The sequence below is a fragment of the Aquarana catesbeiana genome, linkage group LG01 (genome assembly GCF_042186555.1).
Source record: "Aquarana catesbeiana isolate 2022-GZ linkage group LG01, ASM4218655v1, whole genome shotgun sequence".
NCBI lineage: Eukaryota > Metazoa > Chordata > Amphibia > Anura > Ranidae > Aquarana > Aquarana catesbeiana.
The window spans coordinates 857,507,974-857,628,568 of record NC_133324.1 but is presented as its reverse complement, the minus strand read 5'-3'; the positions used below and the strand labels follow the sequence as shown (position 1 = coordinate 857,628,568).

Genomic DNA, 120,595 nt, shown 5'->3' with positions numbered 1-120,595 from the left:
TCCTCAAGAAATATAAGAATCCACTGGGCATCTGTGTCCATAATAGTCTATCTGTAAATTAAATACTACTTTGGTTGGGTTGATCTTGTAAGCAAATTCTGGCTCTTAGGTTTTTCTTGCTACAAAGGGGTCTATATACAGGGGACAAAACTACATTAGCCCATTTTTAATGTAATATACAGATTATTGCTCCTTCCTGCTCCCTATCAATAAGTGAGTGACAACAATCAGCCATAATGGACAAGTCATACAATGTGAGTATGTGCTAGTGTACAGTATGTGGTCTTTGCATGACCACTGCTGCTACTACCACCAAAATGATATGAATATTCAGCCATGGAACTGAATGGTTGTATCTTTCCAATTTGGCCATAAGCAGGTATGACAAATTTTGATAATCTTGCAAACTGTATATCAACAGGCATAGGCAACTTAAAATCAGCTAAAAGTTGCAGGTAATTTGCATCTTTGCATGCACTGCAAGTCCAAAATTTGAGTTTGCAAAGTTATTTTAATAATATAGCTCCAGAGTTACTGACTACTAAAGGCTCCTCTATAGCAAGTGAGTAAATATATATAATACAGAAATAGCTTATTTTGACGTTTTGATATCTGCCTATGTTTGTTAGATTGGTTCCCAAGCAGTTGCTCAGCATTGGTTACAAAATGATTGGAAATTATTAAAAATTATAAATGAACAGTGTCATGCCAATAACCAAGGTATGCTCTCAAAAATGCAGATTAGGTTTATGTACACATACAGTGCTGTGAAAAAGTATTTCCCCCCTTCCTGATTTTTTATTTTTTTGCATATTACTCACACTTAAATGATTCAGATCATCAAACTAATTTTAATATTACACAAAGATAACCCAAGTAAATCCAAGATGCAGTTTTTAATTTATTATTTCATTTATTAAGGGAAAAAAGATGTTCAAACCTGCCTGGCCCTATGTGAAAAAGTAATTGCCCCTTCCATGCTGAATCATGAATAAACTGTGATTAACCACAATTTTTTGGAAAGCTGAGTTAAACTTCACTTACCACACCAGGCCTGTTTACTGCCAGACCTGTTGAATCAAGAAATCACATAAATAGAAGCTGTCTGAAAAGTGAAGCACGCTAACAGATCACAAAAAGCAACACGTCATGCCACAATCTAAAAAGATTCAAGAACTGATTAGAAACAAAGTAATGTACATGTATCGGTCTAGGAAGGGCTTCAAAGCCATTTCTAAGGCGTTGGAACTCCAGTGAACCACGGGGAGAGCCAATAACCACAAATGGAGATAACTTGGAACAGTGGTGAACCTTCTCAGGAGTAGCCGGCCTACAAAAATTACTCCAAGAGCATGATGACGACTCATCCAGGAGGTCATAAAAGAACCCAGAACAACATCTAAAGAACTGCAGGCCTCACTTGCCTCAGGTAAGATCAGTGTTCACAATTTAACAATAAGAAAGAGACTGGGCAAAATGGCATCCATGGGAGAGTTCCAAGGCCAAAGCCACTGCTGACCAAAAAGAAGACAATGGCTCATCTCACATTTACCAAAAAACATCTTGATTATCCCCAAGACTTTTAGGCAAATATTGGACCTGGACGACTTACCATAATTGATGGAACCATGAATTCTGAGCTCTATCAGCTTTATCAGAAAACCCTAAAGGAGAATGTCCGGCCATCAGTTCGTGACCTCATGCTCAAGTGCACTTGGGTTATGCAGCAGGACAATGATCCGAAGCACAACAGCAAGTCCACCTCCAAATGGTTCAAACAAAGCAAAATTTAGGTTTTGGAGTGCCCTAGTCAAAGCCCAGACTTAAATCCAATTAAGATGCTGTATCATGACCTTACACAGGCCGTTCATGCTGGAAAACCCTCCAATGTAGCTGAATGAAAACAATTCTGCAAAGAAGAGTGGGCCAAAATTGCTCCACAGCAATGTGAAAAACTCATTGCCAAACGCTTGATTGCAGTTGTTGCCGCCAAGGGTGGCACAACCAGTTATTAGGTTTAGGGGGCAATTACTTTTTTCACATAAAGCCAGGCAGGTTTGGACAGCTTTTTTGCCTTAATAAATGAAACCATCATTAAAAAACTGCATTTTGTATTTACTCGGATTATCTTTGTGTAATAATAAAATTTGTTTGATGATCTGAGTCATTTAAGTGTGACAAATATGCAAAAAAGTAGAAAATCAGAAAGGGGGCAAATACTTTTTCACAGCATTGTATGTAGCTCATACATACATCAGTGTTTTTCTGTTCCTCTTCTAGGGACATTTTGTTGAGCTAGTCTGATTGTTGATTAACATTTTACAAGCTCAGGTCAACAATGACATGTTCAAAAATCTGAGTATTCCCTTTAAAGCTGGAGGCAAATACAAAATCCTGTCGATCGGTTGATACCGCTGTGAAAGAACGAGGTGCTTGGATATAGATCTCTTTGAACTTCTCAAAAGTCTTCTTCTCAGGATCCCACTGGTAAATCTGTGAAAAAGTATAATCACTGCCCAATGCTAAGTAATGCCTATCTTTAAAATTAAAGGGCTGTAATGCCATTGCTCCACGGGATGGTAAAGCCTGAATTTCAACAAATAGCTTTCCATTCCATCTCATGATTTTAGAGTCCCCAATAAATCTGGTCAATGCAATATAAAGTTCATCTTTCATTTTGAAGCTCTTAACTGCTAGAACGTCTTCCATATTTGGAATGTCACTATGGGGGGTGAACTTCTTTGTACTTTTGTTCCACTGCAAAATTAGAGGTACTTGAGACCGACTGGATAGCACAAGATGAGGTTTATCATCAATTTCAACTAATTCTGCATCAGTATCTCGAAACCATTCATGGAGAGACTGATAGGAATAAAACCCTTTCCCATTCCACTTATACACTGTAGTCAGCCCAGCCTTTGAGCTGTCAGCAATTACAAAAAATGTTTCACCTTCAATTTGAAAAAGTTCAATATCATTGGGTTTGGATATACGGGAGACTTCAATGTCTTGAAACTTGGTGAACTTGGCCCAACTTTCATCATACTTGTATATGTGAGAGCCACCAAACAGCTGAGCTACCACCATGAACACCTGGTCATCGATAAGTATGGCTTTGCATCCAACAATGGACTGACCTGTCCAAAAAAGATATAAGGTTACATTTGTAAAACCATTTAGTTTGTAAGCTTGTAAGCTAGCTTTCAATCACCAAGTTTTCTTTTAGACCAAGACAAATAAAATATATAATATATAATGCAAAAAACTAATATGCAAAAGTCACCTTCTATGAAAGCTACGAATGTCTATGAATGTCAGAACGGTCAGTATAATAAATACTAAAGAACTAGTTTCAATCAATTATTTTCTCTGTTTTTTCTGATTACAAGGCATTCAACTACATGTATGTTTAGATACACAGTTATGTTATTGCTATGTGATCAAAAGCCAGCCTTTTCTATCACCAAATTATCTTTAAAATCAAAAATCACCTAAAAGACAACACAAAAGAAAAGAAGACACCCCAGGGTATTTAGTAAGGTATATATTGTACAACTGGCACAAATATTTTTTATTGTAAAATGACAAAAAAAATATATGAACATTGTGTCAGGATGGGAAACTTGACAAACAGATGTTAATTGTCTGTGCTTTTATATGTCTACCTGATGTATGTGCCTTTTTGATGAGATTCCCTTCCCATATTGTCCCAGTGATGAACATACAAATGACTGGAAACCTTCTAATTGGAACCACTGATGGCAATAAAAACAGAAGTTTTTAATCCTCCAGTCTATCTCTAAACCAACAAAAAAGTATTGGCTGGAGTTAGGCTTTGAATTAAAATAAATTATATGTATTACCTTCACTGGTAAAACGAATGATTCATTTGTTAATGCATTAGAATATAAATATTGTATATTACAAATATGTAATATACACATTAGACAGAACACCAGTGTTATTTTAGTCAACTAAAATACGACTAAAACTAAAACAATTCAGAAGACTAAAATACAACAAAAATGGCATTTTAGTCAAAAGACTATAGCTAAAACTAAATTGAAATTTGACTATTCACTATTTGAATATTTGATTTAACACTGGTTATAAATCACAACAGCTAAATCTGTGTCTATAGTGCATGTTCAAACCTAATATAATAAATTATAACAAGTTATTAGATTTATTTACTCCAGGAGTATATAATGAGTTTGGAAAATTCTAGGGAAATGCTTAAATAATGCATTAATACTTCACTAAACCCATTAGATTTTAGTCAACTAATATGATTTTAGTCGAATTAAATGTACTGGAGATTAAGTATTTTAGTCAAAAGACTATGACTAAAACCAAATCGAAATTTGACTTCAAAATTAACACTGCAGAGCACCAAATTCTAGATGTTGCAGATGAATTATATGAAACTTTTAAATCCCCAGTCAACTTGAACTTGTAAAATTATTTTGACTACATAATTACTTCTAACAACAATCATAATCATACTGAAATTACTCAACTTGTCCCCGAAGAGTTTTGAGCTATTGATCATTATCAAGTCTAAGCTTCAAAACGAATATTTTGTTTTGGTGTTGGCGCTGGTGGTTAGAAGTATTTTCTATTTGCTTTGGTCTTGTCTTTATTTTGCAGGTCAAACACATAGGTATGCACATTTCTGGAGCGTCAGTGTGTTTTAATCAGCCCACAGGTGCTTTAAACCATTCTCATCTACCTAAATCTAAAATGCCAGTTCAGGTTTGATGTAGCCTTTAGCCAGACATTAAAAGAATCAATTTATTACAGTACCTGTTATATTGTCGTAGCTTCTAAAGTTCATTTCAATGTGGTCCCACTCAAGAATCATGCAGTTCTCCATGCTTGGTTGTGCTATTGCCACAAATACATCATTCTTATACTGAAATGTATCCATTGACACAGACTGATAGGTCAATATCTGATGGACAACAAAATCTGAAAATAAAGTAAATAAAGTTGAATTATCTATGTAAAAGTTACATGGATTTTGTAAAATGCATGCGGCAAGCCCTTTGAAAGAAAATACTTTTCCATAAAGCTTTTGGCTACTAGCTTTGTTGCCAAAAGTGCTGAATTGCCCAGGACAGTCCTGAAAATCTGACCTATGTCCCACTATGTGATTGCCCTGGGCAAAATCCCAAAAATGTACCTCTGTCCCAGGCGGTGAAACAAAACACTGTCATCCCTTCCCTACCTCCTCCCCACTTCCTGGAAGTCAGGTGCTGCCTGTCCAAACGCAGATTGGTCAGTGCTGAGAGAGGGCATGACCAGCCAAGGGTGATCACGCCGGCTGGTGATGTCTTGAGCCGCTCAGACTGTTAGTGTCAGCGGCTGCTGCGGGGATCCGACAGGGAGCAAGAGGAGCAGGGATGGATACTGAGAGCCCAACCGGAGGAGGAGAGAGATTTGGAGTGAGCGGGGCATCCAGAGGCCTGAGTTTTTAATAAAGCGGGGGTGTCGTGAGGTGGAGCAGAGGACTGTGGAGGACTGAGGCAAACCAGCCACCCAGACGGAGCAGAGAGGCAAACAGAGTGAGTGGGCGAACCAACAGACCCAGACAAGCAGAACCGCAGCCAGCATCATCTATCGCCAAGTCAGGTAATTTAAATGCCTGCTACAGCTGCTCATGTGATCTGGGGAGGGGCTTTGTGGTTGGGTAGTCTTTAATTTTTTTTTGTGAGGGGGAAGCAGTGGGTGGTATAGAAACTAATGGCTGTACTGGGGTGCCCTACATACTAAAAACCTCTGGAAGCTGCCCTACATATTACTGACCTCCATACACTGCCTTACATACTGCTGGCCCCTGTACACTGCTCTACATATTACTGATCCCTGTACGCTGGCCTACATACTACTGACCCCTAGATATTGCCCCGCATCCTACTGACCTCTGTACATTGCCCTACATACTACTGACCCCTGTACACTGCAATACATACTACTGATCCCTGTACACTGCAATACATAATACTGACCCCTGTACACTGCTCTACATACTACTGACCCCTGTACACTGCAATACATAATACTGACCCCTGTACACTGCTCTACATACTACTGACCCCTGTACACTGCAATACATAATACTGACCCCTGTACACTGCTCTACATACTACTGACCCCTGTACACTGCAATACATAATACTGACCCCTGTACACTGCTCTACATACTACTGACCCCTGTACACTGCAATACATACTACTGACCCCTGTACACTGCAATACATAATACTGACCCCTGTACACTGCTCTACATACTACTGACCCCTGTACACTGCAATACATAATACTGACCCCTGTACACTGCTCTACATACTACTGACCCCTGTACACTGCAATACATAATACTGACCCCTGTACACTGCAATACATAATACTGACCCCTGTACACTGCTCTACATACTACTGACCCCTGTACACTGCAATACATAATACTGACCCCTGTACACTGCTCTACATACTACTGATCCCTGTACACTGCTCTACATACTACTGACCCCTGTACACTGCAATACATAATACTGACCTCTGTAAACTGCTCTACATACTACTGACCCCTGTACACTGCAATACATAATACTGACCCCTGTACACTGCTCTACATACTACTGACCCCTGTACACTGCAATACATAATACTGACCCCTGTACACTGCTCTACATACTACTGATCCCTGTACACTGCTCTACATACTACTGACCCCTGTACACTGCAATACATAATACTGACCTCTGTAAAGTGCTCTACATACTACTGACCCCTGTACACTGCAATACATACTACTGATCCCTGTACACTGCAATACATACTACTGATCCCTGTACACTGCAATACATACTATTGACCCCTGAACACTGCAATACATACTACTGACCTCTGTATGCTGCCCTACCTACATTCTCTATTTACAATTACCATATTCTCCACAATGTAAGTCATTTCAGACTCTATTTACCACACTCCCTTTGCCACACCCACTATTTAGCATGATTTAAACTACACCCATTTTTTGCCATATTTTCACTTCTGCTAGAGTGGTTCTCAACTCCAGTCCTCGGGACCCACCAACAGGCCAGATTTTAAGTATTACCTTGGGGAGATGCAGACTAGAATACTGCAATCACTGAGGAGCAAGTGATATCACCTGTGATGTATTTCAGCTATCTTGCAAACCTGGCCTGTTGGTGGGTCCTGAGGACTGGAGTTGAGAACCACTGTGCTAGACCATGTCTACAAATTAATGCCCTGCCTACAGAAAAAAAAAATGTCCGTAAAAATATTTATAGAAAGTTGGCAACTATGTATTAGCAGAAAATGTAAATATTTCTCAGACAGCAACACACTGGGGTTGATTTACTAAAACTGTAGAGTTCAAAATCTGGTGCAGCTGTGCATGGTAGTCAATCAGCTTCTGACCTCAACTTGTTCATTTAAGCTTTGGCAATACAACCTGGAAGCTGATTGGTTTCTATGCAGAGCTGCGCTAGATGTTGCACTCTCTAGTTTTAGTAAATCAACCCCACTGTGTATAAACACTGCAGTATTTTTCAGCAATGTTCCCTAACCCAACCAGTGCTTGAGGTGAAACGTCTTCTACTGTCATAACATTTTTTGCTTGGACTTCTCTTTTAAAATGCCAAATATACATTATGAGATTTAAACTAACACAGAATAAAAAGAGTGTTGTGGCGGTACAGATGACCAGTTCTGCAAGTCTCTGCTTATAGTGAACAAATTTAATCTCCAACTTACCTGTTGTTATGCATTCTGAATCGAAACTTGTCACATCATTCAGTTTCTTTTCTTGGTATTCAGGAGGACCAACACAAACCACATCAGACACGGTAGAGTTTGTCATCTTCAGCCAAGAAAACAGCCATTTGGCCTTGCAGTCACACTCAAACATATTGCCCCTTAAATCCCTACAACAAAAAGATAAATGAAGAAGACAAGTAACAGCCAATTACCCCAATAGATATCTTAATTATAGACGATCTCAAGGCACCCTTTAAATTATAGACAGTCTTGAGGCACCCCATTCTAAAATGTAAAAAACTATTCTAATAGTTTTACACAATGCGGTAACATCCACACGTAGGACATTCAACATTAGAGGTGATTTATTCTTCCAAAGCAAACACACTTTTGCACACTGGTACTGACTAGTATTCCTATGTTTCTCCTCTCCCTTAATTTCTCTCCATCAGTCAGCTAATGTGACCCCAGTGCTGAGGGAGAGAGGCCGAGGAGGGTCAAACAAGGATGCTGGGAAAGGCAACAGACATCCTCCTTATTAATTGAGGATATCATTGGTTGTTAGAATGCCAAAGTCTCGAAAGTCATAATGGTGCATAATGAAAACCCATGGCTTTTTCTAACTAAAAGGCAGGCTTCATCCATCAGCTGGCTTGTATACAATTTTTGATTCATTTTAAGGCTTTTACTAAGGCACCCACGAAGAAACCTCGGGGCACCCCAGGGTGCCTCGGCACCCTGGTTGAAAAGGCTGTCTTATGCTGTGTACACACGAGCGGACTTTCCGACCAGACTGGTCCGATGGAACGAATCCATCGGACAATCCGATCGTGTGTGGGCTTAATCAGACCTTCAGCAGACTTTTTCTGTTGAAAAACCGGATGGACTTTAGATTTAGAACATGTTTCAAATCTTTCCGATGGACTCAAGTCCAATCGAAAAATCCGTTTGTATGCTAGTCCAACGGACAAAAAATGACGCAAGGGCAGCTATTGGCTACTGGCTATGAACTTCCTTATTCTAGTCCGGTTGTACATCATCACGTTCAAAAGACCGGACTTTCGAACGGACTTTAGTGTGTGGGCAAGCCTGTCGTAACTCCGTCGAAAGTCCGTCAGAAAGACCGTCAGACGTTTGATGCTCAAAAGTTCGCCGATGTGTACACGGCATTAGAGTATGACAACAAACATTAAAGTTGTTTTTTTCCTCTCTGTAAACCCAACATTTCATATTCCTGATATGTGGCTGCTGTACCATGTACTTGTATGAAAAAGTATCCTGTTTTCTCTGTATTGCTTCCTTTGTGTGAAATCCTTAGTGATTCTGCCAGTGCCTCTGCTCAGACCACACTAGTCATGAGAGCACAGTATGGCTAGTTCTCTGGCTGTGCTGGGAACTCAGCCTGCCCTCCTCCAATGATCAGACATGTCTTGACCCCTCCCCATAGCCTTTCACTGGGAAGTTCGGTGTGTCACTGTTTCTCTTCCCCCACCTCTTTCGCAGCTGAGAACAGAAGGAATTCAATTACTTACAAAAAAGGGGAAAAAAAGGGTTTATAATTCTTTATTATATCTATACACAAATGTTTTGCCTTTCACTTCCATTTTAAACTGAATGGGTTGTTTTACAAGGTGAGGGTTTACATATACTTTAATTTGTTTCTGCACATTTTTCTCTTACTGCCTGATCTCTATATAGAGTACTTTTTAAGGGGAGCCTAGAGTTTAGCTTTAATGGAGAAAAAAAGGATTTTCAGCAATGCTTGTACTTCATCACACCTGTTTAATTGGGCTTGTGATTTCACCACTGAGTGTAACTCACTTAAAACTGAACCTACAGATATCATAGAATTCTTGATGTATAGCACAAAGGGACCTATTCAATGTCAAAACATGCGAGGAGAAAGATAAACTGACAGCGCACTGACTTTCCTTTCGTCTGGATGGAATATGAGGCTAAATAGTACACTTGATGACAGAAGACTGTCTATTCCTTTATAGATGCTAATTCACTTTATTCATATGTAGAGAAAATGCAGAAACAATGTGCAGAAGGTAATGCAGGATCAACCCACACACACAAAGTATTTTATTTGTGTTTCTAATTCAGAGTGGTCAGATGCAGTGGTGGCAAGTGGTATATTTTTTTAGGGGGGCGGGGGGGGTTTCAAACAGTGCACATACACCCCCCCGGTCGGGTCCCGCCCCCCTCCCCCTTGGTCAGTCGCCTGTAACACTTACCCAGGGCAGCGCTTCCCTCCAGGCGGTGGGCGGCCATCTTCCCCTGCATCTCCTCCTCGGCATCGCGGCGATTTCCTCGCCGCGTGTCTCCTCCCTCCTCACATACTAGCACATTATGAAAGACTTACCTTGAAACTTAGCCCTCCAGCGGTGCACTGTCACCATTGACAGGGCTTAGATCTTCACCTGGTCTTCCTTCCATGTTTGCTGGCTCCGGTCCTTTGAATGGCTGAGCAGCAATGATGTCACCCCTTTACGTCACTGTTTATGGCACAGGGCTCTGAAGGAACAGCACGGGTATGCCGTTCTTTCAGAATGCATGTGCCAGTTACATCTCCGGCTGCAGAGACACTGAATATCTCCTAAGCGGTGCACATTTAGGGGATAGTCCTTGTACCTACAGGTAAGCTTTATTATACTGTAAGCTTACCTGTAGGTTGAAGTGTCCAATTGGACTTTACTACCACTTGAAAGAACGTTTAAGCCATGTTAAAATGTTGGTGAAGTTTGTAGCCATCGCTGACAGCATTATAGTTCTACACATAACTCTTCATTGTTGAAAAGGGAAAAGATAATTGCTCTCCACATGGCGACCACAGGGGTAAATAGCAATTGGAACAAGTTTTGTAACTGTGGGAACCCACAGATATGAGATTGTCACCCTCATATGCCCCCAAACCATCAGGCAACTGGCATCTAAAATCAATGGATACCTAGAGTCAATCAGGCCTACGTACCAAAAGACAGTCATACAAATCAAAATAACCACTGGAAACAATATTCATACTTTTATACGCATAAAGAAGTCAGAACATAAGAGAGAAGGCAGTTTGCTTGCAATGAGTTACCATAGTTTCCACACTGGCTTGATATATAAACCAAATCTGTATTGTAGATTAGGCCCTTACACTCATTTAATTAGGCCTTTCCCTTACACAGTGTACTAAATAGAGAGACCTAGATTTAAGTTGCATTATTTATGCTGTGGGAAAAAGAGCATTAAAAGTACATTAGCGGATCCAGTGCAATACACTTATAAAAATACATTAAGAGTTCCATTAACATTATGGTTTATAGATATGGGTTGAACATTGTGAAAATAAATTAGAGCTAGGCCAGTGATCACCCATGAGGTTTAGAGAATGGTAGCCCCAGGGAATCATGGGAAACTAAGTTCAAGATTCACGAGTAATGAAATGGCAAACCTCAAAAAGCAAGCACATTTGAGGGAGAATACAGATGCGTGTGCCTCTTAGCAGATATACATGTTGGGGTCTAATTTAAAAAAATATGCTGTGCACACGTCTCAAGCATATGCACAGCTATCATGAATAATCCCTGTAATTTGCCCCCCTAATACTTACCTGAGCCCATCTCGATCCGGTGATGTTGCACAATAGACTCAGCTGCCCGGGACTCTAACTCCTCATTGGCTGAAACGCTAGCGCAGCGCCACTGGCTTCCGCTGCTGTCAATCAAAGTCAGTGAGCTAATGAGGAGAGAGAGGGGACGGGGCCGGGCCACAGCTCCATGTCTGAATTAACACAGAGAGCTGCGGCTCAGCTCGGGTGTCTCCATAGCAAGCTGCTTGCTGTGGGGGCAGTCAACAGGATGGAGGGGCCAGGAGCAGTGAAGAGGGACTTGAGACGAGTAGGTAAGTATGCCATGTTTGTTATTTTTTGAACAAAAAAAAAAAAAACAAGACTTTAGTATTACTTTATTTAATGCTTAAGTGCTAAACACGCCTAGTGTTTCTATGGGTTAAGGTACGTCTGGTGTTTTTTTCTGCTGAAGTGCTTCTCTCCTGAGAGTGCCAGTGATTTTTTTCTGCCTCTAAACGCCTGTGAAGACTTATGTGTGCATGGACTAACATAGAGGGGCATTTAGAGGCAGAAAAAGAGTCAAACTTAAAAGTGGCATTTTTGAAGCCCATTGTGTCCAAACACTTTCCACTCATTCAGAAACTGCAAAACATTCTCTGAATAGTGCCCATGTCGAGCGGCCAACCTTCTGTGTTCAGAATGCAGCAGGACAACTGCTTGGACCCAGAAGCAAGAGGAGATCACTGAAGTATCGGTGTCTACTTTAATGATTTTCAGCTTCCAGGGACATCGACCAGTATGGTATATACATAGATACATTGGTCTAAGCTGGACCAATGTAACTATGTATAAAATATCCATGACTATGGTATGGTTTATACCAAACCTATGTTAAACTTCTAAATACCCAATACCTTACTTAACCTCTAAAATAACCAGACCACCAATTTTGGAGTAAATTGGCCACACTTGGCCACTTTATTAAACATTTTTTAACCATAACTTTTTCTTAGGTAAACACAATATACCATCAGAAACATTTTAAACCATTGTCAGGGATCCCTGGAGGCACCGACCACATTTCACCGTATCAGCGTGTCCACACCCATCTCCCAATGGCAGTTAGACCTTAGTTAACTGGCATCAACCAAGGATACCATACCGATAATGGTTCCCCACTTCCATCACTTTATTCTTAATTTCCAATGCATCCAAAGATCCCCAACCGCCACAGATCACAGGTGTGAAACCTTACATCAGTGGGCGCCCCACACAACGCAGAGCCCGCTGTACCCCATCCTCCAGGCCCAGACACCACAAATCAATGCCTACCGCATTAAGGTGGACCCCATCCCCCCTTAGGTACCTGTACTGCCGCGTACACATGATCGGACTTTACGGCATACTTGGTCCGGCCTACCGGATTTCGTCGGACAATTCGATCATGTGTGGGCTCCAGCGGACCTTGTTTTCTCAAAAGTTTGACGGACTTAGATTTGAAACATGTTTCAAATCTATCTGACGAACTCGAGTCCGGTCGAAAAGTCCGCTCGTCTGTATGCTAGTCCGACGGACAAAAAACGACGCTAGGGCAGCTATTGGCTACTGGCTTCCTGAACTTCCTTGTTTTAGTCCGGTCGTACGTCATCACGTACAAATCCGTCGGACTTTGGTTGATCGTGTGTAGGCAAGTCCGTTCATTCGCAAAGTCCATCGTAAAGTCCGTCGAAAAGTCCGCCGGGCAAAGTATGACGTAAAGTCCGGTCGTGTTTACGCGGCATAAGTCTCCACCTCTAGTTCCCGATGTCGAACCACTAAACCTCCATTGCGTACTATAAATCGACCCACCTCCTTATTCACTTTGATCCGTGTTTTATTGAGTTTTTCTATAGACCTGGCAAACCGCCAGGACATACGGCCCACATGTCTGACCACACGACCATAGTCCGGGGAAAATCAGTACGGATCCTAAGGACATCAAATTTTATATCCCTGATAAGGTGGCGCATGGATCTAACCCCCAAATCATTACCCCCAACATATGGGACTAACACATCCGGAGCGCGATCCAAACGGCGTACTTGTGGATTTCCGGTAGCACGCTGCTCCACAGCATGCCAGGAACTCTGATCCACCGCACCATAGCGACCTCTCTCGGCACTCCCAACTGGCGGCCGTTTGGGCGTACATCCGCCCTTCGAGCCCCCCAAAAGACAAATGAATGTCCCATAATCCATACGAGACCAACACCGGCATCTGAAATAAAACAGTTTTGTAGCATGTAGAAACTAATAAACCACAAACCCCAACTTATACACAACAGCACATGACTAACCCAGTTCATCTAAACCAAGTGAGGGCATATATAAAGTTTAAACCGATCCGATTCCCACCGCCCTATACGCTTAATGACTGAACTGTCCAATCCCCACCTGGCTGCTTCTGTGGCAGACCCAATGCGGAAGGAGTGAGAAGCGTAAACGGAAGGATCATGACCTGTCGATAGTAAACAATGACAAAAAACGGAAATTAACTGATACCGGGATAACGAAGAGCCATCCCGATGAACCAAAAAGGAACCCTTGCTCGCCCGGTGGCAACCCAAGAACTGCCGTATAGCCGCAACCGGGCAGGACCACCAGGGATAGCATACACATGCACATACTTACCCTTACCCGCCCGATCTGTTTTAGACCCGCGAAGAAAAAGGGCTACAGATGCAGAACCACAGTGAACATCCCCAAACTGAAGTCCCCCATGCGCACGCCTAGAAGAACTAACCAGCTCACCTAACTGAAAGGCCCCATAAAAAGCCAGAACAAATGCAACTTTAAACAACACAGCTTCATAATCTGAAGTACACACGTTACATACCTCCACCAGCAGCTGCTCCAGTATGGACAAAGTGACCGGGCGCCTACTGTCTCTACTTTTTGCCCCTCTCCTATACCCCTTCAAGGCTTGCCTGACCATAAACTCTCTTGTGGCATCACTTTCCCCCGTCATTGTAAACCAGAATGCTAACCCCGCCATCTTGCGATCTATAGCAGAGGCTGACACCCCTCGTTCATAATTCAACCCAATGAAGTACAATAAGGCTGTCACTCTTCCCACTCCAACTCCACTGTCCACCCGTCCTAGCAACCCACACTATTCCCGCCAAACTTTAGCGTACGCTGCCCATGTACTCGCACAAACCGAATTTCTGATCAAATCCGCGATGATTCCAACGGTATTTGCCACAACTCTGGAGGACAGGGATTCCCGTGCTGCTCCGCTGCAGGTGCCACCGCCCGGAATCTGTCCCACTGAAACCGAGACAAAGCATCAGCAACAGTGTTAGATGTGCCCGGAATATGCACAGCGTACAGAAAAACATTAAACTGCAAACAACGCAACACCAGGTGCCGCAACAAACACACCACTGGCATTGAAGAGGCCGTCACTTGATTAATGACCTGAACTACCTCCATGTTATCGCAGTGCAATCTTATTTTCCGATTCCTGAGAACCTCCCCCCAAATTTCCACTGCCACGATAACTGGAAATAGCTCCAAGACCAAATTCCTGAGGAAACCCACCTTACGCCACTCCTCCGGCCACCACTCAGCACACCACCGCCCCCCCAGGAAAGCCCCGAAGCCAGATGACCCAGCCGCGTCGGTATAGAATTCCAGGTTGTAATTACTAACCAGGCCCTCCATCCACAACGCCCTGCCATTATAGGAATCCAGGAAGGCATGCCAAATGCGCAGATCCTCCCTGTGCTCCCGCCTCAGCGTGATGTAATGTATCGGGGATGAGACACCTGCCGTCGCCGCAGACAAGCAGGGACAAAACACACGCTCCATGGGCAAAATCCTGCAAGCAAAATTCAGCTTTCCCAACAGCGATTGCAACTGGTGCAGCTGAATCTTGCGCTTACCCACCATACATCAGATCTCAGCCTGGAGGACCAGCAGTTTGTCCTCCGGTAATCGGCATTCCATGGCCCGAGAATCAATTATTATACCTAGGAAACTGAGTTCAGTGACTGGATCCATCATTTTATCCGGAGCCAATGGTATTCCAAAATGCACCAAAATATGCTGAAGCATAGCCAGCAAATTCCCGCACATCTTAGACGAAGGAGGGCCTACACACAAAAAATTGTCGAGATAGTGAATGATGGAATTAATTCCCGACACATCGCGTACAACCCATTCCACAAATGAACTGAACGTCTCAAACAGTGAGCATGAGAACAGCCCATTGGCAGGCACCGATCGACATAATATTCCTCCTCCCATTGGCAACCCAAAAGGTAAAAACTGTCAGGGTGAACCGGAAGTAACCGAAAAGCCGCCTCAACGTCCGTCTTCGCCATGAGGGCCCCCCGGCCATAACGCCTAACCCAATTAACCGCAGCATCGAACGATGTATATGACACCGAGCATGCGTCAGGATCAATGGCGTCATTGACAGAATCAACCTAAATTTACCCGGCTCCTTCTTGGGTACCACCCCCAAGGGAGAAACCACCAGGTCTGGCCTAGGGAGAGATGGAAAAGGGCCGCTCATCCGACCCAATGCCACCTCTTTTGCTAGCTTCTCGGATACTACCCCAGGATGTTCAAAAGCCGACTGCAAATTCCTGGCTTCAGGAGGAATATTTTTCAACGCACATGGAATACGAAAACCCTCGGAAAAACCCGACTCCAACAACCGGGCATCCGCCCGATCTGGATATCTATTTAGAAAGGGACGCATCTTTTCCACCCTCACCGGAGTCCTCCCCCTTTCCTGAAGAATCCCCAAGCTTGCCTTTCCCTCTTTTGAATCATTGTGATAACATGTGCCCGCCCCCTACAGCCTGAGCATTCATGCTTGAAACGACAACCGCTTCCATACCTACAGGCCCCCTCATTAAATTGCCAACACACCCCTTTAACTTTCGGGGCCGGCTGTCCCGGGGCATCCGCACCTCCAACCCTGCCTGGAAATAACGTAGAAGCAGGCCGAGCCGCAGACTTCAGCTTCATCCACAAGCTGATGTCTTTATGGTCCCAGCGTATTGAGGGGCGAACCGCCTTCCTCTGACGAAATTGTTCGTCATATCGGAGCCAAGCCTGACCCCCATACACCCTTTGAGCTTCGCCACTTGCGTCCAAGTAACAAAAAAGCGCAGAGCAGCACTCTGGCTGTTTTTCTCCAATCACACTTGCTAAAATAGCAAACGCTTGGAGCCAATTGGCAAAGGATCGTGGAATAAGGCGATACCTACGTTTTTCTTCTTCATCCTTCTTGGACTCGTCAGGCTTAACCCTGTCTAAATTAAATTTTTCAAGCGGCAGTAAGGAAAAAATCTCCACGTACTCACCTTTCCAGATTTTTTCCCGCACCTCCGTCTTGAGATGGGCCCCCAAAGGACCTTCGAAGCAAACATACACTTCACACTTGGCTGCATCCGCCAAACGTACCGTATCAACTGCTTTACCTGATTCCTTACTCGTCGTGGGCTTGTCAACACTCACTGACCCCTCCTGCACCCCACCCTTTTCTCCCTCCACAGTAGACAAACCCTCGCTTGTCCCCGGAACCGGAACCCCCGCAACCGGCGGAGCTGTCCCTGCCAGGCTAGGAACCCACCCCTGCACAGGAGAAGAGGCAACTGAAACCCCATCAAAACGTTGAACCAGCGAGCGCAAACCCGCCAGGAGAGTTTGTAAATCGGACCCCGCTTCTAACGCTGCAGCCCCTTGGGTTGGTGCCTGAAGAGGGGGTGCACTTACCAATACAGGTGGGGGAGGGGATGCACCCTGCCCCCCGCCCCCAAACCTAATAAACCACCCAAAACAACCTGCAAGGGAGATAAAGTGTTAAGATTGGACTCACCAGGCTGCACAGGAAGGTGTCCCACAGCCACGCGTCTGGTCTCCACCGCTGCTGCCCGAACCGGCCTTACGTCCTCAGAGCTAGACAACTCCCCCTTTGACCGGGAAAAAGTTGCATCCTGTTCACCCACTGTATCCAGGATCGTCACCGACGAGGCCACAGGCACGGGTCTGGAAGTGTTGGTCCCGGCCCCCGCGCTGCGCCTCACTCCCGCGCTTCCAGCGCTTCTCCTGCTGGGGCCTGCTGCCAAGATGGATGATGAGGGTACCCGACTAGCTCTGCCCCCAGACCTAAGGGACCAACCATCTTCGGTGTTGGACAAGGGGACACCGGTCGCTCGCACCGACTGACTGGTCCCCGCATGGCGACCTCTCCCACGCTGGGATGACTTCTTAGAAGGGGCCACATTAGGTGAGCTGGCCGTGTGCTCCCGTCTCTCGCGGCGAGCTGGCGGGACCGGCGTAGATACCGCACCTCGGTCACTGCCAGATGAGCTCCGCCGGCGTCAGGGATTCCTCCCGGTGCTCGCTCCGGCCGCCGGAATGGACGGCGGAGCCGATGCACCCGGAGGGTCCACCATGCGTGGGCTTCCTAATTGGCGCAAAGCTTGGGGGGAGGAGGGGGGTGAAAAGCACTCTGGAGGCCGGGACCTCCAAGCGTGCCGTGCCCCAGATGTACCTGCCACCGGTGAGTCCTCTTCGGTAATCACCGCGATCTGTCTGTGGAGCCATTCAGGGCCGTGAGAAGCAGCTGTGGCCCGCAGTTGACGCAGAAAATCCTCCATGCTTGCCATGCTGAAGGGAGAGAGACACACGCTGCAGCTGCTTCCTCATCCGGTGGCAAGAGACTGAGCAAAGGCCCTTAACTCCTCCTACCCCCTCCGGCCACACTAAACCTAACCACCCCCCTTTCCTCTAGTCTATCCCCTCCCATTCTATTAACCCATATCCTTGCCGGTTTCCTCAGCTTCCATGTCATGTAAGCCCTACATTAAGCCTGCGTCCCACTCCGGGCTTCTCTTACCTAAAATTTATCTTTAAGAGGAATCTTCTTAGCAGTCAGAAACACAGACAGCAGTGGAAACTCATGGGAGGTTATAACCCATCTCAACTCATGTTCTCTAGGACAAGTGCTAACTTTTTTCTGCTCTGTTCAAAAACTTTTTGGCAGCAGTTAGCTTTATATTGATGGTTGTCTCACTGGGGTTTTTGAGTGATGATATATGGAAGCTGAATGCATTCATTACAGAAAAGATATTCCCACTCACTGTAAACATTCATACTTACAGCTCAATGAGAGAATCTAAATCGCTGAAGATGTCTCTTGGCAGAGTCTTAATATGGTTATTTGCCAGAGAGCTGCAAGAAAAAGTTGAGGATGAGCGCTGCTGCTTTTGAAGCCCATGAAATCAAATGAGTAGTGAGGAAATTCATGTGAATAGACTTACAGGTGAGTGAGATCTCGAAGGCCACGGAAAGCATGTCTGGAAATGGTCTCTATTTTGTTTCCTTCGATAAACCTAGGGAGAAAGATATGTTTAGCCCACAGGGTTTATTGAATCTACTCTAATATACATCACAGCATGACGAAAAATGCAAAATAAAACTTTGAATTCATTCATGGAGCACAGCCTACCATCTCAGCACGGCCAGTCTACCAACTCATCAAGTGATCTGCGGTGGATCGATTTTAAGAGGACATTTGACAGGCGGTGAGGAGGCGTTACATCACACCTCCTCACCAACTGTTTTAAACCCCAAAAGCCTGCACTGCAACCATATGCACTACACGTACTTGTGGGGAGGTTGCAGTGAAGACTCATTCACTTGAACCCAGTGTATACCCCAGTACAGCTGCCTTTGCAGCTTTTTTTGGGTGGATGGTGTAAAAAATATCGCTCAACTGCCTGTTTTCACCACCTTCCAACTGCAAGGTTTATTTACCTTTTTACCCAGGCATTGCTGTAGTGCACCAGATCACCGCAATCCTTTTTGCTGGTAATCTGAGAACCCTTGCTTGTGATGTAGGAGAGGAATTCCCAAAGGTACAGGATCCTTGGAAGCATAGAAAGCTTCATGTAATAAAATATCAGTAATACAAAGTTTTTTTTGTAAAGCCATTAGTCAGATGTAAACCATCCTGGAAACTTTGAACGAGGTTGATGATAAAACAAAGAGAAAATTACACAGTCAGTGGCTCACAAATTAAGTCTGAGAAATTCTGAGAATTTGCTAAACTGTAGCACAATTACATTTATTAGTTCACTGGTTTCACTTGGTGCCCAGAATCGATCTTTAAAGAAGTATACATTTCTGTTTAATTGTTAGCAGCACTTAATACAGTAACTACAATTGCTCACATGAGACCCTGCTATAAAAAGGTCTACTGGTCTAATGTTTTAACAAGGGTCATAAGAGCAGGCACAATGAAAACAGAGAGCCACTCTAAGCAAGCAATAAAACTCATTCACAGCACTACTACTCCCATCCATAAAGTGCAACTCTACTAGAGTTAAAATGGTCACTCAGTTTATCCTAATATGATATTCTTACCATTTTCCCATATCTAGATGGAGCAGGGCTTTCATCAGACTGTACTGTAGACTTTTGCCTGCCATTGTGTTCAATCTTCCTGAGATCACTGCAAGGTGTATCGGGAATGTTCCAAACAGTGGTGTAATAATAACATAGCAGACCACTTGCTGCTGTGGGACCCGGTGTAGAAGGGGGCTCCATTAAGGGTTGTTCAAAGGACATTTAATTCTTGTTTATAACAAAAAATCAATCACAATTTCTTAACTCAAAAAATTTACCTTGAAAGACTCTCCGCCTTCTCCAAATCTGTTTTTTACTGCTGTGATCTGACCTCCTGTTAAGGCTCGGTTCACACTGGAACCCGCCTTTGGATTGCATATGAGCGCTGTGTGTCCCTGTTCCCCGTTTCAGGGACGAATCAGGGCCATTTCTATGCCTGAATTCGGCCCTGAAACGGAGCCAAAGATGCACAGCGTTTCTGTGCAGTGCGCTCCGCAGCCGCAACGGAGATATGTGAACCGGCTCCATAGGGAGCCAGTCACATTCTCCTGCTATGCGAATTAGATGCGCGAAACCCGCATCTAATTCGCATAGGTGTGAACCTGGCCTAAAGGATGGCTACATTTCTCCTCTATGGTCCCCTCTTTTGCTTGCTCCTATGTTGCATTCTTTTATATATATATATATATATATATATATATATATATATATATATATATATATATATATATATATATAAATACAGTATATATATATATATATATATATATATATATATATATACACACAGACATCCCAACCTGTGCAAAAACTAATTTCAGGGAGGAGGTGGGCGTGGCTTAAACCATGCTACATATTGGGTGTGGCTTAAATGGTGTGTGGTTTAACAGAGTCTTAGATGACTTATATAGTGCAGAATGTAGTAATGGTAAATAGGGAATATACAGTGCGGAGTGTATGGCGGTGGGTAGTATGTGCAGGAGAGGAGTGTGGAGTGTAGTGAGTAGTATGTGCAGGATGGTGTCAGTAGGGCAGTGGATGGTGTCAGTAGTTCTTTATTTTTATTATTATTTTTTTACGATTGTATTTTTAAAATTATTTTACAGTTTACTGTAGTTTTTGTTTTTCACAATGATTGGGGGTGGAGGTAGTGGACAGTGTCAGTAGAGTGGTGTGCCAGTAGTTTTTTGTTTTTATTATTTTCTCTATTTTTTACAATTTTGTTGTTTATTATTTTTTTTTAAATCATTTTTTTTTAATATTATTTTCACAGTGCTTCTTGAGAAAGGGTAGGGAGTATGTGGCGGTGATGGTGTCAGTAGGGCAGTGGATGGTGTCAGTAGTTTTTATTTTTACATACTGTTATTTTACAATTTCATTTTTTATTTATTTTTTGTTCACAATGCTTTTTGGGAGGAGGAGGTTGGGGCAGTCGACAGTGTTGGTAGGGCAGGGGGGTGGTGTCTGTAGTTTTTTTTATTTTATATATTTTTTTTTTAATATTTTTTTATAATTTCATTTTTTTTATAATTTTTGTTTACAATTTCATTTTTTTAAAACATATTTTGCATTTTTTTTAATCAACCCTGTTGGGGGGGGGGGGTGTGTGCTTTGGTGAGATATCAGGGGTCTAAACCCCTGACATCCCCTCTTTGAGACAGGGAAAGGGACTGAGGACATTGATTCCCCAGTCCGTGTCCCAGCATTGAAGATAAATGGACAGAAGACAGAGGCTCCTGTTCATTGATAAACTGAGCAGAGTAAACACACAGGTTACTCTGCTCAGTTTTCAAAGGACACAGGAGCGATCCCGCTCACTGTGTCCAATTCAGAAAAGGCAGGGGCCGGTAAATGACCGGTCCCTTCCTCCGCTCACCATCCTGATAGATTCCCACAGCTGGCTGGAGAGGAGAGGAGGGAAGCCAGCTGCGGGGGACAAGGGGGTGCAGAGGAGGAGGACAGGGTGCTTGAGAAGAAGGGGGGGGGTGAAGGACAAGGAAGGGAGTATAGGAGAATGGGGGAGAAGGACACGGAGGGGGGCTGGAGGAGGAGGATACAGGGAACAGCCGGAGATGATCGGTGCAGCTGGAGGGACAGCTGTGATCACCGATCTCCCTGTATAGCTTTTTAGCCGACAGCCATGGGAGGGAGAGAAGGAGAAGCGGCTGTCGGCTATACAGGGAGATTGGTGTTCACAGCTGTCCCTCCTGCTGCACCGATCATCCCCGACTGTGAACCAGGGGACAATCCAGGATCAGCCCTACAGCCAGGATATCGGGCAGGACTTACAGGTGTCTGAGAGCCACCCCCGAAATGTCTCACTCTATCTCATTCTATAACCCGCAATCCCACCAAGCTGGCCGGAACAATGTACATAGGCTTTCCAGCTTGAGTTACAATTGCCTGCTAGCAGTTGTAAGGGTGACCCCCCCTTCCTGTTTTCACTGACTGAGTTAATGTAATGTGAGCTGACACACACAGAGCTCTGCATTTAGTGGCCTCTCTTGTACCCCTATTGGCTGGAAGAGGAAATCCAATTGAGGGCACAGTTACAACAACCAATGGAGGAGATTGTGCTGCAGGGAGAGCTGCTATGGATTCTGGGTCATACAGTTCCCACACAAAACGGCCCCATAGACTGGTATACAGGGAGAAATACAAATCCCAAAAGGCTTTGCTGACAGGAAAGTAAAAGACTCCATTTTGTGTCCTGAGGTAAAGTTCAGTCAGCCTTGAGGGAGGGAAGAGACCAGACCTGAGGAAGAGATGCTGTCTCTTAGATGATCTCTCTGCGCGATTCCGGCCTCCACTGCCAGTTGGGACATACAGCATGAGAGGGGGATCCCAGGTGTATATCGAGGCGCATCTCCACCAACGGTGAACCATTCCAGTGTGGGGGGTTTGGCTCCAGAGTCGAGCGTGGTGATCGAGCTCCCTGGGGACAACTGAAGAACAAATCAGCCAGACAGTAAAGACACTGTTCCCAGACAAGAAGGTATGGGTGATCAATGTTAAGCTAGACCATGGGACCTCTTGCACCTACGCACTGCTAGAATGGAAGAAGGAAGTTCCTGATATTCTGCAGAAAGATAGCTTCTAACTGACTGCAGATATTAATGCTACACTAATTCATCCTGGTGAATCAAGTTCTATCCTAGAGAGCCCAGAATGCCTCACGCCAGACCCAGAGGTCACTACCTCAAAACCAGCTACAGCCTCTGAAGACTCCTCTTCCCTCCTAGTGGCCGAGTTTGGGATGATAGTCACAGGACTGCTTAAGAATCCAGCAGTGCCAACCAATTATGAGTATCACAAACTACAGTTCTTCTCGGGGAAATTCCCCACACCTACAGGAGAAGATGATTTTGATACTTGGATTGATCAAGCCATCCAAACAGTCGAGGAGTGGGAAGTGACTGATGCAATAAAGAGACAGAGGGTAGTTGAGAGTCTGCAGGCCTGATATCATTCGGAATCTAAAGCGGGATAAACCCAACTGCTCTGCTTCTGAGTGTCTAGAAGCGCTTCGTGAAATTTATGGGAAAGTGGAAAACTGCACGGAGTTGATCTACCTCTTCCACCACACATACCAAATGGAGGGTGAGAAGGTAACAGACTATGTTGCGTGGTTGGACCAAATCCTTCAGCAAGTCATTATGAAGGGTGGGATGGAAGCCAAAGCTGCTAGTAAAACCCTAATGACACAGGTGCAGAGGGAAGCACATCCACTGGATCCTATTGTGCTATAGCTTTGAGCCAGGAATCCAAACGACCTTCTCGCCTACTCTAAATTCATAAGGGCTATTAGAGAGGAGGAGGCTCTCATCTCAGCCAAGACACAGAGGCCTGAGTCTACCAATAGTCTCAAACATGGTGCTACGGCTTACATCATACAGTCAGGACCCGAAATAGAGACTAGACTAGATAGAGGGCCCTGTACCGCTGTTGACACTTTGGCCCAAGCCATAACCCAGTTGGCCCAAGCGCAAACTACTTTACAACAAACAATCTGTGGAATTCAGAAGACAGTGGAGCAAGTGATGGAAGCCCATGCTAACATGCAACAATCACTCTCGGAGGTAAAACAGAAGGTGTCTGTCAGGGATCTACCAACGCCAGACCTGGGCGTTTGCATGCGCCTATGCGCCGGCGCGCCCCTGTTCAAACACTGCAGCAAACTTCTACTGTTACCACGCATCAGCGCGGCGCGCGCGGGTGCGTGGCGCGTGTGCACGCGCGCAGGCGCGTGCGTTCACGCTGTTTTGGCGCCAAGGAGCGCATAAGAGTTCCCCTGTTCCATGGGTGCATTGCTGCTTCGTCTCAGCTCTGTGATTTCTGTTAACCTGCACCTGATTGATTGTTACCTGATTTGATCCGGCTTGTCTGACCATCCGTCCCGCTCCAACCCGACCCGGCCTGCCTGACTATTCTGCTGCATCTGCCAAATATCGTTGCCGACCTCTGCCTGCCTATTAACTCTGCCTCTGCCTGCCGTTATTGCCTGTTTCACCTACCTGCTGACCCGGACTGTCTGCCCCTGCTTGTGCCTGCTGTTTGCTCTTGCTGTTGCACCTTCAGCTCCAGCTCCAGTGATCTCTGCATCTCTAATGTTCCAGCCTGCTGCTTCCAGTTACCACCTTACCTGCAGTCCAGCCATCCCTGGAAGAATCTTCGCTCCACTCCAGCATCAGAGACTCTACTTCAACAGGCACTCCTACCCCACTGCGCTCAGGAGACCACTGTCCCCACTCCAGTGGCTCCTGAACCAGCGTTGTATGAGAGGTCTTCTCCTACAAGTCAGGCTCTACTACCAGGTACCTAACAGTGTCCACCCTCATTACTGAGAAAAGGGCTGTTGCCTCTCCTACAGCTAACAAGTGCTATAGCTGTGGGGAAGTAGGACATTTCATTGCTCGGTGCCCCAATGAAGAGAAAAAGACTGATCTCAAAGCAGAGGTGGTGAAAGCATTGAGGATGCTGTCCCTCGGGAAGCCAACGGGAAACTTCAGAGGGCCCCGGTGAAGGAGCACGGTGAGGGCCCCGGTGAAGGAAAAAACTTAAGAAGCTCCTTCGGGGGTATCGCTACATATATATATATATATATATATACTGTATATATATATATATATATATATATATATATATATATATATATATATATGTGCTTTCTGATTTTCTCAGACTTACGTACAAAAAAAATCTGTTTGTTTAGAAGCAGACATCAGGTTTCTTTGAGTGTTTGAGTGAACACTTCTCAAACAAATGTCGGAAACATTTGCCCAAGCTGTCCTCTAATACAATGGGAAAATAGATACTATTGTTGTATGTTGGGCAAATGTCAGTTGGCAATTAGATGCTCCTATTGTTTTTACAGGAATAATCCACACGATGCATTCAGAAAATCAAGGTCAACAATAGCTTGGCCTTTTGACATATATGGCCTATGATATGTATGATACAATAGTGTCATCTAGAGACTGAATTGGGAAATTTTTCACCCATAGAAGAGTAATGTAAAGGAAGTAGTGAGAAATGCCCATGTGGGATTGTCTACCTAATCTTTCCAAATAAAAGGCCAGCAGCATAAGCTGACAGGGGGACTCCATGATGACATTACAACAAGCAGGGTCTGTGCCAGAAGAAACTTCACCTGGGGATGACGTTAGCACCTGATTTCTGCAATTGCTTGAATAGCCAGGAATCCTTGTTGCCTATAGAGATTGTAATGCTGCTATAACCTGAGCTAAGTAACGTTTAGTGTTTTCCTATTGTATAGATAGGTAGTGTGTGTTGTATGTATAGCTGTGAGTCTTGTATTATATCACTATAATTGAATATACACTATATTGTCATTATTTTGTCAAAAGTATTGAGACACTGACTTTACACGCACATAAACTTTAATGGCATTCCAGTCTTAGTCCGTAGGGTTCAAGATTGAGTTGGCTCATCCTTTGCAGCTATAACAGCTTCAAATCTTTTGGGAAGGCTGTCCACAAGGTTTAGGAGTGTGTCTATGGGAATATTTAACCATTTTTCCAGAAGCGCATTCGTGAAGCCAGGCACTGATGTTGGACGAGAAGGCCTAGCTCGCAGTCTCAGCAATAATTCATCCCAAAGGTGTTCTATCGGGTTGAAGTCAGGGCTCTGTGCAGCCCAGTCAAGTTCCTCCACCCCAAACTCGCTCATCCATGTCTTTATGGACCTTGCTTTATGGTGCGCAGTCATGTTGGAACAGGAAGGGGCCATCCCCAAACTTTTCCCACAAAGTTAGGAGCATGAAATTGTCCAAAATGTCATGGTATGCTGACGCCTTAAGAGTTCCTATCATTTGAACTAAGGGGCCAAGCCCAACCCCTGAAAAACAACCCCACACCATAAACCCCCCTCCACCAAATGATTTGGACCAGTGCATAAAGAAAGGTCCATAAAGACATGCATGAACGAGTTTAAGGTGGAGGAACTTAACTTGCCTGCACCTGACCTCAGCCTGATAGAACACCTTTGGAATGAATTCGAGCGGAGACTGCGAGCTAGGCCTTCTCGTCCAACATCAGTGTAAAGACAAATGTCCGAAGACATTTGACAATATAGTGTAGTTTACATGTACAGAATTTTGTTTAATAAAGCACATTAATACACTCCCAGATAGTAAGTTATTGTGCTGCAAGTTTGCAAATGACTTGCTATGCTATTGACTTGCAAGGCTTTACAAGTTTGTTGCACAATTGCAGCAAGTCCACATTGCATGACTCCAGATCCACTTTGCAAACATTCTGCAAGTCGGCTGCAAGTTCTGGTTCAGTTATGTTGTGCAATAGTCATCCCACCACAGGCGTCACTGTGGCTGAACTTTCATGCTGTAGACTTTCAGAGCTCTTCCAGTAGACTCACCACTGCAACTTCGCTCTTGCTAAGGACTTGCCATGCAAATTTCCTACAAACTGGAAAGGTGTCGACTAGAACTTGTGCTTCAAGTGCTCTGCAAGTGTACAACTTGCCAGGGAAGATGTGCAGCAAGTTAACAGACTTAGAATTCAATACTGCCACAAATGTGTGGCAAGTTATCTTTGCTATCTGGGACTACAGAGGTTTTGCTCTGAAGGCACTTGTGCGTGTTCGCTCCTGAGCCCCACTCTGTGTGTCTATTAACAAACAGAGAGCGTCTCAGCCCTGCCCCCTACTCCCTACTCACTGGCTGTGATTGACAACAGCAGGATCCAACGGCTCTCTGAGCCAATGAGAAGGGAGAGAGCCGAGAGATACACTGCTCTTGTGCACATCGCTGGATCGAGATCGGGCTCAGGTAAGTAAAAAGGGGGGGCTGAGGAGGGAAGTGCATGCAAAAGGCTTCTTACCTCAATGCAAAGAATGCATTACGGTAAAAAAAAACAACTTCTGCCTTAAGAACCACTTTAAAATAATACATTTCAGTGTTTTCCCCATTTTTTTTTTTTTTTTTTGCACACACCTAGCAGCTGTCTAGGATACATACCTCTTTCTCAGTCTTATCCAGTATTTTTAAAGTACTATAAGTACACAAAGATATGCAGGAGGGTACAGTGGTGGAAAAGGTGTGCAAGGGAGCTATAGCGATGAAATAGATGTGCAGGGAGGTACAGTGCTGGAATGTTTTTGCCGTGGGCTACAGTGGCAGACAGTGTAGTGCTACAGTGGTAGTGGAACACGTGTGCAGGCGAAATGCAGTGGTGGAAGAACAGGTGAACAGGAGATGGGGCTATGAAACAGGTGTGTGAGGGGGGTAAAGTGGTGGTAGAGCAGAGGCCTAACTAGAACCTTCAGGGCCCCAGTGCGAGAAACCATAAAGCTCCCCCCTGACTCCTGGCCTGGGGCCCTTCCCTCGAAGCCCGGGGCCCTTCCCACTGGTCCCTTTAATACAGTTGCAGAGCCCTTAACTACGGTCCCGCAGTGGGACCCTTTTACACGTTCTGCAGCAGGAGCCCCTTCCTGCTGTCCTGAGGCCCCCCCCCCCATGGTTGCAGACTGCCAGGGCCTGCTCATAAATGCGACCTTTGTGACCCTGGTATTTCTGCCACTGGTGTCAGTAGTTTTTTTATTTTTGTTATTTCATTTTTTACCATTTTATTTTATTTATATTTTCACAATTTTATTTATTTTTTTTTTTTTTAGAATTTTTTTTTTAAGCTTCGTTGGTGGACTTTGGTGAAATATCAGGAGTGTAAACAGACCTCTAATGTTTCTCCTTTGAGACAGAGAAATAAGGCTGGCCATATATGTTCAATTTAATTGTAGATTTACCAAAAACCATATAATACGAGGTCAAAACTAAACAACACTTTCAATTGTATACAATTAGGCACGCCCTTGCACTGCATAGTTGAAGGTAAATCTAAAGAAAATTGTAAGAAAATTCTATAATGTATGGCCAGCCTAAGATTGAGGACACAGCCCTCAATCACTATTTCTTCACAAACTGAAGTGTAGTAAACATAGTTAACTCTAGTGACAAACCTAACCAGGACAGGGGCTTTTGGAGGGGACTGCAGGGTAGCCTCTTGCCTACTGACTATGGGTCCTGGATTTTGATGGGGCTCTATTCTTTGGGAAATGTGTACCTGGGGGACCTTTGGAGTAGTTTTTCTTTGGATTCAGGTCCGTGTCTCCCCGAAACATACAGACTCTGTGAACCTAGGACCTGGATACAGATTTGGGGCCTCTGTGCCTAAACCAGCAATGACTGCTTTACCCCCCCCCCCTGACATTCTAGACTCAGAGACTCAGAATAGATTTTAATATAATCATCTCAAAACAACCTAATGCTGGTGTCTCCTGCTATAATCTGTTTATTAAGGTGTCTTTCTCTTATGGTAAATTCCACATTGTGTGCCTCATAGGTGAGAATTCCCATTGTTAATTGAGTTTGTCTGTCTGCTGGTATTGTGTCCACTTCACCTCATTACCAAACTATTTTACAGTTTGCATTGTTTGGAATAATATGATCAAGCTCTTACCTGATTTTGTGTGGTATATATTCTGTGTGAAATTATTTACAATAAAGTCAATTCAAGTTTGCACCTAAGCTAGTGTCGTCTAGTTCTTGGGTGCAATTCTCAGCTATAATTCCTGGTTCCAGAGTAGAGGAAGCTGTATCTTGACAAAGGCACCCAGGCTGGGTGCCAGGCAGCCTGTCACATTTGGTGGCCTGGGACTATTGGGAAGTACCATCCGACCGCTCTGAAATCCTGGGTGAAGTGTCGGCAATGGGGCAGAATAACAGTGTGCTTTGCCCACCTCCATCTGCAACTATGGAAGTGGAGCCCTTATGGTGGATGCAGTAAGCGTTGACTTACCTTGACTAACCAGAACAAGCTTGGATGGAGGAATGCCCCTGTCCACCAGCCAGATGAGGGAATGGGAGATGGAGCAGCTGGCTCATCTCCCCAGCAGCATATTCACAGTCCGGGAGAGGAGGTGGTCATCCTCCCTCCCCAGTGGCAGACCCACAGTCTGGAAACGGAGGAAGCTGTCCTCCCTCCCCAACAGTTAGCCAGAGCAGAGGATGTGGGGTCCTTAACAGAAGTGCTGGCATCGGGACAGAGCATTGCCAACCTCTGCCCAGCACCTTCAGCGGCTCCGGGGCACCCAGGGAAAAGAGATAGTGAACCTCTATCCCTGCCACCAGCTCCAAAGACTGGGGATTTAATAGACTTTTCTGCTGAGGAGGAACAACCCAGTGAGCCCCCAGCAGAAGGGCTGGCAGCCGGATAGAGGGTCTACTACCTCTGCCCAGCACCTACAGCGACACAGGAATCTCAGGGAGAAGTAGTCAGTGTTTATTTTCCCCAGCAGCAGTGTAAGGACCAGGGAGGGTATGCGGCTGGCATTCCTCCCCACTGGCTGGAAGGGGCTTCAGGAGATTTGGCAGTCAGTCCAACTCCTCAGTGGCAGTACAATGACCCAGGAGTGGTCTTCCCTCCCCAGCGAGGAGCCATGCACCTAGGAGACACCACCAGAGAAATGTCACCAGAGAAATGTCTGTCCAGCAGCTGGATGAGCATACCGATGGAGCAGCCGACTCATCTCCCCAGCGGCAGTTCCACAGTTTGGGAGAGAAGGAGGTCGTCCTTCCTCCCAAGTGGCAGATCCACAGTCCGGGAGAGAAGGTGACCGAGCCCTGGAGCAGTAAAGACTACCCAGCTGAAGCGCTGGTAGCCAGACACAGGGTCCACACCTACTGAGGACTCTTCCCTGTGGCCATAAGTGAAGATCATGTGGACCGACTATGTGGTTTCACTCTGCCCAACGAATGCATGTCCAGACCAGGTGGAGGTCTGGAACCTGGTTAGCCTCATTTTGATGTGGGAGAAATGTGACAGACCCAACCAGGGGCTTTTGGAGGGGACTGCAGGGCAACCTCTTACCTACTGATTATGGGCCCTGGCTTTGAGGGGGCTCTGTTCTTTGGGAGGTGTGTGCCTGGGGGATCTTTGAAGTGGGTTTTCTTTGAATTTGAGTCCATGTCTCCCCAAAAGACTCCGGGAACCTAGGACCTGGAGACAGATTTGCGGCCTCTGTGCCCAAACCAGCAATGACTGCTTCACCCCCCTCTTATGCCCCGTACACACGGTCGGATTTTCCGATGGAAAATGTCCAATCGGAGCATGTTGTCGGAAATTCCGACCGTGTGTGGGCTCCATCGGACATTTTCCATCGGATTTTCTGACACACAAAGTTGGAGAGCAGGAGATAAAATTTTCCGACAACAAAATCCGTTGTCGGAAATTCCTATCAAGTGTACACAAATCCGACGGACAAAGTGCCACGCATGCTCAGAATAAATAAAGAGATGAAAGCTATTGGCCACTGCCCCGTTTATAGTCCCGACGTACGTGTTTTATGTCACCGCGTATAGAACGATCGGATTTTCCGACAACTTTGTGTGACCGTGTGTATGCAAGACAAGTTTGAGCCAACATCCGTCGGAAAAAATCCTAGGATTTTGTTGTCGGAATGTCCGAACAAAGTCCGACCGTGTGTACGGGGCATTAGACTTAGAGACTCAGAATACATGTTAATATAATGAGCTCAAAACAACCTGATGCTGGTGTCTCCTACTATAATCTGTTTATTAGGATGTCTTTGTCTCATGGTATAATTCCCCATTGTATGCCTTGTGAATTCCTATTGTTAATTGAGTCACCTATTGTTTCTGTCTGTCTGCAAGTACTGTGTCCACTTCATCTCATTACCAAACTATTGTGGGATGTTATATGTTTATGCTTAATTAGATTACTGTTTACGTTATTTGTTCATTAGATGTACTGCTATTACTGTTTACATTGTTTAGGATAATGTGATCAAGCTCCTACCTGATTTTGTGTGGTATATATTCTGTGTGACAATACAGTAATTTCCAGTTTGCACCTAAGCTAGTGTCGTCTAATTCTTGGGTTAAATTCACAGCTATAATTCTCGGTTCCAGAGTGGAAGCTGTATCTTGATCAAGGCCCTCAGGCTGCATGCCAGGCAGTCTGTCACAAGTATGCTTCAGTTATAAATGGACACAGGAGCGATCTGTATCAATCACTCACTGTGTCCATTCAGAAAAGGAAGAGCTGTGGGAGGAACAGGGGAGCACACAGGGGTTCGGGGGCAGCTGGAAGCAAGTAAAATGGATAGGAGGGGTGTTGGGGGCATCATATAGAGAAACCAATGCCCTCCATTTTTCTCCTGCAGCTGCTAAATGCCTACAGGAGGGAGAGGAGGAGAAGCAGGTTTTCAGCGGCTGAAGGAGGAAAATGGAGGGCATCGGTTCCTCTATATGTCACCCCCGAAACTCTTTCTATCCAGGTTTACAGAGGAGCCGTACGGTCACCCTGGAGCATGGGGCCGGGTCATGGGGCCTGCTACTCCTGTAGTTGAGCCCCTGTGGTTGAGGAATATGGAGGGTACAGTGGTGAAAAAGGTATGTAGGGGGTGCCATGGTGGATGAGGTATGTCAGGGGAAAATCGAGACGAATAATGCAGCATACCTAGCATGCCACCAGCAGACAGTATGCGGGTGTATCCAAAAAGTGGGCATGGTCAATAAAGTTGGTATCACTTCACAGTGTTTCACTTGTAGTGTGGCGCCTTTGCTAAGTTTTAGACAAAATAAGGCTTAGAGGTACACTGAAGAGAAAGTTGGAATCAAGAAAGCCCCATTATTGTCAATTGATGTAGTAATGTCCCCCAGAATTGGTGTCAGGGGCTGAAACAGCAACCTGCAAAAGTAATGTGTATTACTGCATTACAGTGCCTTTTCATTTAAATGGCATCCCAAAGCACTAATATGATGTACCTGTGTTGTAGCATACCACAACAAATGGTAATGCATTGTGTAAGAGATAAACAGGTAATCTGTTTCCCTCACATTCTTTTTCTGTTACAATGCTCACCATTACAAACAGAGGGGTAAATCTCCCCAATGGTGACACAGATAGTTATAAAAACTTGACAGAACTTCCTCACACTGTCAACTCTATCAAAAACTGAAAAAAATGTTTCGCCTACATATACACTTAATCATTTAAATACACAGTACCATTGAAAGCATGTTTCTATATCTGATTTAGGCCGGGTTCACACCAGTCCGGTGCGAATTCCAGCTACATTTTCTCTGCGAAGAGAACAAGCAGCTGTTCAGCGGTGCAAACGGGGCCTAACAGGTGCAAAAATGTACCTGTTGATCTTGTCAGAAATTCAGAGCTGTCCTCAATTCTTTGCTCTCTATGGGTGTTATCTTAAAGAGACTCTTGAGTTCTCCCTGTTAGACTATAATTCTGTTGGGGTTCTGCTGCCCCTTACTGTTAGCTGCTAATATCAGTATTATCAATAATTATGTATTAGCAATTCCTGTCTCTGGGAGGCAGGCTTTGAAAAACCCCAGAAGGAGGAAGTGGAGAGAAGGGGAGGAACTGACACCACATGCATGAGCTGTATTATATTCAAACCAGAAGCAGAGACAGTTAGGTAATTGTTCTTGTGTTCTGGCTGTTTAATTGTAACTGCCCAAAACTTCTTGATCTGAAGCCTTGTGACAGACAGACTATCTCTGTCCCAGTGTTATTATCTCACATGCACAGTGCTGGATGGTTAGGTCTGTGCTACGGTATTTATGTAGTGGTCACCTTCCAGTATATTAGTAGGTAAACCTGTTTATTGCAATAGAGTTTATATGCACCTCCTGTTATTTTAGTTTTATGCAACTTCTATTATTTTAGTTAACCCTGTCCATTCTGGTCTGGGGTTATATAACTAGCTTTAGCTTTTAGCTCGGTAACCATTATAGGCTAGAGACAGGTTAGACATCCGACGGTAGTTAGAGGTCTGGTTGCATGTCAGATTAGAAGCTACTAGGGAAGGCTTAAAGTGCAGTGTAGACTCTGAGTACCAGTGCCACACCACAGTTTTTGCACATAAGTAGCTTTGTTCCAGGCTGGTTGGACAACAGTTGGAGGTTATCCCCATCACCACTAATCTTGTCTTCAGGTCTCCAACGCAAAGATGGGCATAGCATTGTAATCAACTTCAAGGGTCCCTGAAACTGGACTTTTCTGCAACATTCATTTATAGGTATCTCTATTAATAACTCTATATACCCAGGTATATGTGCACCAGTGTTTCTCAACCTTTTTTCAATCAAGGCACCCTTAAAAATTATGCACAATCTTGGGGCACCCCATTATAAAATGTAAAAAAATAACTTAATAGTTTCAAATAATGTAGCATCATTCACACATGTAAGACACCCAACGTTAGACATGATTTATTCTTCCAAAGAAAATGCACCTTTGCACACTGGTACTGACTAGTATTCCAGTGTTTCTCTTCACCTTCAGTTTCCCTCCCTCATTCAGCTAATGTGACCTTAGTGCTGACAGGGAGGGGCAGGGGAGGGCAGTGCAGTGAAGGAACCCAACGGTCTCCTTATCAACCAATTACATCATTGGTTGTTAGTAAGCCAGTGGCTAGAAGGTTGTAATGGTGCACAATGAAAACCTATGTCTTAATGTACAGTAACTAAAATGAAGGCTTGATCCACCCACTGGCTTGTATACAATTTTTGAGGAATTGCAGGCATTTTCCAAGGCACCCCTTAAGAAACCTGAAGGCACCCCAGGGTGCCTGCCTGTGCAGCCTGGTTGAAAAAGGTTGATGTGCACAATTCCACCAGGACTCCAATCAGGCCCTATCCCGATAATATGTTTGTACATTGGATGTATGTACTGTTATTAATCTCTTCTTATATAAAGCTTATACAGTATGTGTTTTTTAAGTTGGATTGACATACATTTTATTAACAGTATGGAATGTCAAGCTACAGTTACTACGAGAAGGATACTTTCATGTATTAAAAGAGGTAAAGACTACAGAAAGAGAAAACATAACTTTGCCCTTGTACCAAAAACAAACACCCCCAGTGCTCAGAGTACTGCCACAAAGTCTCAATGATGTGCGGACCATCAACAGTCATGTGTGTATCTCTTCCCCTGGAATGCTTCGTCAATGCAGCCTTCCTCAGATAAAGAAATCTAGCAGATAACTGTAAAAAAGCACACAGGAGGGTAAAAATGTTTAGTGCATTACCAAAGATTTATTAATGAGAAGAACAACAGACCACCGAATCAATGCTCACAAAAGTGGAAAGAATGCATGTGTTGTAATACATCAAATAGTGATCCAGTGCAGGTGTCACGTGACCTAACCTGATGCAACACTATTATTATTATTTAAGGTACTTGTATAGCGCCTTCAATTTACGCAGCACTTTACATATACATTGTACATTAACATCAGTATGTTGCTAAGCTCATGTGTTTTGGGGGGACATACCCGCTTCCTGAAGAGGGCACACTCCCCGAAACGCATCAGCTTACCAACATACTGGGGCATCAGGTTGGGCCACGTGACACCCGGACTGGATCATGATTGGGTGTATTACAACGCAATTATGCTTTCCACTTTTTTGTGTATTGATTTGGTGATCCGTTCTTCTCATTAATAAGTCTTTGGTAATGCACTAGGCATTTGCGCCCTCCTGTGTGCTTTTTTACAATAATGCTGCTCTTGTGCAAAGCAATAATAAGATCTTATCTTTCTGCACTATAGTTTTGCACAGCAGTTCAAGAAAAGGATTATGTGGTGCTGTAGTGAGGTGTTTATTAACTAGGGTGCAGTCTGGGTTTTCCTGGGGTGCTACAAGCAGGTGACCCAGTTTGCCCTGGATCAGCAACATGAGTTGCCATGCTGTGGGCCAGCCAACACGCAGCGACACTGATTGCTATGGTGCTGACGGCCGGCTCACCCGAACCAAGGCAGTGTATGATGCTGAATCAGGGCGAGTGGGATGCAAGGCCGAAGGGCCTCATCCAACATTCAGGAAAAGATAGACATCTGGCTTCCACCTCCTGCCCACTACCACACTGCTGAAGACAAAAGGTAGGGCTGTGTGATTTGGGGGGGGTCCTTTATGATGAAGGTGCCTGTGTAAATGGGGGGGCAATGGATCTCTGATGCGGGACTGTGTGATTGGGGGGCTCTGTCATAGGGGGGAACTTAATGGTTACAGGGGACTCTGTGGTTATGGAGAGACTCTGATGTTATTGGGGACATATACAGTATATAGGGGACTTCTGATGTGTAGAGGCTCTCATGTACAGAGCCTCTGATATGTTAGGGGGGAGTCTGATGTGATAGGGGTGACTCTGATGTGAATGGGAGACTGTGATGTGATGGGAGAACCTCTGAAATGATTGGAGGACTTCTGCTATGATGGCGGACCTCTGATTTGAAGAAAGGACCTATGATACGATGGGGGGACCTCAGATGTGATGAGGGAACCTCTCATGTGAATGGGGGCCTCTAATGTGAAGTTAATTTCATCAAGGTGGTTGTGTGCATTGTCCCAGGCTCAGGTTTCTTTAAGTTTTTTTTCATCTTAGACCCGGGTTTCTTTGAGATTTTGCGTACTTTTAAAAGGGTGACGAAATTGAAAAAAGTTTGAGAAGCGCCGCTGTAGAGTGCAGAGAAAGGAAACTAAAGTAGGAGGCATTGGGGAGTTAAACTATGAGCAAAGATTATAGTGATTCTGCAGTCTCGGCCCTGCTTCTTCAGCCCCGCCTCCTCACTTTCCTCATTGGCTCACTGACTTTGATTGACAGCAGCAGGTGCCAATGGCACTCGCTGCTGTGTTTCAGCCAATCAGTAGGGAGAGTCCCAGACTGCCGAGTCTATCATGCAACATCACTGGATCGAGATGGGCCTCTAGGAAGTATTAGGGGGATTGATGGGGGCTGCTGCACACAGAAGGTTTTTCATCTTAATGCATAGAATGCATTAAGATATAAAACCTTCTGCTTTAGAACTACTTTAACCACTTGCCGACCGCCTCACGCCGATGTACTTCGGCAAAGTGGCACGGACAGGCAGAATCACGTACATACACATGATCTGCTTTCTGTGGGCGGGGGGTCCGATCGGCATTTCTTCGCGGGCGATCAGAGGTGAGGGGGAGGCCATCCATTCGTGGCCACCCCCTCGCGATCGCTCCCGGCGAATGAAAATCCTTCCTCTGCCTCTGTAACGTAAACAGAGGCAGAGGAAGTGATGTCACATCTCTTCGAGCTGGTCTTTTCGTTCCGGCGCCGAGGAGAGAAGACGTTCAAGTAAGTGCACCAACACTACACTAACAGTAGAACACACTAGACTTTTCACCCCCCATCACCCCCCGATCACCCCCCCTGTACCCCCTGTCACACTGACACCAATAGCAGTTTTTTTTTTTGCATTGGTGTCAGTTTGTGACAGTTATAAGTGTTAGGGAAGTTAGGGTTTGCCCCCTTTAGGTCTAGGGTACCCCCCTTTAGGTCCAGGGTACCCCCCTAACCCCCCTTAATAAAGGTTAACCCCTTGATCACCCCCCGTCGCCAGTGTCACTAAGCGATCGTTTTTCTGATCGCTGTATTAGTGACACAGGTGACGCTAGTTAGGGAGGTAAGTATATAGGTTCGCTGTCAGTGTTTTAAAGCGACAGGGACCCCCATATACTACCTACTAAAGGTTTTAACCCCCTGATTGCCCCCTAGTTAACCCTTTCACCAGGGACGCTGGTTAGTTAGTTTGTTTGTTATAGTTTTAGGGCACCCGCCGTTATTTACCTTATAAAGGTTTAAACCCCTAATTGCCCTTATTGATATAAGTTAAGTTTTTAGGGTCAGATAAGGTCTGCGTCGCCCCAGTCAGCGTCAGGTTAGCGCCAGTACCGCTAACACCCACGCACGCAGCATACACAGCGCAGTATCTGAGCGGATCGATATCTAATCTGATCAGATCTATACTAGCATCCCCAGCAGTTTAGGGTTCCCATAAACACAGTGTTAGCGGGATCAGCCCAGGTGCCTGCTAGCACCTGCGTTTTGCCCCTCGGCCCAGCCCTGCCCAGCCCACCCAAGTGCAGTATCGATCGATCATTGACACTTACAAAACACTAAGCACACATAACTGCAGCGTTCGCAGAGTCAGGCCTGATCCCTGCGATCGTTAACAGTTTTTTGGTAGCGTTTTGAATCAGTCGCTAACAGTCAGGAGCTTTTTTGCCTGTGAGTCTCACTAGTGTACCCCTAAATTTAGAGCCCAAAATGGCAAATCGAAGGTACACTAGTGAAGAGGCCTACACGTTTCTGAGCATGACAGATAGTGAAGAGGAAGTCATTCATCTGTCAGATTCAGGCTCAGAATACGATCCTGTAGAGGACAGCGGCTCCATGACAGATAGCTCTGACGACGGAGTTGTGGTCCCTGCCAAGGTCAGGCGTACCAGACCCCAATCTCCTTCTTCTGTCCTTGAAGTGCAAGAACCACAGGGCTCTCGTATGGAGCAGAGAAGTACTAGTGCCGCTATTCCTTCTGGTGAACTGGCAAGCACCAGCGGCCTAGTACACCCTGGTCGTACATCCAGCACTGCAGTAACACTTAGTGACGTGGCGAGTCCCATAAGTGCAGTTCAAGCTGGAGAGGTGGCAAGCACAAGTAGTGTCCCGCTGCCACCAAGAAGACAAAGACAGGCCTGTCGTGACCATAGTGCCCTTCCTGCTGCATTCGCCAATCCGAATTGGGAACCCACCACTTCTGCATCACCCGTACTTCCCCCATTCACTGGCCAACCCGGAATTCAGGTGGAAACAGTTGATTTTACGCCACTGGATTTTTATTCGCTGTTTTTCACCGAAGATCTCTATAGATCTATTGTGGACCAAAGCAATTTATACGCTGGTCAACACATCGCTGCTAATCCCCAGTCCTCCCTTGCCAGAGATTGGAGACCAATTACGGTCTCCGAATTTAAGCTCTTTCTGGGCCTTTCCCTCAACATGGGCATAAATAAAAAGAGTAAGTTGCGGTCATATTGGTCCACTGACCCAATTTACCATATGCCCGTGTTCTCTGCTTCCATGGCCAGGGCACAATACGAGCAGATTTTGCGGTTCATGCACTTCAATGACATTGAACTCTGTCGTCCTCGTGGAGACCCTGGATACGATCGGCTCTACAAAATTCGGCCCCTCGTAAACCACTTCAACCAACGTTTTGCAGACTTGTTTACTCCCCATCAAGTTGTCTGCGTTGATGAGTCCCTGGTTAAATTTTCTGGCCGCTTGTCATTCAAACAGTACCTTCCCAGCACGCGTGCCAGATACGGGGTCAAGATGTATAAGCTCTGTGACAGGGCCACAGGCTATACATGTAGAATTATGGTTTACGAGGGCAAAGATAGTCACGTAGAGCCGACAAACTGCCCTGACTACATAGGAAGCGCTGGCAAGATAGTGTGGGACTTGGTGTCACCCTTATTCGGAAGGGGGTACCACTTGTACGTGGACAATTATTACACGAGCGTGCCACTTTTTAGTCACCTTTTGGATCATCAGATTGGAGCATGTGGCACCGTGCGACCTAATCGCCGGGGCTTTCCCCAGCGGCTTGTAGATTCCCGTCTTAGGCTGGGGGAGAGAGCCTGCTTGAAGTGTAATAACTTGCTCGCTATGAAGTGGAGGGATAAGAAGAATGTTTTCGTTCTCACCTCCCTTCATGCAGACACGATGGCCCAAATTACTACGGCGACTGGTGTTGTGGAGAAACCCCTCTGTGTCCACAAATATAACCAAAATATGGGAGGGGTGGACCTCAACGACCAGTTGTTGGCGCCGTACCTAGTTGCCCGTAAGGCCAGACACTGGTACAAAAAAGTGTCTGTTTATTTATTTCAATTGGCTTTGCTGAACGCTCATGTGCTATACAGAGCTTCAGGACAGACTGGATCCTTCCTTAAATTCCAGGAAGAGATCGTCAGAGCCCTTCTGTTTCTAGACGGTGCTCCACCTCATCATCTCCAACCAAATGCAGTAAGCCGGCTGCATGAGAGGCATTTTCATTATGCCCTCCCGAGTACCCCTACCAAACGAGCCCCCCCAAAAAGATATCGTGTCTGTAGCAAGCGCGGATTTAGGCGTGACACCTGGTCTTATTGTCCCTCCTGTCCTGACAATCCTGGTATATACATTGGTGAATGTTTTGAACGCTACCATTCGCTAGTTGAGTATTAGCGTAGGGTACAGCACTGCACAGACTAGGACACACTTTCACAGGGTCTCCCAAGATGCCATCGCATTTTGAGAGACCCAAACCTGGTACCAGTTGCAAAAGTTAAAGTTACTAAAAAAAGTGTAAAATAAATAAATAAATAAATAAATAAATAAATAAATAAATAAATAAAAAAAAATAAAAACACAAAAAAAAGTAAAATAAAAAAAACAAAAATAGTTGTCATTTTATTGTTCTCTCTCTCTCTATTCTCTCTCTATTGTTCTGCTCTTTTTTACTGTATACTATTCTGCAATGTTTTATTGTTATTGTGTTTTACCATGTTTGCTTTTCTGATATACAATTTTTTTATACTTTACTGTTTACTGTGTTTTGTTGGTAACCATTTTATTGTTTTCAGGTACGCCATTCAGCTGCAGAGCGGATTTATTTAACTTGACAGCAACAACGTTTGCTCCCACGATACATAAAGCCGTGACTCCAGCGCTGTAGGAGGTGATTTCACCACCACAGTTACATACTTCAGCATATATGCCGAAGTGTGGGGGCAGCAGTGGGTGGAGGAGCGATTTGCTCCTGCCTTTTGTGGGAGGATGCCCCCATGCTTCGGCATATATATATTTTAGGCACAGGTTGCGTTAAATGTTTTATTTTTTACTATGTTTTTTTTGTATTTGCTTTGCAGGTATGGAAAGTCTTACTGTTATACTGTAATGTTACTTTGTTTTATTGTTAACCATCATTTGCTTAGCAGGTACGCCATTCAGTTGCAGCATGGATTTATTTATCTTGACAGCAACAGCGTTTGCTCCCACGATATATAAAGCCGTGACTCCAGCGCTGTCGGAGGTGATTTCACCACCACAGTTACATTGTTCAGCATACATGCCGAAACGTGGGGGCAGCAGTGGGTGGAGGAGCGATTTGCTCCTGCCTTTTGCGGGAGGATGCCCCCATGCTTCGGCATATATATATTTTAGGCACAGGTTGCGTTAAATGTTTTATTTTTTACTATGTTTTTTTTGTATTTGCTTTTCAGGTATGGTAAGTCTTACTGTTATACTGTAATGTTACTTTGTTCTTTTGTTAACCATCATTTGCTTAGCAGGTACGCCATTCAGTTGCAGCGCGGATTTATTTATCTTGACAGCAACAGCGTTTGCTCCCACGATACATAAAGCCGTGACTCCAGCGCTGTCGGAGGTGATTTCACCACCACAGTTACATACTTCAGCATATATGCCGAAGCGCGGGGGCAGCAGTGGGTGGAGGAGCGATTTGCTCCTGCCTTTTGCGGGAGGATGCCCCCATGCTTCGGCATATATAAACGGTGCATGTGTGCCCATCATTAGAAGTGGGTGGATGAAGGGAGGTATTCTAATGGTGGGCATACCCACCGATCAATATCTTTTTTTCGTTCAGCCCACAGGCTGCATGAAAAAAAAGTTTACAATATATGCCCAACAAGGACCAGCAACGTACTGGTATGTTGCTGGACTTTGAGTGGTTATACGAGAATGATGCCTGCAGGTTTAGGTATCATCTTGGTATCATTCTTTTCAGCCAGCGGTCGGCTTTCATGTAAAAGCAATCCTAGTGGCCAATTAGCCTCTAGACTGCTTTTACAAGCAGTGGGAGGGAATGCCCCCCCCACCGTCTTCCATGTTTTTCTCCTGCTCTCCTATCCCAACAGGGAACCTGAAAATGCAGCCGGTGATTCAGCCAGCTGACCATAAAGCTGATCAGAGACCAGAATGGCTCCAAACATCTCTATGGCCTAAAAAACCGGAAGCTACGAGCATTTCATGACTTATATTTCGCCGCATGTAAACAGCGCCATTGGGAAATTGGGAAAGCATTTTATCACACCGATCTTGGTGTGGTCAGATGCTTTGAGGGCAGAGGAGAGATCTAGGGTCTAATAGACCCCAATTTTTTCAAAAAAGATATTTACATTACCTGAGATAACAATAAAAATGATTACAAAACATAAAAATGAAAGGAACAGTTTAAAAATAAGATAAAAAATAAAAAAATAATAAAGAAAAAAAAAAAAAAAAAAAGCACCCTGCCACCACCCCCTCCCCCCCCCCCCCCGTTCTCACGCAAAGGTGAACGCAAGCGTCGGTCTGGCGTTAAATCTAAACAGCAATTGCACCATGCATGTGAGGTATCACCGCAAAGGTCAGATCGAGGGCAGTAATTTTAGCAGTAGACCTCCTCTGTAAATCTAAAGTGGTAACCTGTAAAGGCTTTTAAAGGCTTTTAAAAATGTATTTAGTTTGTTGCAATTTTAAAGCATGTCATGTTTGGTATCCATGTACTCAGCCTAAGATCATCTTTTTTATTCCATCAAACATTTGGGCAATATAGTGCGTTTTAGCGCATTAAAATTTTAAAAAGTGTGTTTTTTCCCCAAAAAATGCATTTGAAAAATCGCTGCGCAAATACTGTGTGAAAAAAAAAAATGAAACACTAACCATTTTAATCTGTAGGGCATTTGCTTTAAAAAAAATATATAATGTTTGGGGGTTCAAAGTAATTTGCTTGCAAAAAAAAATAATTTTTTCATGTAAACAAAAAGTGTCAGAAAGGGCTTTGTCTTCAAGTGGTTAGAAGAGTGGGTGATGTGTGACATAAGCTTCTAAATGTTGTGCATAAAATGCCAGGACAGTTCAAAACCCCCCCAAATGACCCCATTTTGGAAAGTAGACACCCCAAGCTATTTGCTGAGAGGCATGTCGAGTCCATGGAATATTTTATATTGTGACACAAGTTGAGGGAAAAAGACAAATTTTTTTTTTTATGCACAAAGTTGTCACTAAATGATATATTGCTCAAACATGCCATGGGAATATGTGAAATTACACCCCAAAATAAATTCTGTTGCTTCTCCTGAGTACGGGGATACCACATGTGTGAGGCTTCGGGGCCCCGTATGAAGCTAGGCTCCCAAAAAGTCCCACACATGTGGTATCCCCATACTCAGGAGAAGCAGCAGAATATATTTGTGCAAAAAAAACCAAACAAAAAATTGTCACTTTCCCGCAACTTGTGTAAAAAAATAAAATATTCCATGGACTCAACATGCCTCTCAGCAAATAGCTTGGGGTGTCTATTTTCCAAAATGGGGTCATTTGGGGGGGTTTTGTGCCATCTGGGCATTTTATGGCCTTCAAAACTGTGATAGGTAGTGAGGAGTGAAATCAAAAATTTACGCCCTTAGAAATCCTGAAGGCGGTGCTTGGTTTTCGGGGCCCCGTATGCGGCTAGGCTCCCAAAAAGTGTCACACATGTGGTATCCCCATATTCAGGAGAAGCAGCTAAATGTATTTTGGGGTGCAATTCCACATATGCCCATGGCCTGTGTGAGCAATATATCATTTAGTGACAACTTTGTGCAAAAAAAAAAAATGTGTCACTTTCCCGCAACTTGTGTCAAAAAATAAAATATTCCATGGACTCAACATGCCTCTCAGCAAATAGCTTGGGGTGTCTATTTTCCAAAATGGGGTCATTTGGGGGGGGTTTGTGCCATCTGGGCATTTTATGGCCTTCAAAACTGTGATAGGTAGTGAGGAGTGAAATCAAAAATTTACGCCCTTAGAAATCCTGAAGGCGGTGCTTGGTTTTCGGGGCCCCGTATGCGGCTAGGCTCCCAAAAAATGTCACACATGTGGTATCCCCATATTCAGGAGAAGCAGCTAAATGTATTTTGGGGTGCAATTCCACATATGCCCATGGCCTGTGTGAGCAATATATCATTTAGTGACAACTTTGTGCAAAAAAAAAAAATATGTCACTTTCCCGCAACTTGTGTCAAAAAATAAAATATTCCATGGACTCAACATGCCTCTCAGCAAATAGCTTGGGGTGTCTACTTTCCAAAATGGGGTCATTTGGGGGGGTTTTGTACTGCCCTGCCATTTTAGCACCTCAAGAAATGACATAGGCAGTCATAAACTAAAAGCTGTTGAAATTCCAGAAAATGTACCCTAGTTTGTAGACGCTATAACTTTTGCGCAAACCAATAAATATATGCTTATTGACATTTTTTTTACCAAAGACATGTGGCCGAATACATTTTGGCCTAAATGTATGACTAAAATTGAGTTTATTGGATTTTTTTTATAACAAACAGTAGAAAATATCATTTCTTTTCAAAATTTTCGTTCTTTTTCCGTTTATAGCGCAAAAAATAAAAACGGCAGAGGTGATCAAATACCATAAAAAAAAGCTCTATTTGTGGGAAGAAAAGGACGCAAATTTCGTTTGGGTACAGCATTGCATGACTGCGCAATTAGTAGTTAAAGCGACGCAGTGCCAAATTGGAAAAAGTCCTCTGGTCTTTAGGCAGCCAAATGGTCCGGGGCTGAAGTGGTTAACCTAAATAACCATATTCTCCCATAAAAGAGGCATTTAAGGGGATGTATTCACTGTATATAAATAAATAAATGGTCCATATACTAAATTTGGTGCAAAGTTTTAACTTTTAGGTCATTACAGTTGACAATGGGCACTCTGTATCTGTGAGAAAAGAGGTTTAACCTCCACCTATGGAAGGGCTTATTAAAAATAAGAGCTTTGAAAATGTGGAAAAGACTTCACTGGGAATAAAGCAGAATTACAAGATCGATTTAACTTATCTTAAAAATGCTCCCACCCCTTTCTAACACCTACTGTATACTAACTACCATGTGAAAAAAAGATGCCACTCTGTTCTGGTTATGTGATCTCCCTTGTGTCAGCCAGTGCTGGCTACAGGGAAGAGGTCAGAGCGCGCAGACAACGGCTGGAATGCCTGCGCACTAACATCACCCATAGAATTACTAGGGGCCATCCGTTGTCAGCAGTCCTGCTAGCTGACAGAAAAGGGTCAAACACGTGAACAGACCAGAGCATCAAATTAGGTAAGTAATCTACAGGGTAGTTAGTATAGATGTTAGAAGTGGGTGGGAGCAGAATTCCACCTTAAGTTTTAGCTTGCTAGTGGATTTTTTGTAAGTTGGATGTGTTTTTAAATGTGCAGGCTATAACTGGCTATAACTGGATAGTAGTATTTATTTGAAAATACAAATGTAGATTGTTGTTACAGGATGTATCCGATTACCCTAGGGCACATGCGTCAAATACAAGGCCCGTGGGCCTAAACCAGTCCACTAGGCAATTTTAATGTGGCCCTGGCCCCCAGGGCTTTTTTCAGCCGAAACATGGTGGAACTCCATTCCGCCACCTCCGTCTCTCGCCCTCTGCTCCCAGCTCCCCACTGTCACTTTTAAACACAGAAGCCTTCTTTGTTTACAAGAACAGCTTTCCTCTTGGTGGCTCTCACAGATCCCTGCGTGTCCCAGTGGGGACAAGGGAGGTGCAGGTGCAGTGTGGGATAGATATATCAATAAGTCGCGCTACAAAATGACAACTGGCAAATGCCTAAAAAAGCCTCATAAAAATACGGGGATAAATGATAATAACTGAATAAATGAATATTATAAATGAATATTATAAGAGTGCTGAGCAATACAAATAGACACTTTGAGGTTAAACCAAACTACATGCTATTAGTTAGGTGGGACACAGAAAGCAATGACTATGTCCATGTGAAAAAACGCAATATTAAAAACCAAATCAATAACAAGTGAATATCTCCAATAACTTGGAAGAAAAATATTGTGACAAATCTATAAAAAAAAAAAAAAAAAAAAAAAAAAAAAGGTATAGCGTGATACGTAAGGGAAAAAATAATAATAACAATATTCCCAAAAAAAAAAAAAAAAAAAATCCGTGGCTCAGCAATAATGTTAAAAGTCCATCCGTGTTAAATTAAATTACACAAAAATGGCTTGTCTCCAAGTGCTCTGTGAATAATAAAACAGAATCTTGCTGTGGTGAAAAGTAGAGTGCGTAGAAAGACCTCCACCTCTTGAAAAAAATGTCTGCCTCTTACCAGATGGAGATGGTCTCTTAATTACAGGAGACCCAGGGAGCCGATGGCTGCAACCCCAGCCAGGGATCTTTAAGGCAGGCACTCAGCGTCCAGGGACTCTCTCCCACCAGCCTCCGCAAATAAGGAAATATCACCATGCAAAAAACAAAGTGCTCCACATAGTATAAAACCAGCGTTTTATTAAATATATAAAATTAAAGTTGCACTTACAGGAACATGGTAATAGCAAGCATATCGAAAAAAGCCGGCCGGCTCCAAAGTAACCCGTGTCTTCCGGGTATGTGTATCGCGGTGTCGTCGGGACGTAGCTCCTCCTCCCTACGCCGTTTCGTCACAACAGGACGTGGTCACGGGATAGGGCATCACGTGGTAATAAATATCCCCACTTGTGCCTAAGTGCACAGATGCCAACCAATGATCTCCCTGCAAATGAGAGAGAGGTGGAACTGCCTACACTGCCGGCAGGTACTAGAGCCGGCTGGGTAGGTCAGATGTGAGGAAGCTTTTGAAGGGGGCAACCCCAAAACTGCACTATGTACATAATGCATCCCTGAACTTATTGCACTCCTGGTACGGCACTGATGGGCTCTGATGGGCATTGATGGGCAGCAGTGATAGTCAGCACTGACTGGTATCACTAATGGGTAATGACTGCTGGCACTTGTGGGCACTGTTTGCTGGCACTGGTGGGCACTCGCTGCTGGAACTGGTGGGCACTCACTTCTGGCACTGTGGGTGCTTTATTGTAATCAGGGCACTGGGCCCCAGATTCGGGGCTATAGCCCCAATAGCCACCCCCTAGCAACGCCCCTGGTGTCCACCCTTTCCACCTCATCACCACCTATATAAACCGGCAATGATTGATCTTTCTTGATCTCCTATAATCCGCTATTATTTCTTTAGTTTTTGCCGTATTGAGTATTAAATCATTTTCTCTACACCACTCAACCAGATGTTGAATTTCCTGCCTATAAGCTGTCTCATCATGATCTTGTATGAGTCCCACTAAAGCGGTGTCATCAGCAAACTTCACTATAGTGATAGACGCATGTATTGGAGTACAGTTGGGCATGAACTATGTAAACAGGGCCAGACTTAACACACATCCCTGTGGTACCCCTGTATTCAAAATAATAGTATTAGACATCTAATCTCCTATTCTCACCATTTGTGGCCTGTTTGTTAGAAAATCCATAATCCATGAGGGCAGCAATGGACATAGGCCCAAAGCTTTTAACTTTTTCACTAATTTGTCAGGAACTACTGTGTTAAATGCAGAGCTAAAATCAATAACATCCTAACATATGTGTTTGGGTGCTCAAGATGTGTCAAGGCAGCATGCAATGCAATAGCAATTGCATCATCTGTGCATCTATTTGCACAATAGGCAAACTGATACTTATCCAGACAAACAGGAATGCTTGCCTTAAGATGTGATAATACGAGCCTCTCAAAACATTTCATGATGATAGGAGTTAGGGCAACTGGGCGATAATCATTTAAGCATGATACCACTGATTTTTTAGGTATTGGGACAATAGTAGTAGATTTAAAACAAGAAGGTACTGCAGTCTGCTTCAATGACAAATTAAAAATATCAGCAAAAACACCTGCTAACTGGTCTGCACATCCCCTCAGTATACGGCCTGACACCCCGCCTGGTCCTGCTGCCTTTCTGATGTCAATCTTCCTCAAATTTGACCTGACCTCGTGTATTTTTAATACTAGTAAATGGTCATCCTCCACTAGCTCTTTACTGTGGGTTTCACATCTCAAAGCGAGCAAAAAATTGGTTTAAGGAATCATATCCCTTCATAAGCGTCTCTTCTCCAGAGAGAATAATTTTGGTGCCCACAACCTAACTAATATCCTCCAGACCTTTATTAGCTTTGTTGCCCTTCTCTGTACTTGCTCCATTTCCAGTACATCCTTCCTGAGGCCTGGTGACCAGACCTGGACAGCATACTCAAGGTGAGGCTGGACCAAAGTCTTGTAGAGTGGGAGAATTATCGCTTTATCCCTGGAGTTAATACCCTTTTTAATGCATGCCAATAATCTGTTTGCTTTGTTAGCAGCAGCTTGCATGCCATTGCTGAGCCTATTATCTACTAGGACCCCTAGGTCCTTTTCCATCCTAGATTCCCCCAGAGGTTCACCCCCTAGTGAGTAGATTCATATTTTTGCCACCCAAATGCATTGTTTTACATTTTTCTACATTAAACCTCATTTGCCATGTAGTTGCCCACCCCATTCATTTGTTCAGATCTTCTTGCAAGGTTTCCACATCCTGCGGAGAAGTTATTACCCTACTTAGCTTAGTGTCTTCCACAAATACAGAGATTGAACTGTTTACCCCATCCTCCAGGACGTTTATGAACAAATTAAAGAGGATTGGTCCCAGCACAGAACACTGGGGGACCCCACTTAACACCTTTGACCATTTTGAGTATTTCCCATTTATCACCACCCTCTGAACTCGCCCTTTGGCAAGAATGATTCTTCATGAATCCATGCTGATTACTGCTAATGATACCGTTTTCAGTACCAAAATCTTTTATATAGTGCCTTATCATCCCCTCCAAGAGCTTGCATACAATTGATGTTAGGCTAACTGGTCTGTAATTCCCAGGGATGTATTTTGGCCCTTTTTTAAAATATTGGTGCTACATTGGCTTTTCTCCAATCAGCTGGTACCATTCCAGTCAGTAGATTGTCAGTAAAAATTAGGAACAATGGTCTGGCAATTACTTGACTGAGTTCCCTAAGTACCCTCGGGTGCAAGCCATCTGGTCCCAGTGATTTATTAATGTTAAGTTTACCAAGTCTATTTCTAATTCTGTCCTCTGTTAGCCACGAGGGTGCTTCCTGTGATGTGTCATGAGGACAAACACTGCAGTTTTGGTTACTGAAGACCCCCGATTCCCTCATGAAGACTGAGGAGAAGAATAAATTCAATACCTTCGCCATCTCCACATCCTTTGTAACCAGATGTCCTTCCTCATTCTTTATGGGGCCAATATGGTCTATCCTCCCTTTTATACTGTTTATATACTGAAAGAATTTCTTGGGATTTTTTTTAGCTCTCCTCCGCTATGTGTCAGTGTCTTTGTGTTCCCCTTGTGTTTCCTATTTGTGTGATTTATACTGAAGCCAATTGACCTGTGATTGCTGTTTCCTAAATTGCCCCATATTTCCACATCCGTGATCAGATCTGTATTGTTGGTAATCAGTAGATCTAGTAACGCCTTGTTTCTATTTGGTGCGTCTACCACCTGAACTATGAAATTGTCCTGCAAGACATTTAGGAACTGGCGAGCCTTAGACGAATGCGTGGTTCCCTCTGCCCAGTCCCACTCCCCCATTATGATAACACTTTCCATCCTTGCTGCTAATCCAAATTGTGATAGGAGGTCCGTCTCCCCCTCCTCTCTCAGGTTAGGGGGCCTATAGCATACTCCTAATATTATTTTCCCCTTTGGAGCTTTACCCATAAGGATTCCACCTCCTCCCTAGCTCCCTTATTGATGTCATCTCTCACATTCACTTGTACATTATTCTTGATATATAGGCATGCCCCTCCCCCTTTTTACCCTCTCTATCCCTGCGATAAAGGGAATACCCTTGAATGGTTGCCAGCTAATCATGAGAGCTGTTGAACCAGGTTTTTGAAATTCCCACAAAATATAAATCCTCCTAGTTCAACAGTATCTCTAGTTCACTCATCTTGTCCGCCAGGCTCCTGGCATTGGTGAACATGCCACGTAGTTAAGACTGGTCGCATACTGTCCTCTTATTGGGTGTTCCGAGATTGCAAATAGGACTTGTTACCATACTTACCTCGGGTTTATGTGCTTTAGTCAACCTACCACTAATGTTCATTGCTGACTATCTCTACCTCTGAACCCTCCCTCCCCCCCCCCCGGTCGTCTAGTTTAAAATAAACCCTCTAACATTTTGGCCATCTTCACTCCCGGTAGATCTGCACCCTCCTCATTTAGGTGCAGTCCATCCCTTCTATAGAACTGGTGACCGACTGAGAAGTCGGCCCAGTTCTCCAGGAACCCAAACCCCTCCTTACTACACCAGCTCCTCAGCCACTTGTTTACTTTCCTAATCTCCCTCTGTCTTTTCAGGTGTGGCTCGAGGTACTGTTAGTATTCCTGAAAATACTACCTAGTAGACATCCCGGGTATGATAAAGTTTGAAACCCGAAATCATAAATTATAATATAATAAATAACTATAAATAATTATACCAAATAATAATATAATAATAATAAAAATTATTCAATAATGTAATCAAATCAAAAACACTGAAATTTGCTCAGTTGCAGAATTGTCCCTGTCATTACTTTTCAGTGTTTGATGACGGATCTCCCCACAAATCACTATCACTCAATTCTGCAAGTGATTCTAATTTATTATCGCTGTTTTCTAGCTGGTCTAAAACCACTTTTGATGTAAAGGGACAATTTTGGTTCCTATGGACAATCTCCAGTTTCCAGGCAGAAAGAACAGTTTTTATAATATAAAACTGCATGCAGGGCACTGGAGAAACCACTAGGGACAAAAGGGAAGTGAAATAATTTCATACAGTAATGTAATCTGTAAGATTACACTGTACTGTATGTATAGTGTGTGTTCCACTTTTTGAATTAGGCGCTGTTCTCCATCCCCGTGCATGGCAACGCTACCAGGGAACGGAGATCGGCTCCGCAATGAATCGAGCGGAGGACGAGCCGCTCACACTGCAAGGAGACATCGCAGGATCCAGGGGACAAGGTAAGTAAGCTCTTCCTGGATCCTGCGATGCGATCCCGAGTCTACCGCTTTTGGTTCTGAAATTCCACCCCGAGCCAGACTCGGCGATACCGCCAGGGAGGTTAAGCAGACCACTCGCCCATACTCTTTGTCAGTTCCAGTGCGCGATACCCTCCCTCCCATTCCCCCTTTTCAGGGCACTTCTCAGCACATTTTTCTTCATCCATCTATTACTTATCTTGGGTATGCCCCCTTTTCTTGGCATATCGACCAGATAATCAAGGCACACCTCAGGTCTATGTTATGTTGTAAGTCTTGTCGCGTGTTTATGTGAGCCACATTTGTCTCGGTCATAGGGCCACGACCATAAACATATACATGAAAATCAACCCAATGACCACTTTTTGAAAAGTAGGCAGTCCGAGGTATTTAGTAAGAGGCATGGCGAGTTTTTTTATGTAATTTTTTGTCACAATTTTTGGAAAATGTAGAAATTAAAAAAAAAGTTTTTTTTTAAAATTTCTTACATAGGGGTTTATTTACTAAAGCTGGAGAGTGCAAAATCAGTCTTACTCCTGCAGAGTGACCACTCAGCTTCTAACCTCAGCTTGTTCAATTAAGCTTTGGTAATAAAACCTGGAAGCAGATTGGCTTCTATACAGAAGTGAGACTGATCTTGCACTCTCCAGCTTTAGTAAATAAACCCCATACTTTCACCAGTACAGTATAGCGTAATCATATAACTGGTGAGGCGGTGATCAGGGACACTAACTGGTGACAGTATGTAAAAAAAAAAAAGTTAATAATTTTTTTTCAATTTTCTTACAATTTTTCATACAGTGAACAGAGCAATCCAGTGCTACCGCAGTAACACTGTTCAACTTTTTTTTTCTTTGTTTACACACTATGGTTGCTTATAACTGTGAATTTTACAATTATAAGCAACCATTTTTTTCTGAGTGAAAACTACTCATTCAGTATTTACTATTGTGATTAGCTGTGGTTGGCCACAGCTAATCACATTGTACAGATGGGCTGTGATTAGCCCTGTCTGTACCATGTGGTGACTGTGACCAATCACAGAGCTCATCAGAATAGTACACAATGAAAAGCATGTAACAAAGCCTTTCATTGTGTACAACTGTCATATGATCTGCTGTGATTGACCACAGCAGATCACATGGTACTGGCAGCGGGCCGGTACAGTGATCTGTCATCGGCTGTGTCCAGTGGACACGGCCAGTGACAGATAATGCCGGAGCGTGGGGCGCGAGCAAGCCGTGATCCTGGGAGGATGTCATATGACCTCCTCTCAGAACAATAGTGCTCCCACCCGCCCATCACTGTTAGTGCAATTTGGCCACACCCACTATTTGATGCGTGGGGTGTGGTTGAGTTCCTGCATATATTCTTTGAGAAAAAAAGCATATAAATTTATATAGTCTTATGCCCTGTACACACGATCGTACATTGATCGGACATTCCGACAACAAAATCCATGGATTTTTTCCGACGGATGTTGGCTTAAACTTGTTTTGCATGCACACGGTCGCACAAAGTTGTCGGAAAATCCGATCGTTCTGAACGCGGTGAGGTAAAACACGTACGTCGGGACTATAAACGGGGTAGTAGCCAATAGCTTTTGTCTCTTAATTTACTCTGAGCATGCGTGGCACTTTGTGCGTCAGAATTGTCCACACACGGAATTTACGCGAACAGATTTTGTTGTCAGAAAATTTTATAGCCTGCTCTCAAACTTTGTGTGTCGGAAATTCTGATGGAAAAAGTCCGATGGTGCCCACACACGGTTGGAATTTCCGACAACAAGCTCCGATCGCACATATTCTGTCGGAAAGTCCGACCGTGTGTACAGGGCAATACAGATACAACTGGTCTTTTGAGAGCAACCAAAATGCTGATCTGGCCCACTATGAAATTGAGTTTCACGCCCCTGCCCTAGAGGATCAGGAAGGATTTTTTTTCCCTGTTGGAGCAAATTTTACCATGCTTCATCACGTTTCTGCCTCCATCTGTGGGTTTAGGGACTTGAGGATGCAGGTTTTATTTATTTTATTAATTTTTAATTGATTGGACATTGGTTGGACAAACTGACTATGTAACTAAGTAGACAGATACAGCCTTATTAATGGTGATCTGCTTGCACCTATATGATAAGTTCAAAAAACATTTTTTTCATAATGAATCCTAGTTAGCTGTGCCAACAAAGTCTCCAAGCATGCATATTACAAGATATAGGAACAAATGTAATTGTTCACTACAAGCATACCAAAAGCAGGCAAGTGTTTGTGTGTAAACTTCCACTTTACATTGTGATATTTGTGGTGGGATATGGTTAGCAGGAGGACATAGTCTGGGTTATTTTTTAAGAAACTAATGATGTATAACCCACAGAAACCAATCAGAAATAAACAATCAGTACATTCAAGTCAAATTAATAAATTACCCCTCACTGAGGGGTACTGTATGGCACATTGCCACCTAACCACTTGCCAGCCAGCCGGCCACCTAACTGGGAATGTACATCATGATTTTGATGTTAAATACCGTTGTTATGGCAGCAGCTAGCTGCCATAACCCTGGTATTGTGTTTTACTTTAGGCCGCTGGCTTTCAAATAAGGCTGGGTTCACACTGCTGCGGTGGCAGACATCGTATGTAATTCGCAGCGCACTGCTGTTCACATCACATGCGATGTCTGTGCTGTGCGATATCAGCCATACAGATAGTATGGCTGATATCGCACCGCATTCGGTCCAAACTCGCACAGGACCCTTTTTTTTTTGTTCGGACAAGAATCGGATTGCATGGGTGTTCACACCTATGCGATCTGATACATTTCCGAATTGTCAGTTCGCAGTGCGATATGCGAGCTGAACTGGGGGTGTCGTTAACATTGTATGACACTCCCCAGGAGTTCGCATATGGCAGTGTGAACTGCCGTGCGAGTTGGTGCGATGCGGGAACGCGCAGTAAATTCGCTACGTTCCCACACCGCAGCAGTGTGAACCTAGCCTTAAAGTGGTCCCAGCAGCAGATTTGCCACAGGATCACTTTCTTAGGTGGCAGGAAAGGTGCCCCCTCCCCGCCGCTTCTTGGTAGTTTCCAGTTTCCGTACCATCTCTACGTGGTTGCGCGCAGAAGCGAACGCATGCGTAAGTCGCACCCGCATATGTAAACAGTGTTCAAACCACACATGTGAGGTATCTCTGCAATTGTTAGAGTGAGAGCGATACTTCTAGCACAATAATTCCTTTGCAACTCTAAACAGGTAACCTGTAAACATTTTTAAAGCGTGACTATAGGGATTTTTAAGTACCGTAGTTTGTCGCCATTCCACGAGCATGCGCAATTTTAAAACATGACATGTTAGGTGTCTATTTTTTTGGCATAACATCATCGTTCACATTAGGGATGAGCCGAACACCCCCCAGTTTGGTTCGCACCAGAACCTGCAAACGGACCGAAAATTCGCACGAAAAAAAAAGTGAAATATTCCTTTAAATATCGTACCTGGGGTGTGTCTATAGTATGCCTGTAAAGTGGCGCGTGTTTCCCATGTTTAGAACAGTCCCTGCACAAAATGTCATTTTTAAAGGAAAAAATCTCATTTAAAACTGCTTGCGGGTTTAATGTACTGTCGGGTCCTGGCAATATGGATGAAAATCAGTGAGACAAACGGCATGGGTACCCCCCAGACCATTACCAGGCCCTTTGGGTCTTGTATGGATATTAAGGGGAACCCCGCACCCAAATTAAAATAAGGAAAGGTGTGGGGCCACCAGGCCCTATATACTCTGAACAGCAGTATACAGGCGGTGCAAACAAGACAGGGACTGTAGGTTTGTTGTTAATTAGAATCTGTAATTTTTAACGGGTACATTTTTAACGTGTTTAGCTCCAGCCAAAAAATCTTTTTTAAGCTTTTTGGAAAACATAGGGAAGGGTTATCACCCCTGTGACATTTGTTTTGCTGTCTTTCCTCCTCTTCAGAAGATTTCACCTCACTTTTTGTCCCAATGACAAATGTTTTTTGAAAATTTGGGGTTTTTTGTGGAACAAGGATTGGAAAGCATCAGTGGAAAGGAGAAATGTTTTTCCCATATTAACTCTTACAGGAGAGAATTTCCCTTCCTAGGGGTAGATTTCATCTCACTTCCTGTTGTCTCCTTCCGTTTGCAAGTAGGAGTCGTTTGTAAGTTAGATGTTTGAAAGTAGGGGCCTGCCCTATATACTCAGCAGAAATTTGGGCCTTAGGTGTTGTTGTGGCCATAACACTGTAAGCCCTCACAGGGCCCTGCTGTGGAATATTAGATCAAGAATTGTAATTACATGCCCCTGTTGAACAAGGGCAGAAAAATTGGGCCTTTGGTGGTGGTGGTGCTGGTGCCACAACACTGTAAGTCCTCACTCGCTCTTGGTGGGTGCAGAAATGGGCCCTGCTGTGAAATATTAGATCAAGAATTGTAATTACATGCCCCTGTTGAACAAAGGCAGAAAAATTGGGCCTTTGGTGGTGGTGCTGGTGCCACAACACTGCAACCCCTCACAGATACTCTAGTTGGAACGCAGAAATGAGCCCTGCTGCAAAGTATTGCATCAAAAATTGTAATAACACGCCCCTGTTAAACAGGGGCTGAAAAATTGGGCCTTAGGCACTGGTGCTGGTGCCACAACACTGCAACCCCTCACAGATACTCTAGTTGTAACGCAGAAACGAGCCCTGCTGAAAAGTATTGCATCAAAAATTGTAATTACACGCCCCTGTTAAACAGGGGCTGAAAAATTGGGCCTTAGGCACTGGTGGTGGCGCCCAGAACCAAAAATGTTCTTACAAGCTATCAGCGTGATGATAGAGAAGGAAGAGGATAATTACTCAGGGATAGTCACTCAGCATCAGCATAGGCAGTCTTTGAAGGGATCTGAGATTTCAAAAAAAATTATTCGGTTACATCAGCATCAGGTACTTGGTAGCTGGTGGTGATCCAAGACTGATTCATTTTTATGAAGGTCAGTCAATCGACCGAGTCGGTGGACAGACGCACCCTGTGATCGGTTACAAAGCCTCCAGCAGCACTGAATGTGCGTTCCGAAAGAACGCTGGATGCAGGACAGGCCAGTAGCTCAACTGCATACTGTGCAAGCTCTGGCCAGTGATCCATCCTCAAGACCCAGTAACCCAGAGGATTTTCGGTGGTAAACGTGTCCAAGTCAGATCTTGCCCCTAGGTATTCCTGCACCATGTAAAACAGACGCTGGCGATGGTTGCTGGAACCGATCATACCTTGGGGCTGCGGACCAAAAAATTGTCTGAACGTATCGGTCAGACGGCCACCTTCTCCACCGCTCCTTCTTTGACTGACCGAAGCCTCAGTAACACGTTGTCCAGAAACAGGAGTTTGTAACCTCCCAGTCTCTGGGAACGCATTGCACAGACCTTTCTGCAAGGCCTCCCGAAGATGTTTCATCCTCTGCTCCCTCTGCGATGGCAAGATAAGGTCCGCAACCTTACCCTTGTAACGTGGATCAAGGAGGGTTGCCAGCCAGTATTGGTCCTTCTCCTTGATACCACGAATACGAGGATCCTTACGCAGGCTTTGCAGGATCAGGGAGGCCATGCAGCGTAGGTTTGCTGAGGCATTCGGTCCGGAGTCCTCTGGGTCACTAAGGATGACATGGTCCGCAGCCACCTCCTCCCAGCCACGTACAAGTCCATGTGTTTCTCAGGACTGATCCCTTAAAGACTGCTGCTGATGCTGAGTGCCAGGCTCCACCTCCATACTGACACAATCTTCCTCCTCCTCGTCCTCCTCCTCCTCTTCCTGTGTGATCGGCGGGCACGCAGGAACACTGTCTGGATAAAGGGGGCCTTGAGAGCTAAGGAAGTCCTCCTCTTCCTGCCTCTGTTCTGCCTCAAGTGCCCTGTCCATTATTCCACGCAGCGTGTGCTCCAACAGGTGGACAAGGGGGACAGTGTCACTGATGCATGCACTGTCACTGCTCACCATCCTCGTGGCCTCCTCAAATGGTGACAGGACAGTGCATGCATCCCTGATCATGGCCCACTGGCGTGGGAAAAAAAACCAAGCTCCCCTGACCCTGTCCTGGTGCCATAGTCGCACAGGTACTCATTGATGGCCCTCTGCTGCATGTGCAGCCGCTGCAGCATGGCCAACGTTGAGTTCCACCTGGTGGGCATGTCACAGATTAGGCGGTTCTTGGGCAGGTTAAACTCCTTTTGGAGGTCCGTCAGCCGAGCACTGGCATTATATGACCGGCGGAAATGCACACAGACTTTCCTGGCCTGCCTCAGGACATCCTGTAAGCCCGGGTACCTGCCCAAGAACTGCTGCACCACCAAGTTAAGGACGTGAGCCAAACAGGGCACATGGGTCATTTGTCCCTGTCGGAGGGCAGAGAGGAGGTTGGTGCCATTGTCGCAAACCACCATTCCTGCCTTAAGTTGGCGTGGCGTCAACCACCTCTGAACCTGCCCCTGCAGAGCTGACAGAACCTCTGCCCCAGTGTGGCTCCTGTCCCCCAAGCACACCAGCTCAAGCACCACATGGCATCTTTTGGCCTGCGTACTTGCGTACCCCCTTGAACGGCTACAGAGCACCGCTGGTTCCGAGGAAAAAGCACAGGAAGAGGTCATGGAGGAAGAAGAAGAGGAGGGGGTGGAGGAGAGAGGTGTGTCACAATCATTAGCATTTTGGAGGCGTGGTGGCGGAACAACCTCCAACACTACTGCACCTTGTCCTGCATCCTTCCCAGCTGCCAGCAGAGTCACCCAATGCGCCGTGAAACTTAGGTAATGTCCCTGTCCATGCCTGCTGGACCATGAGTCAGCGGTAATATGCACCTTACCGCTGACCGCCCTGTCCAGCGAGGCATGGACATTGCCTTCCACATGCCGGTAGAGAGCCGGAAACGCCTTCCGTGAGAAAAAGTGGCATTTGGGTATCTGCCACTGAGGAACCGCACATTCCACAAACTCACGGAAGGGGGCAGAGTCTACCAACTGAAAAGGCAGCAGTTGAAGTGCTAGCAATTTTGCCAAGCTAGCATTCAACCGCTGGGCATGTGGATGGCTGGGAGCAACCTTCTTTCGGCGGTGCAGCAGCTGGGGCAGGGAAATTTGCCTGGTACAATCTGACGTCGGTGTACCAAAAGCAGATTGCCCACAAGTACTTGGCTGTGACACACCTAATTCTACACCTTCATTCCTCTCAGTGCAGGTCTCAGAGAGGACTGAAGGTATAGTGGGGTTGGAGATCCCAGCTGATGAGGAGCAAGGAGAGGTCCTCTTTGTTCTTTGGTGTGGGTCTTTTAGATACGCTTGCCAACGAACTGCATGGCAGGTCAACATATGTCTGGTCAAGCATGTGGTGCCCAAGCGGGAGATGTTTTGGCCATGCGAGATACGCTTGGGACATATGTTGCAAATAGCAGCGGTGCGATCTGATGCACTCGTCTCAAAAAAGGCCCACACCAAAGAACTTTTTGAATAATGCGCAGAGACTGCAGCGCCCTGCACATGTGGAGCTTTGGGGTGTGATGCAGTCAAGGTGCTGCCCTTAGGCTGGCCCCTGGAGGGCATCCTGCCTCGTTGGTGATGTGCTGCCTCCTCCTCCTCCTCCTCTTTCTATCAGGCACCCACGTTGAGTCAGTGACCTCATCATCCCCTCCCTCCTCATCACTGGAGCAAAGCTGGCAGTATGCTGCAGCAGGGGGAGCATGACTGCCAGATTGCTGTCCTTCTTGGGCACCCCCTCTGTCTGTGCTCACGTTACTGCCTTCATCGAGCTCAGTATCATCATCAGAGCCTTCCAAACGCTGGGCATCCTCCTGGAGCATGTACCCAACACTGTGGTCAAACAGTTCGAGGGACTCCTCAGGAGGACATGGTGGGGCTAGGAAAGGAGTCACTGATTACATTGAGCCAAGAGAAGAGGCCGCTGCTTTGCCAGACAAAGTACCCTGGGCATGGGTGAGAGACGATGAGGAGGATGAGGACGGCTTGGTCATCCACTCGACCAAGTCTTCCGCATGTTGCGGCTCAACACGGTCAGCTGCCGAAAAAAAGGCCAAGCGTGTCCCACGGCCACGTGCTGATGAGGATGCACCGTCTCCACGACCAGCACTAGACACAGAGCCTGCTTGCCCTCTCTTATTGGCTTGTGACTGTCTGCCTCTCCTTCTTGGCCTTCCAGACATACTAATGGCCTGTAGCTGCACTAAGCTGGGATATATATAAATATATATGTACTGATACTGCAGCTAGCAAAATCAACTGCCTGCCTGTAGTATGAGAACACCACCAACCTTCTACAGGTAGCTTTAGCTGAACACTGTGCAGAGCTCGCAAAAAACTAACTTGTAGCTTTTTTAGCTGCCTGCGGTAGTAATAGGATCAGGAAAACACCACCAACCTTCTACAGGTAGCTTTAGCTGAACACTGTGCAGAGCTCACAAAAAAATAACTTGTAGGTTTAGCTGGACACTGTGAGGAGGACGCACCACACTAACTTGTAGTTTTAGCTGAACACTGTGAGCAGGGCGCACCGCACTAACTTGTAGGTTTAGCTGAACACTGTGAGGTGGACGCACCGCACTAACTTGTAGTTTTAGCTGTAACAAGAAAGCCTGCCTGTGATAACAGGAATGGATCTAGCTGAACACTGTGAGCAGGACGCACTGCACTAACTTGTAGCTTTAGATGAACACTGTGCAGAGGTCTCACTACACTAACTTGTAGGTTTAGCTGAACACTGTGAGCAGGACGCACAGCACTAACTTGTAGTTTTAGCTGAACACTGTGAGCAGGACGCACCGCACTAACTTCTAGGTTTAGCTGAACAATGTGAGGTGGACGCACCACACTAACTTGTAGTTTTAGCTGAACACTGTGAGCAGGACGCACTGCACTAACTTGTAGCTTTAGATGAACACTGTGCAGAGGTCTCACTACACTAACTTGTAGGTTTAGCTGAACATTGTGAGCAGGACGCACCGCACTACCTTGTAGTTTTAGCTGAACACTGTGAGCAGGACGCACCGCACTAACTTGTAGGTTTAGCTGAACACTGTGAGGTGGACGCACAGCACTAACTTGTAGGTTTAGCTTAACACCGTGAGCAGGACGCACCGCACTAACTTGTAGGTTTAGCTGAACACTGTGAGCAGGACGCACCCCACTAACTTGTAGTTTTAGCTGAACACTGTGAGCAGGACGCACCGCACTAACTTGTAGGTTTAGCTGAACACTGTGAGCAGGACGCACCCCACTAACTTGTAGTTTTAGCTAAACACTGTGAGCAGTACGCACTGCACTAACTGTAAATAGTCTAGCTGCCTGACTGTGGTACTAATAGGATCAAAAGAACACCAGCAATTTTCTTCAGGTAGCTGTAAATACTGTAACAAGACAAGCCTGCTTGTCAGTAAGAAGATAACAGGAACGGATCTAACTGAATACAGTGTATATATATATATGCAACACCTGGGATGCATATATATATATACACAATACACTGTAAGTGCAGCTAACTGACTGACTGTTCTGCCTAATCTATCTAACTCAAATCAAATGACACTGTCTGTCTCTGTCTCTCTCTCTATCTATGAACGCCGGAACACACACTACACAGGGCCGCCGTGCAGGCGGCCTTATATAGTGTGGGGCGTGTGCTAAATCCCCTGAGCCATAATTGGCCAAAGCCTCCTTGGCTTTGGCCAATTACGGCTCTCTGTTCAGACGGCGCTGTGATTGGCCAAGCATGCGGGTCATAGTGCATGCTTGGCCAATCATCAGCCAGCAATGCACTGCGATGCCGCAGTGAATTATGGGCCGCGACGCGCCACACAAATTTGGCACGAACGGCCCATATCGTTCGCAATTCGGCGAATGGGCGAACAGACGATGTTCGAGTCGAACATGGGTTCGACTCGAACACGAAGCTCATCCCTAGTTCACATTATACAAACAATTGGGCAAACTTTAGTGTTTTTTTTCACCCATTAAAGTGCATTTTTTCCAAAAGAATTGCATTTGAAAGACCGCTGCGCAATATACAGTGTGACATTAAATATTGCAATGACCTCCATTTTATTCTCTAGCTTCTCTGCTAAAATAAATAAATAAATAAGTTCTAAGTAACTTTCTAGCAAAAAATACTGACAAAAAACAAGAAATGTCAGGAAAAGGCCTGTTCTTAAAGTGGCTAATTTATTATGTTAATATACAGCCCTATATACATCCCAGTTCATGCATCTTGATTAGGACTTGGTGCAGTGCTGATGATGGGTTGTAATGGGGTGTAATGGAAAGAATAATTAATTCCAGTTTGGGAAGTCAGAGGGGGTTTATTTACTAAAGGCAAATCCACTTTGCACTACAAGTGCACTTGGAAATGCAGTCGCTTTAGATCTGAGGGGAAGATCTGAAATGAGGGGAAGCTCTGCTGATTTTATCATCCAACCATGTACAAGCAAAAATGCTGTTTTTTATTTTCCTTGCATGTCCCCCTCAGATCTACAGCAACTGCATGTTCAAGTGCACTTGCAGTGCACTTGTAGTGGAAAGTGGATTTGCCTTTAGTAAATCAACCCCAATGGGTGAAATTCTAGGAAGCAAAACTGTGCAGATTTTTAGATTTAGCATGACTATCATACAATTTTCAATAAATGGGTCACAATTAAACCTGATGGTCATCATTCCCTGTGAGCTGTGCAATGTAAAAAAATGTATTTACTCTGTCACGTGCATATTGCACTTTCTGCACCTCACCCACAGACCAGGTTTAAAGCAGAGCAGATATCACTGAGGCCTACACTGAACACTGCCATCTGTACAGACAAATCGGGGTGTAATAGAAGAATGCACCCCAGGCAATATATGGTCAATATAAAATGTATGTCTCACAGGCAAAGATTTCTTGGCGTTTCTGTCCTGTGTTTTACAATATACGGGTGACCCTTTCCTGTGCATGTCATCTACAGCTTCTCCTCCGGGTGAAATATGGTGGCTGCATTTCTGACTTGGTTTGACTTCACTTGCTGCATGTTTGTTCCAGGTTAGTGGCTCAGAAAGGAGCCAAAGACAGCCAGACAACTAGCATTTTTAGATGCAGGTCAGCAATGGCACCTTACATGTTCAAATGGAGGGTCAATGTTTTGTTGCAAGTCCTCCTGCCCATCCAGCCACTTACTCCTACCTATAACAAAGCCATTTATAAACAAAGAAATTGTCCGGGATTAAAAAAAAAAACATTTCAGAAGGCGCAAGTGATGTCACTGTGTCTTCCTGCAGACCCAGAAGCTCAGAATTGTGTAAGAATACACTGCAGCCCTTTGCACGACTGAATTTCTGCTGAGCTGAGTGCCCAGCCAAATGCACTCAGGTACCAAATTAATGAGCACTGTTTAGATCTTTGCATTGTGGAGCAAAGTATCACAAGAAACGCAGCCTGCAAGACTATTTGTGTTGCTGTGCAATTTGAAAGCTCAAAGAAATAAATGGCAATACAAAAAATATGCATATAATGCATTTTCCTGTGTTTTAATTCAGGATAACATATGAATAACAGACAGAGATACAGATTCATTTTTTTCAGGCCAGAACATAGAAAACACATGGGAGAAAAACACAGCAAAATGCATTTAAACACACAAAAAAACAAAACAACCGTATGCATTACCACATGCCAAAAACATGCAAAATAGCATATATTTCACAAATAGAGCCTCAGCTATGCAGTACTGTCTATCTGTATCAACAGATACACCTGATATACAAGACCTGGAGAGAAATTTAAGGATTCCGCAGTTCACTACACTGCGATGGGTTAGACGCTAGTGGATGCTCTTTTTTTTTTTGCTGGAAAACAGTTTTAAAATGAACCCATGTCGGTGCTATGGACATTCAAATATTTGCATATTCTTAATTAGCAGTAAAATGCTTGAAAAGAAGTCCTCAATTACCTCTGTGGCAGCAAGCACTGTGGAGCAATTTATGCTAAAATTCAACATCGGAATCACTGAAGTCATTTCCTCAGCCGATCAACTCTCCCTGTTTCAGCAGCAGCCATTAAGCTGAAGCTTAGGGAGGAAAGTGCGAACTGCTGACAGAACAACTTGAAGAACTCAGCACAGAGCCCTAAGGGCTGTACACATGGGCCAAATGTCAAGGCGACATTGGCTGGTTCAATAGGCACCGGCCGACATTCGGCCTGTGTGTATAGCCGCCGGTCTGACAAAATCCAGCCAATGGCTAAGAGCCGTGACCGGTGTGTTCTGGCGGGGGGCAGTCCCCCTGTCAGAACACAATAGCTCAGCAGGGAGATCGCTGTACTAACATCAGATTGTTAGTACAGCGACCCCTCCCAAGCTTAAAGCCTGGTACACAGTAACACACTAACATTAAAGCTGCTGTACACAATGTTGACTGGTGTCTATTGAACCGGCTGATACCACCCCACATTCACCCCGCGTGTACAGCCCTTTATTAGGGGCTTTCTTTAAAGCTAATTTACTGCTTGTTAAGAATAAATAAAAACGTGGATGTCAATATTCTGGCCACAAGTTCTCTTTGTCAGATGTGACATTTGGAACATTTTATTGGCTTATACAAGCTTTACTGCATATTTTTAATTCCAAGATTCCTTCTATACTCTTTTTAGAATTTAGGAGAATATGGCTTTCTCGATAAAAACCTAACTATGAAAAAAACCTACAAAGAAAGTTATCAAAACCTGCAAAAAATCATGTAAAAATTATTTACTTTATCTGATGGTGCAGACCCTTTTTAAAGCTTGTTTTTAATGGCTAGTGTTGAATAGAATGGGAAAAAGCATGGGATCTTTGTCAGGTTTTATTGCTGTGTCCCCATTGGATAGAATCTGTACTTAAACTGCCACCCTAAAGAAGACAGCTGTCTCTGAACTATGAGGTATATTTATTTAACAAAAAAATATGCAGAGCTATTTATCCTGTGAAACTGCATGTATATTTGTTCTGTGTGAATGTGTGAACTGGGGAAAATTGAACGTTCTAAAACTATTTTCTCTCCAGTTTGAATAAAATTCATTTATTTAAAAAAAATGAGAGTGGTTTGAGAAAATGCCGCATTATGGCCACTAGATAAAACTGATGATCATAGTAAATAAATATTTATCTTGTGGTCTTTCTTCTGTATTTTCCTGGTTCACTCTATTCTGTTTGAATGAAAAACATTTGACAAGGAAAGAAAATAGCCTAATAATATTTGATTTTGTGCCATTTGCTCTTGCAGTTTCACAGGATGATTAGCTCTGCAAATTTTATATTAATACATGTGCCTCATTATGGAGAAGTTGCCAATAAAATGTATATTTCTGCTCACTTAGGACAGAAAGTGAATCTCTCCAATGGAGAACCAGGCAGCAATAAAAACCTACAACAGGTTCTACCCATTCCCCTCTCTACCCAAAACTAAAGAATAGCTTAGCTGGAATTCTTCTTTGATTGTAGAATTTAAGACCCCTTTCACACTGGGGCGGTTTGCAGGCGGTATTGCGCTAAAAATACCGCCTGCAAACTGCCCCTAAACAGCCTCCTCTGTTTGTTTAGTGTGAAAGCCCGAGGGCTTTCACACTGAAGCGGTGCGCAGGCAGGGCTGTGAAAAAAGTCCTGCAAACCGCTTTTTTGGAGCGGTGAAGGAGCGGTGTATTCACCGCTCCTAAACCGCTCCTGCCCATTGAAATCAATGTGACAGCGCGGCTATACCGTGGCAATACGAGGGATTTTAACCCTTTTTCGGCCGCCAGTGGGGGTTAAAACCGCACCGCTAGCGGCCGAATACAGCTACAAGAACGACGGTACAGCAGCGCTAAAAATAGCGCTGTTGTACCGCCGACACCCCTACCGCCCCAGTGTGAAAGAGGCCTAACTGTAACAAAAAGCCTTGTTCAATAAAGCCTTCTTTAGTGCAAAAACAAATAACTACTAATTATTGTTTTAATTTGCCAGGTGTCTGAGTATGGAAGAGCCCTGGGGCCATCATAAAAAAAAAAACAGAATTCTGACTTTGAAACTCAGAATTCTGAGATTGAAATTCAGAATTGTAAGTTTAAAAAAAAAAAAAATTTCTACAGAATTCTGAGATTAAAAGTCAGAATTCTGAGATTAAAAGTCAGATTTCTGAGATTAAAAGTCAGAATTCTGAGATTCTAAGTCAGAATTCTGAGTTTATAAATAGTAGGAAGATTTAGTACCAATGAGCAATAATGTAGTAACATTCACAGACCATCATTCTGCAGACATACATGTCTTCTGCCCTGTTTATGGATATGTAAATCTATTTTAGTTACAGCACGCAGTATAGGGAAGCAGGCAGTGCTGGGTTCTCTGGTTCTTCTGCTGTCTTATCCTTCTCTGTCATCTGCTCCAACATAAAGAGCCATGCTGAAAACGTGTGTATTGTGTGTGAGTGTGGGGGGCACAGCTTCCATAGATAACAGAACACAATGGCCAGCACAGCTCTGCACCCCAACTTGTAGGAAACATTGCACTTTTGCCCCTACATGCGGGAATTGTGAATGGCTAGAAAGCAACAGGACAATGTGTGTCTATGATCATAATGGATTGATCATAGCAATTACTTGTCTGGACTAATAGAGGTGTTTCACATACAATTAACCTCATATTAAACATAAAAGCAATACCAAACCACTACTGAGAGATAGCACAGTGGTTAGAGCAGCAGACTTATATTAGTAAGGTTGTGGGTTTTAGTCCAGGTGAGGGTGTTTTTTTATACATATATATTTTAAAATATGAGATAGTGAGGGTTTAAATTGTATTTTATCAATATATCCAAAATTGATTTCAGGGTATATTAACAAAGACACACTGATATATTGAGCCCACAAAGTTGCAGTATATGCTGCCTACTATAAATTAGAGAGTAGAGATTTCAAAGAAAAAAGTGTGTATATATTATTAGGGTGATCAGATGGGATCATTAGGGTGTCATCTTCAGTTTCCCCGGGGGCAGTTCACAATTTCAGGAGACTGGTCATAACGAATCGATCATAATTCACTCGTCTGGTTTAATACAGTTGTTTCACAGAGAATTAACCTCTTATTAAACATAGAAAGCTACTATTAAGAACTCCTAAGTGATAGTATAGTGGTTAGAGCATCAGGCTTATTGTGTTGAAAGTTCTGGTTCTTATCCAGTTCAGAGCACATTTTTTAATTATATATATATTTTCAATATATTGATTTTATATTAAACATATTTTAAACTATAAGTTAGTGAGAACTTAAATTGTATTTTATTGATATATCCAAATTGATTTCAAGGCATATTAACAAAGACATATTGATAAAATTGTATATGCTGACTACTATAAATTAGAGAGTAGGGATTTTTTTACAAATCTGTGTATATATTGGGATGATTTTGGTGACATGGGGCCAGTTCTCAATTTCAGGAGATTGTCCCTGGAAGCTGCATGATAACCATCATATCTCATAACTCAACCACCGATGCAGGGTAATTTTTTTCCATCCAATGACACCACCGATGCAGGGTTATTTTTCTTCTTCACTTCTGTTAGCCCCTTATGTGTGCTCTAGTTTTAAACTCTAAGACCCCTTTCACACCGAGCCGCCTATAGCGTCCGCGGTAAAACGCAGCTATTTTTATCGGCGTTTTACCGTCGGATTAGCGGTGTATTTCGGCCGCTAGCGGTGCGCTTTTACCCCCCGCTAGCAGCCGAGAAAGGGTTAAAACCGCCCGCAATGCGCCGCAATATCGGCATTTTGCTGGCGGTATCCCAGCGCTGCCCCATTGATTTCAATGGGGAGCAGCGGTGGAGGATCGGTAAACACACCGCTCCTTCACCGCTCCAAAGAAGCTGCTGACAGGACTTTTCCTGACGTCCTGCCAGCGCACCGCTCCCTCGGGCTTTCACACTGGAGACAATGTTGCAGCTGTTTGAGGGAGGATTGCAGGCGCTATTTTTAATGCTATAGAGCCTGCAAAACTCCCTCGGTGTGAAAGGGGTCTTACATACTACAAATATATATATATATATACACATGTACAGTATTTTGCTCTGCATGCCACTATTTTCCCAGAATCCCACCTGAGAGGGGGGAGGGGGCACAGTAACAAATGTATATAATGGCAGAGAAGGCCATGATCTGTATGTACTGGCAGTGATTAAACACAATGCAGTGTCAGGGCAGTGAGCTGTGTGTAATAGCAGTTCTGTCCAATCAGCAGTATATGATGGCAATGCAGACCCTGCATCGGTGGTGTCACTGGATGGGAAAAATGACCCTGCATTGGTGGTGTTACTGAATGGGAAAAATGACCCTGCATCGGTGATGTCACTGGATGGGAAAAATGACCCTGCATCGGTGGTGTCACTGGATGGGAAAAATGACCTTGCATCGGTGGTGTCATTGGATGGGAAAAATGACCCTGCATCGGTGCTGTCATTGGATGGGAAAAATGACCCTGCATCGGCAGTGTCATTGGATGGGAAAAATGACCCTGCATCAGTGGTGTCACTGGATGGGAAAAATGACCCTGCATCGGTGGTGTCACTGGATGGGAAAAATTTCTCTGTGTCAATGGTGTAGCTAAGAGGAAAATGGCGCTGCATCAGTGGGGATAAAGTGCAGCCTATCAGTGAAGGGGAGATATAGGCATGTACATTGTAGTACACACAGATTACATTATAGTGCAGAGCTCAGGGCTGAGTTATAAGACATGATGGTTATCATGCAGCTTCCAGGGACAATCTCCTGAAATTGAGAACTGGCCCCATGTCACCAAAATCATCCCAATATATACACAGATTTGTAAAAAAAAATCCCTACTCTCTAATTTATAGTAGTCAGCATATCAAACAATTTTATCAATTTGTCTTTGTTAATATGCCTTGAAATCAATTTGGATAAATAAATAAAATACATATATATATATATATATATATATATAATATATTTTAAAAAATGTTTAATATAAAATCAATATATAACTAAAAATTATGCTCTGAACTGGATTAGAACCCACAACTTTCAACACTATAAGCCCATAACTCTAACCACCAGGCTACCACTTAATGACTCTGAATTGTTGCTTTTTATGTTTAATATGAGATAAATTGTGTGTGAAACACCTTATCAGCCAATATAATTAATTGCTATGCTTAATCTGTTATGACCATAGACATACATTGTCCTGCTGCCTTCTATCCATTCACAATTCCCTAATGTAGGGGCAATAGTGCAATGTTTCCTACAAGTTGGGGTGCAGAGCTGTGCTGGCCATTGTGTTCTGCTATCTATGGAAGCTGTGCCCCCCACACTCACACACAATACACATGTTTTCAGCATGGCTCTTTATGTTGGAGCAGATGACAGAGAGGAAGGATAAGACAGCCAACCGAGGAACTAATTAATGCAGTAAAGGAACCAGAGAACCCTGCACTGCCTGCTTCCCTATACTGTGTGCTGTAACTAAGATAGATTTACATATTCATATACAGAGCAGAAGACATGTATGTCTGCAGAATGATGATCTGTGGGTGTTACTACCTTATTGCTCATTGGTCCTAAAATCTTCCTAATAGAGACTACTATATTTATAAACTCAGAATTCTGACTTTGAAACTCAGAATTCTGACTTTGAAACTCAGAATTCTGACATTTAATCTCAGAATTCTGACATTTAATCTCAGAATTCTGACTTTGAATCTCAGAATTATGACTTTGAATCTCAGAATTCTGACTTTGAAACTCAGAATTCTGACTTTTAATCTCAGAATTCTGACTTTTAATCTCAGAATTCTGACTTTGAAACTCAGAATTCTGACTTTGAAACTCAGAATTCTGACTTTTAATCTCAGAATTCTGCCTTTGAATCTCAGAATTCTGACTTTTAATCTCAGAATTCTGACTTTTAATCTCAGAATTCTGACATCTAATCTCAGAATTCTGACTTTGAATCTCAGAATTCTGACTTTGAAACTCAGAATTCTGACTTTGAAACTCAGAATTCTGACTTTTAATCTCAGAATTCTGACTTTGAATCTCAGAATTCTGACTTTTAATCTCAGAATTCTGTAGATTTTTTTTTCTTAAACTCACGATTCTGACTTTGAATCTCAGAATTCTGACTTTCAAAGTCAAAATTCTGACTTTGAATCTCAGAATTCTGACTTTCAAACTCAGAATTCTGTAAAAAAAAAAAAAAAAATTTTTTTTTTCAAACTCATATTTCTGTATTCTTTTTTTATGATGGCCCGAGGGCTCTTCCATATCTGAGAATCAAAGGCACCACATCCCATCAAGTTTATTTAAAGAACATACAGTATGTGGAACACAAGGGCATTTTTAAGGTGCCACAAAATCAAATCACCAAAATTCTATAATAACATCAAATTTTATTTGGATACAGAAATGTTAAAAGAAAAAGTTTGGTAAAAACCATCACAGAAATTCCATGCGGCTTTTGGTGTATGTACATTGACTTCAGCTCAACATTTTTCGACAATCAATGGCTTCCTCAGGAGACCTCTAAAGTACTGCATACATGTGCCACCAGGAAGCCTGAAGGTGTTTAATAACTCTTTAAGCCAAAAACATAATAATACATAGGTGGAATCATTGCCAGAAGGATATCAGTAAACTGTAAGAGGGATAGGGAAACACCAGCCACTCGAATGAATATGAAAGAGGAATCATGCTTGATTACTGTGAAGCTGCAGATACTAATCGCCTTACTCCAATTAAAGGAAAGAGCCAATCATGTATAATACCAAGCCACGAGGGACGCTGTTTTAAAGCGGGGTTCCACTCAAATTTTTAACTTAATCTTAGCCCTGTCAGTTAATTGCATAGATGTTCAAATGCCGCACGAAATTTTTTTTTATCGCTGTAATTACCTTTATATTGTACTTTATTGTGGCACTTCCTGTCTCTCCTCCCATGGGAGTAGGCGTGTTTATTGCCTTTCCCCGACACCGCACTGTCTCCTGGGAGCTTAGAGTCAGGCTTCCCAAGATTCAGTGCGGAAACAATGATCATGCGTGTGAACAAGCTGTGAATGAACAGCATTCACCGCATCCAGGAAATCAATGCTTGTGGGCTTCACATGCCCACAAGCAAGATGGAAACAGCCAGCATCACATTTTTTAAGTTATTCTTCAGTACGAAAACAGACAGAGGCGGAAATATTACACCCAAACTGTGAGTATTATTTTGGGGTTATTCACATGCTCCTATGGCATTTTGCTGAATACCACATTAATAGCCTTTTATTGGGATGATATTTTACATGATTGGATCTTTCCTTACAATTGGAACAAGTCAATTAGAATCTGCAGTTTCACAGGATTAATCAAGCATGATTGAGTCATGTTGACTCAAGTGGCTGATGTTTTATGAGCTCTACCCCTCCTACGGCTTTCTGATATCCTTCTGGCGATGATTCCATCTGTGTATTATTATGTTTTTGGCTTATACAGTTATTAAACACCTTCAGGCATTCTGGTGGCAGATGTATACAGTACTTTAGAGGTCTCCTGAGGAAGTCATTGACTGGCGAAACATGTTGAGCTGAAGTCACTGTACATACACTAAAAGCCACCCGCATGGAATTTCTGTGATGGTTTTTATCAAACTATTGCTTTTAACATTTTTGTATCTAAATAAAATTTGATGTTTTTATAGAATTTTGGTGATTTGATTTTGTGGCACCTTAAAAATCCCCTTGTGTTCCACATATGTTCTTTAATAACTACCAATCAAAATCCATCTTTAGCTGGACTGACCTCAGCAGGGTGAAATCTGGTTGATAGATTAACATATTTCAGAATAAGAACTCTTTACTGAAAAAGACCAAATGTTGACAACTGTAATATTCTTCATTACATCTGAAAATTCAAGGCAGATTGTATATGTTTTATGTGCTTCCATAAACATGGAGCATGAGATTATCTGTAGAAATTGTTTATAACATTGCACAGGTCAGAGAATGAAGACCAAGGCAGGATTAAAAAATCAAATGCAGCATACGACATTTAGTGGAGCACTTACAGGTATTCGAGGTGAAAGAGACCAGCAAAGGCATCGTCTCGTATGACAGTAAATGAGTTAGAATTCAGCAAGCTGAAAATGAAGACAGCAGGTTAGAAGTGAACCAGACTTTGTGATGCTCAGAATTAGTCAAGCTGAATCTATTGACTGCTGTAGCAATGCAGTGAGTGCAATATTTTACCTTTTGCTGCTGAGTCAACTTGCAGCAGCTTCAAGCTGACACAGACCATTAATGCTTTTAGGAAGCTATTTAGCAGGAAATAGGGCAGCCTTGCTTTCCTGATGTACGAGGGCATGCTATATTTTAAATGTAATTGAAGAGAATGTAAATAGAGTTTTGTTTATTAGGCTTTATTTTCTTAAAAGGTAATGTAGAAAATGTGCAGCTCAATACTTTCATAAATGATTACCCAACAGTATTATAGCAATTATATGAATGCAATTGCAAACCAGGCAAAAGAAGTGGTGCAGATCTGTGGTCCCCAACCCCAAATACCTGTTTGTGGCTCATAGTAGACTTTCAACAGTTGAGTGCTTCTTCTTTAGCAGTACACACAATCACGAATAAGGCTAAATGGGGGTTGCTTTAACTGATATTAAACCTCAGTTTTTTTTAAAGCAGCCCTTCACCCCTTCCCTTGAGGTCCTCATTCCCCACCACCACCATCACTACCCCCCATTCCAATCCCTACACAATTGCTGATTTTGTTTAGCAATTTTTCTTTACTCTATAACCGTATGTAGGATGTCATAATCAGATCCTGCGCATGCTCAGAAACAGCTTTTCCAGTAATATAGTGGAGCCCCCATGGCATGTATTTGAGGGTGGAACCTGCAGCTTGGCGCCTTTCTTTTTTTTCAATCGAAAGATGTTGGGTATTAGGGTAGCAACAGCGCCACCCATGGAGTGAATTTTAGTCGCTTCATTAGAAACTGGATGAAATTTGCATAATTGTATGGCCAAGCATAACTTAGATCAGATACCAGCCACAGCAGTTCTGCTAGTTCCTGGCAACTGAGGAACCAGGCCCAACCCCAGGCCCTCCCAGGATCTCAGGTTTGTATCTTATATCTCCTAGTGAGGGTCCAAATGTTAACTGCTTATGTACAGAAGAGTGTGGCTCCAAAGCAGATGTAATAGACACGGACATTCTGTTCAAACTTTAGCGATGGGCAGAAAGTTTCTTAGAAGCTTTCTCCAACTATAAGCCAAACAACAGACTGATGAAATGCATCTCTACATGTTGTTTCATTCCTCCTCCTGGCCCTGAATTCACTAAGCAGCAGCAGTGAATATGGCTATGTCCGTTAACACGCAACGCATGCGCAAGCATTTATATGCCTACCACATAAAACATAGTCAAGATCAGACTGCAAACATAAAATGCTCTACGTTAGGCTTAGGAAGCTCAATGTTATGGGGGAATATCAACCAAAAAGCAGTGAGAATAAGCCCATACTACATAGCCCCCAACTGTCCCTCATTTAGAGAGACTGTCCTTTTGAGGCCAAATCTCTTGGTCCCTCATGCAGCCTTATGCCGCGTACACACGAGCAGACTTTTCGACCGGACAAATGCGACGGACCGAGTCCGGCAGACAATTCGACCGTGTGTGGGCTTCATCGGACCTGCAGCTGACTTTTTCGGTCGAAAATCTGATGGACTTTAGTTTTGGAACATGTTTCAAATCTTTATGTCAGAACTCCGCCGGACCCAGTTCCTATCGAAAAGTCCGCTTGTCTGTATGCTAGTCTGACAGACAAAAACAGACGCTAGGGCAGCTATTGGCTACTGGCTTTCAATTCCCTTATTTTAGTCCGGTCGTACGTCATCACGTACGAATCCGTCGGACTTTGGTGTGATCGTGTGTAGGCAAGTCCGTTCATTCGGAAAGTCCGTTGGAAGTCCGTTGAAAGTCCGTCGGATAGTCCGTCGGACCAGTCCGGTCGAAAAGTCCGCTCGTGTGCACGCGTCATTAGTTGTCCCTCTTTTTGGTCTTATGTGTACATCTCTATACAAATGTAATATTTATTTATCAGAAGTGTTATGCTGAACTAATCTTTTTACTCAACATTGATATTACTGCATTTATTATTTTGAAAAACCAATATAATGGAAAACTAGAGGTGTAAAAAGCACTTGTGTAGTTTAGCCAATCATTTTCTGAATATTAGATCTTTGTGGTCCATGGACTGGGCTCATGGCAGGGATGTGTCCTTTGCCTACATACTGCGTGCTAAAAGGTGTCACTCTTTATCATTTTAGAAAGTTAAGAGGTATGATAGTATACAATACTGCCGCATTCAGATGTGCATAAAACTGTACACAGCATCTACAGGTGTCTGCACATGCCTGTAGAAGCCATCCAGATGGTGGCATCTCGGCCGGGTTCGCCAGGCAAACCTCCGACACTTCGCCCCTTACACATTCTTATTGACCCTCATTGGCTAAGGAATGTGCAGGAGGCAGTAAGGGGTAGGAAAGCTTAGGCAATATAAAGTGCCAAAATTTTACCTGCTGTATTTGGCCGGGATTCTGTCATAATGGCAGAGTTTGTGAGGCTTCTGTTTTATTTTAAAGGTAGGTTGTCATTATTTATTTATTTATTAATACAAACCTGGATTAAAAGGTATGTTTTTAATGTTTGCATAGTGTCTTAAGCAGGCCATACATGGAACGAAATTCAGCCGGTTCAGCAGGGACCAGCTGAATTTTAATCCATGTATTGATAGGGTGATTGCACAAAAGTTGATCTACCAATTGACCTCCGTATAACCGCCTTGTCGGATTTTTGCGCTTGTTCGGTGCTACCAGCTATAGCCGGAAGCACAGATCAGTGTATTCTGGTGACAGGTAAGTCTTCCCACTGTCAAAATACAAATAGCTCAGTGGGGAGAATTCCCCTTTCCACATTGATTGTTTGGCTGGGGGAATCGAGACCTGCTGGTTGAAAGAAAAAAAACTGACTAATTTATGGGCTGCTGTAGTTTAAGATAAACACCATTCCTCTTTGTATTTAGTGTAAAGATTGTAAACTGGAACTGAGCCTTGTAATAATATACATGTAACTTCATACTGTAAGTGCTTTGCCATATATGTATTATCGCTGAGGATGCCAAAAATAAATACATATTTTACATAAAATATACACTTTACAAATCGCAAGCTACAACTGTCCCTAAAACTGTGTAATCAGCAGCTTTTTGTATTCCATGGTATACACAAACAACACTCATATATTTTCCTAGTATGGAATGGTTTTGCTGTGATTAATGAGATCCAGTCTTCATATGATACATTAGTTGTTTTTTTTTTACTGTAATGAGCTATATTAAATGTTAACAGCAGGTTTCTGAAAATGCCATGCCTGGAAAACATTCCATTGTATATCCACAATGTCAGAAATTCCATCAAGGATGTGGTGATTTGCTATAATAAAGGTTGGTAAGGCAAATACTACTCACAGTAATGTGCTGAAGAGTTATATTTACTATGTATAATTAATAATGAATGAGGTTATTAGGAGTTATCCTGAACTAGTTGGACAAGACTTTCATAAATGTCATGCGGCATGATGTATGTTCAGGTCTATAACATATCCAGTGTGCATTGTTCATTTGATCAGTCTCTGTGCGGTTGATTTACTAAAACTGGGGAGTGCAAAATCTGGTGGAGCTCTGTATAGAAACCAGCTTCCAAGTTTTTTTGTCAAAGCTTAATTGAACAAGATGAAGTTAAAAGCTGATTGGCTACCATGCACAGCTGCACCAGATTTTGCACTCTTAAGTTTTCGTAAATCAACCCCTGTTTATTTACCTGTTGCCGCCTTTTTATGATTTTTCCTTTTGCTTTGTCTTTCTGATTTTACCCAGTTTTTACAATTTAATTAGTTGCTGTGGGGGATTTGTCCTGTTTGTAGGATATTTTTTTTTATCAACGAATAGGAGCAGGGACTTACCCTCCTCCCGCACTGAGTCTAAGAGGAAAGTAGTAAAGTGTGGGTGTGTAAAAAATAACTTCTTGCCTTTGCGTAGCAAAAAAAACATTATATCCCGTTACTGATGAAAAATACACACCCTCTAGTGTTGAGGACCATTAAACATTCTATGTAAACCAGTGCTTATGTGAAATTGCCCCAAACCAAATCCCCAACTATATGAATGTGCAAATTAAAGTCTGTTCAATCCTAACAATAGTATGCTAGTAAAAACCTAAATGTCCAATAATAGTGAATAAAGTGAAAATGTCCAAAAATTATTTTAAAGTCTATGTAATCAGATTTCAACAGTGTTTACACCTCTGTGCTAGTGTTCTTCAGATGGGTAAAAAAGCCACAGCCATCTAGACAGCCAATGGCAACTGTAGTGTGAGAAGGGAACCTTGCGCCAAACAATAATTTATGAGACAAACATAATATATATATAACTCCTCCCCAGAACAATTAGGAACACTGTGCAATAGGAAAAATAAGTGACAGGGGGCGCTGTGTGGTAAGGATATGTGCCTTATCTTAAAGCCCATATAACATGGAATAAAGTGGCATGTGCAATAAAAGTGCAAATGAGGTTACGTGTCAAAAAGGTGCTATAGAACATAGATAAATCAATTCAATTATAAAGTACAACAATAAATGTGCCAATGTAAAAGAATATTTTTAAAGAAATATATAACAGTGAAAAAGTCCATAATATAAATGAATGGTGGCTTAAATCTTGATGTCCGAGAGGAAATCCTTCACCGTTAACATAAAACAACACCAGAAGTGCTCAGATATGAAAACTGCTCACCAGATGGATACGACCTCTTTAGTTAAAAAGACGGTCTAATGCGCTGTAGGGAAATCCTATTAGGAATCCTTAGTTAGTAGATGAAGCCTCTGTACTATGTCCTCCTCTCCTTCAAAATATCTCATAAGGAAACAAAAGGACAATCCATAGCGCAATACTATTTTTTATTTTAAAATAATACAAACAAAAGATGGGTGCTTGCTTACATTAGTGGGTGCCTTAGTCTGGCACTGAGGATAGCCTGCATGAATTGCAATACGAGAGCTGTTCACCCCTGGGCTCACGTCCAAGCTGGTGTGCGTTCCACTCGGGCTAGGAGAGAAACCGGAAGCTGGGATCCAGAAATGGTGTGACCGGAAGCACCTCGACATACGTTTCGTAAGAATTATGTCATCAGGGAGCTTCCACCATTTCCGGATATCTGAGCACTTCTGGTGTTGTTTTATGTTAACGGTGAAGGACTTCCTCTCTGCCATCAAGATTTAAGCCACCATTAATTTATATTATGGACATTTTCACTGTTATATACTTATTTAAAAATATTATTTCACATTGGTACATTTATTGTTGCACTTTATAATTGAATTGATTTATCTATGTTCTATAACACTTTTTAGGCAGGTAGTAGTTACCTCATTTGCACTTTTATTGCACATGCCACTTTATTCCATGTTATATGATCTTTAAGATAAGACACATATCCTTACCACACAGCGACCCCTGTCACTTATTTTTCCAATGGCAATTGTAGGCTCCATGGCCTAGCCCAGACAGCATCAAGCTAGGAGTAGAACTGTGGTCCAATGCAGCAGTGACAATGAGTAGATCATCAGCACATTGGGCAGCACCGTGGCTAAGTGGTTAGCACTTCCACCTAGCAGCACCAGGGTTGTTGATTTGAATCCCAACCATGGCACTACCTGCATGTAGTTTGTATGTTCTCTCTGTGCCTGCATGCGTGCTCTCCCACACTCCAAAGACATGCTGTTTAGTAAATAGGCCCTCATGCATAAATGTGAGTGAAGGACCTTGCTTGGATTGTATGATCCCTCAGGGCAGGGACTGATGGGAATGTATAATAAATATGTAAAGCAATGCATAAATTTATGGCGCCTGTGCATGTAATAAATGATCAGTAAGACACTGTGGAGCCGTAGCAGCCAGCTTTGCACACCAGAATTGATTAAAAATTATTTTATGGCCTTTTTAATAAATACTGTGTAAAAAGCCGTCTCGTGCTGGGACTATAACACCTAACACTACTGTGGAAGTCAAGTGCTTGACAACCTGTGCATCTTACCCAAATTTTTTTTTTGTAGTTAAACGTTTTTCCTACATTTTTCTAATTTTTAAGCACAGAATTTTGCTACTTTCTGAAAGTGTCAGTTCGCCAAAGATTTTTTTTCTTCCTCTTCTATGATTCTCTCTCTTTCTATCCTCAATTTATCATTTAAGCCTCCAGCATATCTCCATTCCTTCAAAAAAAATTCCTGTTTCTATGCTTTTCCAAAATGGTCTTTCCTCTGTCCTCCTCTTTCAATTGTCTTCTACAACTGATATATCTCAACTACTCTTGACTCCTGACTTTACTTTATAAATTCCTATTTTATCTTGCTGTTTACATCTCTAATGCCGTGTACACACGGGCGGACTTTTGGGCATCAAAGGTCCGACGGTCTTTCCGACGGACTTTCGACGGACTTTTGACGGACTTCTGACGGACTTCTGACGGACTTTCGAACGAACGGACTTGCCTACACACGATCACACCAAAGTCCGACGGATACGTACGTGATGACGTACGACTGGACTAAAATAAGGAAGTTGATAGCCAGTAGCCAATAGCTGCCCTAGTGTCGGTTTTCATCCATCGGACTAGCATACAGACGAGCGGATTTTTTGACCGGGCTTGAGTCCGTCGGAAAGATTTGAAACATGTTCCAAATCTAAAGTCCACCCGTGTGTACACGGCAAAACACTGATGTTACTCCAAAACGAGCACTCTAAAGAGTTGCACTCTTTCCAAATGTAATTATGATATCGATATTTTAATGTTAATGAAAAACTCTGTTTCGCCAACTCATTATGATCACACCAGCTGGTTTAACTACACTGGTTGGGCCCACCGTCCACTTTTATTACTTTTGTTGTAGCATATTTGATTGCCACCTCGCCTCTAGAGATGTTATGTGAACTGTGATGTCACTTCCAGAGCCAAAGGACTCCAGGAAGAGCTGGCAGAAGAGTGGAGGTTCTTCCCTTACCCTTTCCTGATCCACTGGTGGGCAGCTGGCACACTGTGCCAGGAAAGGGACCAGTAATTAGTCTGGAAGAGCAGATTGGTTAGGATTCTGCATTCTGTAGTGAACAGCCACTTATGATATGTCTCCCTAATGATCACATTATTAATATTATTGAACTAAAAGGTAAATCAGACTTTGCACTTGAAGGCAGCCTACTGAGGTAAACTTGTACTGTATATTGTACCAATCAAAAGTCTACCAAAACATGAATATTGCTACATGTTATCTTATGCCGTGTACACACGGGCGGACTTTTTGACCGGACTGGTCCGACGGGACAAATCCGTCGGACAATCTGACCTTGTATGGGCTTCATCGGACCTGCAGCAGACTTTTTCAGTCGAAAATCAGACGGACTTTAGATTTGGAACATGTTTCAAATCTTTCCAATGGTCTCGAGTCCGGTCGAAAAACCCGCTCGTCTGTATGCTAGTCCGACGGATGAAAACCGACGCTAGGGCAGCTATTGGCTACTGGCTATCAACTTCCTTATTTTAGTCCGGTCTTACGTCATCACATACGAATCTGTTGGACTTTGGTGTGATCGTGTGTAGGCAAGTCCGTTCGTTCGGAAGTCCGTCGGAAGTCCATCGAAAGTCCGTCGGAAAGACCGTCGGACCTTTGATGACGAAAAGTCCGCCCATGTGTACACGGCATTAGGTTCACAGGCTCCTCTCAGTGGGAACAACAATAACATTTTCTTTTCCTATCAGTTACCAGATTTGCCTACAGTTGACAGAGATAGACAGATTGGGCAGAAAAGAGTACTCCTTTCTTGCACACTGGATTGGCTCCTTGTGCTGCCTCTCCCTGTTCACTGAATGGGGAATACAAGTAAAACTCAGGTATATTACATTAGTTGTGTTTAAAATACATTATTTTTTTTTTTAATGAATACATAGCCGGATTAATTTATTATTTTAAATATTCATGGAATTCAGCTTTAAGAATTAACTATATATATATATCTAAAATTTACTTTTTGAGATACTTTTGAGTTGCTTCAATTTGCAACAAGGTGTTGCTTCAAGCAGCTTCTCAGTTGCATTAAACCGCTTTTGAGGTGCATCAAGCTGTTTTAAGTTGGTTTTGCATTCACATTGACTTATATTGGGATGGAAATGAGCTTAGATGCAAACAAAGCCCCTGTAAATGAGACTTTAATGAAGTTCAACTACTGATCTTGCACTCCCAGTACAGTGCTCTTTAACCCCCCCCTCCCCTTCTCAAAAAAAATAGAGCTATTCCTCATGTTGCATGTTCCTTATCCCTGTCTTTGCCACATTATACATTTATATATTTATTATAGAAATCTGCCCTTCCTCCCATGACTCCAAAGAACTGTCTATGGTAAAAGATCTTTACTACACACAGCACTCTGTTCATAATGTCAAATTCATTATACATTCATCATGTGCACATAAACCTAAAATCTCATTTTTGGTTGTCTATCAGGAATCTCAGTGGCCAACTTATGGTGCATGCTCTGCAGGCAGACAATGCTGCTGCTAATTGAGAGGCAGTAGTTTAGCACAGTCAGTTTGCAACAGGAAGTGTTGTTACTGGCAGGATCAATGTATAGGAAACTTTGCAACCAAATACCACCCAAAAAAAGCTTTATTTGTGGGAAAAAAGGACATCAATTTTGTTTGGGTACAGCATTGCCTGACCATGCAATTTTCAGCAACAGTAATGCAGTGCCGTATCCCAAAAAATGGCCTGGTCATGAAGGGGGTAAGTCTTCTGGAGGTCAAGTGGTTAATCCACACCATGGAGTCTTTTTCGGCTTAGGAGTTTGAAGAGCTTTTGTGTTCCAGATCGTGGTGTATGTGGCTGCTATGCAGCAAAGCGTTTAGTGATCTCCTTGTGGTATCAGAGTAGCTGGTAAGGAGCTAATTTAACCATTCGTGTTGATTCCTTTCGAGAACACATTTCATTGTGGTGCACATTATCATAATTTTTTCACCACAAGAGAGAAGAAATGCTGATGTTTTGGAACTGAGCACTTTTTGCCCTTTGCACTATTATTTTTGCACAATTTTGCACAATTTTTGCACATGATATATGGAATTGATTTATATGGATTTGACAATATTAAATTAGTTTATTATATGTTTAAGGCACTTTACTGTGTTTCTCATGAGATGTATTAATTTGTATAAGGACAGCGCACTTTAGAATATTATTTCATTGTTATATATATATATATATATATATATATACAGGGGGTCCCCGGGTTACAAACAAGATAGGGACTTTAGGTTTGTTCTTAAGTTGAATCTGTTTGTAAGTCTGAACAGGTTCATTTTTTAAGTGTAGCTCCAGCCAAAAAATCTATTTTTAAGTTTTGTAGATAGCATAGGGAAGGGTTATCACCCCTGTAACATTTGATTTGCTGTCTGTGCCCCTGTTCAGAAGATTTCACCTCACTTTCTGTCCCAATGACAATTGGATTTTGAAAATTTGGGGTTATTAGGGAAATAAGGATAGGTGATAAAGCATCAGTGGAGACACCTTTTTCCCATATTAACTCTTACAGGAGTGAATTTCCCTTCCTAGGGGTAGATTTCCTCTCACTTCCTGTTGTCTCCCTCCGTTTGTAAGTAGGAGTCGTTTGTAAGTCGGATGTTTGTAAGTAGGGGACCCCCTGTATATACAGTGTATAATATATATTGTATACACAGTGTAAGCAGTTATACATATTTGTAAACCCAAGGTGATTAGATACATATTTCTAGAGTGAAATGTGCATTCATCTTTTATGATAAAAAAAAGGATAAAAGACCAATTCCAATAAAAGGCAGACTTTGTGTTAAATCAGAACCGTCTTCATCCTGTACCATTTATAAAGGTTAGTAATTAATTTATTGAAAAAGGTATTGTGATTTATCACCATGTAACTGTAAGCACTCTTAAGGATGGTTTCACAATGCCGAGATGCAGTTTGGCTGCGGTGTGGGTGCAGTGAAATGTACCTGTGGTTTTCGTGCAGATTACCCAAGGTTCATTCCTCTTAGATCGCAGTTTTGGTGCATTTTTTTAAATACTGCACCAAAGACCTGCATGCTGCATCTTTGGTACGCTTTCAGGAAACACACCAAAAAAATGTAATCTAATAGAAGTCTAAGAGAAACCATGGTACACTGTACTGTACCTGCGCTGAGGCCAAACCGCAGCACTGCAGCATGAAACCGCCCTAAAATTGTATCAATTTGAAAACTGTGTGTCTTGGTTCGCCATAATAAAGACAACGTTTGTTCCCATTTCAGTTCTGCACAGCGTTTTGACACATAAAACATCTCTGTTTTTATCTGCGTATTAGTGCATTGTGAAGTTCATAGAATTCAATGGATAACATCAAAGCACATATAACATGTGCTTTGACGTGTTAGCAACAGATATTCCCCATAGAACATCTCTCATCCAGTCTGCTTCTCAATCTCACCACTCTATATCATGCACTCCCTACTTTTCCTTCTCACAGTTGCATCCTCTCTCCTTAAACTTTCTCTCCTTCACCCCTCTTCTCCACCCCACAGCTTATATATATCACCCTCACTCCTGTCTTCACAGTATTACTGCACTCATCATCTCCTGCTAATTTTGAACCTACATACCAATAAAACCTCCAAGACACTGAGAAGTGTCCCCCCACATAAGTCACACTCCCATATCACCTCTCTCACCCTTCTGCTTCTCCTAATGTCTGTAGATATTTCTCCAAATCCTGGACCGCCAACATACCCAGTACCCCCTATCCTCTGCCAGAATCCGCAATCTACACAATTTAATTTCTATTTCTCTTCTGCCTAGAACCAGCCTCCCCTTTTCCTGTGCCCTTTGGAATGGCCGCTCAGTTTGCAACAAACTTACCACCGTCCATGATCTATTTATCACAAACTCCTTCAACCTACTTGCAATTCCGGAGACATGGCTTCAAGAATCTTTCCTTCTCCTGCTGCCCTCTCCCATGGTGGCCTCCTGTGGATTCACTCTCCCAGGCCTAGTGGACGGAAAGGAGGTGGTGTTGGAATCCTCCTATCCCCTCAAAGCACTTTACAGGTTCTTCATCCACCCCCTCTCGGTCCCTCTCCTCATTGTATTCGTCTATTTTCTCCAGTTTTGTTGAGAATTGCTGTGATCTATCAGCCTCCTGAACCGGTATCAAGCTTCCTTGATGACTTTTCTGCCTGGCTACCTTACTTTCTCTCTTCTGAAATCCCAACAATCATTCTTGGTGACTTCAACATCCCTGCTAATATTAACACTCCCGCTACTTCTAAATTTCTGAACCTAATCTCCTCTTTTGACCTGAAACAATGGGCAAACGCTTCTACTCACTCTGTTGGAAACTGCCTTGACCTCATATTCTCCTAGCTTTGCACTCCACGCAACCTTTCCAACATATCTTTTCCTCTGTTTGATCACCACCTTATTAGTTTCACTCTCTTCTTGTCTTCCTCCTCTTTGCCTTCCAACTACCAAACAATTACCCGTAGAAACCTTCGCCATCTTAACCCTTCTCTTCTTTTTTCTGCTACAGATTGTCTCTATGCCAAAATCTCATCCTTGTCCTGCCCCAACCTGGCCACTTCTATCTACAACAGTTCACTGTCATCCATCCTGGATACCTTGGCCCCCCTCACTATGCACAGAATCAGGCCCCCGACCACTACAACCCTGGCAGACAAACATTAACAAAAGCTTCAGAAAACAGAACTGTGCTCTTGAACATCTGTGGCGTAAGACAAAGTCACAGCAAGATTTCAGCCAATATAAATCTGCCCTCTAAAAATACCATTTCTGTCTCCACGCTGCCAAACAGACTTACTGTATCACTCTCATTAACACCCTCTCACGCAGTCCCTGTCAACTCTTTTCTACCTTTAATGCTCTGCTTCGTCCGCCATTTCCTTCACCCACTAACTTACTCAACGCCCAGGAGATTGCTAATCACTTCAAAAATAAGATTGAGACAATTCGTCTCATGATCTCCTCCACTCAACAGATATCTCCCTCACTTTACACTCTTTGTCCTCCTGTACAATCAAAGCTCTTGTTTAACCCAACCACTACAGAGGCAGTCAATAAACTTTTTTCTAACGCCCACCTAACCTCCTGCCCGCTGGACCTCGTTCCTTCTCAAGTCACCCTCTGACTCTATTCTACACTCTTTAACTCATATCTTCAACCTCTCCCTCACTACTGGCATCTTCTCTAACCCTCAGAAACATGCACAAGTCACTCCAATACCAAATAAGGCCTCACTGGTCCCCACTAATCTTAACAAACTAAGACCCATCTCCATACTCCCTTTTGCCTCCAAACACCTTGAACGTTTAGTCTACAACTGACTGAGTGACCATCTCATTGAGAATAACCTTCTTGATCCCCTTCAGTCTGGATTTTGTCCACAGCACTCCACAGAAACTGCTCTCCTAAAACTCACAAACGACTTACTAACAGCTAAAACCAACGGTCGTTATTCCGTACTCTTACTCTTGGACCTCTCCACTACCTTTGATACAGTTGACCACCCCCTCCTTAAAAAAAAAACTCAATTTGCTACTGCACTGCTACTGGCTGTGCTCTCCGTTGGTTCAAATCTTACCTATCTCACTGCACCTTCAGTGTCACTTACAACTCTACTTCCTCCTATCCAGCACCTCTTACCTTTGGGGTCCCCCAAGTTTCTGTCCTTGGACCTCTACTATTCTCAATCTACACATCCTCCCTGGGTCAACTGATAGCCTCCCATGGCTTCCACTACCATTTATATGCCAATGACACCCAAATCTATCTCTCTACCCCTCAGCTCACCCCATCAGTCTCCTCACACATCACTGATTTACTAATAGACATATCAGACTGAATGTCACACCACTTCCTCAAACTGAATCTACTGTATCTAAAACAGAGCTCATAATATTTCCTCCTCCCACGTGCCCCTTCCCCTGACTTCTCTGTCAAGATCAATAGCACAACTATCAGTCCGTTGTTCCCACATGCCAGAGTGCTAGGGGTAACCCTAGACTCTGAACTGTCCTTTCAGGCCCACATCCAATCCCTGTCCAAATCATGCCGCCTTAGCCTCCGCAACATCTCTAGAATATGCCCCTTTTTAACCAATGACACCACCAAGCTTCTAATTCCCAGGTCATCTCTCGCCTCGACTACTGCAACTCACTCCTCATTGGACTACCTTTACATACACTATCCCCCCTTCAGTCCATAATGAATGCTGCTGCAAGACTCATTCACCTTACCAACCGTTCAGTGTCCCCCACCCCTCTCTGCCAATCCCTGCACTGGCTTCTACTCACCCAACAAATAAAATTCAAAGTACCAACAATAATTGACAAAGCCGTCCACAACTCTGCCTCCAGCTACATCACTAACCTAGTCTCAAAACACCAACCAAGCCACTCTCTTTGGTCCTTCCAAGACCTCCTGCTCTCTAGCTCCCTTGTCATCTCCTCCCATGCTCTCCTACAGGATTTCTCCAGAGCTTCTCCCATCCTTTGGATTTCCCTACCCCAATTTGTCCGATTGTCCCCTAATCTATCCATCTTTAGATGATCCCTGAAAACCCTTCTCTTTAAAGAAGCTTATCCTGCTTCTAACTAATACACTGTTTTACTTTCTCCATCAGCTCATCCCCCACAGCTATTACCTTTTGTATCAATTGACCCGCCCTCCAAGATTGTAAGCTCTAGCGAGCAGGGCCCTCTGATTCCACTTGTACCAAATTGTAATGTAACTGTAATGTCTGCGTTCATTTTGTTAAGTGCTGCGCAAACTGTTGGCCCTATATAAATCCTGTATAATAAAAATAATATTAACAAGCCTTAGTCAATGGCTAACACTCACCTCCCCTAAATTTTGAATGGAAAAAAATGCATTGATAACATGTTTCAACATGCATCAAAATGGATGTCAGGGCACATAGGAAATGCACATTGACACATGACAATACACTTACCTAATGCCACTAAAAATGCACCTCTACATGCACGGGTAATACTAAATGTGCCCTAAAAATATATTGAAAGAAAATGTATTGTGCATTTACTGTACACGTTCTGAACATTCACTGCGCATTTACTGTACATACACCCAAATATTCTGTATTCTGCTTCTGTGCATTAAAGCTGAACTCCAGGCAAATAGTAAACCCACCATTTATTTTAGTTGTGATTTCTTTAAAAATAATCTACTTTTACATGCAACCAGAATTAGTTGGAGAGGAAAAGGCAAAACTAAGACCAAATTGGGCTCTGCTGCAGGAACATGTGCTGACAGGGTACCATACTTACAGGAGCAGAGAGCAAAGCATTGTCCAATCAGCAGGTTGGGAGGGTGGGGTTGACACCATTGTATTTCTGAAAGTGGACCTATCATCAGATTTACTTTTTCATGTTAGGGCCACACATTTGTTATTTCAGAGATCACAGAACTCCCCTGATAACAACTGCATCTGTTTTTTTTTCCTCCAGAAGAACAGAGCCACCTTTTTTTTACAGTCATTATCCAGGATCTACTTTCTGAACTGACAGGTCCACTTTCCAAATGAAAAAGTGGTGCCTCCCTACTGGCTGTGCTGCCTGGCAGAAGTGTATTCATCACAAAAGTGGCTAGGCAGAATGACAAATCATTTTGCAGATAAAATAGTTTAATAAATGTGTATTTTGACTGCGCATTTAGCTATTTTCCTGGAGTTTAGGCTTTAATATTTAATATTCACTGCAATTTCACTAGTTTGAACATTCACAAGCATCACATTCACTAGGGTATACATGTTATAATTTCAGAGAATCCAGCATAGCTCTGTATCTCTGAAGGGCAATGAACTTGAATGTTTGGATCAGAAGACTGGCTGAGCACAGTTCTAGTATTTTTTTGTCCAGTTTAAGCCAGTTCACAGATTTTTTATTTCAATTGTGTATTTAGGTTTTTTTCCTCACTTTTCTTTAAAAAATATGAGAATTTGTAATAATGGCAATGTGAAAAGTACATTAACCTACAGTAACCAACCAGAAGTGAAATGTGTATCCAGCTAAACCCTTTTTTCTCAGTTTTGGATAGAATAGTGAAGACTAGAATCCCCGTTAGGATTTTACTGCTATCTGGGCCTCCTATAGGGCCTGTGTAGATTTTGTTTGCTTTAAGTGGGTTTTGCATTCCTTTACAAGCCTCTGGGAAGGCAAAACCTGCATGCAGCAGTACAGAAGGAAGCCAGCTGCAGGTCAAATCCAATTGTCACTCAATTCTGAATGATCTGAGAAGCCTCTCAAACTGATGTCAAACGGATACCATCGAACCCAAAGCCTGGTAATACAGGTCCCCCCACTTCCTGTCCTACTGATAAAGTTTTAGCAAACAGGAAGTGAGGCAAACTCTCAAACAGCAAGACAGACAGAAAGAATAAAAAATAGTAGAGTAAGAAAGCTAGTATCACGGTTAGATTTGTATGTCTTCCTGTGTCACTGTTGCAGATTTTCTTTACTTCCTGTCTGGTAAAACCATTGTCAATGGGACAGAAAGCGAGGATAAATATCCCTAATATATAGCAATAAAAACGTGGCAGGGATTCTTGTCCCTCCCTGCCCCCTGCATCTAAAACCATATAAAAGTTTTTGGCTTGACATGCACTTCACTGGGATGACCCCTGTAAATGGCTCCTGACATTATCACCGCTTTTTGAATACAGTTGAGGACTCCCCCCCTCCCCCAGTGCAGACAATGAAAAAATAGTTCCAATTTAGCTTTGTATACACAATGATCAGCCATAACTTTATAACCACCCACCTAATTTTGAGTAGGTCACCCTTTTGCCACAAAAACATCCCTGACCCATTGGCGCATGGATGCCACTAGACCTCTGAAGATATGCTGGGGTATTTGGCATCAATCCATCAGTAACAGATCCTATTACCTCCTGTAAGTTGCAAGGTGGGGCCTCTGTGGATCAGACTTGTTTTTTCCAGCACATCCCACAGATTCTTGATGGATTGAGATCTGGAAAATTTGAAGGCCAAGACAACAGCTTGAACTTGTTATTGTGTTCCTCAAACTATTCTTGAACCATTTACAGTGTGGCAGGGAGCATTATCTTGCTGAAAGAGGCTGTTGGCATCAGGCAATACCATTTCCATGAAGGGGTGTACTTGGTCAGCATTCAGCAACAATGTTTAGGTAGGTGGTACGTGTTAACCTCCCTAGCGGTATGATTATTTCGGATTTTAGGTGCTGAAAGCGGTACAATAATTTTGCATGGAAATTTGGCGTTTTATATTGTAGGCCTGTAATTCTTAACAATAACACACTTAAATCTGTCCAAACAAGAGTCTAGTAGATATCCCGGGTATGATGAAGTTTGAAACACAAAAACATAAATTATAATATAATAAATAAATATAAATAATTAAAAAAAATAATAATAATAAAATAAATTTCCCCACAATTCACTATCGCTCAATTCTTCAAGTGTTCTAATTTACTATCGCTGTTTTCTAGCTGGTCTAAAGCCACTTTTGACATAAAGGGACACTTTTTGGTTGCTATGGACAATCTCCAGTTTCCAGGCAGAAAGAGCAGTATATATCATATAAAACTGCATGCAGGGCATGGGCCAAAGCACTGGGGACAAAAGGGAAGTGAAATGATTTCATACAGTACTGTATTCTGTAAGATTACAGTACTGTATGTGTTATGATTTGTAAATTTTTTTGAATTTGCCGCCAGGCTCCGCCCCCGTGCGTCGCGCCGCTCGCAGGGAACGGAGCCTGGCACGGAGAGGCTCCGGAGGAGACAGAGCCCACGGACACTGCGGGGGACATTGCAGGATCCTGGGGACAAGGTAAGTAACACCGCACCAGGATCCTGCAATGTAATCCCGAGTGTGGCTCGGGGTTACCGCTAATGGGACTGAAATGTAACCCCGAGCCACACTCGGGATTACTGTCAGGGAGGCTACGTAACAGCTACATGAATGGCAGGACTCAAGGTTTCCCAGTAGAACATTGCCCAAATCATCATGCTGCCTCCACTGGCTTGGCTTCAGTCCATACTGCATCCTGGTGCCATCTCTTCCCTAGGCAAGTGATACACAGACACACACCCGGCTATCAACATGATGGAAAGAAAATATGATTCATCAGACCAGGCCATCTTCTTCTTTTTCTGATGTTCTGATGTTCAATGTAGGTGCTTTTGGGAGTGGACACAGATCAGCCAGGCATGCTGACCAGTTTGCGTCGACACAGCCCCATACACAACAAGCTACGATGCCCATTTTATTCTGATATCAACACAACTTCAGGAACAGATTTTTACTTGCTGCCTAATACATCCCACTGACTTTCAGAGGCCATTTTAATGAGATAATCAATGTTATTCACTTTACTTGTCAGTGGTCATTAAGTTATGGCTGATTGGTGTATGTAATCCAGCCTATATTATATGTTAGTAAATATATATAGCAGAACAGAAGTGGTTACTGATGACAGTTTCTTATGGAAAAAGCACAAAGTCGGAGAGCAGCTAACATACTTTTCCAAACACTATTTGCAGTGATGTGTTTGGAATGACAACGATGCCCTGTGCCAGCTACAATGAAAGGAGCTTCAGTAAGTGTATTGTTATGGAGTGCGGTACTCACAGCAGCTGCAGGGAAGGCAGATGAGAAAACATTCGTTCCTTGATCTCAGAAAATGTCCCATTCACCAGACTCCTACAAAAGTAGATACAAACAAAAGTCACATACTGGGGGTGCAATTCACAGGGGAAAATACAGTCAGAATTGTTTTTCATGCCAAAAGTCTAACTAGAACTTTTCTAGGCTGCTGTTCATTAAAGGAGAACTATAGTCTTTTAAAGTTTTCATACATGTGAAAGAGATGAGTTTATTCCAAAAGGTTTGTAAATTAAAAAAAGTGTTTCTGTGTATAGTTTATAATAATCTATCTATTTATCTATCTATCTATCTAGAAACACAGAAAATGGACGGCAGAAAAAAGACTAAGTGGTCCATTGAGTCTGCTCCATTTTTTGTTATTTATATATTTTTACCTTTTTTGTCTGAGTATAGATCTGTTTGTCCCAAGCTTGTTAGAATTCATTTACTGTTGACTGACTGACTACCCTTACTACTACTACTGGAAGTCTATTTTAAGCATCAACTATCGTTTCGGTAAAATAATACTTTCTAAGATTAGTTTCCTCCAGTTAGTTTGAAGTCATGTCCCCCTGTTCTTGATCTTGGTTTCATATAGAAAATACTGCCCCCCTAATTTTTTTTTACTCATTTAAGGGAGTATTTAAAGGTGTTAATCATGTCCCCCTTTTCACTTCTTTCCTCCAGACTGTACATTATAAAGAGGAGCTCCCGTCTTCTCCCAAAAAATTTTAAGTCAACAGCTAAAAATACTGTGGCTGCTGACTTTTAATAATAATTTTGGGTGCAGGCACTGTCATCTTAGGTAAGGGAAACTGGCAGTGAAACCTCCTGGCTTTAAAGTTGGTTTCCTACTGCGCTGCGCTATGAGAATGGTTCCGCAGTCTTTTGGGACCTGTGATGTGTCCCAGAAGGCTGCAAGCGGAAGGAGGAGAGGGGCCAAAATTCCACACAGATCACTGCAGCGATCTGCCCAGAAGTGGGAGCGGGTACCTGTCAAAACCAGGTACTTGCTCGCCCTCCCCCCCAAAAAGTGCCAAATGTGGCAGTGGAGGGAGGGGGATGCAAACAAGCGTAACTTCCCCTTTTGGGTGAAGTTCTGCTTTAAGTTCCTGAAGTCTCTCCTAATATATGTTTAATCCCTTAGACCTTTCACCATTTTTGTTACCCATCTCTGGACATGTTCTAACTTATCAATATCTTTTTGTAAGTGAGGTCTCCAGACCTGGACATAGTATTCTAAATGAGGTCTCACTAAAGATCTATATAGGGGAATCAGAACCTCCTTTCTCCTGCTGGTGATCGCTCTAGTGATGCATTCTAGAATTCTATTTGCTTTCCCCACTGCCTGGCCACATTATTTGCTCATTTTGCAATCATCTGAAATAAGAACCCTCAAATCTTTTTCCGCTGTATAAGGTATATTCACACCAGATGTGGTAGGGCTGTACCGGGTGGCTTTTTCAGCACAGTCCCAACGCATAATAAGGAAAAATGCCCTGTCCCTGGTATGTCAGTTCACACCACTGCGTTGTTCACAGCACTGCGCCCAATTGAACTTTATATAATGTCAGTGTGACATTTCAATAAAGTTTGTAAAAATAAAAAGCACAGCATGTCGTAACACAGCAGCTGGGTGTGTACACATGCTGGAGCCACGATGCTTTGCTTCGTGACTGCGGCAAGAATTATATCACCAGTTGCATTTGGTGTGCACTACCGCTCACTTAACACAACCAAATCAAATAAAAGGGTCTGTGCTACAACTTTCCCACTTTCCCACAACCACATGCAATACACGTGGTTGTGGTTGGGGTGATGCAGCATTTAGAGGGTTAAAACAGATGGCGAGGAGGCGACATATTTTCTTTTCACTTCCTGTCAAACACCTCTGAAAAGCAATCCATGTGAAGATTGCTTTTCAGAGGAGTGGCAGTGTTTTACAGTAAGAAACTCAGAGCAGCAGAGGAGAGGGACATGTGCAAGCATTTGTCAAGTTGAGGGGGGTGTTTGGACAGTGGACTCACTGATTTTGCAGTCTCTAGTGTCCTCCAATTGAAGATTTCACCTGCTGCAGCTGCACACACACCTATCTAGCATCATGCCATGTGTGTGTGCTCATCATGGGGTGGGGCTGCTAGGGTGGGCAAAGCAGGGATTGGTCACTTTACAAGGGGTCTTCAGCACCCTGAGGGCCTATGCTGTTCACTCTGAATCCTGCTGTATCCAATATCTTACTCACAGGATTTGTGTGATAGAGATATTGGGTTACACTGCAGGATCGGCACAGGCAGCTACAAAGGCAGCACAGTTCACTGTGTGCCCAACCCGCACCCAGCCACGGAGTCCTGGCTGGGTGGCTGGCAGACCATGGAGGCGGAACCGCCGACATTTAGCAGAGCAAAGGGCATTCACATTTACTCAGGGAGGCTCAGGAGTCAGGACAAGTGACAGCCAGCCCAGCTGATGGGCAGAAGTAGAACAGAAGGCGGCGCCTGGTCCAAAACATCAGTGATATAGTCAAGAAATTCAGCCCGATTATTCTGACATGATCTGCCCTCAGTAAAGCCATGCTGCTTTGGGTCCAGCAAGCTTTGTGTTTTAAGTGATCATTCCTTTTAGGAGTGATTCCATTAACTTGACTACAACTGATGTTAAGCTCACTGGCCTGTAATTGCCAGCTTTCACCTGGCTACCCTTCTTGTGGATAGGTGCAATATTAGCTGTCCGGCAGTCATGGGGAACTTCTCCTGTTAGAAGAGATTGATTAAACGTTTCTGTTAATGGTTCAACAACTATACCTCAAAATATTCTTACAACTCTGGGATGAATACCATCAGGGCTAATTGCTTTAGTAACCCTTTCACGCCAGCATAACAAATATGTGCTCCTTGCTGCAAAGGCCAGTTATAAATGTGGGCAATGGTCATTTGTTTGTACTGTTGGAATGCTGGTGAGGGGACGCAATGGACACCTTTGCTGCCATTATGCTATATGCTGGGTGTCCAGTGCGCCCCTGTGCCTTTAAGGAGGGGTGGGCTCCCTCCAGGCTTACCTGCCCTTTATCTATCCATTAGAATGCATGTTGTTCAACTGTGGAGGCTCTCAAAAATGTATAGAATAGGACTGCAGATAATACTGGGGTTCCGTGGAGTAACTTATAGCCCACCCACCAAAAAATTTAGCAACCAACAAATACTGTAGCTGCTGACTTTTGATATTAGGACACTTACCTGTCCAGAGATCCCGCAATGTCGACACCCCATTCGACTTGGGTGCTGCTGCCGTCATTTCTTGTAAGGGGAAACCGGCAGTGAAACCATGCTGCTTCACCGCCTGTTCCCTACTGCGAATGCGCGAAGCGTGCTGTGCTTTGTAAATAACCTGGCGGCGGGGGAAGAAGAAGCGGTACCTGCTCCCCTCCAAAAAGATGCCAAAACGTGGCAGCGGAGGGGGGAGGAAGCAAAAAAGTGGACCTTCCCCTTTTGGGAGGAGCTCCGCTTTAACACAAGCTATATGCGTGACAGCATGGCGATGGACCTGACCTTCCACCTAGATGCATACAGCCAGCGTCCCTTGCTGGTGCTGGGAGCACACTTGCTCTGCACACCCAGCATAGTGACTACACTGTCACTGACAACGGTTTATGATCAGGAGTCAGTGGGGTCGGCTCCCAATCCTGTGCTAAGAAGCTAAAAATAGTAATCTTAGAACTGGGAAACCCATGTAGTGCACTTCCACTGGCTGTAGAGAGTTAAAGGTCAGATTTGCTACAGCAGATGCTGTAAAGGTTACTACTGTATTATCATTAAAACACGTAGTGACAGCTACCATTTGTGTGCATAAGGGGTTAACTGTGGAGTTAAGCTGCCCCAATGATGACTACTAAATCTGCTGGCCTTTAGATTGATAGATTGTATGACACACAGCCCCTAGTAGCCTTGCGCCACAGCCTATGTTGACTATGCAACAATACAACCCTATTTATATAGACAAAGTAATACCAATTTTAGAGATTCATGCTATCACATCAGGCACACCACTGTGAATACGTATCTGCAGTTTCCAGGAACATTGTGAAGAGCTCTGGTTCTCTACAGCTTCTGTTCAACTTTCTTCATAAGTGTCTGGGATTTAAAAACTGCTGAATTTCAGCTGCTAATTTCTTAGCAATGCTTGTATTGATTTATGAAAAAAACTAAAGCCGATTTCTGATAGTCTGCCTGACATATAACTGATTGACATTAAAAGAGAATTGCAATAAAGGGTTTCATGTCTGTGCATTTGGGAAATGTCAGTAGTACAGTTATGATTCACCTTCATCCCCTGGGTCTGACAATTTAGAAATATAAACATCCAGCACCAATTTTCTATCAGGTTTTTGACAGTTTCCTTTTAAGTACATCCCAGGGACAGTGGAAAAACGTCCTTCCACTAATTTGTCAGCATTATGTGAAAGCCAGTGATAACATTCACAGATGTGTACCCAATCCTGGGCATAATTTAAGATACTTGACATTTATGTAACTTTACTGGGAAGCTAACTTTTTTCAGAGTAGGCAACAGAATGGCAGTTGTCATTCTCCCCTGTCAGATTCCTGTACAGTACAGGTAATTAGCTGTATGCTGGAAAATATGTAATTTAGGTTTAAAGAACTGATCTTTAGATTAAAGTGTTTTATAGCTACCAGTTAAACTGCAACTATCATCTACCTAAAGCGTGTTACGAAGCCAGATATTTTATTTTTAAATAATTGAAAAAATATATTTAATTAATATTATAACCAGAATCTCTTATGTAGACACAGCTAACACATGAAATACCTTTTCAGGACAATATTTTTATTGGAATATGAAAGAAAAGAATACAGATGCAACATCCCCACGCAGGGGACAACAGCAGTAGGCTCTAGACAAAGCAATGTATTTAACTACACCTATGGGGTGTGTTTTATCCTTTTTTCTTTAAAGAACAAACTGACGATCAACAGGGACCCTCCAGCCAAGGCCGCAAGGCCGGGGGTCAACACAGGAAAGAAAGACAATGGAAGAAGAGAGATGAAGGAGACAGGAGGAGAAAGTTCCCCAAGGATGGGGGATGGTGGGGTCAATTAAACCGGCCCAAGCTGTCTGGATGCAGAGTAGGGAGAGCGTAATGCCCTGTACCGGTTTTCCCGTCGGAATAAGCTCTGAAGGTTCTTTCGACGGAATTCCGCTGAAGCTGTCTTGTGTACACACGATCACACCAAATTCCGACCGTCAAGAACATAGAACGTACAACACGTATAACGGGACTAGAAAAAGGTAGTTCAATAGCCAGTAGCCAATAGCTTCTGTCTCGTACTTGCTTCAGAACATGCATTCTTCTTGGTACGTCGGAACAGCATACAGACGAGCGGTTTTCCCGATAGGAATTGGTTCCGTCGGAAAAATATAGAACATGTTCTATTTCTAGGTCCGTCAGAATTTTCGACGTAAAAAGTCCGATGGGGCCTAAACACAATCAGAGTATATGATGAAAAGCTCCCGTCTGAATTTTTCTGTTGGACATTCCGCTCGTGTGTACACGGCATAAGACCACCACGGGGCCCACACCTTGAGAAATTTGGTGTGAGAGTCGTGGAGGACACTACTCATCTTTTCATTGATCATGAGAGTCGTCATGGTGCTCTTCACCTCCGCAAACGAGACAGACGTTTTTTTTTCAGGCCCTGGCTATTGCGCATTTAGCGGCAATAAATAGATAGGTGGCCAGCTTCTGTTGGTAGGAGAAGAAGCCCGGGACTGGGCAGTGGAGCAGTGCTAGCTTTGCGTCTTTGCTAATAGGTACATAAAAGAGGGTAAACAAGCACATGAAATACCTTTTGAATTGCTACCAAAGCTAGAAAGTTTAAAGGAACTGTAATTAACAGGAATGCGTTCGGTAGAGTGAAGACTTGAAGCTTTCTATTAGTGTGTGGTGCCATTGCTGGAACATGCTAGAAAACCTTTGTCAGGTCAGCGGCTGAAGCCAATCAGCTGCAACCAGTGATCAGTACATTCTGAGAGAAGTGGGTCCGGCTGTGAGAATAAAATGTCCCGGTGGAGGGGAGGATTCCTCTACTCACCAATACCTGAAGCAAAAAAAAAACTACCCATTCATGACCAGCTTTAGTCTACCATAAGTGAGGACTCTTTCAACCCCATCTTGTTCCTGAACCAACATCGCTTCTAAGTTTAGCAAACTGCCATCTGTATAAACTTAGAAGGGCTCTTTTCCTATAAAGAACATACCTGTGATCAGGAGTGTTTAGGTGACCTAAAGAACCCCAAAAAATGCCACGAGCACCTCTCTAGAGCACCCAAAAACCTGCAGTGGTTGACTTGGGCATTATACAAGGAGGAATTCTGATCTCACCTATAAACAAAGAGCTGGCAGAGGAAGTTTTACACTAGTCACTTGCTTTGTGGCTCTGACAGATCGCATGAGAGCTGCAAAAAAAGTCATGGGTATAAAACTTTCTCTACTGACTTTAAGTATACAGATGATGGTGGGGAGCTGTTGAGGCATGTTCAGCTCCAATGCTGTCTTTTACACTGCCTGGTATTGGATTTGCAGGCACATGCACACTCACACACTGGCCGGCCACTAATGCTAACTATAACAATGGGGCAATTTTTACTTCCACTATTGATGCTAGGGCAATTTTCCTTCCAATGGCAAAGGGCCTTTTTTCCAACCACTGACTGGGACATTTAAAAAAATATATCTTTATTTAAGATTTTATACAGGATAGGTACATAACAAAAAGGCAGACATAAAATGTTCCACTAGTAGAAAGAACATTCAGTAGGAATAAGTAAACACAACAAAATTGCACATATCACACAAATATAAATAACATGGGGCAATTGGACAGCAGAGACTGTGAGCATAAGGGTAAAATACACTGAATGGGCTCATTTTCTTTTAACAAATCCCCTTTAGGTCATGCCCACTCTTCAATTTAATGTGGCCATGTACTGTATACTGTTTGCTGCTGACACCAGTGTCAAGGGAAAACTGCATTGGTGACACCAATGTAATGGGGCAACGCACTGACCACCAGTGTAAGGGGGAATCTTCACTGCTGACCACCAATGTAAGGGGCACTACACTGACCATTCTGCGTAGTGCACACCCCAAACACACCCCAGACATGTACTCTATATACTATGTTTTTCTGGCATGCATTGAAACTAAAGAAGTGGCTTGGTAAGCTATGAAACGTCTAAAACTTTACTGAACAAGTTCAGTTCAATGTGACTAACTACTATGGGCTACTTTAGTGAAGTTCTTCTTTAAAGCCCAACTCCAGGGAAAAAAAAGTTTTCCCATGCAATGGGGCTGTGCCTGCACTTCATGAGTTAACTGCTCGTTTTTATCTAGGGGGGAGAAGAAAGGAGATTTTTTCATCTAATCCTCACATCCTCCCAGCACAAGATTGGTTTGGCACCCCCACTCTCTAGTGTTCTTGAATAGTGGTCTGTTCCTGAAGTCATCAAGACCAGACCAGGAACAGTCCACCCTGGACCGTGGGGGAGCACCGTTTTCCGGTGGAAAGAAGGTTCAGGTGAGTATAAGCTTTCTCCTCACCCCTAGACAAAACGAGCAATTGACCCATGCAGTGTGGGCACAGCCCTACTGTATGGTATTTTTTTTCCTCATGGGATGAAGGTAGGCTCAGAAAATGTGATTGCTCTCTGTCTATATTCTGTGTGTGAAAATTCATATATTGAAAGGGTTTCATTTTTTAACAATGATCCATGATTGTGCTGAGGTTGTGTGTTTTTGAGATGCTTGCCAGTATTAAGGGGTGAAATCCAGGGAAAATTCAAAAGTGCCCTTGCAGTGGTACTCTCATACTGCAAAGGTTAAATGCTCATTTTTGTCTAGGGTACTATTAAAAAAGATTTTACCTTATTCTTTGCTCCCACAGGCTCCCTCCTCTCCATGTTACTGGTACCCCAAAGCAGCTTCTCTTTAGAACTCCATCTACCGGTCCACTCTGATGTAGCCAAGTACAATGCAGGACCAGCAGTCCTGCATTATAAGTGAGGACGCCCACCTACAGATCGGAGTGTCGGAGGGGATAGGTAAGCCACGATTGCCAGAGGAGCCAGGGCTAAAGTAAGTTAAAAGAGAAGTATGGGAATGTTTTTATTTTAGAATCATATTTTAGAATTAAACCCTGGAGGGGGCAGTTCAGGCATGTGGGTGGATCCCGACCATATGGTCACAATCTTTCCCCAGCCTGGGCCGGCTCTGTGACATCTGCCGACAGTGGGTTTCAGCCCGCTGTCTGCTGAAAATGGGTCACAGGAGTGCAGAACGAACTGCACTCCTGTGATCCACAGAAGTACAGCCAAACGAGCATTGGCTGTACTTCTTCTTTAAGCTGCTTTTTAATTGTACCCCAAACAAAAATGAACAATAAAACCTTGCCCTAAACCCTAAATCTGAAGTCTGTGGCTCTGCATACAACGAATAGGCTCATGATACATTTAACCATACCCATTTAGGACATCACTTTTCAGCGTGATGTAGCCACACACACCATTCGCCACTCTCTTTTGTGTACCCAAGGGAGCTACAGCACTGTTTGTCGCCCCCCCCCCCCCCCAAAAAAAAAATGACCACCAGCCGCCACTGGATGAGACACGTGACTGCCAAAATGAAACAAGTAAAGCTGGACATAAAGGCCTAATGGGTCTGTCTGAAACTAGCTCTAGCTCACCTGATCTGTTCCTACTGGTTTGGTTAACCTTCAGATGCAGCCTTTGAGGAACCGCTTTTACCATACTGGAGTGGATATCTGGTGGTCTCAAGTTTCAGCACACCAATCGTTGTCTGTGTACTAGAACTGAGTCCATAACCACTAAACCTCCCCTATAACTAAAATGTATATGGGCACCTTAAATTGTACCTGTACTGTAAAAAAAACACACCAAAATAAAATAATTCAAACAGCAGGCAAAAGTACTAACATTTATGCAAAACTGCATTTTAGGAAGTTGTTCTAGAAACATACACTATATTGTCAAAAGTATTGGAACGCCTGCCTTTACATGCACATGAACTTTAATGGCATCCCAGTCTTAGTCCGCAGGGATCAATATTGAGTTGGCCCACCCTTTGCAGCTTTAACACCTTCAAATCTTCTGGGAAGGCTGTCCACAAGGTTTAGGAGTATGTCTATGGGAATGTTTGACCATTCTTTCAGAAGAACATTTGTGAGGTCAGGCACTGATGTTGGATGAGAAGGTCTGGCTCGCAGTCTCTACTTCAACCCAAAAGTGTTCTATCGGGTTGAGGTCAGGACTCTGTGCAGGTCAGTCAAATCTTGACCCCAAACTCGCTCATCCATGTCTTTATGGACTTTGCTTTGTGCACTGGTCCAAATCATTTGTTGGAGGGGGGATTATGGTGTGGGGTTGTTTTTCAGGGGTTGGGCTTGGCCCCTTAGTTCCAGTGAAGGGAACTCTTAAGGTGTCAGCATACCAAGACATCTTGGACAATTTCATGCTCCCAACTTTGTAGGAACAGTTTGGGGATGGCCCCTTCCTGTTCCAACATGACTGCACACCAGTGCACAAAGCAAGGTCTATAAAGACATGGATGAGATTGTTTGGGTGGGGGAAATTGACTGGCCTGCAAAGAGTCCTGACCTCAACCCGATAGAACACCTTTGGGATAAATTAAAGCGGAGACTGTGGGCCAGGCCTTCTCGTCTACATCATTGCCTGACCACACAAATGCGCTTCTGGAAGAATGGTCGAACCTTGTGGTAAGATTTCCCAGAAAATTTGAAGCTGTTATAGTTGCAAAGGGTGGGCCAACTAAATATTGAACCCTAAGGACTAAGACTGGGATGCCATTAAAGTTCATGTGCGTGTAAAGAGGAAATTTTTTTAATAAGGAGGCAAAAACTATGCTATAGGACTGAATCATAATCTATATTAAAGGGGTTGTAAAGGTTTTTTTGAAAATAACAAACATGTCATACTTACCTCCTCTGTGTAAGCTCCTTCCCTTCTCGAGTGCCCCCATGGAGAGCCGCATTCCATGGGGGCACTCGTGCAGGCATGCTCCCGAGTCCTGCTGCTGCGTCCATTGACATAGACAGCAGGCCCCACCCCCCGGCTCACGTGTCAATGGATTTGCTTGACAGCGGTGGGAACCAATGGCTCCGGCTGCTATCAATCCATCCAATGAGGATGCAAGACAGCAGCTGGAGCTGTTGTGCTCACTCCCGTCGCTAGAACGATCGGGTTCAGGTAAGTAAATGGGAGGCTCGGGGGGGGGGGATGCTGCACTACAGAAGGTTTTTCAGAAGGTTTTTCACCTTAATGCATAGAATGCATTAAGGTGAACAACCTTGAGGGTTTACAACCCCTCTAAACAGTCAGTTGAGTCCCAAAAATTCACAGATGTTGGCAGGATGAATCAACTACATCTTGTTCCATTTTTTGGGGCTCTGAGATTTCCTGCAATTGACTTCTCAGGTCTACCTATCTGCCACTGCTGTTATAGAGAGTATTACTCTCCAGTTTTAGTTTATACTATAGGGAATGCTACAGAAATAGCGAGGCTCCCACTGCTGCAGAGTGAAAGACAAAACTCCAAGGCTTTGGAACAGAACCAGGAACTATAATGAGTAGATCATAATGCTGAACTGTTCTGACAGACATAAGAATCCAGTGGGTGATTCAGCACACTAGAAAATGAGATATCAGTTTTGGGTGGACTGACTCCTAAAGGGCCAGTCCATTCCAAACTGTTATTTAAGGAAGAACTCTGGGCTAAAATATTCTAATCTTAAAATTGCTCATACTCTCCCTTCTAACACTTATACTAACTACCCTATAGAAGAAAGATGCTTATACTTGCCTATTCTCAGGGTGCTCATGTCCAGTCACGTGATTAGCTCTTCTCTCCCGCTAGCAGTGGCTTCAGGGAAGTGGAGGGAGCCCTGACAATGGATGGCCCATAGTAAGTCTATAGGTGACGTCACCACTCAGGCATTCCAGACATCGTCAGAGTGCTCTCCCCTCTTCCCTGTAGCCGGCGCAGGAAGACACGGAGGAGATCATGTGACTGGACTGGAATACCCAGAGAATAGGTAAGTATACACATTTTACTTATATGGGGTAGGTAGTATAGGTGTTAGAAACGGGGTGGGAGCAGTTTTAAGGTTAGATAATTTTAAGCTGGAGTTTTACTTTAAGTTTTTAGGAAATGCTGGAAAAAAGTATATATTTTAAATTCTATAAATGACATCTCCTGGCTTTGCACACGAGGGGCCATTATGAGAGGTGGTCCCACTCTATTTAGTTTATAATATGGAGGATGCAAAAGGGAGTCACAAAGATGGACAGGAACATACAATACTCATAGGGAGACAGGAACAGGGCCAGCAACTGGCCGGCAGGGCTCGCCGTTCAAACATCCAAAACATACAAGAATCTAATACCTGTCTCAATCCTCCAGGCTCTGCCTATAAATAAAATTTTACTTTTGGGTGGACTGATCCTTTCGATTTGAAATACAAGGCCAAATAAAATGTTTCTTTTGCAGGGACCTGTGTCAGTACCATATTGTGTGATGTCACAGCACTTGGGTTACTAGAGTTACGAGTCCAGCAAGTTGGAATGCCCCCCCCCCTCCTCTATCCACACTGCATCGTTGGCCAGCACACAGAACTATTTCAGGCTATGGCCAGAGGAAGCAACCAGTCTCTGGAGCACAATTATTTGATATTTAATTGCGCGCTGCGTAAGCAAGCGCTAATAGAACTGCATTAATAAACAACTGCTACAGAGTTTACAGCATCAGTCGTCCACACAAGACACACCTATATTTACGCTACACGTTTTCATCTCCCCCTCATCAATTTAGCGCATCAGCACCCACATGCACATCAACTTTCGGTCATCCTAATAAAAAGGCATATAAAAATATATTGCAGCAGTATAATAAAAAGTTGTCGGACTAGTCTTGATTTTTAAAGAGAGATAAACATCTCCCTGCATGCATGCTGGTCAATTAGTAGCCATTAAACTGAATTGCACCCTTAATATTTTCCCTGTCCAGCTGTGCAGTGAACACTTCTAAAGAGAGCTGGACAGGACACAGCATCCCTCGCTCATGCATCTTGTGCAACCGGCGTTCCACTTACAAGGAGCTGATGTCGCTGGGAATGGTCCTGGGGATCCAGGAAGAGCCGACACATATGACTGATTCCTTGGTGCAGCTGCATGTGGACGGACATCTGGTAGATTTCTTGAGTTGAGCAGTGTGGTGTATACAGCCAAGCAACATAAAGAATAGCAGGGGTTCCTTCATGAGTGCCATTCTCATCCTGACCCCCCTGTCTGAGAGAATGTGTATGCACTGTGTAATAGTGAGTGCTGGGAGGACAGAGACTCGGGAAGGAGCTGGCTGGCAGGCATTCCTTATCCTGACTGCACCATACTACACTGCACTTGTCTCCTGACATCAGCATTTCAGCCGCAGCCTCTTTTTTTTCCTTCTTCCCTCCAATGAATAATTTATTAAACTCTCCATTCGGGTGAGTTTAAAAATAATCCCCAAGTAGCAAAGGTTCCTACTGTGTTTCAGCATGCTCCATCCTACTTGGACATGAGGAGGGCAGCTCAGAGGATGACCTTGCAAAGGCTGGAAAAAGATGTGTGTTTGGAACAAGTGCAGGGTTGCCCTGTGTGACATGTTACATGTGGTGACCCTAGGGCAGCCTCGGGACTCCTGGAAGGAAATCTTACCTTTACAACTAGATCATGTTACCGGCGATATTTTAGTATGAGGAGTCAAGTAGACTAGATCATAAAGCCTGGAAAGAGTTAACATGGAGCAAACTGGGTTTTGCCTTTCATTAAAACTTTCATGTAGTGCATTGCAGGTTTTTATAACAATTTGCTATGCTTAGAAATTATATTACATAAAATTATATTGTATTTTTCATACTATCCTTCATCATATAATAAAACAGTGCTGCTTGCTCATCGCTCACAAAACAGATTGTATTTTTTTCACAATACAAGACATTCTGGGTTTGATTTACTAAAACCGGAGAGTTAAAAATCTGGTACAGCTCTGCACAGAAACCAATCAGCTTCCAGGTTTTTTTAGAAGCTCATTGGCTACCATGCATAGCTGCACCAGATTTTGTACTCTTCAGTTTTAGGAAATCAACCCCTCTCTGATCGGTTTTAGGAAAACAACCCCTCTCAGATCGGATAAGGTGGAGAGGAGGGACAATGACGCCATGATCTCCACCTCGTCCACTCAGAGAAAGCCTTACATTCATTGAAAAAAATACAAGACATTTTGTAAATGGCGACGGTGCCAAGCAAGCGATCCCCAGATGGGAAGCCACTACGTGCAGGACCCTGACTATACCTATAACTGGTGTGACGCTGACTGCTACAGTGATTGTCAGCTTCCTCAGTAGCCTCTCATGATATGCATACTTACATTGGTCCAAGCTGGACCAATTTGCATAAGCAATACAGATTATCCACTTGAAGACCGCAATATGTACTTTTACATCAGTACTTCAACTGGTTATACCAGGATGATGCCTGCAGCTACAGGCATCATCCTAGTATTGTTTTTTCCAGGAGGTGATCATCTTTTTTGTAAAAGCCATCCGAGCGATTAATTAGCCGGCGGCTAGCTGTTACAGGCGGTGGGAGGGGTCATTCTGTGTAGATAAAGTTGGCAACCAGGTGAGGATGAATAAAATGTCTCTTTATTTTGTTAAAGGAGTACACATGTTCCAAATTGAGCAAACACTAACGCGTTTCAGCCTATCAAGGCCTAAGGCTGGGTTCACACTAGTGCGAATTGGACGCGGTTCCCCTGCATCCAATTCGCATGACATGAGCCTGTTACCGGCTTTCAATGGAGCCGGTTCACACAGCTCCGGGATGGCTGCAGAGTGAATAGCATTCACTTGCACTTGCATAGGAGTCCTGTGCGTCTTCTGGTCTGTTTCAGGTCCAAATTCAGACAAAAATTCGGACCGAAATCGGAACTTAAATGGTGAACAGGGAAGCATCGGACCCCTGCTGTGAGCCACTCAGCACAGAGATGTGAACCCAGCCTTACTCATACTGTAGTTCAGTGGTGTATTTTGGTTTTGTGCTACCCTAGGCAAGACTAAAATCGGAGCCCCCACCCACCCCATATAAATTTTTCCCACTCCATATAAATTTGTCCCACTCCAGCCGATTTAAAGTTGTGCACAAACAATGTAAAACGTAAATCTTACTATCCATAGGCGATGCTGTAGAACCCTTTACAGAGTTACAACTTCAGAATTACTGCCCATGATCTGACGTTTGCAGTGATACCTCACATGTGTGGGATGATCGCTGTTTGCGTGCGTGCGGGACCAACACACGCCTTTGCCTTTGTGTGTGAGCACAGAAGACGGGGGGAACTTTTTAAAATTATTAATTTATTTTTTATTTTTTTACAGCAATAGGCATGTGACAGGTATTTTTTATGGGGAAATGCGGTGTCGATAAGACCCCAAATCCCTCCTCTGCCCTTAAAAGCATTCAAAACCCCAAGATCTGTGTTTCTGAATGCTTTCAATTTTTAAAAAATGGCTCAGGTGGTTTCCGAGTTAACCGGAAGTGATGTCCGCTTATCGCTTCCAGTTTACTGATACGAAGAGCCGATCAAAGCTAATCTGGGCGGACGCGCCAGCATGGTAGCTTGGGTCTCCTGTAGTAAGCCGCTCCAGCTGCTATTACAAGAGAGCTGACCGTCGCCTCTAAAAAACAATCCCGGGGTGATGCCTGCAGCTGGTATAGGCGCCGCCCACCTCAAACTCAGGAACTGAAGCTGAAAGTTCTGCTGGCTTACCATAGAGCTATTCGAGAACCAAAAGGTCCCAAATCAGTTCTAAGGTATAGGAAACCGGACTCTACAGTAAACAGCCATTTTTTTAAATTGAAAGAATCTGATTGCGATCTTGGTGTGATCAGATGCTTTTAAGGGCAGAGGAGAGGTCTATTAGACCCCAGATTTCTCCATAAAGAGTACCTGTCACTGTCTATTGCTGTCACAAGGGATGTTAACGTTCCTTGTGACCTTAATAAAAGTGATCCATTTTTTTTTTTTTTTTAAAGAAACAATGTAAAAAAAAAGGTGAACACTCGCATTTGTCCCGTATGCATACGTAATTGATGATCCCACCACACATTTGATGTTTTGCTGCAAACATCAGAGCGAGAAGAAAAATTCTAGCACCAGACCTCCTGTGTAACTCTTTAGAAAGCATCGCCTATGGAGATTTTTAATATTTTAAATAGTTTGGTACACAATTTTGAAGTGTGTGACATGTTAGGTATCTATTTACTCAGCATAACACCATCTTTTATATTTTATCAGAAATTGGGCATTTTATTGTGTTTGTGTGCATTAAAATTCATTAAAGTGTATTTTAATTTTTAAATGTGTGTTCGAAAAACCACTGCACATATAACGTGTGACTTAAAAAAATTGCATAACCCACCATTTTAATCTTTAGGGCCTCTGCTAAAAAAAATATATAATGTTTGGGGATTCTTAGTAATTTTCTAGCAAAAAAGTTGATTTTTACATGAAAACAAAATGTGTCCTAAAAGGCTTGGTCCTAAAAGTGGATTACCAGGTTTAGCTTTATGGGTTGTTCACACCAGGTGCGGTGCGGGAATGTGTGCAAAATCGTGCGTTTTTCCACCCTACACAAAAATGTGCTGCCTTTTGCAAACTATTGATTCTTAATTGCACCCCATGCATCAAGAAAGCACAAGCGCCTTTGCGCCTGCCAAATGTTATGCCAAATTACTTGCTAAGCACAGCAACAACTCGTTAGGCCAATGTTACACTTGGGATTCTGTCACCAGCAACAGTATTGTTAAATTATTCAGGTAGCATATGCACCTCCTCGTATCCATATTCAATCACCATAAAATTCTCCTGGAGGTTCAGGATACTACACAAGGTAGAGGAGTACACAAACTTAGTAGGAAGAGAATTACAGGCAGGAAAGGGGTTCTGAGGGTTACGGGACTTAGCATTTTAGCTGGTGGGAAAGGTATTAGTGTAGGTGATTTTAAAGTCTGAAGTCTCATACTTGTGCATGTTTTTCTTCTTCCTATTAATATTATGCAGGATTTATACAGCGCCAACAGTTTGCTCAGCGCTTTACAACATGAGGGCAGACAGTACAGTTACAATTCAATTTAATACAGGAGGAATTGAGGGCCCTGCTCGTTATAGCCCTGTACCCCCCATATGTTTATTTGTGGCTTCCAAATAGAGAAAGGGCTTACCCAAAAGTTTTGTTGACTGGAGACTCCAGGTCAAGGGTCAAGGCTGAGAATAATTTGAAAACTGATACTCTTAGTTTGGCAAGTGATAAAATCTTCCCTTCCTAAACCTGTTGGAAAATCTCTGTAGGAGCATGCAATCATCTCCCTGTCAGTAGAGAAAAAGAAATGAATATTCCACCATATATCTCATGATCACACATTGACAAAGTTATGGGGAACATTGGCAGTGCTATGATACTTTAGAGTTGGGGGGGCTGCACACTGTCCTCTGCAGGACATCTGCTTATCTGTTTACCCTTAGACCAGTTGTTTACATGCTTCTGAGGACTGTCCAAGCACCCCCTATCCTTCTAACTGTCTGGAAACATTATGGTTAAAACAGTCTGGGATTTGGATCTACAGAAAAATTACCCTAAAAGTATGTGTGGGCACCATTTTGTGCCTATATGTTATTGCCAAAAGCAGTGATTGAAACCCCCGTACACACGATCGGACTTTCCGACGGGAAATGTTGGATGTCAGGCTGACCGTGTATATGCTCCAAATCACTGCTGCAGATAATGGGTGCTTTGAGCCAAATGGTTCAATTCAAACATGAGTGGTAAAAGCCATACAGCAGACTCAATGTTATGTGTTTGCGTGGTCAACCTGTTATCTTTTATTTTGGTTCAGGCGCAGGCAGGCATGAAAAAGACCCTTTTTATGCTTTTGTATTTTAAGAACACATGCATTTTTTGCAGTGCAGTGTAATGTACACTGATTTGCATTATAAATACAAATCTTTATGCATCTTCACGTGTTTAGCTGCAACATGTAAGATCCATGAAAACGCTAATCCATGAAAAGATGCAATATTGTGTGATGAATGAACATGGCATCATACAAAGTACATTACCATAGAAAGCCAAAATGTTTCAAAATATTTCAACACACTTTACTTCATGGGTGCTCAACCCGTAGCCCTCCAGCTGAACTAAAAGTCCCATCATGCCTTTTCCTTTGAGAGTCATGCTTTTAACTGTGAGGCTTGCAATGACTCATGGGACTTATAGTTCTGCAACAGCTGGAGGGCCACAGGTGTAGTACCCATGCGTTACTTCCTTAACCTCCCTGGGGGTATGATTATTTCAGATTTTAGGTGCTGAAAGCTGTACAATTATTTTGCATGGAAATTTGGCGTTTTATATTGTAGGCCTGTAATTCTTAAAAATAACACACTTAAATCTGTCCAAACCAGAGTCTAGTAGATATCCCGGGTATGATGAAGTTTGAAACACAAAAACATAAATTATAATATAATAAATAAATATAAATAATAATAAAAAAAAAATATAATAAAAATAAAATAAATTTCCCCACGATTCACTATCGCTCAATTCTGCAAGTGTTCTAATTTACTATCGCTGTTTTCTAGCTGGTCTAGAACCACTTTTGACATAAAGGGACACTTTTTGGTTGCTATGGACAATCTTCAGTTTCCAGGCAGAAAGAACAGTATATATAACATAAAACTGCATGCAGGGCATGGGCCAAAGCACTGGGGACAAAAGGGATGTGAAATAATTTCATACAGTATGTGTTATGGTTTGTACATTTTTTTTAATTTGCCGCCAGGCTCCGCCCCCGTGCGTCGCAACGCTCGCAGGGAACGGAGCCTGGCACGGAGAGGCTTCGGAGGAGACAGAGCCCGCAGACACAGCGGGGGACATCGCAGGATCCTGGGGACAAGGTGAGTAACGCCGCACCAGGATCCTGCAATGTAATCCCGAGTGTGGCTCGGGGTTACCACTAATGGGATTGAAATTTAACCCCGAGCCACACTCGGGATTACCGTCAGTGAGGCTACAGCGGGCCTTTACTCAAAAGTGAAAGTGCTGCTTATTCAACTCCCTACCTTGTGCCCTAATACTTTTGACGTTTTTTTTTTTTTTTTCTGACAGGTACTTGACTCACTTCCTTATTTCTCACCTAGGCAAAAATGATCTCCCCAGGCCCCCCCTCCCGCAGCCTCCTGGGACCAGTCCCGCAGCGCCACATGACCTCACACATGCGCAGTGGAGAGCCGGCTGTGATTTATCAAGAAGTCACAGTTGGCTTCCAATTCCAAAATGGTGGTGCTGGGGCCCTGCATTGGTAAGAAAAAACAGCTGGGGGATGACAGCTCTGGATCCTCAGACACTGGTAAGTGCCTTAATTTTATTATAACTGCTCACTTTTAATATAAACAATAAAGAATGAAGATCCTCTTTAACTAAAAACAGGTAAACTCCTCTAAAACCCTGTGCAGGCTCTTTCAAACATCTCTATAGATCCTCAAATTTGTATAGAGGAGTGTGTCGAGAAGCATGCACTGTGCATCATGTGCTTGCAATAATCTGGCTGTTACTAACAACTATGTTCTCAGAGAAGAGATTGGAAGGCAATCACTGTTACTCCCCCTGGAGATGTCAGCATGACGAAACTCCGCCTCGGGTGGGCCGTACAGGAAGTGATGTCATCTCGCTGTTATGCATCAAGAGGCGAGGTATACCTGTATGTGAAGCACGGCTCACGCTGCAGACAAGCAGTAGCTGATGCTGCAAGAGATTAAGCTCTTTATTCCTGGTGCAAGTTTGTGCACATTTTAATGTGACTGAGCATTCATGTGTTTTTAAGAAAGTTTTAATAAAGTGAGGGTTTTACACCATGCAAGATTTTCGTTTTCTTGGGGACAGCTGAGGCTGAGAGAGGAGGACTTTGGGCAGAGAGAAACCTACTCATCCGTGGCCCCCTCCCTTTAAAGGGGGAAGGCACTGTGTGACCCATATTGTGATATAGGGTTATGGTGATCCGGTGAGGGGTTTGTGTTAAAGGTGGTGGCTGATTGGACTACAAGTTGAAGCACAGAGCACTAAATGATTTTATGGACATTTGATGGACACTTAATCATTATTAATAAGTGCAAAATATATTGCATACATACAGTTGTGCTCATAAGTTCACTGTCAGGGCTGGGCTCAGTCCTTCCTTCTCTGAGCTGGCCGCTCAGCTGTCAGGTAATTGCCAGCTCCTATCTCTTCACAGTTACTCAGCTGTTGATGGTATCCTGCTTGTCAGTCCTGCCTACTTAAGATCCTGTTCAAGACTTGCTTTGCTGACATCCCTTCAGGCTCCAGATTCTGCTTGCTGTTCCACTACATTGATCCTTGACTTCTGGCTTGGCTGACTATCCGTTCCGGTTACTGAACTTGGCTATGTTTTGACTATGTTTGTTCTTTTTACTTTTATTAATAAAGAAGTGTGATTTAACTGTACTTCTGTCTCGGCCTGATTTAATGGTTTCTGACATTTATTTACCCTGGCAGAATTTATGATTTCTTGGCCATTTTTCAGAGAATATGAATGATAACACAAAAACTTTTCTTTCACTCTTGGTTAGTGTTTGGCTAATGCCATTTATTATCAATCAACTGTGTTTACTCTTTTTAAATCATAATGACAACAGAAACTACCCAAATGACCCTGATCAAAAGTTTAAATACCCCAGTTCTTAATACTGTGTATTGTAGCGCTTTATAACATGAAGGCAGACAGTACAGTTACAATACAATTCGATACAGGTTGAATCAGAGGGCCCTGCTTGTTAGAGCTTACAATCTAGAAGGGAGGGTCAAGTGACACAAAAGGTAATAACTGTGGGGGATGAGCTGATGGAGAAAATACAAGTACAGTTGTTAGGTGAGGGCAGGATAGGCTTCTCTGAAGAGGAGGGTTTTCAGGAAATAACATATATATATATATATATATATATATATATATATATACATATATGTACATATATAGTTGTGCTCATAAGTTTACATACCCTGGCAGAATTTATGATTTCTTGGCCATTTTTCAGAGAATATGAATAACACAAAAACTTTTGTTTCACTCTTGGTTAGTGTTTGGTTGAAGTTATTTATTATCAATCAATTGTGTTTACTCTTTTTAAATCATAATGACAACAGAAACTACCCAGAAATGACCCTGATCAAAAGTTTACATACCCCAGTTCTTAATACTGTATATTGCCCCCTTTAACATCAATGACAGCTTGAAGTCTTTTGTGGTATTTGTGGATGAGGCTCTTTATCTTCTAAGATGGTAAAGCTGCCCATTCCTCCTGGCAAAAAGCCTCCAATTCCTGTAAATTCTTGGGCTGTCTTGCATGAATTGCACATCTGAGATCTCCCCAGAGTGACTCAATGATATTGAGGTCAGGAGACTGAGATGGCCACTCCAGAACCTTCATTTTATTCTGCTGTAGCCAATGACAGGTGGACTTGGCCTTGTGTTTTGGATCATTGTCATGTTGGAATGTCCAAGTATGTCCCATGCCCAGCTTCCTGGCTGATGAATGCAAATGTTCCTCCAGTATTTTTTGATAACATACTGCATTCATCTTGCCATCAATTTTGACCAAATTTCCTGTGCCTTTGTAGCTTATACATCCCCAAAACATCAGTGATCCACCTCCATGTTTCATAGTAGGAATGGTGTACCTCATTCATCATAGGCCTTGTTGACAAAAAGCAAAATTTTGGTCTTATCACTCCAATTGACTTTGTGCCAGAGGGTTTGAGGCTTGTCTCTGTGCTGTTTGGTGTATTGTAAGCGGGATACTTTGTGGCATTTGTGTAGTAATGGCTTTCTTCTGGCGACTCGACCATGCAGCTCATCTTTCTTTAAGTGCCTCCTTATTGTGCATCTTGAAACAGCCATACCACATGTTTTTAGAGAGTCCTGTATTTCACCTGAAGTTATTTGTGGGTTTCTCTTTGCATCCCAAACAATTTTCCTGGCAGTTGTGAATCTCTAGTTGGTCTACCTGACCGTGGTTTGGTTTCAACAGAACCCCTCATTTACCACTTTTTGATTCAAGTTTGAACACTGCTGATTGGCATTCTCAACTCCTTGGATATCATTTTATATCCCTTTCCTGTTTTATACAGTTCAACTACCTTTTCCCGCAGATCGACAATTCATTTGCTTTCCCCATGACTCAGAATCCAGAATAGTCAGTGCAGCACTGGATGAAAGATGCAAGGGTCTGTCAGGGGTCCAGAAACTCATTGACCTTTTATACACCACACACACACTAATTACAAGCAAACAAATCACAGGTGAGGATGGTTACCTTTAATAGCCATTCAACCCCCTTTGTGTCAACTTATGTGCATGTTTCAGGCCAAAATCACCAGGGTATGTAAACTTTTGATTAGGGTCATTTGGGTAGTTTCTGTTGTCATTATGATTTAAAAAGAGTAAACATAGTTGATTGATAATAAATGGCTTTAGACAAACACTAACCATGAGTGGAAGAAATGTTTTTGTGTTATCATTCATATTCTCTAAAAAATGGCCAAGAAATCATAAATTCTGCCAGGGTATGTAAACTTATGAGCACAACTGTATGTTGAGTTATATTTATTATATTCTGTTTCTGGTTTAATTTTATTAGTATAAAAATATTAGGGAAACTTGATTTTTCACCTAGCACAGTTATATTTTGGTCATATATTTTATACACACTATTAGGGTGGTGATAGCAGTAGCTTGGTACAAAAGAAATAATTTTTACACAAATGTTACATATCTTTTGTGGTGGGAGTCTGAGGCGTGGATTGATTGACCTATAATTTGGAATGCAACCACATTGGCTCCTAGCTACAAATTTGTGAGGATATAACTGCTTTTTCATATAGGTATAGCCCTCAGCTGCGCCCAAAAACCTGGCTTTTGCTGTAATATTCAGTGTCAATCTAGAGATTTCCCATGCAGTACTTTTTTTGGCACTAGATGTCCTTAGTCTGCTGGCCAGTGTCCTGGACCCACCCCAGACAGTGACTGGACAGGAAAGAGAGAAGCTGCACAGTGATAAGCTCATCTCTCGCTCACTCTGATTTCTCCTCCTATCAGCATGCTTCATGTCAGCACATGAAGTAATTGGATCCTTGTGCTGCTTCTTCCTCTTACACTTCAGCTCTGTTGTTCAAGCACGGCAAGAGGCTGATACTAGTTCAAATTCAGGTATTTACACTGCTTGCATTTAGAAAAATACATTTTAAGAAAAATATATTAATGAAAAGAGCTGCATTTAGTTTTGTCTTTTATATCTGACTAGAGTTCAGCTTTAACTCAATCGCAGCACAGGTTTGTGTACATTCAGATGTTTAGCAATGCAGCGTTAAGGGTTGTCTAACAATGCAAGTGTGAGATTTATCTGCAGGTAGTAAATAGTAAAGTGGAGAAAAATGAGGACTATTTTTCAGCAGGATTGTAGTGAAACACATCCCTCATAAAAACAGATCTGTAACACAGCAAGCCTTGTTTGCTACAAGACTGTTTAAAACAACTAGTTTTTGATGAATGCCTTACAAACAATAATTTAGCAACTTTCTGTACAGGAAGCCATGGGTCTGACTCCACTGATTGCTTTTTTATTACAGAGTAAATAACATTCTTGGCTACATCAATTTTCTTATTTTGCTTTGTGAAATACTTGAAAACCGAGAAAAATCGTCTAAGCACCCTGACTAAACAGAAAGAAGTTAATTTAATATTCTGGAATAAGAGCTGCACTGTGCATAAAAATAACGAGAGGGGCATTTCATATAGTACTGGCTATATGGTGCCATAAATAATGTAGCTGAGGAAACAGGCAGTAAAGGAGGTACAATGATTCTGATGGAAATCTGCACAGCAAGCTAACGTTGTAGGACCTGGCATTTAGTGTTGGTCTTGAATTTTGGATATCGTATTTTGGCTAGGTATTTTTCCTTTCAAATTCTTCCTGCTTGCACTTTTAGGATCATTCCACCATCAAGTCACCTAAATTAATACAATCCCATAGATGGAGTACATTTCCCCAACAGGTAGCGCAATTATTAATAATTGTGGTACCTGTTGGGAAAATTTACTCCATCTTTGGGATTGTATGATTTTATGTTTTATGGTGGCAGCAATTGCACGTTTTTTTAAAGGAGCTTTTGGAAACAGCTTTTGAGCGTGTTGTTATTTATTTATGATATTTTCTAAATTAATGTTGGATTTTATCACAGGTAACATATTATCTTTATTTTGACAGCTCCCTCACCCCCTTCCCCACACAACACACATCAAGAATTACCGGAGCCCAGTTTCCATATGAGACTACCCAAGGCTAGGAAATTAGATGGTAACTGTAAGCACCTGCTTTTGACTCCCGTATCACATTTACAGTATTTGCCAGATTGTTTTTCATTTTGGATAGAGTAAGGGAGGTTTATAAGCCCTGTTAGATTTTTTTTTGTGCCATCTGTGTCCCATTGCAGAGACTTCCCATCACCAAACAGGAAGTGAGAGAAAATCCGTGCAAATTAAGGAAATTCCTTGGGGACCCCCAGGTGACCAGAACTAGTGTCCCCATTGGAAGATTTCCCCTCCCTTACTTTTCTAGGGACAACCCAAAATTTAGGATTTTCTATTACTTTCACTTTGGTAAACAGGACAAATAGAGAGAGTGAATCTCCCTAATGGGGGCACAGACATCAATACAAACTGACAAGTGTTTCAATCCATCTCCTCTCTATCCAAAACGAAAAAAAGGTTTTGCCTTTAGTTACACTTTAAATGTATTTTACATACAACTAGCCTATTGTAATGAAGCAGGGTTAGGGGTAGGAGCCAAGTATGCTAAGAGCCACCAGTGGAAAGGTCATGGGATTTCACCAAAGTTTAGCCTTTGAGAATATCTGGTGGTCAACAAACCCCTTTTGAGATGCAGTTCGATGCTGCTAGAACAGAATCCCTGGAATGACCTTGTTGGTGGCAAGCAGAAGCTAGGCAGGATAAGATGACACACCAAAAATTAGAAACTTGCTGGTCAGGGTCAGGTCAAATATTATACCCAACCAGGCAGGGATGGTGCCAAAATTTAAAACAGAACTATATTCTGTTAGCAAAGATACCCAGAGCTGAGCATTAAACCACAGCAAAGAGGAACACTTGAGAAATACAGCAGGGGGCAGGAATGGCAAAGTTTGAGGAAGATTAGGACAAGAAAAGTCATAAACAAAGGACAATCTAAAAAAACAGGAAAAAATCACACCCGTGAGCTAACAAACACCACACTGGCAATTTAAGAGTGGCACAATGACATTCTAGTGACATGTTGGCATGCTCAGTTGTGCCTATGCCTGAGAGCATAAAAGGTAACCAGAGTGTAAAGGTAGTGCCAACAGGATGAAGCTGCAAAGATTCATCAACAGGCAACTACTTGATGCCAAATACAAATCCAGGTGGACAACCCAGACACAGATGGATAATTGGTAAAAACACAGCAAGTAAGTCACTGAAGTATATGTAGCCTTGGGGTTAGCATACATGGGCATTTAAGAGGCTGAGACCCATCTGCCTTCAAGCACCCCAGCTTGTTGCTTACTTTAAACCAACTGGATTTTCTGACCTAAAGTTGAAATGTGGCCAGGCTATAGACATTCAAACATTTACATTTTCTGAACAAGCTGTAGATGAGCTTTGAAACAATCTTTTGCTGTCCTCTGTAGCTATATGTACTATGGAACATTTCAATCTCAAAGTTTACTAGAGAAGTGGTGAACTGGTTTAGGTTTTGTCTCAGCACGCTGCCCTCCCCACTTCTAATGTACCTGCTCTGTGTTTACATTACAGACATGGCCGGTGCTACCACTAGGCAAACTAGGTGGCCACCTAGAGTGCACTGCTGCCTAGGGCACCTGGCCACTGGTTTCCCTACTCTCCGTCTCCGAGCTGTTTTCGGTGTTGTACTATAAATACCTCTGTAATAAATGTTATAACCTCTAATGGGTGCTGCTGGGATAAAGCGTGGACATCTAGGGGGGTGCGGTGGATGCCTCTGCTGCATGTTACTCAGGCAGCCACTCTGTAATGTGATTATAGAGGCGCAGCACTGGAGAACATGTCCTGATGGGACGAAAGCTAACATCCTTTGCGTGGCTCTATGATCAGTGCTCTCTACTGCAGCTGCATGCTTCCACTAGCGCCGCCTCCTGTCACACTGATGCTCGGGCAAAGGGGGTGGATTCAGGGGCGGAGCCAAGGGGGGGCAAAATTAGGTTTTGCCTGGGGTGTCAAAAATGTTTGCATCAGCCCTGATTAGAGATTAGAATGCTGACAGGCTGTGAGGCACTTTCCTGTTCAGGCAGATGTTGCTTTGTGGCAGGCAGTGGGTGATAGTGCCTTGCACTAATACAACGCAAAGTTCTGTTAACCTTTTTCTTTCTTTTTTTAATTTGTTAAAAAGTCACAAAGCAATAGACAATTACTGCAGGAGAGTTACTTTGTGGCGCAAAAAATTGCAGACAATTTGCATAGTTAACAATTGTTACTGGAACATTTGTCTTCACTAGATGATTTAGCCCCACCCTGCTTGGATTTCTCTTTTTGTTGTCTTGGTCACAACACTTCCAAATCTCTGAAAAACAAAAACAGTATGTCAATGCATATAATGTTTTTCCTTTACATACACTTCAAGGCTTATCTACAGCGGGGTAACGCCTTCTCCCCTTACAGTTCTACCAAGTATTGATTCAGAAAGTGAATACATTTGCAACCAATAAATGGTAAACATCTCTACAAAGTACTACTAAAATTATATTTGTATATTCTGTTACATTTTGAGTCAGGATCTCAAGTTATTACAGATTTTTTTGTCAAACAGTGAAATTTTATTTGGGATCCCTAAGGCCCCATTCATACTTGAGCATTTTGTAACTTGAAGCTCGAAGCTCTAAAAGCTGGAGGAGAAAAAAAAATCAATCTCTATGGAAATGTTTCAAATCTCCACTCCAAGTCACCTAAAGCCAAATGCCTGATGCTCAAAAAGGTTTTGGAGCTTTTTTTGTAGCTCAAATTGGGCAGATTTGCGGAACTTTGGCACATTTTTATTCACATAGAAGGACAGAGAAATGCGCGAACCATGAGTTTTTATGAGCTTTTGCGTGATTTGTCGTGTGATTTGGCGCGTTTTTCTGCCCAAATGAAGAGTTACCTCCCAAAAAGGAAATTACAAAATGTTAACAGGAAGTCATAAAGCAGCCATATTTATAACTGGAAGATGGAGGATACATTAACCCAGTTCGATCCTGACTTTCATTTGTATCGTCAGGGCGCACCCCTGCCTATACCACACCAAGGACTCAAATTACAATGGATTTGATGCAAATGTGAAAGGTGACAAAAGTAAATTTAGCAATTGTTCTGCATATGTTTAGAAACTTCACTGTAAGCTATTTATCTGATTGCATGTTTGAACTGGTTTTTAACCTGTTTATTCAGTTTAGCATACAGGCAGTTTGTAGAAATCTTTGTACCCCATACAGCTTACCTGACAGGCCCCCATAGGAAAATATAGCAAATATACTTTTTTAATTTTTATTAACCACTTTAAGACCAGTGATGAAAAAGGAAGCGATGGGGCATTTCGTCCAGTTTTATTGAGTGTAAATAAACCCTGATGGGTTTAAAAAAAGCATTGGATCATAGCCATCTTGGTATGATCCGAATCAAAGAGCAAAGGAGGGATCTGGGGCCTAATAACAATAGCTACAGCAATAACTAGCAATAGCACGCCAAGGAAATGGAGTTGCTCAGGCCAATTTTGGCTATGGTGAAGTAAGCTAGTATCTGCAATTATGTCTCTCATATATAATTAGGTATTTTGGATGATCTAACAAGAAATTTCCATTTACAGTACAGAAATCAGCTGGGAGGATTCTACTACACAAGAAACTCATCAAGAAGCAGTGGAAAACATTGGAGATGAATAAAATCAGGATACAGCTATGCTACCTTCAACTTCGTCATCTATAACCCCAATTCCTGATGAGGATTCTATTAACCCTACACCAACCATATGTGTACGTGCACCCTATTCATGTGCAAGCACACATGCAACTAGAGGGAGGACAACATCCCTAGATTTCAACAGGATGTTGGACATTTTGTCCACTATGGCCGGCCGTATGACGGGAGGGAAACCAGACAGAGGAACAATATTTTTGCCTGTTTCTAGAGGGGATGATAACTAGAGTTCCCTTTGAACTAAAAGCTACAATGTGGGGAGGTGTCATTAGGTACATAGGCCCATTCATTCCGACATCTGACCAAAACCCCTCATTCAGAAATTTTGAAGGACCACCACCATATGGTCCATATGCAACTTACACACAATCCAAACCATCACCACCCCCTATTTTTTGGTTGATTTTGTTGTTAAAGTTTTGGGAAGAAAAAATTATTGAATCTTTTGTCAAAAACAATAAAGGTAATTTCTTGAAATAAATACCCTGTTTCCCCGAAAATAAGGCCTACTCCGAAAGTAAGACCTAGTGTGATTTTCAGGGATGGCTGCAATATAAGCCCTACCCCGAAAATAAGCCCTAGTTAAAGTCCTTGTAAAAACGTGTAATCCATTTTGTAAAAAGATTATATAATGTGCAGTATGTTGTGTAACTTTATTGTGGTAAATACCTTATTTACAGCGCTGCTGGGAGCTCACGTGACTCGCCAGAGATATTCTCCTCTCCTCCGGGTTTACGTCAGCAGCCCCTCCCTCTGCAATGCTCAGAGTGGGGCTGACGTCAGTGGGGATCTCAGGCCCCTCCCTCGGCAGTGCTTGGAGAAGGAAGAAGAGCTCCGGTGGGTCATGTGAGCGCCCAGCCGCATTGTAAATATGGTATTTTACACAATAAACTTACATAAGGAGACACACTGCACATTATATAATCTTTTTACAGAACGGATTACATACAGTAATTTGACAAGGAACTTTAACCAAGTTCTTGGGATTACAGAGTTTCATAATAATGACTCCTGAGCTGACAGGGGGAGAGGGGGAGAGAAGACAGGAGACGTGTGAACTTTAAAAAAAAATATTTTATTGTTTTATTCCAGGTTTTTCAGAACATAGAGAAGGGTAAATGACACAGCACAAGCATTGTGCTGTCTATCATGCTTTAAAGGATCGGGATTTTTTTTTCCACAAGATGATGACATGACTGTATTTGAATAAATGTAGATTATTGTACATAGCGTAAGTAAATAGGACATCTCCTGAAAATAAGCCCTGCCAAAATTAGCCAAAATTATTATAAGACCCGGTCTTATTTTCATGGAAACACAATATTTTATTTATGGGTTCTTTAAAAAGTGTTTTGTTTAAAAAAAACAGCTATTACTCCTTCTATAGGGGAAGAAAAAGTAAAGTTTTACCATTACCTGAAACATATGTGTATTTGTGTTTATTCGGTTTTTATTTACATATGTGTTTATTCGGTTTTTAACTCTACACTTCACAAACATTAATTAGAGGGTCCTTTTGTGTTTAGACACAACTTACCTCAGTATGATGAGTAACCTTCTGAAGTACGTGTCCATTCGCCTCAAACGTACATGTGAGTCTTTGTGCTTTTATGGTTTTGGTCTCTGCAGTTCATGGAATGAATATGGATATTGTATAGATAAAGTAAAGCAACATATACATACAGTAAACAAAAAAAAAAGGCTTCTTATCATTACATTTTTTTATTATTCAATGCGGCTTATAATATAATTTTAGTAACCAATAACACAGGAAAAATCTTCGTTTGTCAAAATGTACAATTAATCGATTGCCTCAAGCTGCCATGGGACCTGTCCTGCTGGAGACATGAGGTAGGAAGCATACTTATCCCTGATGTGTACCTTGTCTGGTTCCATGAACTCCAGTCCAATGAGCTCTTTCCATAATGTGTTGCAATGAGTCCTCAAACTGAAATCTCTCCCATTGCCGAAAAAAATTGTGCAGGGCACATGCAACTTTCACAGCACAGATTGCGTTTTGCGCATTGTGTTGAGGACAATTGGTGTGTGCAGGAACCGCCATTTGTTTGCTAAGATTCCAATTGCACATTCCACCATGTGACGTGCTCTTGTTAGGCTATAGTTGAAAACTTGCTTGCTGAACTTGTAATGTACTGTACTTGCTGTACAGTTAGATTGTGCCCAGAATATGGCCGTAGCAGGTGATCACTCAAAGCAAATGCTTCATCCCCTACGGATGCACTCGGTAGAGGATTTGTTCCAGGGAGAGGGCTCTTTTCTGGAAGGTCCAGCCTATCCGTATGCAACAACTAGCCAAATAATGAGTGGCTAAAAATGCTAGAGTTGCTGTCAAAGGCCCCAATATGGACATAACGAAAACAGTTAGCATCAGCCACTGCCATTAAAACAAATAAAAAATATTTCTTGTAATTGAAGTAGCGACTTCTGATATTCATTGGCTTCATGATCCTGCTGTGCTTCCCATCAATCACTCCAAGACAGTTAAGAAAATTGCACTGTTGTAGGAAAAGCTCAGTGATCGCTGACCATTCTTCGATAGTTGTTTTTATTTTAAAACAACATCTTTCAAGACATCCCAGATTGAAGCTCGTGTGTCCTGGATTATATAACTTGCGATTGATTTTCCCACTAGAAAAGCATAGTGTAGACTAACCAGTGATTGTCCGGTTGCTAGGTATATACAGTGGGGACGGAAAGTATTCAGACCCCCTTTAAATTTTTCACTCTTTGTTATATTTCAGCCATCTGCTAAAATCATTTAAGTTCATTTTTTTTCCTCATTAATGTACACACAGCACCCCATATTGACAGAAAAACACAGAATTGTTGACATTTTTGCAGATTTATTAAAAAAGAAAAACTGAAATATCACATGGTCCTAAGTATTCAGACCCTTTGCTCAGTATTTAGTAGAAGCACCCTTTTGATCTAATACAGTCATGAGTCTTTTTGGGAAAGATGCAACAAGTTTTTCACACCTGGATTTGGGGATCCTCTGCCATTCCTCCTTGCAGATCCTCTCCAGTTCTGTCAGGTTGGATGGTAAACATTGGTGGGCAGCCATTTTTAGGTCTCTCCAGCTCAATTGGGTTTAAGTCAGGGCTCTGGCTGGGCCATTCAAGAACAGTCACGGAGTTGTTGTGAAGCCACTCCTTCCTTATTTTAGCTGCGTGCTTAGGGTCATTGTCTTGTTGGAAGGTAAACTTTCGGCCCAGTCTGAGGTCCTGAGCACTCTGGAGAAGGCTTTCGTCCAGAATATCCCTGTACTTGGCCGCATTCATCTTTCCTTCGATTGCAACCAGTCGTCCTGTCCCTGCAGCTGATAAACACCCCCACAGCATGGTGCTGCCACCACCATGCTTCACTGTTGGGACTGTATTGGACAGGTGATGAGCAGTGTATGGTTTTCTCCACACATACCGCTTAGAATTAAGGCCAAAAAGTTCTATCTTGGTCTCATCAGACCAGAGAATCTTATTTCTCACCATCTTGGAGTCCTTCAGGTGTTTTTTAGCAAACTTCATGCGGGCTTTCATTAGTCTTGCACTGAGGAGAGGCTTCCATCGGGCCACTCTGCCATAAAGCCCTGACTGGTGGAGGGCTGCAGTGATGGTTGACTTTCTACAACTTTCTCCTATCTCCCGACTGCATCTCTGGAGCTCAGCCACAGTGATCTTTGGGTTCTTCTTTACCTCTCTCACCAAGGCTCTTCTCCTCCGATAGCTCAGTTTGGCCGGACGGCCAGCTCTAGAAAGGGTTCTGGTTATCCCAAACTTCTTCCATTTAAGGATTATGGAGGCCACTGTGCTCTTAGGAACCTTAAGTGCAGCAGAAATTTTTTTTGTAAACTTGGCCAGATCTGTGCCTTGTCACAATTCTGTCTCTGAGCTCTTCAGGCAGTTTCTTTGACCTCATGATTCTCATTTGCTCTGACATGCACTGTGAGCTGTAAGGTCTTATATAGACAGGTGTGTGGCTTTCCTAATCAAGTTCAATCAGTATAATCAAACACAGCTGGACTCAAATGAAGGTGTAGAACCATCTCAAGGGTGATCAGAAGAAATGGACAGCACCTGAGTTAAATATATGAGTGTCACAGCAAAGGGTCTGAATACTTAGGACCATGTGATATTTCAGTTTTTCTTTTTTAATAAATCTGCAAAAATGTCAACAATTCTGTGTTTTTCTATCAATATGGGGTGCTGTGTGTACATTAATGAGGAAAAAAATGAACTTAAATGATTTTAGCAAATGGCTGCAATATAACAAAGAGTGAAAAATTTAAGGGGGTCTGAATACTTTCCGTCCCCACTATATATACACAGTATATATTTTAAAGTGACGCAAAAAAAGAAATAAAAAATGAGTTTGAGCTATTAATAGCAACCTCTATGTCGCTTATGAACCAGTTAAACAGAACACTAACAAATCTATACCATTCCAAAGATACGCTATTTATCACCACCCTTTGGTTAGGCTCATGTAACCAGTTTTCTGTTCAGGTACATACACTATCGTCAATGCCAATAGACCTCATTTTGTAAATGAACCATTGATGGGGTACTGTGACAAAAGCTTTGAAGAAATCTAGATATGCTACATCCACAGACCTTTTCTCTATCCAGATTACAGCTCAATCGAGAGTTAACTGATTGGCCTGGCAAGAACGCTCTTTCATACATCCATACTGTTTTTATCAGGGGAAGTTTAAGAAATGCTCTGAGCCTGTGGTTTTGCCTTCTATTTTTGGCTGTTGTAAAATATATATTTTTATATATAAAACTATATATGTTTTAAAAAAATGGAGAAAATTTTTATTTTTTGAGAAGTTTGAACTTAAAAAAAAAAATAAATTAATTTAGAAACGTGTGTTTGGTGTCTAGTTTATGAATATGCTTTGAAAAAAGGCTTATTCTTTTACCTCAGTGTGATGATTAGTTGTTCAATGGGGGTATACTATTTCAGAAGTATGTGTCAATACACTGCAAACGAGGATTAGTCGAAACTGTGCCAAAAAAAAAGGAAGGGGGGGTGTGGCTGGAACCTGAGCGCGATGGACATCTAATCTCCCTGCATGTAATAAGCTACACACGGGGACACAGCTGCACACAGATGGGCAGGAATCGCACTACCCGCTAGCAGAAACGGGGGTACCTTGGGACAGCTTCACCCGCTGGGTCCCCCGATCCAGTCCTACTTCACACAGCCTCTAGTAACCTCCATGCGGAAAGCGGACATCATGGCGCTGCTGTGCTCTATACAGCCTTCCCCCCCTTCGGATTTGCTGTGGGTGGCTTCAGAGGACTCCACAGACACAACCTCCAACGGCAAGTTAGCCAGAGGTAGTCCCACCGCACATACAACGGCTCCATCAA

General features: G+C 43.0%; 1 protein-coding gene across 2 annotated transcripts; it reads right to left on the bottom strand.

Annotated features, from left to right (window-relative positions):
- Nucleotides 1-220: 220 nt before the first annotated feature.
- On the bottom strand, nucleotides 221-100,499 carry LGI2 (leucine rich repeat LGI family member 2). 2 transcript variants are annotated; one of them, XM_073609217.1, is made up of 8 exons: nucleotides 100,166-100,499; nucleotides 87,954-88,025; nucleotides 70,203-70,274; nucleotides 18,675-18,746; nucleotides 18,514-18,585; nucleotides 7,789-7,958; nucleotides 4,807-4,971; nucleotides 221-3,137 (listed from the first exon to the last, which is right to left on the bottom strand). In XM_073609217.1, the coding sequence occupies exons 1-8, from the start codon at nucleotides 100,345-100,347 to the stop codon at nucleotides 2,320-2,322; spliced, it is 1,623 nt and encodes a 540-aa protein (XP_073465318.1). In that variant the 5' UTR covers nucleotides 100,348-100,499; the 3' UTR covers nucleotides 221-2,319. The 2 variants fall into 2 exon arrangements, with proteins under 2 accessions (XP_073465318.1, XP_073465325.1); XM_073609224.1 differs by lacking the exon at nucleotides 70,203-70,274 and having other exon boundaries at nucleotides 100,166-100,498.
- Between the last annotated feature and the right edge of the window lie 20,096 nt (nucleotides 100,500-120,595).

Excerpts from the sequence above, each read along its gene's own strand:
- LGI2 (XM_073609217.1), bottom strand. The coding sequence starts at position 100,347 with ATGAGAATGGCACTCATGAAGGAACCCCTGCTATTCTTTATGTTGCTT. Across the intron at positions 70,275-87,953 it reads CTGCCTTCCCTGCAGCTGCT|CTTGCTGAATTCTAACTCAT; the intron begins GTGAGTACCGCA and ends CTTCATTTTCAG. Across the intron at positions 4,972-7,788 it reads TTCAGAATGCATAACAACAG|ATTTTGTTGTCCATCAGATA; the intron begins GTAAGTTGGAGA and ends CTTTATTTTCAG.